The sequence below is a fragment of the Mesoplodon mirus genome (genome assembly GCF_964341445.2).
Source record: "Mesoplodon mirus genome assembly, chromosome: 3".
Classification (NCBI taxonomy): domain Eukaryota; kingdom Metazoa; phylum Chordata; class Mammalia; order Artiodactyla; family Ziphiidae; genus Mesoplodon; species Mesoplodon mirus.
In genome coordinates this window covers 72,218,077-72,329,642 of record NC_138978.1, presented here as the reverse complement: position 1 = coordinate 72,329,642, position 111,566 = coordinate 72,218,077, and the positions used below count along the sequence as shown (strand labels likewise).

General features: G+C 36.7%; 3 protein-coding genes and 1 pseudogene across 4 annotated transcripts; all 4 read right to left on the bottom strand.

Moving 5' to 3' along the window:
- Nucleotides 1–34,224: 34,224 nt before the first annotated feature.
- Nucleotides 34,225–34,570, bottom strand: LOC309800839 (metallothionein-1A-like). The gene has a single exon (XM_082615163.1). It carries the CDS (start codon nt 34,540–34,542, stop codon nt 34,357–34,359), a length of 186 nt encoding a protein of 61 aa, XP_082471289.1. The 5' UTR covers nt 34,543–34,570; the 3' UTR covers nt 34,225–34,356.
- Nucleotides 34,571–50,754: 16,184 nt separating this feature from the next.
- On the bottom strand, nt 50,755–79,609 carry LOC309799151 (interferon-induced protein 44-like; the record flags this gene model as incomplete). Its single annotated transcript, XM_082612146.1, is given in 12 exon segments — nt 50,755–50,969; nt 51,082–51,300; nt 68,121–68,226; nt 68,230–68,295; nt 70,303–70,403; nt 72,486–72,516; nt 73,301–73,450; nt 73,606–73,662; nt 73,666–73,801; nt 74,502–74,538; nt 79,056–79,062; nt 79,066–79,609. Coding segments are annotated over 12 exon segments (1,551 nt in total). The 5' UTR covers nt 79,492–79,609.
- A 9,134-nt stretch (nt 79,610–88,743) lies between these two features.
- IFI44L (interferon induced protein 44 like) lies at nt 88,744–103,028 on the bottom strand (the record flags this gene model as incomplete). Its single annotated transcript, XM_082615522.1, is given in 11 exon segments — nt 88,744–88,914; nt 89,202–89,302; nt 92,588–92,759; nt 94,221–94,240; nt 94,243–94,372; nt 100,834–100,920; nt 100,922–101,030; nt 101,755–101,803; nt 102,548–102,787; nt 102,790–102,937; nt 102,939–103,028. Coding segments are annotated over 11 exon segments (1,317 nt in total).
- LOC309800778 (chromodomain Y-like protein) lies at nt 97,826–99,464 on the bottom strand (annotated as a pseudogene). The gene has a single exon. The product of its transcript is annotated as a chromodomain Y-like protein (transcript).
- Nucleotides 103,029–111,566: the final 8,538 nt, after the last annotated feature.

The window sequence follows — 111,566 nt, the reverse complement described above, 5'->3', positions numbered from 1 at the left end:
ACATCCACACACCCTGCAAACCAATAATTCTACCCTTATGTACAAATTTTAGAAAAATTATTACATAAGTGTACAAGAAGACATGCAAAAGTATTCATAATAGCAACACTAATAATAATAAAATGCTGGAAGTCACACAAATGTCCTTTGACAAAGGAATAGATAAATAAATGATGTTATATCTACTGAATCAAATATTACAAAGCAGTGAAGATGTATGAAACGCAGCTATTTACAAAAATATGGCTCTGACTTAAAATATAATGATGAATAGAAATGTCCTATAAGACTCCATAAAACATAGAACTATTTTTATAAATCTCAACACAAGTACAGTTGGATCATATATGCCTTTGCCTTACATACGTATGTCAGAATAATGACATATATAGTTGGTTTTCTATACTAGTGTAGAAACTACTAGTATAAGCTACTAAAATATTCCACAGTAGTTTTCTCCAGTGGAAAGCATGGGATAGTCAATTGTACACAGGTAGATGCAATTCACATTAACATTTAAGTTCTTAGGTTACATAATGGCTTCACCAATGTTTATTATATTGTTTTGCTAGCATATGTGTTACATATATTTTAAATATATACATATACTTTGAATACATCAAAAATAATTGATGTATATTTTAAAATACTTAAATATTTAATATAAAAGATTAACAGAAAAGGAACGATAAAATGCCCATAGCACTGTTTGGCTTGCTTTGAAAATGAATTTGGCTGTTAATGTTGTTAAATGATTGTATATGCAGCTTATGTTTCAAAATTCTGAGAGATACTTTGGCACCCAGGTTTATGGTCATTGATTAATCTCAAAATCTGCCATTTGGAAGATAGTCTGCTCAAAGTCTTGATCTTTCAAACCTCTGAAATAAGTCTCTCAGTTCATCTTTGAGATCCAGATTTTCTTCTTTGGTGTTTCATGTTGCTATTTGTACCAGCTGAAATAGCCTTCCTCAATTATCCTGACATAGACAAAAGAGGAAAAAGGGAAAAGTGCTCTAATGGGGTGTGTTTCCTAACCAGTTCAGCCATACCACATTCTTACAAATAATTCAACTGTTCTCATTTTCAAACAAAGCCCTTGTGTTATTCCAATAAGGGATAGCCTGTTTTTAAATGTATGCTATATTTTCTGATCTATGCCAATTGCTTAGATGGAGCTAAGAATGTGGCCACAGTGATAAGTGGCCATGAATGTTTTGTGAGAGACATTCTCCTCTGTTAGGCAGACGAATTGTTTAGAATGAAGGTTTTTTAAAAAAGGAAAACTGGGCTTCCCTGGTGGCGCAGTGGTTGAGAATCTGCCTGCTAATGCAGGGGACGCGGGTTCGAGCCCTGGTCTGGGAGGATCCCTCATGCCGCGGCGCGGCTGGGCCCGTGAGCCACAACTGCTGAGCCTGCGCGTCTGGAGCCTGTGCTCTGCAGCAAGAGAGGCCCCGATGGTGAGAGGCCCGCGCACCGCGATGAAGAGTGGCCCCCGCTTGCCACAGCTAGGGAAAGCCCTCGCACAGAAACGAAGACCCAACACAGCAAAAATAAATAAATAAATAAATAAATAAATAAAAAGCCAAAAAACAAAAAAGGAAAACTTATTTCCATTGCATCACGTATTTTGATGTATTCCTAATATATTCCTTTTTAAAATATCCCTTTGCTGTAGAGGCAAAGACAGAATGAGCAACAGTTGCTGTTCTATGCACACCAAGTACCCATTTTTAAAACTCTTAAAAATGCAGCAGAGCAATTTAAAAGAGCAAGTAGCATGCTTACTTTTTTAAAAATATGGATTCTCTGTAGCTACATTTACCAGACTCAAAACATGCAAATTACACAATACATGAATTTAGATATGGCTAGTCTCTCTCAAGACTGGCTAATACAAAGATATTAAACCCATCTATTTATGTATTAAATGCAGATTTCTTATTACAGAGCCAACATTTCCTTTGAAACCATTCAACAGCTTTGCATTTGACATCAAGACATATTTAAGATGTTGAAAATATTCCACTCAACAATATTCCTTGAATCAACAATAGTTTTATTAATTATTAATCAGATACATTTTTTTCTTCACTTTAGGTCCTCTCCTTGACTTTCTGTAAGTACCTTAGAAATTTCCAAGTAAAGTGAATTTACCTTGCCTGTTGAAGTCAAGTTATTTTTGTGTGTTTGCATTACAAGTTGAAGGAGGCTGTGGTTTTGTTAACTCAATTTTTATACTCAGATCCAAAAGTTATCAAAATCATTCTATGCCTGTGATCTGTGATTGCCCATTTTGTGTCCCATTCACCTCTCCTTTTGAAGTCATTGATATTTTGAGATGAAAAAGTATATGTGTCCTATTAGCCAAATCAATATTTCTATTTAAGAAAAAGGTCTAAAATTAAAAATTAAAAACTCTTCTCACATCAAAATAAATCATCTCCAGCAATGTAGTTTCTAAAAGAGTTTGTGTTTTATGCTTATGCAAGACTGACTTTTTGCTAAGCCTTCACTCCAAGGCATTTCATAATGGAGATCCCTGGTGTTTGCCCTTGTCATTTTGTAGGATTAATTTCATCCACTGTCATCCAACTAAACTGCTTCGTGTCTCTTGTTAGTGTGCAGTCTATAACTAAGCCCTAGTAAATTTGTTCTTTACTCTTTATAAAATGGCTCTCCTTTCACTTTCAGTGTACCACTCATCATACATTCAGTGATTGAAGAAAATGTACTGTCTCTTTACAACATTTTTAATGTGCCAAAATATCGTTTGTTAAAGGAGGGATTATGATGGAAGTATTGTCCTTCTAGCTTAAATTTTATAGTTTTTCAACACTTAGCATAAAAGGAGCACATTCACAACCAAAATTTTTCTAAAGTTAAAGGAATAAAATGTTCAGTCTGAAAGCTTAAAAGGTAAATGACTCTAATGTTTAGTCTGAAAGGTTAGAGGGAAGATGGGGGGGCATGAAGACAAAAGAAAAATGGGAAAGCTAAAGCAGTAAGAAAGAAAAGAAAGCCTCAACGATGAATTGTAGTAGAGAGAAGTGTTTATCATTACTCGCAGAATATATAAATTTCTCTTTCTGTACCAAAATATTAAGTCCTTTGAAATGTTCCAAAAAATAAGAATCTAAAATTGATTCTCACTCTTGTATTCAAAGATTAGCATTTCATGAGCTTCTGCCCCCTCTTGGTGAATCTTTCCTTACTAACATTAGTTATCAAGATACTTGGCATTTTTTCACAGCATACATGAGTCACAACACAGACACGTCTATCCTCAAAATAAATGGATGTTGAACTTTGAATAAAACATGCCTCTTTCATCTTAATCTCAAATATGTGCATGTGCACCTCCTCGCTCTTAGGCTGTTTTTAGATTATCTTTAAATAACACTTCTTTCTCTTAAGCAATCCAGGTTGAAAAAGTATGGACCAAGGATTTACCTTGGGGAACATCTGTCCATGAAAGGAAAGAATCGAGGAAAGGGTTCCATTTGCTTTACTGAGATTTTTCCAGGGCTCCAAGACACTTTCATTAGGCTACACTTTTAAGAGATACTAGGTTCTAAGATTTCACAAAATATACTTGCCTCTTCATAATACAATTCTATTTTCTAAAATAAAATTATTTTTATTTCCCTAAAATGTGACAATCAGAAAGCTTATTCTAAAACAGAATATGAAAATATCTTAGTCAAATAAAAATATACTCCATTTTGAGATTATCAGCTATTGTAATATTCCTGTCTTACATGTCTGCTATCTTGTTTCTATACCAGGAACTGTCTACATTGTAAGGTGGATAGAATGGATATTTTCATCTCATTTTACAGATTAAGAAACTGAAACAGGGAGTCATTTATTATGTCACACTGAAAGTCACTGGCAAACTCACAGTAAGAACTTGAGTTCTCCTAATTTTTTACCCAGGATTATTTTATTTATTCATTCATCAAGTATCATTGGTTGAGTTTCTGTTATGTAACAGATATTGCCCAGGGCTCTAGGAATAACACTATGCTGCCTTTTAGCCTATTGCTACCTACATTTAAATATATCAATGTGTAATACAGATATTACAATACTGAAATATTACAATATTGAAATATTATCCATATAAATTAAAATATTTCAAGTGAAACTGAAACTGTCAATACCATCAGCCCACTTTCATTATTATTTATCATTATTATTGACTCAATTTGCCAATATAACTGATTCAATTTTAATTACAATAGACTGTAAGCTCTACAAAAACTGAAACGACCATCCTCTTCTTCATTATTCCAGCATCTCACAAAATTGCTAGCAAATAGTAGGCACCTGGAAAATACATGTTAAGGGAATAAAGTAATAGATTTTCTATATTCACTGATACTTATTCACTGTACTCCAAATCAATATTCCCACTCAGAGCTGACACTCAATACAACTAGAAGATAGGTAAAAGTCTTTACTGGCATCATCCTTCCATCTCCTATCTGACTCAGCCCTTCTATATTCTCTCCTTCCTCAGGTCTCTATACTAAGTTCCATGGTCACTAGAGTCTTTTCCTAGGCTAAATCTTAAATGATACTAGTATTTATAGTACAAGACTATTTTAATTGTATTTTGTTGTATGGCTCTTTAAAACTTCTGAGATCAATGGAGTAAATCCCTAAAGGCAATATTTCAAACAAAAGCTAAGAATATATGTCTGAGAAATGAACACACACACCCACACCCCATTCAATGGAAATCACAATTTACCAGACCCTGTCTCTTGATTCATTTGACTTTAGCCCTCTGCTGAATATTTGCATAAGTAAACCATTTGGAAATCAAAGCTTCACTAATTCTAAAATTAAACATGCTCTAAAAAAAAAAAAAAAAAAAAGAAAGAGAGAAAGGAAGGAAAAAAGAAAAGACTCTTTCCAAATGAAAAAAAAATACCTTTAAAAAATTCCTTCTCACCCAGAAGCTCTCCTTATCAGACTGTTCCATATTTTTAAAAATTCTTAAAGGTAAGGACATAACAAATTTGTTTTAAATGGAAAACCATCACTTCAGCAAATGTCAAGGATGTTTGAGACACATAAATCTAAAGGACAATCAAAGATTCCCTCCATTGTGCAGAGTTGTTACCAGAATGGCTGCCAAACAATGGACTACATTTCCCAGGCCTCTTTGCATGTCACTGGAACCACAGGACTGGTTCTTGCCGATGGTGTCAGCAGAAGTATTGATAAGATGAAATACTTGCCAGATAAATTGATAAAGAAGCCAGTGAGCCCTCTTCACCTTCTCCTTACCTATCTATGAACAAAATTCAAGGAGGAATCCATGGCTCTAGAGGAGGACAGAGCCACCAGATGGAAGGAGCTTGGGTCCTCAAATGTGGAAAGCTGCCTGCCAATCAAGAAAACCCAATTTGGATTTTATGTGAGAGAGAAAGAAACCTCTATTTTATTAACCCATTGAGATCTTGAGTTGATTCACTACAGCAGATAGCATTATCTTCAGTAATGAAATGCTCCACTATAAAACAAAATTGAGACAGATATTCATTTTTTAACTATGTATCTTAATCTGTTTGGGCTACTGTATTAGAATACCACAGACTGGGTGACTTATAAGCAATATAAATCTATTTCTCACAGTTCTGGAGGCTGAGAAGTCCAAGATCAAAATGCTGGTAATGTGATGTCTGGTGAGAGCCCACTTCCTGGTTCACAGAGATAATCTTTTTGCTGTGTCCTCACCTGGAAGAAGCAGGAAGGAAGCTCTTTAGGGTCTCTTTTATAAGGGATCCATTCACAAGGGCTCTGCCCTCATAGTCTAATCAACTATCAAAGGCCTCACCTCCAGGTGCCATCACATTGAGTTTAGGATTTCAACATATGTGTAGGGGTCACAAACGTTCAGTCTATAGCACTGTGGAAGCAGATAAGGTATCAGATGGGGTCTGTGTATGGCATCTTTTTTTTTTCTGTGTTGTCCTTTCTATCATTAATAATGCTTGGTTTGGTCTTTGAACATTTATATAAAAGGAAATGTTACAGAGCAAACACATGAATGGAATTTTCCTAGGAATCAAAGATGTAGCAGTCTGAAAAGGACCTCCAGGATATCAAATCTAACACCATAAGTTTTTAGGGGACCCCTACAGCTAGTTTGTAGTCTATTAGTTTCCATGGTTTCCATAGAGTTAAATCCTGAAATATAGATGGTGCTTTCAGGGTATCCTGAGAAGGTCTCAAATAGATTGACCATCCTCAAGAATGAAGATAAGTCTCAATTTAACTGGACTTCCTCCTTTGTGCCTCCAAAGGCAGCTATGTTTTAAATATGTCATCTCTATAGAATATTGCATGACGTAGAATCAGCTTTAGTTGTTAAGAAGGTTTTGGCCACAAATGCACAAAATAAAAACAAGGTTACACCAGCTAGTGTACACAATGTGGGCCAAAAGATATTTGGAGTTAAAAATCTTCCAAGTGAGTTCAAGGTGAGTAGGAGAATTTTACATTACCTTCTTGTTCGTTTGGTTTAGACACTGTTGGGGAAATAATTAAAATGTGTTTACTGAATCTCCGAAAGTGAATCTGTTTCTTAATTAATGTGAAAATGCTTTCCACCAAACAATGATGTAAATCTCTTGAGAAATTCTGTAATTTTATAAACTATGATAACAAAGCAATGGTTGTTTATCACTCCCCATGCTATGTACATTCTTGTTTGATTACTCCAGTTCATAAACAAATAATTAAAGAACAGAGAGATATGTCAGCCTTCTCAACCCTTGTAAACAACTCTTTGATAAATGAAGGGCAAACTCAGTGGTAAGAAAATAACTCGGTCTGATATAACGACAGGGTTTCTTTTATATTTTTCAAATGAGCTCTTTCCTGTTCTTAAAGCTACCTTATCAAAGGACCCTCAAAAAGGGAGATGTCTCTTTAGACAACTTGCTTGGAGCATTTCTAATGTTAATATACCCAAAGTAAAAAAAAAAAAAAAAAAGCCCTGTTAAGACATTATACTAAAAAAAGAGCAGGTCAACTGCTTTTTGCCTACTGTGAACATCAGAAATAGGATTCAGAATTCAATTTATTACAATGGCTTGAAGGAATTTTTTTACTTTGATATTAAAAAAAAACACATTCATTAAGAATGGCTGAATTCAAAGTAATAATTAAAAAGTGTATACAGTTCTCAAGATTTAACTTTATTCTTATGTATTCAATACATTCATTTATTAAAAAATAAAAATGTAATAACCTCATGTGTAAAAAAGTTACCACAGCTATTTATGTTGCTGCCACTGTTGCTATAACTCCCACCATACATGCTTGCTGGGGTCCATTTTCTGGAGTAAACAACGGAAAGGAGCTATTAACCTAACACAGCAGGAAATATATTGACCACAGTTAGAAATATATTCTCTCAGAATGCAATATGGAGTTTACTTATTAGTTCTAGTATCTCTTTGTAAAACTAAAGAGAGAAAAAAAAAAACCCAGAAAACAAAAAAGACATGTTTTGATTGTTGATGTGTATTCTGCAAAGATAGCAGACTGAAAATGCACAAAAGTATTCAACTGTGACTAGGGAGTATGTGTTATTTTATATAATGTGGCTCCTAAATATCCTTGTCCATTTTAGATGTCTCAGAGTATGTAAAGGGAGTAAAATATTCAATTACTTTTTAAAGTCTCAAAATCACTCTCACCAAAAGGAAATCAGCATAGTTTCCAAGAGCCCTCTTTATAGGATCAGCTATATTAATTCAAGATATGTCTCCCTCCCTCAGTAACTTTAGTTGGAAGATTGTTTACTACACTTAACCTCTGGTAGGGATTGCATCCCATGCTTTCAAGAATGAATAAGAAATTGATTATTTTAATGATAGGCAGCAGAGATATATCAAGTTCTGCAAAAAGCAGTCAATAGAGTGCTAGAAGATTATAAATTCAACCTGCTAAGTGATGTATACCAGTAGTCTAATACATCAACCTGGAAGCAGTAGAAGAGAACAGAGCTGTGCTCAACTTTTCATAAGATTCACTGTGAACTGATTTCACAAGAGATAAATTATGGCTAAAATATTGTTCATGGTCAGGCTTGATGCAAGCAGACACTGGATGGTTTGCCTATAAAAAATTTGCGCTCTTGGTATTTTTCCAAATTTAACTAGTGTGACAGGAGCCTCCTCACTTCCAGGTACCATAAACATTTTCTCAATATGCTTGTCAGAGGAACTCAAGCTCTGGCTCACTAAGGGTCTTCAGCAGTCCTTAAGAACTGCATATGATTCAGATTATCTCAACTATGCTGCCACGAAGATCCAAATTAACTCTTGGCCAGTTTTGCTTCAGCTTTTCACTTTGTATGTTTAATATCACCTTGAGGAGAAATTCACTGTCAGGACCTGGGGAGAAATTGAAATAAGCACATTCCCTATTTTTCAGTTGCACAAAAGACTTTTCCAATGAAGTTGGATAAGCAACCAGGATGACCTTCATGTGATAGAAAAAACTCCTTGGTATACATATTTTAAAAGCGCTCTCTTACAGAACCACCTTAATGCTAAATACAGTGTATTCACGTAAAGGCAAACAATAACAACTTCCTGGTCATTACCAGATTTGTGAACTTATTTGAAGAAAAATAAAATAATAATAGTCTTAACTGCTGTATAGTATTAAGCCAAAAAGTTTCTGGCACTATTTGCAGATTTTGACTTAAAGGTTTAATTCAAGGTAAAAATTGCACTGGGACACACCCTGGGAGAAATAGTTATGGTTTTGTTCATTCTTTCCCCCTAAAAAGGAAACTGCTTTTCCTAGTCTACACTATTTTAACAGAAGCATAAATGCATCTCATCCCTCTGAATTCAGATGTAATACCCTATAATGAAATGGGGGCGTGAGACAGAGAGCAGTCATACACCAGATTAGGGTGAGTAAAATAGACAATAGCAATACCAAACCCATCCCTGAGTAATTAGTGGCTCTAAAAAAAATATCCAGCAGTTAAAAAAAAAAAGTTAGACTGTTAGATTGAGAGGGAAGACAATCACTTTACTACATGCCTTTAGGAGGACATACTAAACCTATTACCACATTGGAGATACCTACAAATATTAGTTGTAAACTGGAAAATTAAATGAGTTTAACTGCTTCAAAAATATTCATATAATATTTGCCTGAAGTAGATATTTGAAACATTGTCTACACTTTGCTGAATTTCCAAGGTGATAAAAATTCCAATTGTATCTAGAGACAGATATATTGATAACTTTGCATCTTTTTTATTACAACCACTTTGACATGATTAACTTCTGCCTTAAACTATACATTTCTGACGTGGAGAATATTTTTAAAGTGAGACTAATCTGATCACTAATAGAGGAATACAGGGCATTAATGATGTTTATCCTTCCCCCCAAAGTAGAAAATTTATTGTCTACATCATTATTAACTCAACAGCAGCTTTTCTTCCTGTTGTTGGCATGGCGAAGTTGAAGGACAATGACTTTAGGGTCAGGTTCAAACCCAGACTCCGTCATTTTCAGACCAAGTATCTTTGAGTAATTCATTTAACTTCTTCAGATCTCACTTTCATCAACTACAAAAGAGATAGCTTAATATATGTATTTAGGGGCATTGGGAGGATTCAGTGAGATGAATGTACATAAGAAGTTGACTAGTATAGTTTGTGGTACATAATAGGCACTCAATAAATGTTAGTTCTCTGGAAGTGCATATGCAGGTTCTATGGACTTAGGTTTATTTTATAGCAAGGAAAACTGAAGCTGATAAAGATAAAGTGGCTAATTCGACATCAGTGACCTATTTAGAGGCAGAGCTGGACCTAGAATCTGATCTCCTGACTTATTAGTTAATACATATAGTGGGTACCAAGAAGGCTAGATATCACAGGGATAAAGACTTTGGAGCAGGCCTAAACTCTGACCCAATGCCTACATCTAACAAGTCTTTAACCTCTCTGAGCCTCAGTTTCCTCATTTAGAAAATGGAGACTATAGCTACCTCACAAAGTTACCATAAGAATTAATTGAAGTGTTAGATGTAAGTAATGTAGCAGTATCTAGCAGGTAATACTTAAAGCTCAATAAATGGCAGTTATTATTATTAAATACTTACTGTATGATGGCATCTTGGAAAGTACCATGAGATACACCCCAGACAGCAAGTTCCTTGTCCTTGAAGAGCTATTTGGGAAAATAACACAGGAAAAAATTATTATTGACACTATGTGGTATTTAAACGACAAGTAATATAGATAAAAGACTAATGAGTTAAAATGATGGAGAAATAGAGCTTTGTTTTTATTGCTGAAATGGCCAGAAAAAATCTCACAGAGGAGTTGGGACTGAAGTCAAGCGCAAGAGCAGATCCATTTAACCAGACTTTAGTTATCTTTTCTCTTTTTCCTGTAGAAATGTTGAAAAATGGTTTCAAATGTCAGAATTATGAAAGAAAACCGAAATTCTCTTTGGAGAGTTGTTAAGAAATACAACTTTCTGGCTGAAGCCTGATGGGCAAATATTCTATCTTGAATATCAAAAAGATAAGCACACCTAAAGTTTCCTGTGTGTGTGCATGTGGGTGTGTGTGGGCACACACGTTTGTTCACAAGTTTTTGTGAGTTTGATCACTTAAGCTTCAAAAACATGCATTGTTTTCTAAACCAATGTAATGTACATCTTAAGAATTCCCTTTCCCAAACACAGCAGAAAAAGAATCTCATCAAGTTATTTCTCAACATCTCCACGGACAGTTGATACACCCATTAAAAACGCTGGCAGTGTGTCTGGTTGGGTTACCGTTTTGATGTGCTTTCTAATGGTGCTGCTTGCCTTTGGCAATAACTGTAATTCAATTTATGCCTCTACAAAATCATCCAATCCTATTGCCTGTGCAGTTTCACAAAATATCTTTTCTCTGTAGAGTTAATCAGCCTTACATCGGATGTTTTCTATTACCTAGATTTCACTGCATCGCCCAATAACTTTCAAGCTGAACAAGTCTGCATTCCAGAAAGTAAACACATTAGAAATAAAGCGACCAACCTTGAGCAGATGGCAGGAGATACCACTCATAAAAATGGTGACTTGGCTCTATTGTAAAAATTGGTGTGTGTGTGTGTATTTTGCTTTGGATTAAGAGACTATTTTAAATCTTTAATTGTATAAACACAGTTCTGTGGTAACATTTAAAAATAATTGTTTGCATAACATTTATTATTTCATTTTTATCCAGACTTTAAAATGTGCTTGAAAAATTTTCTCAAGGTAAATGTTATATATACATAACCACTTTGTCAAGCAGTCTTAATATGGAGAAGAATAAATATGAAATAACTCTTTTCTCTAATCACTGCTTTCAGATATGTTCTGTATAATCTTCCTGTGCTTTGATGTTATCTTGGGCCAATTCTATCACTTTCAGTATTTAAAAGTTTAATTCAAATCTATTAGGGTTTTACATGCTGCCAGCTGTTTGCCAGATCCTTGAGCTGGAACCCTGACTCTGGTTTCAGCAGGTAAAGGTAAGACATGATCTTTCTCTGTGTCATCTCTTTCTAGTGCCCCTTTCAATACCAACTCCATCAGGGTTGAGGTAGGGGGAAGGGAGAAGAAAAGAGACAAAGGTCTCTTTTCTTACCTGGGCTGCTTTGATGTTTCTTCATTGGTTTTTCACTTTTAGTGAATCTAACTTGCTGGTTATCAATAACCAGAATGTGTCTGAGTCCAAAAGTTGAATCTCCTGTGGCACAGAACATTGCTCCACAAAATGTGGTCCTTGGACTGGAGGCATTGGTATCACCTGGAAGACTGTTACACCCTCAGCCCTCATACCTACTGAATCAGAATCTGAATTTTAACAAGATCCCCAGGTAACTTGTATACACATTAAAATTTAAACTATTGTGGTTCAAAGCAGCTCTTTTTTGTTTCCTTCTGTTCCAGACTGATATATGTTTAAAGTATAATGAAAATATATTGTTAAAAAAATAATTTTTTAAATAAAACAAAGACCTGCAAAGCACAAGCCAAAGTTTTGTTATTTGATTCAATAGACAGACTAGGATGGAATAAGAAGTACAAAACCTGCGCTCCCACCAGAAACATATATGAAACAAGTTACTTTCAAACATTAGACAACAGGCAGTACAGGTCTTTGATTTCTAAGAGAAGGAAAACAAATAAGAGGAGCCTTATTACCACCTTTTTACCTAGAGGGATGGCACAGGAAAGTGGAACCCAAGCAGAGCAGAACAAACTCACAGAATTGAGTCAGACACCACAGTTCAGTGAGGTTGCAGTAGCTTGACTTTGCGGGCAGAGTCCTGAAAAGGAGGTAGTGAGGAAGACAAAGGACGCAGGAAATCTCCTTGAGTTCGTGCTGAATTCTAAGCTAGGCATTAACTGTGCATTAAGTTGGAACGTCATGAGGCTGGGCAAAAACTGTCAGGGGCCTCTAAGCTGAGCAGACCAGAAGCTCACACAGCACTGGGAGACATTTCTGTTACAACCAACCATAGGGGAGAAATCTTTTATAGATTTTTCCCCCTCAAACTCAGACATACAATTTTCAGATTAACTTAGTGAAAATTAAGGAAAAAAAGCTTTTATAAAAGTTCTGAAAGCCAGGTTTCTCTCCTTCTAGACCAGCAGTAATTTTATCTTAACAAAATGAAACCATAAGAAATTATTATTCAAGTTTAGTTCAAACAAAAGGAGAAAATAATTACCAATCAGAGAGAATCTAATAGAATTTGTATTAGAGGAGATGAAAGAGAATATATGACCTTTTGGCATCTTCAGACCATCCTCTATTAACTGCATTTTTTATCCAGAAACCTGGGAAAATCCTATTCCTGGATAAGGCATTAGGTATGGAAGAGGCCTCTCACTTCAAGTGTAAGTGTCCTGGCACTATTTGAAGTGATCTTCCCTTGCCTGTGTGACAGCTTTTTAACTGTTCTAGAAGTGACCAGGGACCAGAGAAGTCTAGTCAAACGTAGTCTCTAGCCAGTAGGATGGTGAAAATCCCAGTTAAGATCCAATCTCAGGTATAGTATGCTTTAATCACATGAAAGTACTCTGTAAGTTAAAACTTTAAATATCAGAAAATCAATTTATAAGTCACAAGACAATTCCAGGAGTAAAGTGAATTCAGCTATGGATTTGGCAAACACAAAACAAAACAAAACTTCTAAATGTGGTTTCTAAACAAAACCTAGAAAATTTGGATTTGAGTTGCAAATATGTCAGTTAATAGTTCTTTGATCTAAGAGACGTAATGAGCTGTATTTTCTTGACATTTAGCTACTGTAAAATAATGAAAGGGTTAAATAAAGTAGTTAATATGAGAGTATTATATAAAGTATAAAATGCCATGAGAGTGTTACATGCACATATATATATATATATTTTCAAATAAGCAAGCTCTTATATACCACCTAATATACACTGAGCACTGGCTTATGCATCCCTCTTTTCACAAATATTAACTACTTAAGTCCCATTTTACAGGTAAGAAAACTGAGTCACGGGGAGGTTAAATAACTTGCCCAAGATCACACACAGTTAAGAAGCAATAGAGCTGGGATTAGAATCCAAAAAAGCCTGGTTGCAGAGTCTGTGCTATCCCAAGTTATCTATGATCTTTTAAGAGCAGAAAAGTCAGCTTTGTTGGCGAGCTTCTGGATCATTCTGACTTGCACTCAGGAATGATTTTCTTGAGTCATTGTTTTGCTTTGGTAGGGCCTGTGGCTGCCTTCAGTGTGCTAGTGAGGGATTAAGGACAAAAAAAAAATTACACAGAAACAAAACTTTGGAGTCAAATTATTGTGAACTCATGAACTCAGTTTTAAAAGGTAGCATTTATAAAGGACTGTTTGGCAAACATGCAGACCAGCCATTATAATAGGTTACTAATTTTCAAAGTTTGCCCTGAAGTCCATTGTTTGGCTATGATAACCTCTTACAGGGAGCCACATATTGAGCCAGAAATGTAAGACCTTTCTTTAATTCCTAACAGTGAAAGACATAAAATTCCAAAGACTTTTATTTTCATATTGTTAAAAGAATTTAGTAGTAACTACACAGTTTCTAAATTTGGTGTTTATAAACAAAATTAAGTATATCATTAAAATTTACTGAGCATTATTATTTCAGGATTTTAGTAAGAAATCCCAGTAAACACTTACTGTACCTACACATTTGCACCTATTTAGAATATCACGAACCACTAGGACAAGGCAAGATAACGTGAGTTACAGGGAGTTTTGTCCCACTTAAGTACACCATGATTAAAACATTTGAGATCCAGACATTTCCAAACTGAGGTATGTAAATGTTTTCCAAAAAAATAGTATGTATAGAAAAACTGAAGGGAATCAATTTCCACGTCTTTAATTTCTGTTTATAATGCTCCCTCCTAAAACTGATCTTTCTAAGAGAATGCCTTGGGCCCAAGTTTTTCTTTCTTATCTCCCTTTTACAACTGTTTCTCATTTTATAAAAGAACAGCATATTCTTCACTTGTCTTATAATAATTGGGAAAAAGCCCCACGTATCTCATTAAGAGATGTGTTTTTCTTTTATGCTGAATAATTATTAACACAATTTGAACCCTATCTGTAAGTTTTTGATCTGTTATCTATTAATAGTCACTATTATATGATCTCAATTTGGTAGAAAGTTTCAACATTTGAAGCTTATGGTCAAGGAATTTTAAAAATAAAATTATTTATGTACATTTTTTGTTGCAGAGAAATATGTTTGAGAGGTCATTAGAAACTTTCAGGAAAAAAATTTGCATTAGGATTAAATTCTGTGAGAGAAGTGGAATAGAATTAAAAGTTCAAGGATAATCAGTGTAAAACAATGTAAAATTTCTGTCAAAAGGAGCTTATATTGTTTGTATATTTGAATGATGATATGTTTCATATTACTGACTTGATTAAATTCCAGTGAATACATGTAAAAAATAATGATTTATTTTTAAATGTCAACTTTCACAGTATACCATAAATTACAAACTTTGTAACATTTTAAACTTAAGATGGAAAACTCAAATTCAACCTGACAATGAGCAAGAAGGTATTTTTTTTTCCCAAAATTCTTCTAAGTTCAAAGACCTAGATCTAGGAACCATCCTTTGCTCATCCAGAGCCAAAAGAAGGTTGTGCACTCAAATCACATTATTATGGCCTCTTGTAGATTTGCTTTCACTGAATTTCACTTTAGCCATGTCTCAGCTATTATAGAAAGTAATTACAGGAAACGACCTTTGGAATTCATCACTCCAGAGGACGGCAATTAAAGGTAGTATATAGCACATCACAAAATGCCCTATAAACAAAGTTCCACATGAAAACTTTCTTTTGGAATTCGGTGCTAGGAAAAGTTTGCTTCCCTTGAATAGTTAGTGTGCTTCTTCCTTTCTTATCATAAGACTTATAATAGTGGTTATATCTTCCTTTTTGCTTTGGTTCCCAGGAAGTTGGCCACTAAATCTGAGGTTAGAGAAAAAGAATTACTTGAGTCCTAACAGATTGCACAAATTTTGTTGCAGTCCCATCAATCTATTCTTATGTATAACTTCTTTCTTCTAAGTTTTTTATTCTTAATTCTATTTGCTGTAATTTTATGATGTGCATTTGTTAACCTGCCCCCAAATCGTTTGTGGAGGCAGGACATGAATAAATGTGAATTTGAATAACAAACGTTCTTTTCATCAAGGTATCCACGGGCAAATCTCCCACTTGTTCCTCAGAGTATTCTTATTCTGTGTTGGGTAGGTAAAATTATCCTCAGTGACAAGAAGAGGATGCCATCATTATTACTAGGTAATGCTTTCTTTTAACCAGTTTTTTTGGTAAGTATACTCTATTCATCTATTTCTTGGTATGAACATAGGAATTCGATCTAGCCCTTGACTACTGCATCCACTTAACAGGACTTAGAGTTTTCATGAAATAAAATTTTCATCAGATTCAGCAATGTCAACAGAGTCTTAAAAAGGTGGGGGCCTTTTATTTTGTAATAGTAGGTCACACTAAAACTTCTGACCAAGAGGTAAGAATATCCCTCAATACGTCTCTTCAAAAACAGCGCTTTTATTTCCTTTTAGCACGATCTGATCTAATGCGATACTCCCTTTTCCTTGAGGTTTTGTCTCAAATGAATGACCTCTTCTAACCAATTATTGTGGAACGAGTCATCCCAGCAGCGTACTGATGAGTAAGGAGAAATTCCTCTTACCCACAGATGGCACTGCTGGCTCTGTCTCCATCCCCACTGTCTCCCAAGCTCACCTTCACTCAAGGCACATGTTACTTAGCCTCTCCTCAAGTCACTTCCACTTCTGAGAGTCTGGCCCTTTTTAACCACCTGACTTTCCCATCTTGACCATATTTTCTTCAATCGGTAAATAAATATTGAGTGGCTACGATGTGCTAGACCCCAAGTTGAAGTACTAGAAATACAGAGATAGAGTAAATGTCTTCAAGAAGTTTATAATCGGGGCTTCCCTGGTGGTGCAGTGGTTGAGAATCTGCCAGCCAATGCAGGGGACATGGGTTCAAGCCCTGGTCTGGGAAGATCCCACATGCCACGGAGCAACTGGGCCCGTGAGCCACAGCTACTGAGCCTGCGCTCTAGAGCCCGCGAGCCACAACTACTGAGCCTGCGCGTCTGGAGCCTGTGCTCCACAACAAGAGAGGCTGCGATAGTGAGAGGCCCACGCACCCGATGAAGAGTGGCCCCCGTTCGCCGCAACTAGAGAAAGCCCTCGCACAGAAATGAAAACTCAACACAGCCAAAATAAATAAATAAGTAAATATATATATTTATTTATTTAAAAAAAAAAAGCACACCTTATTAAGAACTAAAATTCAGGGCATCTGTGACTACCATGACAAAAAAATGCCATTAAAAATAAAAGAGGTTTATAATCAAATATTCCAGGGACAAGAAGAAGATCAGTGAACATGGGAGAGGTTTCCATCAAGAATTTAGTTTCCTCCTCATTTCTTTTCCCACTGGGTTCTTCTCTAAGCCCTAATTAATACTGTATCACATCACATCTCAGACCTCACACTTTCTCTTCTACTCTATTATTTAAATAAACCGTATCATCACATACATGTATGCATGCACACACACATATATACATGCATGCACACGCACATCACATACATGTAAATGGACTTTATGTATACAATTGCACAGACATCTTCTCTAAGGGGATATTCAATGTGACACTTGTTTGCCACAAAGAAATATCTGACTTAAACTGGAAAGTTAATTAATTGGGAATAGAAATAAGTGCTCACTTACTCATGTAATAATTCCTAATTAGGGGAAATTGTAAGTCTATATAAATATGGTAAGGGGGACACAAATAGGTCCTTGAGATATATGCAGTAAGTAATAGGTAGACAAAATTTTATCCACCCAATTTTTTTCAGCATTGGATTCTTTAAATAAATATGTGAAAATATCACATTGGGATATGTCTCCAAAGGTTTGATTATGTAATAAGTGACAGTTACTGCCTCCTAGGACTGTGGATAGAGGCAACTGGTGGAATGATATATTTCACTGACTACTGTGTGGAAGTTTGAGTAGCTAAATTTAATCTCAGGAACTGGAAAAAGCTGAATTACTATGCAATTTCCAAAGGAAAGCAGTGAACTAAAAAAATACTGAAGCCAGGAATCAGTGAGAGCCATCAGTGAGGGAAGGGCACTCTAGATTGCCCTTTGCCCCATCATCACCCTATTATTGTTCCCATTAGTTCACCTGGCAAAGCAGTGAGTTTAGAAAGAATGATTATTTAAAATTGTTTGCTTTGCTGTAATAGATTTAAATCTCCCCTACAGATATTGGAGTTAATTCTGAATAGAACATTGATGTTAAATATCCTCAGAAAATATAATCTTCAGAAAAAAAAAACCAAACTCCATCAATTTTTTTATAGCACAATGATTTTGATAAATTAGGCAATGAAGTGACAAGAAATAAGTATGTGTGGTTCTTAAATCCCATTAATATCACTGTATTCTGTATGTATAATGTTCTACATTAATAAGATCCAAAAAGATGCTAACTTTTACAGCCATAATGACTACTTGCATGTACACAAAAGCCAATGGACAAGAAGACAGCTGACCTTTAGCATACTGATGGGGTTCAGAACATACTACCTCAAATTTAGCACCTTGGCAAATTAAATATCTTACGCTGAATGAGTCTGAGAAAATAGCAGAAACAGGAAGATTACTCTGACCTTCCCACCTCCCCCTTCTGCCCTGAAACAGGTCATAAAATTCTCATGTGAAAGGTACCCTCCATGTGCCCAGAGTAAAGAAGACATTCTTGTCACCAGAGAAAGGGAATTTGGGGCCAAGAAATCTATACAATAAAACCTCTTAAACTAACCCTTAATCTTCCTAGTTACTTCTTCACCATTTGCCTTCACTTCTACCCCAAACTCCTCTATCTTGTCAATTTTTCACAAATTTATGTTTCTTTGTCTAATTGTATAAAAATTTCCTGTTCTGGTCATTTCTATGGGTCTTCATTCTCTTGGGAAGACTCCCTTGCATGTATAAAAACTTAATAAAATTTTTATGTTTTTCTCCTATTAATCTGTCTTTGCTAGTTTAATTCTTAGACCCAGCCAGAGGGTCAAGAAAAACTTTTTCCTCCCTTACAATACAAACATCAAAACTCTCAGTTGAATTGGCACTCTACCTTCATTCTAGCCTCATTCTAAAAGAATATATTTGAGAGTACTTTGATTTGACTGGAAATGCATCAGTTCGGTATAGTAACCTTGCTACCTCATACTGTTCAGATGAACCTTTAAATGATATAAGTGCAATGGGTGAACCGCATCCATAGAAGAAAAGTCACAAAGGAGGAGCATCAGATAAAGGCGTCTGGCTTCTCTGAAGTTTCGGGGAACTAACTGGCATCCCGGGGCATGGGTGAGGAACCAGACAGCAGGGACCCTGGCATCAGACTCCACAAGTACTGTAATAGGTACCCAGCTCTCCACCTGGAGCTCTGCTCTTCCTTCCACGTGACAATCTGCAAAGTCTCCATGAGCACATACCCCTCATGGCCTTCTAATCACACCCCCACCCCACGTCTCAGCTAAGGACCAGGACAGTAGCTGCTTAAAGAAGTGCAGAGGCTACAGAAAAGCAAACCGATCAATTATCTTCTTACCTAAGGAAAGAAGTAAATTCTTTACTTCTTTACAGGTGTCCACATACATGCGCCTTTGCCTGTGCTGTTCCCCTGGACATGAATGTCCTGCACTCCTTGCTCAGATGGCCTTCATCTCCAGGCTCCTGGGATCATGCAAATCAGTATCCATTTCCCCCTCCCAGCCAATCTGGTCAATAGCAACATATTCTAGAGGACCCAGCTTAAATATAATCTCCTTGTCAGAAGGTTCTCATCCTTCTAAGGTAGGGTTGTTAAATATCCCTGTTGGTACATTCTTCTGTAATTACAAAATTTTAAGAAATTTTCAAATTCTCTCACTAATCTACCAGTCCTTTAGTTTCTTGAAGGATGAGTCTACAACTTACTCATATCTGTTATCATTAGAACTTGAAAATTTTAGGAAATTATGCATTTATTAAAAGAATATGAATAAAATACAGTAAGTGAACATCAACTAGGTTTAAAACAGAAGTCCCAAAGTATTTATTTGATCCATCATAAACATTAAACTAGTTTAATAATGACTAAAAGCAACCTATCCATGACTATAAATTTACATTTAGTACCACAGCTGCAAAATTCATAATATGAGCACAAGCATATATAATAGTAGAAATACAAATCAACCACACTGTACCAGTCAAAAGCTAGAGACTCACTTTTCCATTGGTGAACGAAAACTCTTTATTCATTATTTTTCAGAGTTCATGATCACAAGCATTAATTTCAGCTCTATATCATTAAGCCTTTAAACTGGACAATTTTCAGACAACTGTATAATGCTTTCATCAAGCATATTGGTTTTATTCAGAATCCTGACTGTAAAATTAAGCCCCCTAGCTCAAAGGCATTTATACAACTTTTCTAGATGTTATAATTAGAACTATTTAATCTGTTGGAAATATTAGTCTATGAACTGAAATTAGTACTTCCTCTCATTCTGGAAAATAAAAATATATTTTGCATCATTTAATCACCATTTAACTTTGAATATCATGCTGATATTTATAGGTGATTTTGAATATAAGGGTTGATGTATCTTTATTATATCTTCTACCAAAAAGGAATTTGAAAATAGTTAATTAAACTATACATGATTATCACTTGTAAGGTAGTGAGTCTCTTAGAATATTATAGATATATTTATTTATAAATAATTTTCTCTTGAAAATAAAAGCTCACTTCTAAAATGTAATAGTTTATTTCCAAGTGTGTTTTCACATATTCATTCTGTAGCATGCCATATTTAATGCTATAAAACTCTTAGGATTTTTCTTTCCTTAGGACACATTAGCTTCATGTTGGTATGCTAGAGTTAGTGCACCAATAAAAGGACAATATCTGTTCCTATCAACCTGAATTATAATACAAGATAACAGCATTTGAAATGTCAATGCGCCTTAAGATTCTCAGATATATTCTGACTGGTATTGCCTATCTGTGTTTGTGCATAAATATCAGAAAAAGGAAAATCTAAAAGTTTTTATTACATTGATTATTAAACATCTGCTAAATCTCAGGAAAAAGAAAAAGTGGGGATCGGCCATGTGTGTGAGGTGGGAAAAGATATTGTAGCCCAGTGGTTCTTAACAAGGAGAGATCACATGAATGATCCAAGACCCTTTTTAAAAATACAGAGGTCTGTATCAGCTCTCTGAAATTCAGAGAGAGTTATTCAGATGTGAACCCACAGTTGAGAATCACTGTTTTAGGCAGAGCTAATGGCAAATGTTAACCATAGATTGATGTGGAATAAATAATAAAAGAAGGAATATGAATGAATATGCAAAATAATCAGAAAATCTTCTTTAGATTTTACTTATACACTCTGAACTACTGAGATATCGAGTGATAGTCTGATACATAATGATTTAAATTTTAATTCTTCCTGATTTTGAATGTCATCCTTATGGATCCTTAATGTTTGCACAAATAAATTTCATCATTAATTCTTTCACAAATATTTCTTGACCTCCTACTGCATGCCAAGAACACATTAAGTGCTGGGGATGTAAAGAAAAATAAGATGGGGTTCTCCTTTCAACAGGAGACATGTTTTTACTTGCAAAACATGAAGAACTATCATTTTTATTTTAACCTCATACTTGCATAATATGTCTGACTTAATTTGTCCAGAGTCTATGTAGTTTTGAAATTATTGTATGTTCCTTAAAAATATTCATAGACTTTAGTAATCATCCATTTCAATTATCTCAGCTTCCTAATCTCTACCATTCCTTTCCTTGCCTCTCAGCACCATGCAATAGCTAATTTTTCATTCTAGTTTTGTCTTTGATGTTGACATTTCACCAGTTTCATCTTTTGCTATGGTTCTGGCCATAATGCCATGATACCTATTTTATCTCACCTTACATAATACCTTAGTTTGTACAGAAACTAACCTCCTCCTTGTAGTGGTAATGGTGATGGTTTCTGTTATCGTTCCTCCGTTTTTGTTTTCTTTATTCTTGGTGTTTTGGTTTCTAGGAGTTTAAACTGTCAAGGACCTAAGAGGTGAGTCGTCAAGGAAAACCTGAAGAAGTGAAAAAGCTGAGCTCTAAGAGAAGTTTTTGTTCATCGGCACAGGATCCAGTAAACCCAAGACCTGGAACAGGACAAAAGTGAAAGTCTCTGACTAAATGAGGCAGCACATGTGTCTCCTCCAGCGCAGTGCCTCTTCAGGATAATAAATGTTCATCAAGTAAGTGTCCAACAGTTACTTATGAATGGGTTACTATATGGAAAGTTCTTAAAACAGTACCTGGCACAAAATAAGTGGCCAATAAATGTTAGTGGAAAGGGAGAGCCAAGGAAGGAAGGGAAGGAGGGGAAGGCTGAACAGCACTGGGGAAAAGTAGAGAATGAGACTCCTTTGGGACAGAGCTTAACAATTTTTCTATTAATGCCTCCAAATTGAACGCTTTGAACACTCATCACAATCTTCACCTCACAAAACCAAAGCCCTGCCACCTTAAAATACAATGTCATTTCCAGCTCTTGTGAGGTTTCATGCCCCACCAAAGGGGCTTATCAAAGTACTGCATTCATCCACATTTCATCCACATTCAATTTCTTCCTGAGAAATACTGACAAATGCAATTTTCTTCATTTTACTCTATTTCACTAAGGTTCTAGCACCATGTTTAAGAGTCTCTTAGGGTTTTGAATTTGTAAGCTTTCTTCCTGGACTGCTCATTAATAAGTTTTTCATTTATTCATCCAGCCATTTATTCTGTTACTCAGTGTGAAAAGCAGGTCTACAGGAGGTTAAGTGATTTGCCTGGGTTGCGGAGTTTGTGGTTTGGTGGGGACTTGAACCTAACTCTTCCATCATTTGAGCACTCTTGCCTTTCTATTAAAGATTTTTGCTTAAAATTCAGATTGGAGAACTCTCTATACTTCATATTTCAAGTGTGTAAATTAAGAGCAATTAAAAATGAATCCTCTGAAATTGTAAAAACTAATAGAAAATAAATAGGCGGCCTTTAAAAAACTCTTCCCTGGTTTTACTGGAATCAGTGTCAGTGGACTAAGTTATTATAACAGTGACTTAATTTGTGTAAGTAGTGCATTTATTTACAATATGATCTAACAGATGCTATTCTAGACTCTAGTTGTGGTAATATATTTGTAGATAATATAATTATTTATATAATTATACAAATATAATATAATTAATAAAGAATTTTTTTTCTGACCAGAGACACTAAGATCTGTGCAATATGATTTGACCTGTGTAAAGCCCAAGGGTATAATAATAATGCAGACTATCACAGAATTATGACATATTTTCAAGGATTGGGTTGGAACTGGGCTAATAATACAGTAGAAAATGATTCTGAAGTTTACCATCAAATTTTCATGTTCTTCAGATAATATTGTACTTCACAGTCTTCAGATAATAAGAAAGTAGATTCTGAATGCTTTTATTTCATTTTCTCCACTTCTAAAAACTGGAATTGACCAATAATCAAAACTTAAAGTATTTCAGAGTTAATAAAATGTAGATAATCTTTCATCTTCCTAGAAATATAAAATGAGAAATTCACATTTGCCAATGTTCTAAATGGTTTTTGAAAATAATATTATTATTCAGTTAAGCTTTTATTTATTCACTTAAGCTATTTTTCATCTCTAGAAAAAAGAGATTTGTAAGTTTCTGATTAAGAATCTTCCTAGCTCTCCAAGTAAAATAATAACACAAGATTGAGTATTGTGACAGATAGTATTTTTCCAAAAACATCTGCACCCTTACATAGTCCATTCCACATATTCTTCTTAAAATATGACATTCACGCTCCTTCATGGAGACGTGAGGTCTATGTGTCTTCCCCTTTAATCTGAGTGGACCTTTGTGAATGTCTTCACTGATAGAGTACAGCAGAAATGATGCTATGTGATTTCCTAGGCCAAGCTACAAAAGACTATTCAGCCTCTATTTCTTTCTTGAGACTCATGCCTTTGAAGTCCTGAATCACTGTATAAGAGACTAGCTATAATGAAGAGTTAATTCAGCAGAGATCACATTGAGCGAAGGAGAAATGCCCAAGGAACCCCAGCTGTTCTAGCCCTGGGCAATTTGAGTCTTCCCAACCCCGCCTTCAGACACATGATTCAGAAGTCTTCAGAGGATTCCAGCTCCCAAACATTGGACTGCCTCAGCCATTCTGAGTGAAAAGGAAATTAGGTGTCCTTACTAAACCCAGCCCAGACTGCTGATTCTTGTTATTTAAGCAAACTAAAAGATGTTGCTTTAAGTCATTAAGCTTTGGGTTTGTTACACAGACAGAGTAAATGAAACAGACCTCTATTCTACACAATCACCCTGAATAGAGCAAATAAGGCAGAGAACAGCTACATCATTCATTCATTCATTCATTCATTCATTTACATAAATATGGATTAAGTACCTAATATGTGCCAGTCACTATGTCAGCCAGTAGCTGATGGTAAGTAAAACAGGCAGTGTTGGCCCCCATGGAATTTAACGCACTGGAAATGTGCTGACAACAGGCAGGCCAATGAACAACCTGATGTCCTCTAACAGTGGGCATTATTATAAGGATCTAGAAAAAAAATCATTGTTACAGAAATGGTGATGGAAATAGCTGACAGATTTCCTTTTCAATGATGACATGTACTCCCCTGTTGACCTCAGTCAGAATTTATACTAAAGAACAGTAGGGAAGAAGAGCAGGTGAATGAGACAATTCAGAATCTTGCAATCAGGTCTAGTGTTTCTTAGACATCTCTTTCTTTGTATTCAATTGTGAATAACAGACACCATATTGGGTTAGTATGACATTTTATGGTGTTTTGAAATCTGTGGGTCAGGTTGGTCAGGAAAGTGTAATTCTAAGATGAACTTAATATTGTTTGACTCAGCAAATCGATGATGCTGAGAGCCCCAACTCAAATCTACAGTGTAATTTGGATTGTTCTAAACAGATTTAAACATTCTTCATATGCAATATACTTCTCATAAATAGCAAAGCCAGGAAAAAGATTAGGAAGCTTTGCACATCCTAGTTGTACATACTTAATCCAACTAGAGGCTCTAATACTCATCTCTATACCATGATTCATGCTGCAGATGATAAAGCCGTGTGTTCGGGTTAATGCTAAAACTGACAAATGTCATGCCAGATTTGAGAAAATATAGGAAATTTTAATTAGGAGTTTATAAAAGTCTGAAAAAATCTCCAAATCTCATATCTTTAGGGATGAACTTAAATTTAGAGCTAATGTATTAGCTAACATGCAGGCAGTGATTAAGGGAAAACAGGTGGCTGGTGCATAATTTGTATAATGGTCTCCTTTTTAAGGCTGGTTGTGGAAGCCAACTCTGGTTGCTTGCAGAGGTTGTTTGCTCTCAACAAAGAGAAATCAGGAGTATGCTTCCCTTTGTCAGAGAACATGACACACTCTCAAATTTTAGGCTACTTTTGTTGGACTGAGACATTTGACTCTACTTCTAGAAACTATTTTTAGATCTGTTTATATCTCCTACTACTTATAATCATCTTACTTTCTTCACAAATTTGTCAGTGAACTTGACTGACTGGAAGATTACAGGAGAAAAAGAAGCATTGTTCAAGGAAAGGAGGGAAATGGGGAGACAAGAAATGTTGATTATTAATTGTGCATTCCCGAGTGACCTTTTTCCCTTGACTATCATCTCACAAGTTACTCTTAAGATGTTAAACCACTATTACCATGAAGGGACATCTTAGCTATAAAAGGGTTATAATAGATACAGTAAAACATTTTTTAAATATACTCTAAAATAAAGATAAATCCAATGCAATTCACATAAAGCCTAATGCATTATGTACAGTCTGTGCTTAATAAATGCATTACTCATAAAATATACATCCACACATCCTCCTTTCTTATCAATAAAGCAATAAAGCTGAGCATAAGATTACCCAGAAATTCTGCTCCATCCTATACAAAAATATAATCACATTCTTCCCTTTTTAAATCATGCTCAGATGAAAAGAAATAAGAAATGATTACTGTTAATATTTCATTGTATAAAGTATTTCATATTTAGCCTGCTGAAAATACTGCACACATTTTTTTTCTTTCATGTTTCCCAGCATAGAAGAGAAAAAAATTGCAGCTTTTTACACCTAACTCAGGAACTAGTCTTAAAGTATAATATAGATCAGTAATTGAGACTGGTTAGAGTTACCCTGAAGCATTCAGGGACTTTTTATGCTACAAGGACCATATTTTGAGTGTCAGTAAATGGACATAATGCTAGTTCCTGATCTCTAAAAGAATTTGATTCTGTGTTTGTTCTTTTAATATTCTTTGCCATTTGTCAGATTGAACAACCCATATCCACTGTATGAGATGATAGGCATCCAAATCGCATTTCTTCAACAGAGTTTGCCCAAAGCATTTCCTCAGCTAAAATCAAGATTCTGTCTTCAAAATGAAGATTAAACTGGGTGCTGGCAATGTGGTTCCCTCTGATCTCCTATTTTTCATTTGGACAAATGACCTCTAATTGCTGGTTATCCTCATACCTCTGTATATTTAAAGCCCCATTCAATTGATAAACAATTAATTATCAGGGTAAGTCAGCCGTGGTTCATTTTAGTATATAGTTAGGCAGATTCTATAGAATGCCTGAAATGTTGGTAGCGTTCCTGCAGTCAAAATTATGGTTTATTATTATGGGAATAAGAGAATCTTTAGAAAGACAAAATAATACACAACAACTTTTACTTCCTCCTACCCACACTTCACTGCAGCCCAACTTCAGATCTTTTATGATTATTTGCTACACATCAGCAGCCCCTACGGCTCTCTCCAGTACCCGCTAAGGCATCTTTGTGTACTTTACTAGAAAACATGTCATTTGGAAAGGCAAGTACCAATTTACATGAGGCAGGACTCCATATATTTCTCATATTCCTTTTTCTCTCTGACAAGCAAAAAATCGTAGGTCTCATTTTCCAATCCTTATTAAAGAGTGTGGTCCTGGTTGTTTGGAAGGCTCATTAGTGCCACTGCTCTAAGATGAACCACATATCTTTATAAGAAAGACAGATTGCATGAATGCATCAGTCCGTCAGCCATAATGAAACCCAAGTGCATCCCACACAAGCCTCAGAATTTAGATCTTCATTTGCTTTTGTGGAAAATGAGAACCCAAATGGGCATTTGAAAACACAACTAGTTCCTTGTTTTCCCAGTAATAGGAGTGCCTCACTATTGCACTCGTGATCTTCAGGGAAAGTAAAAGAGACAGTTAAGTATGTGATGCTTTGCAAGTAGAGTGCTGAGACCAGGCAAAAAGCAGAGGGGCATTAGCAATGGATTAAGAATGTACACAGGAGTAAACTCAGAGAATTGCCATCTCATCAGTGGTGAAACGTTGGTCTCTTGGGTGATGATGTCAAAAGCATTTAATTTTTGTACTTTTCAACTTCCCTTCCAAAAATATTAGTCATAGAGTGTCTTTATCTAGATCTAAAGACTAAGATCTAGATGGGCTAAATGAAAGATTATTTTCTAAAAAATAAACAAAATCATGGAAATAACCTTGACAACAATAAAACAATTATAACAGTTCTGAATCTTGAGGAAAATGAAGCAAAATTCTGCTATGGAGTGAGTAATCCAGAGCTCTTTTTGGTTTTTTAAATAAAATTGTTTCTCCATCTCTAATGAGCTATGTATATGTGTGTTTCTAAAGTATTTCACAGAAGAGGACTTCATGGGATGGAATGCACACTGGTCTTGCAGTCCTAAGGCCTTATTTTGCCTCGGAGCTGGCCACTTACTCACTGGGTGACATCATGAATCATTTAACCCCAGTGGCCCACAGGCCTTACCTGTCTCATGGAGTTGCTACTTTTTAAAAAATATACCAAAATAAAACATAGGTAGACGATTTCTGGAGTCAGCTGGACCTTTAAGGCCATCTAAATCAATCTCTTTATTTTTGTATAAGCAAATTTAAGCACAAAGAAGTAACTTTAGCAAGGTCACCCAGTATTTAAGTACCAAAAATTAAATTAATGCCAAATTATGACCTAATAAAATAATTTGTATATTATTTTTATTATTCATAGTTATATAAATTAAAATGAAAAAATAGCATTTATCCCGATAAAACTAAAGTTCAAATGCTTAAATGACTATATATATAATAAATAGCATATATAATATATATCATATCTCTCCTGAAAGTTATCTTAAAATATCCTGACTAAATAAACAATTTTATTTTCTGGGATTACACTACTTATTTTCTCCAGCATTTTAGAATTATAAAAGAGTGTTGGGACATTATATATCGAAAGAATCCAGTTACATTAATGGGATTTAAAAGTCAGAACTTTCTAATTTCTTGTCACTTTATTACCTAATTTATCAAAATTGTGTTATAAACAAATTGATAGAGTTTGATTTTATTTTTTCTGGATATTTAAATTTTATGAAGATACTTTTTCTCTTAAAAATAGAAGTAATTAAATGCAATGTGGTAACTTTCATTGGATCATGTAATTGAAAAATTACACTTATGGAAAAATGGGTGAGATCCAAATAGAACGTTTAGTTTAGATAATAGTGATATACTCATATTAATTTCTTAGTTTTGACAAATGTTCCTTGATTAGGTAGGATGTTAACTTTAGGGGAAACTAGGTAAAGGGTATGTGGAAAATTCTCTTTAGTATCTTTGCAGCTTTTCTATAAATCTAAAATTATACCACAATAAAAAATTTATTTTTTTAGTATAGAAATAAAATTGAGAAATATCAGTAATATTTGAGGGGGCACATTAAGCCAATCGAAACAATCTTAATTGATCAGAAAAATGATGAAAGATGGTAATTTCAAATAAATAGAGGAACAAGGGAGTAAGAGAAGGAAGGAAAGAGGGAAGGAAGGAAGGAAGGAAGGGAGGAAGGAGGGAAGGGAAGAAAGAAGGAGGAAAATGTGTCCAACTCCTTATAATGATAGAAATACAGGGCCATATTTTCCCTAAAACCACAAATTGTCCAGTTCCTAAATATACTCATTTAATCCTAAAAAACAAATGAAGTAGTTGTTCTTATTATCTCCATTTTAGAGATGAGTGACCTGAGCCACAGAAGGTTTAATTACTTGCCTAAGATCACACAGCAAGTGTGATCAATACATTGTGGGCACAGGGTTTAAACTAGGCTCTATTAAATACCAGTCTTTGCAGCAAGGGAATGACTTGCTTTCCTTTCTATGAAATTCCGATGGGCTTGTGCCCTATAATGATTTGCAATGCTAAGCAACATTTTTCTTTCAGTTTTTCTTTGCAGCCTTTTTAGTCTCAATACTTATGCAGGAGGCTGAACCCAGGATGAACTTCCATGAAAACTATTAGGCTTTACTTACAATTATAGCTTTGAGTGTTGGCTAAGATGAAGTTAGGCTGCTCCAGGCAGAAACTGAGAGAACACCCCCATTCTGCATATTTTACCACCTAGGATCTAAAGCAAAATCTCACAAAGTCCCTCCCAAGAAAAGCTCTCTTCAGTTGTTTCATTACAGCTCTCTTTCTCTAAAACTCAGAACTAGTCAAAGGGGCAGGACCAGGTAACAGACTACTTTATAATTAATCCTTTTCATCTTACTGCTTGTTTCATCCTATTCCATTTTCTTGTCTCTCCTACTTCTATAACAGGATTTTTCATGAAGTTTCTTTCTCAGAGGCCACCTGCTCTAACCCATATCAACAAAAGCAAAATGGAGGATATGGGGGCCAACATGTCAATGGACCAGCCCCTCCAAACCTAGGATTAGGTTCAACTGGGACACCCCCATTTGTAAGCTAATATAGTGGGCAAGCATAAAGTAGAGAAGAAAGCATAGTATTCCTGTGAACTTAAATAGCTGTGCCTTTTATGTTGAATCCTTGAAGTTTTCCAACAAGCTAAATATCTGTGAATAGAAGCATCTTTCTGTAGAGCTGGCAAAGACTCAATAAATATCCACTGCTATTTAGCAATTTCAAATTTACAAATAGAAAGAATGATGTATGAAAAGGTGCAGCATTTTCCCTAGGGTGGCTCCAGCTTCATGGATACCTGTATTTCCTAACCCTGCTAAAGTGATGGTCTCAAGAGGCACAGCTCATTAAATGATGAAATATATTCACACTTCCAGAGCTGCAAATGTGCTCAGCCCCAGAGGGTCATTGTGATAATTAAATGAGATGATGTTATGAAAATACTTGAAAACACTGAGAAGTCTTACCACTGTAAACCATTATTGTTGTTAAAATATAATTTTCTCATCTCCTAAGACCGCTGAGATGTGATGATATGGTGAGATATTAATTGGTGTGTTATTCTCTCTCTTCCTTCCTTTTTTCTTGTGATCATCTTTCCTTAGGGTAGCTCATCACCTCAAGGGCAAGAAGTATGAGAGAAGAAAAATGTCAAATTCTGGTTTTAAAGGTCAAAAAGCCCAGTCCTTTGGTAAATCCATGGGAAAGAGTAGAAATATTTAAAATAACTTGGGGAAACACTTTTCCTTCTGCCTCCATGGCCCACTTAATAAAAATCATCCAAGCATGGAAGAAAAAAGATTTGGAAAAGAAGGAGCCTTAGTAACTGGCCAGGTGGCCTATGCCCTGCCTATAGCCTCAGAGTCCCTGGGGAGGAATGAACAAAGGCCAACACAATAAATTGAGGACCTATGGACAGAGAGATATGTGTCTCATTACTGTACTGGAGTCATGGGGGAAAGCAGGCAGAGCAGCTACATAGAAATACCCAAGAAGAACACTCAAGGCTTCCCTACAGAGCTCCAGCATGCCCCAACAAGATGCTGGGAACCCTCTTGCATGGTTGGTGGGAATGTAAATTGATACAGCCACTATGGAGAACAGTATGGAGGTTCCTTAAAAAACTAAAAATAGAACTACCATACGACCCAGCAATCTCACTACTGGGCATATACCCTGAGAACATCGTAATTCAAAAAGAGTCACATACCAAAATGTTCATTGCAGCTCTATTTACAATAGCCAGGACATGGAAGCAACCTAAGTGTCCATCAACAGATGAATGGATAAAGAAGATGTGGCACATATATACAATGGAATATTACTCAGCCATAAAAAGAAATGAAATTAAGCTATTAGTAGTGAGGTGGATGGACCTAGAGTCTATCATACAGATTGAAATAAGTCAGAAAGAGAAAAACAAATACCCTATATAGAACATATACATATGTTATACATATAACACATATATATGGAATCTAAAAGAAAAACAAAAAAATGGTTCTGAAGAACCTAGGGGCAGGAGAGGAATAAAGACTCAGACATAGAGAATGGACTTAAGGACACAGGGAGGGTGAAGGGTAAGCTGGGACGAAGTAAGAGAGTGGCATGGACATATATACACTACCAAATGTAAAATAGATAACTAGTGGGAAGCAGCCGCATAGCACAGTGACATCAGCTCGGTGTTTTGTGTCCACCTAGAGGGGTGGGATAGGGAGGGTGGGAGGGAGACACAAGAGGGAGGAGATACGAGGATGTATGTATATGTATAGCTGATTCACTTTGTTATACAGCAAAAACTAGCACACCATTGTAAAGTAATTATACTCCAAAAAAATTGTTAAAAAAAACTTGAAATGATCTTCAAAAGAATCCCTAAATTGGACTGAATTTACCTGCAAGTGTAAGGAGGAAAAGAAAAACCTTCCCTGTCTTCAGATGGGATATGGCTTGAAATAGAAATTAAGATCAGCTATAAGAAAAGGAAGTTACATTTTTGTACAAATGATTATATATTCGGTTAAAATTAATATTTGCTATGCTGCTGTTTCTGATAAGACAGCATTATATAAAATGGGATACTAATGCTTCACTCTAAAATTCTACTCCAAATTTCTTGTGTGCATCTATCTTCTCTGGACCCATTAGCACGGCTTCTAATGATTTACCTAGTCCATGAATATTATCAAAACAATTGAAAAAAATTTAAAAAGAAAGAAAGAAACACTAAAATCATTACAGGGAAATTTTCCATGGTTTTTATTTAATTCATATTTTGAAAGCCTTGTTTTTCATTTATTCTCAACACCCCATCTCCACAGTTTTAGAAATTCCCCCCAAAATGTATTCTTTTGAAGCCCTCCTCTCTGATGGTACCAATATATAAAATGGAAACATAAATATCTAGAGAAAATTAATTCTGCTTTTAGTCTCATTGCTAACAAATAGTTGTTTTTCTTCCATGTCCCACTTCAGGAAAAGCCACACCACCTGAGTTGACCAACAGTACGTTAGCAGATGTGACACAAAACAAGGCTGAGCAGGCACTTGGGGAATTATGCTTACTCACTGTGCCTCTGATATCACCATAAGAAGAGCTTCCCCAGAGTAGCTGCTGCCCCTTCAGCCTGGGCCCAGAATAAACGCACATGGAGCAGATCTGGGTTAAGCTCTCTGAGAGCAGCCAATTCCAGTGGCATCCACAGCTTGAAGCAGAGCCGCCCGTTGCACTGACCCTAGATCTGTTCATCCCCAGGCCACCCATGGGCAGGAATAAATTGTTTGACACCTATATTTTTGATTGGTTTGTTAAACAACAAAAGCTGATGACCTAAGACCTTAGAGTCACTTGATTCTTAACCCGTACCTTGTAATAATAGTCAGTAACTTTGCCCAGAATGTTTGGGTAACTTGTCCGCATTCATTGTTGAGACAGTGGCAGGGCTGAACTCTGTGCATACCCGGACTGATACATGCTCATGAAGCCACATTTCCCTGAACTGCATGGACATGCTTTGCTTTAGAATATCATAAGCAAGGGAGAACTATGTTTCAATTCCCCCCACACAGTGCATGGACCTGGAGCCAGCATCACTCCTAAATGTGGGATCCAGAGCCAACAGTAATCCCCAGGATCTTCTTATATGATGGTCAGTAAGCTCTAGAGAGTGGGTGCTGCCTCGCACAGGGAAGATTACTCCTGCCTTGGCTTTAACTAACAAGGTGAGAGTGTATAATACTCTCAATAGTGAGAATCAAGCACTTACCAGGGGAAAAAGGAAAGAGAGAAAGCAAGAAAGGACAGAAGGAAGGGAAGAAGGGAGGGAGGAAGGGAGACAGGGAGGGGAAGGGGAAAGGAAAGGAAAGGAAAAAGAAAAGAAATAAAAAAGTAAAGTAAAAGAGGGAGGGGACATAAAGAATACTGACAAGAATATAATGTTACCATTCTTCAGCTCTACTGCTTTGATAGCAAATGAAATGGACCAAAAACTTGATGGTCATTATAGTATTTTTGGCACCATGCTTGTGGTTGTGCCCTTGTAATAAAAGGCATCTAGGTGCAAGGATCTGTGTTTCTTAAGAAGAGCCAGGAGGTGGGGCTGTGGAAGGATGGCTGTCTGGAATGGTGAGTGGGTAGTTGGGAGGAAAAGGGAATTTGCCTTCTTTCTAACGTGTCTCATGTCCCATGTAAAAATAACCCAGGAAGTTCACAGACTTCAGACATTATCAATACACACACACACAGACATATGCACAAATAAACAAAAACGACAATAAAACAGGGCAAAATGTGTCATGAAATTGGGAAAAGGGATTCTGTAGATTCTGTAAAGATTGTTCTCTTGAACTTAAATCTATCTTCAAACAGACATGACTTGTGTTATAATTCTCTTGGGAACTTGATCTTATACTCACTTTTTTCAAAAATGACAAACATTCTAAGCTGAATTGTAGTAACTTTATGTATACTTTCTAACAGAAAATAAAATATAAAGAATAAGATGAAAATTTGTGTTATGGCATCCAATCATACCATAAAGAATGAAAGTTTTAGAAACATTCCAGGAAATAACAAAGGCCATATTTTCCCTTTGCTATTCATAAGGAATTCCCATTGAAGTCAATGGCATTTTACATAAAAATCAATGGCAAATTATGCTCCTTAATGGAAGAGGAAATTATAATTATAGTGCCGCTGGTAGCATCACTAGGGTTAAGGCTGAGCAGTCTTTTCCATTATCACTTATCAGGATTTAATAGCTCAGCTGTTTTGAGTTCTACTTGGCTGAAATGTGATATACAACTCATCAGGCTGGGTGTAATTAGTTATTGTTATTACACAAACAAATATTTTAATTAGTAAAGCATTTTTTTAATTATGAAGCTTAAAGAGAATATTTTTTCCTAATGACAGGTGCAGGGGTGGAGAAGGAGAGAGAAAGAAGGAGACATGCTTCAAGGAAGGTAAAATGTTGGCAGGTCCCTCAACTGGAATAACTCACTTTCTTTTTTTTTTCCCTATCTCCTTAAAAGTTTATTTCTACTTTTTTAATTGAAGTATAGTTGATTTACAATGTTGTGCCACTCTCTGCTGTACAACAAAGTGACTCAGTTACACACATATATACATTTCTTTTTTTATATTCTTTTTTTTTTTCGGAAGAGTGTCAACAACTTTTATTACAACTCACATATTTCATAGGAAAGGGAATGTAGCAATCAAGTCAGAGTTGTATAAAAACACAGGTCGGCCCGTGGTCCTCCATTGACACCTGGGGCAGGCTCTCCGCAACATCAGGCACAGCAGCTGCACTTGTCCGAGGCCCCTTTGCAGACGCAGCCCTGGGCACACTTGGCGCAGCCCACGGGGCAGCAGGAGCAGCAGCTCTTCTTGCAGGAGGTGCATCTGCAGGCCTTGAAGGTGCAGGAGCCAGCGCAGCTGCAGGAGCCGCCAGTGGGGCAGGAGCATTTGGGGTCCATCTGGAGAAGTGAGGCTCGAGGTCCAAAGTAAGGGGCGAAGCCGCTTCACCAGTCCGGTGGGGGAGGGGTGTCTTTTTTTATATTCTTTTCCATTATAACTCACTTTCTTTTGATTGTGACTTGCTAGGAAACAGAATCTCCTGGGGGAAGCAGCACTGTAGAAGACTCAAGGAAGACCATTGGATGGTTCCTCTAAACCCATTTTTCTACTATGGGGGTAAGGGCATGTGCAATGCAACTAGATAGCAACATACTACAAGCTCCTAGAAATCCTCAAATTCCCACTTAACAATGTCAACCTTGCTTTTCTGGGCGAAAGTGCATCATCCTTGACTTATACATGTTCTCTTGTCGCTCATAGACTGTAGGAAAGTCCATCTGAGATGTGGATAGACCTTAGACCAGAACGTTTTAATAGATCCAAAGTGGAGTTGTCGGGATATGTTGCAAATATCCTCCTGCTCTCCTAGGTTGGTGGCCCTCAGAGACCAAGGTATAGACCTTTATACTTACTGCACCTCAAGCACAGGTGAGGAAACTAGAGCAGCAAAGTCTTTTTTAGTAGTTTCTGTACTCACAACCCCAGAGTTTCCTGGCACTTGCAAAAGCCACCTGTGGATCCTTACATTGGAAATGTTCATTACCTACAGAAGGGTTAGATCAAGTGAATAGAATGTGAGAGGAAAAGGTAAATACTTGTGTCTATTATGTGCACTTAGCCTACATTGTTTTATTTAGTCCCCATAACTACCCTTGTGTGTAGCATTTTATCCCCAATTTACAGAGAAGCAAAATGAAATTCAAAGAAATTAAGTGATTTTTCCCAGATGGTTCAGTTAGTACATGGCGGAGATCAACTTCAGTCTCAGATCTTATGAGGCAAGTTCAGTGCTCACCTTATTTCCTTCTTAACCTCCAAATCCAAACCTTCACTCTCTCCTCAACATGGTCCATTGGGGCTTCCATCCTCTTCTCTTAGAGAAGCAGCTCTTGTCAGGTCCACTGACCACCTCCATTGCCAAATCCAATGGTCACTATCTGTCTTCATTCTTCACTTCTTGTCAGCATCCAAAGCAATTGGCTTTTTTTTCCTTCTTGAAATCCTCTCTGACCTTTTCCAAAATGACTGCCATCTTGTGATAAGTGTTTTTCCTACCTTCCTAGAAGCTTCTTCTTGGTGCCCTTTGATGGCTCTTCCTCCACTGCTCAGCCTATAAATGCCCCCATGCTCAATCCTGGGCCCTCTTTTTCTCTTTTCTCTTGCTCACTCCTGCCCTAAGGGCTTCCACTCAGTCTTATGGCTTTTCTTCCATATCTATGCTGAAGGTAACACACCAACCTCCATTCTCTACTGAGATGTGGACTTGTATATATAACTACGTGCACAATAATTCCATGCATTTCTAATAAGCATCTTATATGCAACATTTCCAAAATAAACTCTTGCCTCCCTCCCCTCGAAAAAGACTCTATTCCTTCTCTATTTTTCCCACCTCTCTTGTTGTTATTGAAACCAAAATACGATGTGTCATCCTGTCTTTCTCTTGCCCTCTATTCATAATCTATCAACAAATCCTGATGATTTAGCATATAAATAATGTCTGAAATCTACCCACGCTTTCCAGCATCGATATTCCAAGTTTACAATTGTCTACTAACTAGACTCCCAGTTTCCACTTCATTTAGTAGCCAAAGTGATTTTTTTAACATAAATCAGATCAAGTTACTTTCAGACTTTAAAGTGCTCCAAAGAAATACAAAGTTAGGGCCTCCCTGGTGGCGCAGTGGTTGGGAGTCCGCCTGCCGATGCAGGGGATACGGGTTCGTGCCCCGGTCTGGGAGGATCCCATATGCCGCGGAGCGGCTGGGCCCGTGAGCCATGGCCGCTGAGCCTGCGCATCCGGAGCCTGTGCTCCGCAACGGGAGAGGCCACAACAGTGAGAGGCCCGCGTACGGAAAAAAAAAAAAAAAAAAAAAAAAAAAAGAAATACAAAGTTAAACACACACACACACACACACACACACACACACACACACACTCCAAAAGTGTCCCACAACCCTTAGGCTAAAATCCAAGTTCCTTTCCAAGTTCTCACCATGATCTCACCCTCCTCATTATCCTTCCTTATCTCATACATCTCACACTCTTACACCAGATTCTAAGCCAGACACACTGGTCCTTTTGTTGTTGTCCTGAGCCCCCCAAACCCCTGCCACAAGCTGGATGCCACCTCTGCCACCTTGAGGACTTTGCACTTACTGGTTACACTGTCAGGAACACCTTGAGTTTTGTATAATTGGATCCTGCTCATGATTGATTTCTCAGCCAACTGTCACCTTCTTAGAAAGGCATTCCGGAGTAAGCCTTGTAATGCTGGTCCTGGCACACAAGCCTAAAATATTTATTATCTGTGCCTTTGCATTAGTCAGCTTGGGCCACCATAACAAAATATCATAGACTGAGTGGCTTAAACAACAGAAATTTATCTTCATAGAGTTCTGGAGGCTGGAAGTCGGAGATCGGGGTACCAGTAAGTCAGATGCTGGGTGGGTGGGGGTCCTCCTCCTGGCTTGCAGAAGGCTGCCGTCCTGCTGGGTCTTCACACGGTGCAGAGCACACTCTGTGTGTCCTCCTCCTCTTATCGAAGTACCAGTTCTAGAGAACTGCGGTTCTGTTTTTGTGCCCTCATTTAACTTTAATCACCTCCTTAAATGCCCTATCTCCAATACAGTCACATGGAGAATTAGGACTTCAACATGAATTTAGTGGAGCACAGTTCAGTTTGTACTATCAAAGAATACGGTATTGCCTGTCTCTCTGGCACAGATAGTTTACCAGTGTTTAATGCTGCATTTTCCATTAAAAATTGTTATATATGTAGAGGGGAGTAAGATTAGAAATACCCATGATGTTGATTATAAAACACGAACCAATTATGTTAATTTTGTAACATTCTCATTTTTGTTCTCTCTTCAAAATACATTGTTAGAACAAGAGAAAATAAATCTAAGAGTAGAATGAATTCAAATATCTCCTTGGTTTTTATACTAGTACTTGGTAAAAAAATGTAAAAATTAGTAATAATGAGAATCGGAAAGCTCTTCTAGAAGTCTTAAAGGAACTGAGCCAATCTGTAGCAGAGACTGAGAATGCTTTTCCCAACAAACACCGTGTTTCCTCAGTTTTATTCACTGTTTATCACATTTTTAGAAGCTGTTTTACAAAATGTATTTTCTCTAAAGTCTGACCATGCCCTGAGAGAAGGAAAGAGAAAAATAGAAGAGGTCTAGTTTTGTCCATCACTAAAGGAATAGCCAATTAAAATATAGCAGGTAAATACTATGGAATAATAGTAGGTAGCCATTAGAAGTAACAGCAACTTGAACATTTTTTAGAAATGTATTGTGTGTAAAAGGAAAAACAAGAAACAAAAATCAACAATATAATAATTTTCATAAAAATTAAAAATATATACATGCACAAAACATTACATATTTTACATATGTATGTACACTGTCAAGCATAAGTATCAACTGCATTCCATAAATACCTATGGGGAGATCAGTTTGGAAGTCCAGGAAAAGAGGGAAATTTTTTTTAAAAAGAGAGAGAGGGATTTTCAACCTGTGATGATGGTGAGCAGAATATAAGTCAGATATTTGCACCTAAGGTACAGAGGAAGAGATGGAGGAAGGCAGGGAGGAAGAAAGGAAAATGAGCATGGGGACAGAAGCAGGAAAATTGTAATGGAAAATATAACTCTCTTCTGAGCACATCATTTCACTGGGTTTTTTGTCCTAAGTCCCTCAGCATGTGCTCATGGACCTTTCCTGAGTGTGGACTAAAATTGAAGCAGTAGCTCAGAGTGTCAAATAGGATCAGCGAGGCAAATAGCACTAGCTTAGACAGAAGGGTTAGACATGAAAGTAAGGAGTTACCAAATTGCCCTTTTTCTTTCCTTAGCCTTGAGTCTATCCTGACTTATTGATGCCATCTACTGGTCCTTGCAATTAATAGCTTTTCTAAAACTCTTGCTTGACTTGGACGACTTTATAATTATTTGGGAGCCAGTTGTGAGTCTTTTCACTCAAATACTCCATTTCTTGCTAAAGGTATCTTCTCTGAAGCAACCTCTTGCCCCCATACTAGTATGTTTCATCTTAAGCTTTTTCTGTTAGAGAAACTCTGCAGAATGAATTCCTTTGCTAGAAGTACTCTTTCAGGGAAGAAACTGAATGCAGTTTCTGATAGAGGCAAGGAAACCGTTTCCCAAATTTGCTATACACATCAGCTTTGATTTTCCTTTTCCAAAGCTGGAAACATGTCTTGGAACTGGGGTGTCCATATAGACACTTAAAATGCATTTGTAACACTTTCCCATTTGAATTAAAAAGACTTGCATAAACTGATTATAATCTTGGGGGTGAATTTCTAGTTTTTTTTTTAACTGTCATGTAAATTTCTGAAATATAACAACCTTACTCACAGTTGGATGTGTATTATCAAATGCCTTTATAATTTTATTGTCATTTCCCCTGTCTTTCTGTTTTAATTTCCTTATATTTCAGACTATTCTCTGGCTCGACTCATAGAGAAAGGATAAACGTCGGGATTCGTCGTAGTGCTGTTTCAGCCAGACAGCCAGTCACTTAGTTCATTACTGAACGTGTGAAAGAATCTAGTCAAGTCTTAAACTTGTTCATAAGTAGAAATCATTCGTTAACAATGGTAAAATTTCAACACCAACCAAAAAATCATGTCTCATTCCACATTCCCTTCTTGGCAGAACAGTACATCATATTAAATCATTTCTCATTCATGTTCAGTGTCTGCCACTTAAAGGAGAAATATCAAGCAAGTTATTTCTGGAGCAAACGCTGAGAATAACCACGAAACCGACAAGCCATCTTCTCTTCCTTGATGACGAGGTGGTTATTAAGCGACTGAAATTGATTCCAGGAACAGATTGTCTGCAGAATATTTCCCCGAAATCCCATATTACCATAATGCTGTTGTTATGGGAAAAGAGTACTGAATCTCCTGAGGATCCTGAATATCAGGAAGGACTTGATGCCCTAAGACAGGGTCAGCAAACAACGGCCATGGGACAATTTTGTACAGCCTGCAAGTGAAGATTTTTTTTTACATTTTAAATGGTGGAGGAAAATATCAGAAGAAGAAGAATATTTCATCTTGCATGAAAGCTATAAGAAATTTAAATATCAGTGTTCATAAATAAAATGTTATTAGAACACAGCCATTCCCAATTATTTACTTTTTGTCTCTGGCTGCTTTAATAATACACCAGCAGAGCTCAGCAGTTGCAACAGAGGCTACATGGTCCATTAAGCTGTAAATATTACTAACTGACCTCTACAAGAAAAGGTTGCTGACTCCTACCTGAAGGTCAAAACTGATGAGAGGCGAGGTGCTTCGAAATCCTTGGTAGAGTCTCCAACCCGAGACATCAATGAATGGGCTTCGAGGGAAAACAGAACCTGTGCAACCAGACCCTCACTCAAAATCTACAGCTCTTTCTTCCTCATACATTTAGTACGTTCATCGTCAGACACTGCTCTCAAGAATCTTGAGGTTCCCTTATTGCTGTTTCCATGGTGTGTTAGTTCACCTTGAGCTACACATGCAAAAAAGGGATGGCTTGTATTAGGTATTCCCCTTACAAATCTCAGGTCTCTGGAGGCTAGGTCCAAACAAAGAGTTGAAAAGCTCCAGGTATATACACAGAAAACAAGCTAAGGTTCTTCAAAGTAGGATCCTTCTTCACTGTGTAATATAGTATGAGGCCAAAAGCCAAGCAGATAGACGGTTTCACTTCTCCATAGTTCCATTTTCTTCAGGGCATTTCCCATGAAGTGATGAGTTCCTTATTATCTCTGAATTCCTTTTTATATTACTAGCCCAGTGAGACTAAAGCAAGCTTTAAGCCTCTGCTTTTATTTAGCTTTTGACTTTTCAAACTGTTAATCATCGAGTGCCTCAAGGTGTAAAAGATGCAGAGAAAGAAGAGCTCACCTTGGTATATTTTTTTCTTATTTCTGTTTGACATGGTTTCTCTCCAGTGCCTTTAAATAGGTGTTTTTATTTATTGTTTCTTTTCTTATTGTGTCCAATTTTTATTGTTTGTTCCAAGACAGGAAGTTTGTTCTGATGCAAGGTACTCTCTTAAAACCAGAGGTAGAACTGGTTTTTTTTCTCTTGTTAAAGGAAATAGTGGTCTCAAGTCTTTTTCTACTAGGATTGCCAAATGATAAATCTGTCTGCTTCATTCCAACAAAAAGTGACTTTAGGCTGGAAATCCTGGGAGGTGTCTTCCTAGTATAAAGTATATTTTCACAGAGTATCCAAGGAATACACTTTACAATAGCAGAGATAATGTAATTGTGTGCCACAGAAGAGCCCAAACTATGACCTACATAAGAACAGAATTTTGTCCCAAGGACACCTTTAGAAAGTAAAATACCATTGAGATACTATAAATCTGTGATAACTACTCATGTCTGAATTGCCATTGGATACCCTCAATTGTCCCTTCTATCATGTTTTCATGCAGATATTGAGCTCCAAGACAAAGTACTCAAAACTGAATTACTTCCATCTTTCCCTCTTCACTATTACCTCCTACTTTTCAGTAACCATAGGATGTTTATTTCCCCAAATTGTGGAAGTAGAAAACTTCAATATGTGGTTAGTTGATTTTTTAAAGACAGGCCTTGCTGTAAGCTAGTCATAGGCAGTGAGTGTTTTGATTCATGGAAATTCTAGAAACTCTTTAATTAACCTTATAAAAAGGCTGTTAACTCGAAACATCTTCCACAACAAGTAATACTTTCATAGATGGAATAGATATGTCACTATTCCAATAGAGGAATAGGCTCATACATGGTGAAGTATAAGGAAAGAAATAGTAAAGATAAAAGCAGAAATAAGTGAAATAGAATAAAAAATATAATGGATAAAATCAACAAAACCAAAAGCTAATTTTTTAAATGACTAATAAAACTGATAAAACCCTAGTGATACATACCAAGAAAAAGTAGCATAAATTAAACTCAAAGTAAGTAAAAGTAAATAAATAACAAAAGATAAGAGTACAAACCAAGTAAATAGAATATAGAAAAGCAAAGGAGAAAATCAGTAGAACCAAAGCTTACTATTTGTAATAAGATATGCATCACTGTAGACCTTAGTTTCATTTTAAAAGAATAATAAGGAAATATTATGAACAGTTTTATGCCAGTAAAGTTGGCCTGTGGACAATATACTTGAAAGATATGACTTATGGAAAGATATCCAAAATGAAATAGAAAACATAAATAGTGCTATAACAATTACAGAATTAGAATTTATAATCAAAATCCTTACCACAAAGAAAGTTCCAGGCCCAAAAGGATTCAATGGTAAATTCTATCAAACATTTAAGGAAAAATAATACTAATCTTATAAAAACTGTTTCAGAAAATCAAAGAGGAGAGAACATTTTCCAATTCGTGTAACAGTACCAAAGTCAGACAAAAGAACTACATACCAAATTCCCATAAACAAAGACATAAATTTATAAATATATAAATGGAAAAATGCATAATGGCCAAGAATGGCTTATACTGATAATAAGGGATCAGTTCAACATTCAAAAATAAATCAATCACCATATAAATAAAATAAAGGGGAAAGAACCCCATATGATCATCACAATAGATGCAGGGGGAAAAAGTAGACAAAATTCAATTCCCATTTATGAGAAAAAACTTTGAAAACTAGGAGTAAAAGGGAACTCCTTCAACATGATAAAAGGCATCTTTGAGAACCCTGAAGCTAATATTTTTTAAAGTGAAAGGTTCAAAACTTTCTAGCTAAGATCACAAATAGATATCTATCTCACTTCTTCTGTTCAACCTTGTGATGGAGGTCTTAGCTAGCCAGTTTCACCACGCAAAGATAGAAAGTAGATAGATAGATGGATGGATAGACAGATAGATGATAGATTGATTGATAGAGATAGATAGATAGAGATAGAGGATTGATTGATAAAGGCAAGGCATAAATATTGGAAAGGAAGACTAAAAACTGTCTTTATTTGCCAGGACATTATCATATACACAGTAAATTTCAATGAATTTATACAAAAGGTACTAGAACTAATAAATAAAGTTAGCAAGGACACAGTCAATAATACAAAAATCAACTTTATTGCTGTATAATCACAATTTAAAATTTTAAAGTAAAATTAGAAACTAACATCATTTACTAGAATATCAAGATATGAAATACTTAGGAATAAATTAAGCAAAAATAAGGGACCAAATTTGTACAATGAAAACTATAATAATTTGCAAAATTAAAGAAGATATAAATAGATATACTGTGATAGTGGCAAATATTGGCCTTTAATTTTATTGTTTTATCTTTGACAGATTTTGAAATTAATTTTGTTATGGCCTCATAAAACAAGTTTGGAAGTATTCCCACTTTATACTTTCTGTGTGTAAAAGTATGTAAGATATTTTGAAGAATTCACCTGGGAATGGAGTTTTCTTTGTGGATGAGTTTACTTTTCAAAATTTAAATATTTAATAGCTTAATTAAGGATTCAGTTAGGCAGAGAGAGCAAATCCCCCCTTCCTCCACCTTTTTATTCTATTGAAGCCCTCAATAGATTGGAATATGCCTACTCATGTTGCGGAGGGCAATGCACCTCATTCAGTCTATTGATTCATATGCTAATCTCTTCTTGAAATAGTTTCACAGACATAACCAGAAATAACGCCTAACCAGACATCTGGACATCTCTTGATCCAGTCAAGTCATAAAAAGAACTATCATATATAGATATGCTACATATACCACAATTTGTTTATTCATTCATCAGTTGATGGGTTTTGCTATTATAAAAAATGCTGCAGTAGGGGCTTCCCTGGTGGCGCAGTGGTTGAGAGTCCGCCTGCCGATGCAGGGGACACGGGTTCATGCCCCGGTCCAGGAAGATCCCACATGCCGCGGAGCGGCTGGGCCCATGAGCCATGGCCGCTGAGCCTGCGCGACCGGAGCATGTGCTCTGCAACGGGAGAGGCCACAACAGTGAGAGGCCCGCGTATCGCCCCCCCCAAAAAAAGTGCTGCAATAAACATGAGTATATAAGTCTTTGTATGGACATATGTTTTCATTCCATTAGATAAATACCTACAGTGGGATTGCTGGATCAGATAATAATATATGTTTAATATCATAAGATGATACCATACTATCTTCCTAAGTAAATGTGCTATTTTGAATTTCCACAGCAAGGTATGGGAGTCTCAGTTGTTTCACATCTTTGTCAGAAGTATTGTCCATCTTCTTCATTTGAATCATTCAGGTGAGTCCGTAGTGGTATCTCACTAAAGTTTTCATTTGCATCTTCTTGATGACTACTGATGTGGATCGTACTTTGTGATTATTGGCCACGTTTGTGAAGTGTCTGTCAAACCTTTTGCCCATTTAAAATTTTTCTTCTCTTTAAGAGTCCTTTATATGCTCTGGATAAGGTCTTTGTTTACTTTTCTGGATATCAGCCTTTTGTTGATATAGTTTCAATTTTTTTCTCTCAGTCTGTGGCCTTCTTAATAAGGTTCAAAGAAATTGAACAAATTTTGATCTAATCAGTTTTCCATTTTTTTTTCTCTTATGTGATTTTTGGATCCTGTTAAGAAATCTGCCTAACCCAACGTCATAAAGATTTTGTCTTAAAGCTTTCTTCTAGAAATTTAATACTTTTAGCTCTAACATTTAACTTTATGACTCATTTTGAGTTCATGTTTGCATATGGGGTGAGGTAAAGTTTCTTTTCCCCATGCATTTGTTTATCCATTTATTCCAGGATTGTTTTTTAAAAGGCTATATTTTCCCATTAAATAATTTTGGAACATTGAGTGGAAATCACTTGAGCATTTAAGTGTGAGTGCCTTTTCTGATGCATTTTCATAACTCCTGCAAGAAAATATCACACTACAAGAGTGGGTCACCCATTTGAGCCTAGGTAGAAGCCCTCTTAAATGAGTCATTTTTAGGAAGGACTCTCAGAGATGGAGGCAGTTTTTGTTGAAGGCTGATACAGCCAAGATCCCTGATTCTCCACTGCTGGCATATGCAGGTACTTTGTGGTAGACACCTGAGAAGAATGAAGTAAATGATGTTTTTCTTCAGATATTTTAAACTTAGTTTTACAGTGCACTGATCACTTTCCTTAACTTTGATTTTGGTAAAGGGATTTGATTACCCTGAAGTGTCATGTAAATTAATAAATGATGATTCAAAAGAGTGGATGGATTACAATTAGACCTTATGAGTCTTTGTCTCAAAATCCTGTATATTTTTCTAAATTTCTGAAATATATGTATAATTGGCATTAAGGGAAAACAACAATAATAAATGTTGTGCAGGGAAAACATAGTTAATGTATTGTGGTTTTATTATTTACACTGACTCTAATGCAACCGATTCATTTTGTGACTAATAGCAAAAAAGAGAAAACATGAAATGAGCAGCTGAACAGAGCCACCTAGCCATCATCCTGATCAACGATCACTGTTGAAGCTCCCAGGGAGCTGTGAGATCATTCTTTCTCAGTGCAATCGGGTTCCCAGTTTCCCAGTCCTCTCTCCCACTGCTCTGCCTTCTTCTCACTCTCTGCATGGACTGTCATTCTCCTCTCCTCCCCCTGCCCAGGTCTCATTGCCAATTATGAACTTGTCTCTTCTTGGTCACAGACTTAACTTGGTTGAAGTAATGATATGATATTCTCGCTTCTCTGGACATACAGTGATGTCATTTGAGCCCAAAAATGACAGACTGGAACCAATTACAGATATTTGGTGCATCACTTGGTAATTTTAAATGATGTATGAAAACAGTATAAACATGGATCGATTTTTATATCCTACTTTGATTCTACTTGGCCACAAATTGTGATAACACTTGTTTCGAATAGAAAACTATGAAAAGGTGAGAGAAAAGTCACAGAAGGATGGTTTGCAACTTAAGGTGTCAATGTCCCTTTTTAAGGATTTCTCCCATCACTCACACAGTGAAGATACTTTCAACATCAAGTTATATCACTTAGAACCTCATGTGTCAGAGGGATATACTTTATAGTTTTAACTGCCTGTCCCATATATGAAAATATTTATATCAGGATTTTTATCATTATAATGTCACAGATTTTCAGACCTGGAAAAGAGCTCACAATTAATCTTGTGAAGTCCAAGCTCCTAACTTTACAAATGAAAGAACTAAATCTTACAGAAGTAAAGAAATTAACCTCAAATCTCAGAGCTACTTAACAATAGAGCAAAATGTTGACTCTATGTTTCCAGAGTACAATTTTAATGTTACACCCCTCAAACTCTGGAATCTGGAACAATACCCTACACAGTGGAGATTCTAATGAATAATAATCATGAAGGTTGGAAGGAATCAATTTTCTTGACTACAGCTAGGAGCCCATTCTTATAACTTACGATTTACATGATTTTCAGGGTAAGCATATTTTCCATGCATATGGAATGCATAGAAAATGTAGCCCAGATGAATGCTAAATGTTTTAAAAACAAAATATGCCTGGGAAAGGAACAAAATTAGAACAGTAAAGGAATAAGTCTCAAAAACAAATAGTCTGAGACTCCTGAAGAATATCTCAAGTTTGTGGAGATTACAGAATAGTTTCAAGTTTCTAGATACTGAGATCTTGGAATGACTGAAGACTGTATGTTGAAATGCATGCCCTTGGCATTGCTGTGATGCAGTTAGACTATGTCATTTTAAACTAAGCTGGGCCCTCAACAGCTCCAGTCCACATCCCTGAAAGCAACTGGCTCACCATCCAGCTATCAGCGTGACCGAACTTTGTCCAGAATGACCTACCCAAGACACTTGCACAGTTCATGGTACATGGATGCTCAATAAAGAATGGTATTAAACAGGTGAATTTATCTCCTCCTACAATGCTGGGAAAATTGAAGTTCGATGCACTGGGAAATATGTGGTTTGAAGCTACAGATACCGTGGTTACTGACCAACCCTAACATTTGTGTTAATAAATCATAACCACTGGTTAAGGAAAAGCATACTGGTCATAACTTTCTCACCCTCTGTAGCCTTGTTCTGAAAAAGAGATGGAAACCTTCTATATTTAGAAGAAGAAAATGATCTTTTAAAAAAAATTCAATGCACTTTTTTTTCCCCTAAATAAATTAGACTCGTGCCAGGATGGTGAATTCTCCAAAGAGGGTGAGGACAAAATCTTGACATCCATTGTAGTTTCAATCTCTCCATGCCTCAGGGAGAAAGTTAGCTCCCATTTCTGAGCTAATGGAAGTCCTTCCTGGTGTCCAGAGGGAGATAGTGTATGCCATGGTCCCTGGGCTATAAGTGGAGGCAAGACCATCTTAGGTAATGTCCTCACAGTTCACAGTCCACACTGATTTTGGCACTAAAGAAAGTGTTGAACCTGTGGGGATTTTTAGTCAAGCAATAGCCAAATATGTTTTTAATATTAAGAGAAAAGGACCTATACTTAAATCACTATAATGTAAGGCAAAAATTACTGCTACAAGAGAAACATAATCAAAGTACTATAAAGTACCGATGGAATACTCTATTTAACTGATAGTAAGAGAAAAGTTTTAAAATGGTGTGGCATTCCGACTGGGCTTTAAACAATTTGTTAAATTCTAACAGGAAAAAAGCATAGAGATTGTGTTCTGTGTTGCAGGAATAGTAGTAAAGGCATGACAGTTACCCTGTGTTTAGGAATGGCCAGAAAAACAGAAGTAGGAATATAAGTTGTGAGGAAGAAAAGAAGTTAGAAGATGGTCAGCTGTATTTTTGCCTTCAGATCTATTCCTCAGGCTTGCATCCAATTCCACTGCATATCATAGAAAAGCCTGCCCCTGCAGACTGCTTTATCAAGGCTCCTACCTCATCTAGTTTACAGCTGAGTTTGGCCAGTGGGAGATACCTCCTAGAGACTGGAGGGCAGTAGTGCAGAGATCTGGGCTCTGTCTGCTCCTTTCTCACTCTTGGGTGTGACCTCTGACAGCAACTATGTCTTCATGTCTCCATCTTCCATGGGACAGTCCACCCTGTGCAGTTTCACTTCTCACCAGGAAGCCCCCACTTAGTTGAGTTTCCTCCAAAGAGCTTTGGCTTCTTGGTTCTGGTAACACCATCTCATCACATTGTCCTCTCTGCCCTAAGGGTGATAGCAGCTTCCTCTTTCACCTGAAGGAAATCAGGATATGTCACCCCAAATACGCCTCTCTGACATAAAAATTATTTTGAGTTAAAGTCAGCTAAGAAGTAGGAAAAGCTCTCTCTACCCTCCCCTTTTCTGTCTGAAGGCAGGATACAAATTCTCCCTTTACTGGAGACAGACTCTTATCAGCTCAGAGACAGCACCAGAGCAATCTGCAAACAAACCTCACTTTATTAGTTTCCTCCTAAATATTTACCTTCCCACAGTTTGCCATCCTTAGAAGCCTAAAACTGCTTTCCTTTGTCCTGCCATTTCTCTACAAATGTATTGCTCTTTGTTGAAGATGCTATATAAGCTGGAGTTCTAAGCCACAGTTCTGAGTTACTTTTCATTGAGGTTTCTCCTCCATGATGTGCACAGCACAGGTAAATAAACTATTTTCCTCTTGTTAATCTTTTTGTTAAGGAACCCCAGATGAAAACTTAAGATCAGCAAAGGTAAAGCTTTGGCTCCCCTAAATGGCTAACCTTCATTTGACTTCTCAGCTTTCCCATCACTTTGCTTAAAAGACCCAGAGTTGCTTCTATTTTCTGCCAGGAGTCTGATAAGTACAGATGGCCATTAAGACTGACTTTGCTCCACCTTTCTTTGCCTTTCCCTACCTTAGTCCTCTACATTTAAAAGTACAGCTGACCCTTGAACAACGCTGGGGTTAGGGGTGCCAAGACCCCACACACAGATGAAAATTTGAGTATAATTTTTGATTCCCCCAAAACTTAACTACAAATAACCTACTGTTAGTGGAAGTCTTACCAATAACATAAACAGTCAGTTAACACATATTCTGTATGTTATATGTTTTATATACTGTATTCATTCAATAAAGTAAGCTAGAGAAAAGAAAATTTTATTAAGAAATAAAGAAATTAAGAAAATTATATGGAAGAAAAATACACTTACAGTACTGTACTGTATTTATCAATACTATAAGTTTACATGGTTTGTTTACAGGATGAATCATCTGTCTGACAGTATGTATATCAATATTGTCTTATATGATACAAAACACAATAGATGTTCTCTGTATTACTATCACTAGCCTTCACAATGAAAAGATAATGTGAAAAATGCATATTTATTTACAAGTATAATGATTCGTGCATTGATAATGAAGAAGCAGCAGTATGATTTCTTCATGGTAGCCTAGCCTATGCACTAGTGAATGAATCATTATAAAATTTTATGACATACCATCCTATAGTCTTATTCATAATACAGTATTAGAAACATTGTTACTTTTTTTTTTAGAAACCACCTACCTGTGATGATAGGCTGATACACAGTTTTTCCAAGAATGAGAGAGAGGGGCATACTGTATGGTAATGTAATTCTTTGAAAGCAAAGTTATAAAACAGTAAGAAAACTAACACACTGTCAATTTTATGTTAAATATTACTAACCTTATGCCTATGTAAGATATGCTGTCCATTTCAATATAAGTCTGGTGCACCATGTTCTACCCGATGAATACTTAGGTGATGTTGATGGTGATGACACAAAAAGCTCTCCTATGGTTCTTGTCATACGGTTACTAGATTTTCACATGAAGACACTCACACACACACAGCAGATAAGTTCATTAACTGTACGGCATGATGATCATTTACTCTTCGTTAAGTGGAAGTGGATCATCATAAAGGTCTTCACCCTTGTTGTCTCCACGTTGAGAAGGCTGCGGGGGAGGAGGGGTTCATCTTGCTATCTCAGCAGCGGCAGAGAGGGAAGAGATGGGGGAGGGGGAGGGCAAGAGAGGCAGGCACACTCTGTGTAACTTTATGGAACTACATGGTAATTTCTGTCTGACTTTTGCTTTTTCATTTCTCTAAAACTGTTTCTAGATGGAATCAATCCCCCTACTGTTTTTCACTTTGGTTTCAGTACCCATTTCATAGAAGGGCCCATCCACGTCATAAAAGAGTGCAAAAGCAGTCTTGAAAAATCAGAACACTTCCAACGGAATGTCCAATGTCAGTTTGTTTGCTGGCACTGCTTCTTCTACATCTTCTTCCTAATTGTCTGGACCTGGTTCAGAAGCATTCAGTCATCTTCTGTTAATTCCTCTGGTGTGGTGTCTATTAGCTCTTGAATTTCTCCAAGATCCATATTTTGAAACACTTTACTTCCCACCTGTTTTTGTCATAGCCACAATCTCTTTCAGGATTTCCATGACTGGTTCTGTCATAAATCCTGTGAAGTCATGCACAACATCTGGACAGAGTTTTCTCCAGCAGGAATTTATTGTTTTGGGCTTGATGGCTTTCACAACATTTTCTATAATAACAATAGCATCTTCAGTGGAAGGTGTAATCCTTCCAGACTTTCATGATGTTCTCTCCATCAGGATTCTCTTCCATAGCACTGACAATCCTTTCCATAGCATACTGTGTGTGATGAGCCTTAAAGGTCTTTCCTACCCCCTGATCTAGAGGTTGACTTTGAGATGTTGTGTTTGGTGGCAAGGAGACCACTTCAGTAACTTTGATGTTGAACTCATGAGGCTCTGGGTGGCCAGGGACCTTGTCCAATATCAAAAGAATTTTAAAAGGCAATCCCTTACAGGCAAGGTATTTCCTTCAGGGACAAATCATCGATGGACCCAATCCAGAAAAAGAATTCTCATGGTCCAGGCCTTCTTGATGTACAACCAAGACAGACAGTTGGTGTTTATCTTTTCCCTTCAAGGCTCAGATATTAGCATCTTTATAGATAAGGGCAGTACTTATCATAAACCCGACCGCATTTGCACAAGCAGTAGAGTTAGCCTATCCCTTCCTGCCTTAAATCCTAGTGCTCGCTTTTCTTCCTTACAGATAAATGCCTTTTGTGACATTTTTTTCCCCAGAATAGGGCACTTTCATCTGCATTAAAAACCCATTCAGAAAAAAAAGAAAAAAAAAAGCATTCAGGAGAATCCTTTCTCCTCAATGATTTTCTTAATGGCATCTGGGAATTCATCTGCTGCCTCTTGGTCAGCAGAAGCTGGTTCTCCTGTTATCTTGATATTTTTTAATCCACACCTCTTCCTAAAATTATCAAACCATCCTTTGCTGACATTAAATTCTACAGCTTTAGATCCTTCACCTTCCTTTGGCTTTTGGTTGTCATATAATGATTTAGCTTTTTTTAAAAAATCACTTTAGAGTCTGTAGATATGCCTGTACCCACATAAAAGCTGCATTTTCAATACAAGATAAAAAGGTATTTTGCAAAAAGTGCAAGGTTTTCCTGCCTGCTGATGTAGCTGCAGCGATGGCTTCACGATTTTCCTTTTCTTTTTTTACAGTGGTCCTTCCGCTGGATTCATTTACCTTAAAATGGCAGGCAACAGCAGCTGCAGACCTCAATCTAGGGTACATACCCAGCCATTCAAATTTTTCTTCTAATATCATGACTTTTCTCTGCTTCTTGGGAGCACTTCCAGCCTCACTAGTGGCACTTTGTATGGATCCTATGGTGTTATTCGAGGTTTACAGTATTGCACTAAACATGATGAAAACCATGCAAGAACTGGGAGAGATCACTTTTTACCATGATACAAAATTTACCAGAGAGGAACTGCACATGCAGAGATGATTAGCATCACTTGGCATTTTACACAATACTCGCAACATCTGAGCTCACCTAAACAGCAACAGGAGGTGGCTATGAAATTAATATGATAGCACAGTATGTACTGCAGTTAATTTTACACAGTTATAGTTTAATACCGCATCTTTACATTTGTTTACATTTCTCTCGGCTGCAAATGGCACCAAGTAGAGTCTGTAAGTGTTTTATGAATAAGTTTTGATAAATGTTAACTTTTTATAATACATTTGTGCATATTTGATGGTTGTAAATGATAAAATAGACTAGTATCTATGTATATTTTATACATTCATGACATACTTAACTTTTTCTTCTTTTTTTTTATATTTCTAGACTACACTGTTTGTCTGTAAGTTTTTTCAAATTGGTGCAAATCTCCCCCAAAATTTCCAGTATATTTATTGAAAAAGATCTGCATTTCAGTGGACCTGTACAGTTCCAACCTGTGTTGTTCAAGGGTCTATTGTAGTTGTTTTGTTGTTCTCAACTGATTTTCATGAATCAGGTTCACATCCCATCAATCTTCATGTTTTCTAATCATTTCATTTAAACTCCCCAAACATTATTGAACATCTATCATGTGAAGAAACTATACTAATTGAACTGCCCACAAAGAGCAGAGTGCCAGGGACATGGCCATATAGCTAAATAATTAACATATAGTGTGATAATGCTTGAACAGTATCTACAAAAAGTCAGCAGAATGCAAATGACAGAGAAATCAATTCTTATTTTTTATTTAATCTTATTTATTTTTTGTAGAGCAGGTTCTTATTAGTCATCCATTTTATACATATTAGTGTATATATGTCAATCCCAATCTCCCAATCCATCACACCACCACCACCACCCCGTCACTTTCCCCCCTTGGTGTCCATATGTTTGTTCTCTACATCTGTGTCTCAATTTCTGCCCCACAAACCGGTTCATCTGTACCATTTTTCTAGGTTCCACATATATGCGTTAATATACGATATTTGTTTTTCTCTTTCTGACTTACTTCATTCTGTATGACACTCTCTAGATCTGTCCACATCACTACAAATGACCCAATTTCATTCCCTTTTATGGCTGAGTAATATTCTATTGTATATATGTACCACATTTTCCTTATCCACTCATCTGTCGATGGGCATTTAGGTTGCTTCCATGTCCTGGCTATTGTAAATAGTGTTGTAATGAACATTGGGGTGCATGTGTCTTTTTAAATGATGGTTCTCTCAGGGTATATGCCCAGTAGTAGGATTGTTGGGTCGTATGGTAGTTCTCTTTTTACTTTTTTGAGGAACCTCCATACTGTTCTCCATAGTGGCTGTATCAATTTACATTCCCACCAATAGTATAAGAGAGTTCCCTTTTCTCCACACCCTCTCCAGCATTTGTTGTTTGTAGATTTTCTGATAATGCCCATTCCAACCGGTGTGAGGTGATACCTCATTGTAGTTTTGATTTGCATTTCTCTAATGATTAATGATGTTGACCAGCTTTTCATGTGCTTCTTGGCTCGCTGTATGTATTCCTTGGAGAAATGTCTATTTAGGTCTTCTGCCCATTTTTGGATTGGGTTGTTTGTTTTTTTTAATATTGAGCTGCATGAGCTGTTTATATATTTTGGAGATTAATCCTTTGTCCTTTGATTTGTTTCCAAATATTTTCTCCCATTCTGAGGGTTGTCTTTTCGATTTGTTTGTAGTTTTCTTTGCTGTGCAAAAACTTTTGTTTCATTAGGTCCCATTTGTTTATTTTTGTTTTTATTTCCATTATTCTAGGAAGTGGATCAAAAAAGATATTGCTGTGATTTATGTCAAAGAGTGTTCTTCCTATGTTTTCCTCTAAGAGTGGTATAGTGTCCAGTCTTACATTTAGGTTTCTAATCCATTTTGAGTTTATTTCTGTGTATAGTGTTAGGGAGTGTTCTAATTTCATTCTTTTACATGTAGCTGTCCAGTTTTTCCAGCACCACTTATTGAAGAGACTGTCTTTTCTCCATTATATATCCTTGCCTCTTTGGTCATAGATTAGTTGACCATCGGTGTGTGGGTTTATCTCTGGGCTTTCTATCCTGTTCCATTGATCTATATTTCTGTTTGTGTGCCAATACCATATTGTCTTGATTACTGTAGCTTGGTAGTATAGTCTGAAGTCAGGGAGACTGATTCCTCTAGCTCCATTTTTTTCCCTCAAGATTGCTTTTGTTATTCAGGGTCTTTTGTGTCTCCACACAAATTTTAAGATTTTTTGTTCTAGTCCTGTAAAATATGCCGTTGGTAATTTGATAGGGATTGCACTGAATCTGTAGATTGCTTTGGGTAATATAGTCATTCTCACAACATTGATCCTTCCAATCCAAGTACATGGTATATCTCTCCATCAGCTTGTATCATCTTTAATTTCTTTCATCAGTGTCTTATAGTTTTCTGCATACAGGTCTTCTGTCTCCCTAGGTGGGTTTATTCCTAGGTATTTTATTCTTTTTGTTGCAATGGTAAATGGGAGTGTTTCCTTAATTTCTCTTTCAGATTTTTCATCATTAGTGTATAGGAATGCAAGAGATTTCTGTGACTAATCTTGTATCCTGCAACTTTACCAAATTCATTGATTAGCTCTAGTAGTTTTCTGGTGGCATCTTTAGGATTGTCTATGTATAGTATCATGTCATCTGCAAACAGTGACAGTTTTACTTCTTCTTTTCCAATTTGTATTCTTTAATTTCTTTTTCTTCTCTGATTACCATGGTTAGGACTTCCAAAACTATGTTGAATAATAGTGGTGCGAGTGGACATCATTGTCTTGTTCCTGATCTTAGAGGAAATGCTTTCAGTTTTTCACCATTGAGAATGATGTTTGCTGTGGGTTTGTTGTATATGGCCCTTATTATGTTGAGGTAGCTTCTTCCCTCTATGCCCACTTTCTGGAGAGTTTTGATCATAAATGGGTGTTGAATTTTGTCAAAAGGTTTTTCTGCATCTATTGAGATGGTCATATGGTTTTCATTCTTCAATTTGTTAATATGGTGTATCACATTGATTGATTTGCATATATTGAAGAATCCTTGCATCTCTGGGATAAATCCCACTTGGTCATGGTGTATCATCCTTTTAATGTGTTGCTGGATTCTGTTTGCTAGTATTTTGTTGAGGATTTTTGCATCTATATTCATCAGTGATATTGGTCTGCAATTTTCTTTTTTTGTAGTATCTTTGTCTGGTTTTGGTATCAGGGAGATGGTGGCCTCATAGAATGAGCTTGGGAGTGTTCCTTCCTCTGTAATTTTTTTGGAAGAGTTTGAGAAGGATTGTTGTTAGCTCTTCTCTAAATGTTTGATAGAATTCACCTGTGAAACCATCTGGTCCTGAGCTTTTGTTTGTTGGAAGATTTTTAATCACAGTCTCAATTTCATTACTTGTGATTTGTCTGTTCGTATTTTCTATTTCTGCCTGGTTCAGTCTTGGAAGGTTATACCTTTCTAAGAATTTGTCCATTTCTTCCAGGTTGTCCATTTTATTGGCATAGAGTTTCTCGTGGTAGTCTCTTAGGGTGCCTTTGTATTTCTGCGGTGTCCGTTGTAACTTCTCCATTTTCATTTCTAATTTTATTGATATGAGTCCTCTCCCTCTTTTTCTTTTGGGTCTGGTTAATGGTTTATCAATCTTGTTTATCTTCTCAAAGGACCAGCTTTTAGTTTTATTGATCTTTGTTATTGTTTTCTTTCTTTCTATTTATTTCTGAGCTGATCTTTATGATTTCTTTCCTTCTACTAACTTTGGGTTTTGTTTGTTCTTCTTTCCCTAGTTCCTTTAGGTGTAAGGTTAAATAGTTTATTTGAGATGTTTGTCGTTTCTTAAGGTAGGCTTGTATTGTTATAAACTTCCCTCTTAGAACTGCTTTTGCTGCATCCCATAGGTTTTGGATCATTGTGTTTTCATTGTCATTTATCTCAAGGTATTTTTTGATTTCCTCTTTGATTTCCTCAGTGATCTCTTGGTTATTTACTAACGTATTGTTTAGCCTCCATGTGTTTGTGTTTTTAATATTTTTCCCCTGTAATTGATTTCTAATCTCATAGCATTGCAGTTAGAAAAGATGCTTGATATGATTTCAGTTTTCTTAAATTTACTGAGGCTTGATTTGTGACCCAAGATGTGACCTATTCTGGAGAATGTTTGTTGTGCACTTGAGAAGAAAGTGTAACCTGCTGTTTTGTGATGGAATGTCCTATAAATATTAATTAAATCTATCTGGTCTATTGTATCATTTAAAGCTTGTGTTTCCTTATTAATTTTCATTTTGAATGATCTGTCCATTGGTGTAAGTGAGGTGTTAAAGTCTCCCAGTATTATTGTGTTACTGTTGATTTCCTCTTTTATAGCTGTTAGCAGTTGCCTTATGTATTGAGGTGCTCCTATGTTGGGTAAATATATATTTATAATTGTTATATCTTCTTCTTGGTTTGATCCCTTGATCATTATGTAGTGTCCTTTTTTGTGTCTTGTAATAGTCTTTCTTTTAAAGTCTATTTTGTCTGATATGAGAATTGCTACTCCAGCTTTCTTTTGATTTCCATCTGCATGGAATATCTTTTTCCATCCCCTCACTTTCAGTCTGTATGTGTCCCTAGGTCTGAAGTGGGTCTCTTATAGACAGTATATCTATGGGTCTTGTTTTTGTATCCATTTAGTGAGCCTGTGTCTTTTGGCTAGAGCATTTATTCCATTCATGTTTAAGGTAATTATCGATATGTATGTTCCTATTACTATCTTCTTAATTGTTTAGGGTCTGTTTTTGTAGGTCCTTTTCTTCTCTTGTGTTTCACATTTAGAGAATTTCTCCTAGCACTTGTTGTAGAGCCGGTTTGGTGGTGCTGAATTCTCTTAGCTTTTGCTTGTCTGTAAAGCTTTTGATTTCTCCATCAAATCTAAATGAGATTCTTGCCAGGTAGAGTAATCTTGGTTGTAGGCTCTTCCCTTTCATCACTTTAAATACGTCATGCTACTCCCTTCTGGTTTGTAGAGTTTCTGCTGAGAAATCAGCTGTTAACTTTATGGGAGTTGCCTTGTATGTTATTTGTTGTTTTTCCCTTGCTGCTTTCAATAATTTTTCTTTGTCTTTAATTTTTTCCAATTTGATTACTATGTGTCTCAGTGTGTTTCTCTTTTGGTTTATCCTGTATGGGACTCTCTGTGCTTCCTGGACTTGGGTGGCTATTTCCTTTCCCATGTTAGGGTAGTTTTTGACTATAATCTTCTCAAATATTTTCTCAGGTCCTTTCTCTCTCTCTTCTCCTTCTTGGACCCCTATAATGCAAATGTTGTTGCATTTAATGTTGTCCCAGAGGTCTCTTAGGCTGTCTTCATTTCTTTTCATTCTTTTTTCTTTATTCTGTTCCACAGCAGTGAATTCCACCATCCTTTCTTCCAGGTCACTTATCTCTTCTTCTTCCTCAGTTGTTCTGCTATTGATTCCTTCTAGTGTATTTTTCATTTCAGTTATTTTATTGTTCTTCTCTGTTTGTTTGTTCTTAAATTCTTCTAGTTCTTTTTTAAACATTTCTTGCCTCTTCTCGATCTTTGCCTCCATTCTTTTTCCGAGGTCCTGGGTCACCTTCACTATCATTATTCTGAATTCTTTTTCTGGGAGTTTGCCTATCTCCACTTCATTTAGTTGTTTTTCTGGGGTTTTATCTTGTTCCTTCATCTGGTATATAGCTCTGCCTTTTCATCTTGTCTATCTTTCTTTGAATGTGGTTTGCTTTCTGATGGGAGAGACTAGTGGTGGGTAGAGCTGGCTGTTGCTCTGGTGGGCAGAACTCAGTAAAACTTTACTCTGCTTGTCTGCTGATGGGTGGGGCTGAGTTCCCTCCTTATTGGTTGTTTGGCCTGAGGCAACCCAGCACTGGAGCTTACCCGGGCTCCTTGGCGGGGTCAATAACAGACTCCGGGAGGGCTCATGCCAAGGAACACTTCCCAGAACCTCTGCTGCCAGTTTCCTTGTCCTCACAGTGAGACACAGCCACCCCCTGCCTCTGCAGGAGACCCTCCAGCACTAGCCAGTAGGTCTGGTTCAGTCTCCTATGGGGTTACTGCTCCTTCCCCTAGGTCCCGATGCACACACTACTTTGTGTGTGCCCTCCAAGAGTTGGGTCTCTGTTTCCCCCAGTCTTGTCGAAGTCCTGCAATCAAATCCCACTAGCCTTCAAAGTCTGATTCTCTAGGAATTCCTTCTCCTTTTGTCAGGACCCCAGGTTGGGAAGCCTGACGTGGGGCTGAGAACCTTCACTCCAGTGGGTGGACTTCTGTGGTATAAGTGTTCCCCAGTTTGTGAGTCACCCACCCAGCAGTTATGGGATTTGATTTTATTGTGATTGCACCCCTCCTACCATCTCGTTGTGGCTTCTCCTTTGTCTTTGGATGTGGGGTATATTTTTTGGTGAGTTCCAGTGTCTTTCTGTGGATTAATGTTCAGCCGTTAGTTGTGATTCCGGTGCTCTCACAACAGGGAGTGAGAGCGTCCTTCCACTACGCCATCTTGAACCAATATCTCCAAGAAATCAATTCTTGATTGTCAGGTGGTAGAGAGGTGTATGGGGTGGAATATTACAGAAGGGAAAGATGAATAATAATAGGCATTTATTTACTGCTTACTGTGTTTCTGACACTTTTCAAAAAGTGCTTTATATATGCTCTCTCACTTAATCCTCAAAACAACTCTCTGAGGTATGTACTATAATTATCCCCATTTGCCAGATGAGAAAACCATGTATTATAAATATAAATTAAGTCACTGTCCCAAAGTATAAACAACAGCATGGGAGATAGGACAATGCATGTAAAATAATCAGGAAGGGGAATTCACTCAGTGGAGCTCTTGCTTTATTGTTTGAGATCAAATATGACCAGTTTAGGAAAACTGTCCTAAGAAGTTTGGACATAATACCATGTAGCTGAAGGGAATTCATTGTAAATCTCTGAATGAAGAATTGCCAGGGAAACAGGGCACACTGTCATGATTTTTGTAGCAAGGTACTATAGTACCTAATTTGCAAACTCTTTATTCATATAGAATAATACTAAATCAAATATAAATTAAAATGGGAGGAACATGGCTCCTGAAGCATAATGTGTCTTCTGTTCTACAGGAGTGTAATTTGACTGCACAAATTAACTCATGTATACACGGGTTCAAACTTCATTAACCAAAAGTAATGTAATTGGAGATAACATTTTTGAAAAGCAAAAGACAAAAGTACCCACTTTATGTGTTCATGATCACCATAAGCCTTGAGTATTATACATTCAAATTTATATTCTACAGGTTGACAAACATACTAAAATAGGACAGATTAATAGTAGCTTAAATTGCAGATATACATCAATAATATGTCTGATATAATGCCAGGAATAACAAAATGTAGCACAGAACACAGCATTTCCAAATACTATCATATATTCAACACCAGGAGAAAATTATCTTCCAATTCAATATTGCATACCTTTAACAAAATTACACGTTTAAAAATTTTTCTGTTGTGATAGTTTTTTTTTTTAAGAATTAGAAGTCTTTGTTTTTATTCAAACTTCCAGATTCAACCTTCAGCAGCCTCTTCATTTAGTAGAGCATTGACCACTAGGGGGCAGACATGACCAAGCCATTTAATATGTTTCTATTTGCTATTTCAGATTTTGAATCGAGATGCAGTATGCTCTTGAAGCCAAAGGTATATTTTCTTTAAAACTGCATATCAAACAAACAGAAAAAGTAAGAAAGAAAAAACTGACAATTCAATTTTAAGTCTCTTTTGTTTTCTTATGAGTTACCAAGTTCAAATCTTATCTTTGTTTTCAACTACAATAAAATTAAATTTACAATAGAGACTGATAGTTAATTATTACTTTTTTGTTATAAGATTGGCAATGTCCTTCAGAACCTAGGTTTGTGTTTCTAATTGCCTACACTAATAATTTAGTTATATATATTACCTAAATTTATTCTTACAACACATCTGTGAATAAAGTGTTACCATCCTCATCTGTAAGATGGGGAAATTAAAGATTTTTAAAAGATCACAAATTATGTGGCATAATAAGGGTTTAGACCCAGTTTTGTCTAATTCCAAAGTTTGTGTGTGATATTACTTCTTTTTCTCTGTGTTAATTATGAAATATACAGTACATGCGGGAAAGTACATAAAATATAAGTATTTAACTTAAAAATAATAATGAAGCAAATATCCATTTCACCACCACCCTGACCCAAACAAAGGACACTTTTAACTCCTGCAGAAGCACTAGATGAGCTACTCACCCTTCACAACACCCCCTCCACCTTAGAAGGTAATTACCATCTTCATTTTTATGATCATCATTCCCTTTCTTTTGTTTAGAACTTTTGTGAGAGTTATATAAATCTATTCATAGTGTATAGATTCATTCATGTCTTTCTCCTTTTGGTCAATATTATATTTGTAATATTTATCTATACTGTTGTACATAGTTACAGTTCTTTAGTTTTCATTGTTACATAAAATGAAATGCTCTATGTAGTATACCATAATTTATTATCTATTCTACTATTCATAGGCATGAGGGTTGTCTTCAGTTTGGGACTATTATAAATAAGGCTACTACACACATTCTTACACACATCTTTTGATTCACATATAAAAATTGTCCCTAAGATATATAACTGAGTCAAATTGCTAGTTTATCAGGTCTGTCTGCATATCTTCAACTTTATTGGAAACAAAAGTCTATTGACAGGTGAATAAACAAAGAGATGTGGTATATCCACACAATGGAATACTACTCAGCAGTAAAAAGAAGGAACTATTGACTCATGCAGCAACATAGATGAACCAGGTGGACTATTTTATTCTTTTATCCACTATTACTTGTAATACAATATTACTATATTTTTATATGTATTGATAGATATTGAATGTATAACCTTCTCAAAATGAAAAATTAGTTTCCATGGGTAATTAGTTTCCATGGGTAATACACCAAATTAGGGTGGGGGGAATCATTTCATCCTGGAGGTTCATTGTCTTTGTAAGTTTTATTTTCATTTACATCTATAAATAAGCCTGCATATCCTTTATTACACTAGATAGTTATGGTAGGGTTTTAAATGATGCTTAATACACTACACATTAATAATACTACTGTGACATTTTACCACCCTTCCCAGTAAAAATGACGTTTTCTGTATGCCATATGTTTTCCGGTAGCTGGAGAAGTCACCAGAGGCCACTGCTCTGTAAATTTTGGTTGCCTCTGGTCTGGATAAAAATACATATAAGTATATGCCAGCCATCAAAAAAAAATACCATAAATAAAAATAAGTTTTTACTGATAGAAGCTTCTAGGTAGCATCTGCTTCCCATTAGGGGGAGGTGGTTGATCCTGATCCTGTCCAATCTCAAACAATTTTATTGTGAGGAACATGACCTTGTTTTAAAAGTGGGTACACTGATTATGAGGAAGCAGCAGTAAAAGACTGCATTCCCAGTGATGGCTTGCCATACTAGGTTGACCCTAGTGTTTCCATAGCCTAAGCCTCTATTCCGCCCAGCTACTCCTTTCCCTCTCCCTCAACCCCTTTTCTTCTCTTTCAATTTCAGATAGATTCATCATCTTTTAGATGGCCTACATAGCAAGACAAGTTTCCTGAGAGAGGACTCCAGTGTCCCTATCTGAGTTAAAATTCCTCTCAGTATGGTGGTGAGCTTCCAGAAAAGCCATCTGCACTCGATTCAACACACCAAGTCTAATTCCCAAGGCTCCCAAATCTCTCTTGGTATGTTGGGACCAGTTTTAGTTAATCCACTACAAGTATAGTTGCCGTTAACTGCTTGTGCTATGAGTGTAATTCAAATATATAATAGGCACCTAAAATATTGTTATTCCTGGAGATCATCAGCTGAAACTGTTGACTCCTAGCTGCAGTTCAATTTAATAGGAATAGGCTTTTCATAATCATCCTTTTCAAAGTTTCAGAGACAAATTCCATCAGTGATACTTACTCATCAAGTGAGGCATAATTCACTCTTTTGGACACCATTCTGATTTCCTGACTACCCTACTTATTTAATGTTCCTTCCACATTCATATCTGATTTAGTCAAAAGAGAAAAGGAGACTCTGACCTACTGGAAATTCAGTGGTGGCATATCTCCCTTCAGACCCACACCGAGCTTAGAGTCACAACATATCCTTCTCAGTTTAAAGGTAGGCTCCTTCTCCAAGACATGATAAAACCAATATGATGAATATAATCAACAAAATGTGACTCAAATTAGAATTGCAACTAACTACTATTGAGGTGGATCATCAAGGGTAGTTGATGTCTTTTCAGTAAATAACTAAATCAGAGTTCTTAGGTTAGTCTTGTAGTTTGGCTTCAGTGTCATTCTCTTTCCCAGAGAGGGGAAAAATCCAGGCTCTTCTCTCTGAATTAGCAATAAGTTGGTATTATATCTGAGAGAAACAGTTAAAAGTGTTTTTCTCTCGCTCTGAGACATTCAGGAAAAAAGTGATGCAACACTATAGATTTTGTGTGCTTTCTTTCCATCTGCCACAATTCCCCCTTTGCTTTCATTTGTTACTTACTTATTACCATATTTCATTCCCTGGGTGTGTCTCTATACTGTTTACCTCAAGGGCAGATAGCTGGAATCACTCGCCAAGGCTTCCCCTTCTGTCCACTCCCATCAAGAAGGAAAGACAAGTAGTGATGGGACCATCCTACGTGTCACCAGCAGGGCAGCACTTACAGTCAATCTTAGTTAAGGATACATGAGGGGCGTCACTATCAAGTCCATTGTGTTTTTTACCAAGATGCCAGTCAAATTCAGAGAAATTGAACTAGTTTTCTGAGTATCAATGTCTCCCTTTGGTGGGATATGGTAGTGTAGTCTTGAACACAATACAGGTGAATCTGGCAAGATAAAATAAATTTTCTGCTGGATGCTCACTTCAAAGCACATATACTAAAACTGGAATGATACAGACATTAGCGTCGCCCCTGTGCAAGTATGACAGGCAAATTCGTGAAGCATTCCATATTAAAGAAAAGAAAAGACAAGAAGAGAAGGGAAGAGAAGAGAAGAGAAGAGAAGGGAAAAGAAAGAAAAGAAAAAATTTTTCTGTTGGAGTTGTGTGATTGCATCATCACTGTTATCTTTACCCCTCCATACACATAGGAACCACCCCCCAATGGTTTTTCTATGTTAGATTGACCCAGTCATGTCAGCCAATTCTTCATGCCCTTGGCATCACCAGTCTTTATCAACATATATTTTAATTACCCATTCCAGGTCTTTTTCAAACTGCTGCTATATGTGTGATACGGAATTTGGTAAGTCCATATGATGTTATGTCTCTTAGCTCATTTTTGTACACAGGCAACAGTGAAAAGTATACTTTGATTGATAAATTGTAACTTAGGAGACTGAGTTTATTCACGTTGTATTGTTCCAAATCTTTAATAGTATCCTCAGCCATGGTTACACCCAAAGGATAAGCAAAGTCAAAGTCTAACACCCAAAGGATAAGCAAAGTCAAAGCCTAATATGTGGTTATTCTAGTCAGGATGCAGTTGAAGCCACCTGGGCTACCAGTAAGGGTCCAGTGTTGTCAACTGCCATTCCGTGCTCTTGAGGAATCTTACCCAAAGTCATTTTTGCAAATTATTTTCCCATTCACAATCCGGATAGCATATTATCACATCAGCAATTTCTGTAAAAGAGGATGTCATTGTTCCATCCAATATTTATAGCTCAAGTAAAAATATCCCCATTTATTTTATGTACCCAAGGAGATAACATCCAAGGAATAGACCAATGCATCAGTCTTTGTATTCTAACCCCTTATGAGCCAGCAGCCAGGTTTTATCTGGTGGTCATTGATATGATCCATTGTAATTCTTCTACAGAATTTCCACATATGTCCATAATTTAATTTTCCTCACAGTGGTATTTTTAATTATCCAATCCTAAAGTGTTACTTCAGTAGGATAAAATTCATAGGTTCACCATTTTTAACAACAGAAACTAAGAATTCTTCTGGTCGTTCTGTCCTCTATTCCAAAGGTGGGGCTGCAACCTGTTCATGGATACCATGTACTTTCCCAGAGTCACATCTAGTTACTATTCTATTTCTATGTTATCCATCATTGGATCTGATCCATCATTATTGGAATAGCTCTCTGACATTACCTACAATATAATGGATATTTCATGTCTTTCAGTGATGGGAGCTATTTCTATCAAAGCCCAATTTCAGGACAACAAAGGTCTCTTGGAGTGACTACATCTAGCTATTGCCATCAGGTTACTTGCAGGTCCAAATATCTCAGTAGTCACCAAGTGAGAGCAGTTATAGACTTCTTCCTGAGAATTTAGTCTACATATGTCTTCATAGTAGATATTTTCAAAATAATTCATGTGACAACATTACATGGACTTGATTTTGCTACTTGAGCTATAGGTCTTCCTTTGTAAATATATAAAAGTCTCTTTTGTTCCAGATCCCATTCAAACTCAGATTTCTCTTTGGTCATTTGATATATAAAGGATAATAACATCTTAGGTACAACATATGTACCCTCCAAGATTCAAATAGCCTTAAAAGACATTGAGCCTCATTCTAAGTAGTAAGCCCTGGCATATATTATGTACTGTCTTTGGAAAGTCTCTTGTGATTACAGCCCATGTTTTTCACTCAAAATTGAACTGAATAAACTATCACAATTCTCATTTTTTCCCTGGCTTTCTTTTCTTATAGAGAAGCTATCAGGGTAGTATCATCGTTATGAAGCAACTGACTTTTGATAATGATCAAGTATAAATCTTATTAGGTTATGACAGTATACTAGAGAATATAAGTATCTTTGAGGGAGGATAGAGAATGTATACTGTTGTTAGTCCCATGAGCAAGTAAACTAATCCTGGCTTTCTTTTGATATGGGAATGGAAAACAAATTGTATAATTTGTTATTATATATATAATATGGTATATTATATGTATATACTAGATAGACATATACATACATTATTATTGGTCTCAATTCTTCACTCTCTTCTGCGGTCACACACTTGCCATGACCTCACTGGGAGAGAGGGGTGAATTTTTCAGCCCCTTGGTTTTGGTGTGCCCATATAACTCGCTTTGGCCAATGGCAAGTGAGCAGAAGTGATGATGTGTTTATTGTATGCTTAGGCTTTAAGGGACATTGCATGGCTCCCCTTGCCTTCTTGCAATTCTGCCACACAACAGGAAGAGTTGTCCCTAGGAAGCTACTGTCTTATCAGTTTCAGAATGCACAGATATGGAGTGGAACAGCCCCAGCCAACCTACCCCAGCAGCCATAGCCTGAAGTATAACCTTTCAGCTGAGCCCAAGCTGGGATAACCAACCTTCAGCCAGACTCAGACACAGATGATAATAAGAGATTCTTATTGAAGGCACTAAAGTTTCACGTGGCTTCTTAGGCACTGAGAGTTAACAAAAAATAAAGTACTGATAGGTCAAATCTCTTATATCTCTCATTTAAAATATTTAATTAAGTACCTAATTTGAACTTGTGGATTTAAGTTGAAATCTTAATACATTTTCATCATATATTGGGAAATTTAGAATAACTTTAGGTTCACTATGATTCTAAGACCAAGATACTAGATCTATAAGAATCTTTTAGTACTCAGGAAGATTTGGTCAAACAATAGAATTGATAAAATAAGAAATTAAATATATTAAATTTGAGATGAAGTTTTAAAAATTTGGAAGTCGACTCATTAAATTTTTAGAAAAAAACAAAACCTTTTTCAAATGTCTTTTAAAAGGGGTTGGTATTATCGATTAAAGCTAAACATGTACACACTCCATGACACAGCAATTCTGTCCTAGATATATACCCAACAGAAATGTTTCCATATGTTCTCCAAAGGCATATGCTGGAATGTTTATAGTGACACTATTTGTAATAGGGACAAACTGGAAACTCCCTAGCTGCTCATCAAAGGTAGAATAGAAGAGAATGAATAATCTTTATCATTGTACAATAATATAAATTAAATACATTATCATATTAAAATTAGACTCAGAAGAATAAATAATGCATAATACTATTTATGTGAGGAATAAATAAGAACAAGATCAATATACCCAATTAAAAGTCAGAATAGTGGGTATACTAGGTATGATCATAGATAATGTTGCAATTAAAGGTCTGAACAGTGAATATCCTAGATAACTAGACCTGGCATAAACGGGACTTATTTTGTGCTGGTGATGTTCTCTTTCTTATGTGAGTTCTAATTTCATGGATTTGTAAAGTTTGTAAAAATATATCCAGCTATATATTGCACTTTTGAACCATGCACTTTTTATGAGTATATGGTACTTTAATAAAATACTTTTTATTAAAGTTTAAAAAGTTTTTCTTAATTTAACCATTTTAGACTTACTAATAAGATTTTTTAGCAAACTTTTTAATCTAAATGAGGAACTAGATACAAAACTTCCTGATCTATGAGATACATATTATGGTGCCTCTCCAGCTCAGTTAATCCAACAGTAGCCATGTCCATGATTAAATTTCTTCTAATAATAATAAATCACTCTTCCTGGGCAGACATGACCTAAGATGGGCTGATCATACTTCCTTGCTCTTCTTGGTAAAGTAATTATTCCTGGGGGAGGGAGGTTAGGTGCATGACTTGAGCTAGATCAATTGCAGTCGTTTTGGGGGAGTATTTCACAATGAAACTAGAAAAGAAAAGTCCTTTCTTTTCAGGTCACAAGACTGAATGAATGTCAGCCTGAAGCTTGGACTCAAAAGATGAAGGATTTATCAAGATTGCTAGCGTGAGAGAATGACAGTAATATACAGAAAGAAGGAATCAAAAGGCTGTGGTGTATATGTGTGTGTGTATGTGTGTGTGTGTGTGTGTGTGTGAGAGAGAGAGAGAGAGAGAGAGAGAGAGAGAGAAAGAATAGCTTTTGAATAGCTTTTGAATCCTTAGATTCAACAATTCCTGACGCCAATTCAATTCAATCCCAGCCTTTTCTGTTGTTGGATTACTTGATCCAGTACTATAGTCCTCTTTTTTATTCATGTAGTTCAGGTTGAGTTTTGTCACTTGAAATTAAAATAGTCGTAATTGACAGAGTAATCAAACTATAGTCCCTCTCAGTTTTGGTCCTCTGGAACTCATTAATATTAATTGCCACATCCTTGAAGAAGTGTTCAGATATTCAAATAAAAATGGCTTTAGGGGGCTTCCCTGGTGGCGCAGTGGTTGAGAGTCCGCCTGACGATTCAGGGTACACAGGTTCGTGCCCCAGTCCGGGAAGATCCCACATGCCATGGAGCGGCTAGGCCCGTGAGCCATGGCCACTGAGCCTGCGCGTCCGGAGCCTGTGCTCCACAACGGGAGAGGCCACAACAGTGAGAGGTCCGCGTACCGCAAAAAAAAAAAAAAAGAAGAAGTAACATAAGAAAGCAAAATTAAGATGACTTGGTTGAAGATCAGAAGATGCTGACAAGTCATATTAAAATAAGCTTTGCCAGAATCACATGCACATACCACACACACTCAAGTGAGATTCGGGTTTTACAAAAAGAAACTTTAATTTTTCACAGATACAGCACAAAATTTTAAAAGAAATTATACTTTTTTTTACAATTAATGACTTTAAATTGTCCTGTTCCTCTTTGTAGGTATTATGATCTTGTATGTGTAACTTCATTCCAGACTTAAATAAAATACCCCCCTCAGGTTCAACTACTTCTCTTTTTCCTATGTTTTCTCATCTCATACTGTTTACTCTTCTATGATGAGATTAAAAACTTTTTAATATGCAAAGCATTCACTTATTTTCTTTACTTACACCTGATCATTTCTTTCCTCTGATCTCTTAGTAAAGAGAAACAAAGTATTCTTCATGGATTATTTAGGGAAAATCAACCAGTAGGAAGAAGAAACATTGGGCTACAGGAGGTCTAAGCCAACCCTGACTTTGGGAATGCATGCACCATGAGGAAGAGAAGGAATAGAAAAACCAAGATGGCAGAGTCAGGACAGCAATAGTAGTAGTGTGAGAGTTTTGCAGGAGTTTGTGAGTGAGAGAGAACTAGAGATGATATGATACTCTGATTTGCCACAAGCTAAAATAAGATTTGAGTTTAGATTGATACTTCTGTCTGATCTTTGATTGGAACAGTGTAGTGTGTACTATGCACAGGCTGATAACAGAAAATACACATAACACTAAAATCTGAGGTCGTAAACAGTAAAGGCACACACCTCTACCCAGAACTGACCACTCTGCATTAAGAGGGACTTTGACAAGGGAGAGGCATTGAAAAGTTAAGTCAATAACAGTGGAAGTATAAGGTCTGAAGGAAGAACCAATAATCAAAGATCACATCTGATCAGAAACAATGCTGAGCCAATCCCATTCTGGGTCCCAAGCAGCAAAGCCCGTTTTAACAGAAGAGGGCAAGGATACTGTTTGGGGTGTTCAGACAGTGGGAATGACTGAGGTCAATCATTTCAAATATTTCATTTTAAAATAAGACAAGGGGGATGAGAAGTAGTATAGATCCTCTAGGATGTACCCAAACCAGAAGTAGCCATGTAGCTGACACCTTCAAGCTTCTACACCTCAAGAACATCTACTTGTTTCCTCAAGAGGCAAGTCCTCTAAGAAGTCATCTGCAGCCCACAGCATCTGTCTCAATGCAGAGAAGTTCAGAACGTCCATGACAGGCTCCAGCTCCCACTCTCAGGTATAATTACTAACCACAAAGATGTCAGAAAGAGCAAATCCAAGTTCTCTGTGAACTACCTCTAGCTGCAATACAGAATTTAAAACCCAGAAATCTTAAAACAGTGGAAAATACAATTTTATGTTGATATAAATTATGAAAGCAATATCAAAAAGTAGGAACTTGTCAATACTTGTCCTGTTGGAGAATGTGGAGACAGAGATCTGGCCCCATAAAGGGATTTCTTCAAGAACTTCGCAAGTCAAGTTCTAATATCACTGCTAATTTTCATTTAGAACACACATAATAGATTCAATATGAATTGCAAACTAAAGATAATAGATCTATACAAACTACTCTGATAGAAGGATTTTTGTTTGTTTGTTTGTTTGCTTGGTCTTTTTTGCAGTATGCGGGCCTCTCACTGTTGTGGCCCCTCCTGTTGCAGAGCACAGGCTCCAGATGCGCAGGCTCAGCGGCCATGGCTCACGGGCCTAGCCGCTCTGTGGCATGTGGGATCTTCCCGGACCGGGGCACGAACCCGTGTCCCCTGCATGGGCAGGCAGACTCTCAACCACTGCGCCACCAGGGAAACCCCTGAAATAGAAGAATTTTTAACACCCTTATATTAGAATCTATCATTTCCTTCAGTTTCCTTTTAAAGGTTATTCTCAGGATAAGTCTATTTTACTAGACTAGTTTAATGTTGATGTTTAATTCATGCTTAGACTAGTTTATTTGTGGAACCACACTGCCTGGGTTCAAAGTAGGGCTCTGTCACTTCCTAGCATTGTCAGTAAACTGGCAAATACTTTACTCTGTGTGCTTTTGTTTACTTATCTATCAAATGTGGTAATGACAGTACCCATCTCATAAGGTTGTTATAAGTATTGAATAAGAAAATCTATCACAGAGAATGGCATGGACATATATACACTACCAGACGTAAAATAGATAGCTAGTGGGAAGCAGCCGCATAGCACAGGGAGATCAGCTCAGTGCTTTGTGACCACCTAGAGGGGTGGGATAGGGAGGGTGGGAGGGAGGGAGATGCAAGAGGGAAGAGATATGGGAACATATGTATATGTATATCTGATTCACTTTGTTATAAAGCAGAAACTAATACACCATTGTAAAGCAACTTTACTCCAATAAAGATGTTAAAAAATGAAAATCTATCACATATTTAGTGCTCAACAAATATTAGCTATCATTATATCTTCTCAACTGTTGTTTCCACCTCCAGGTTCCTTTTGACTCCAGTCTATTCTGCACATGGGCAGCAGATTAATTTTTGTGAAGCTTAACTTTGGTCACATCATTACTCTTTCAAAAAAAAATTGCTGTGATTCCACATAATGCACCTAATTAATAAAACCACTTCATGCACATGTACCTTTCTCTCCCCCCTCCAAAGATCCAGCCCTCTGCTAAACTAAATGACTCCATGCTTCCCATACACACTCCTTTTTCCTTTATTGATGTATTGACTTATGCTGCCCCCAGGGCCTCAATATTTTCACCTTTTTGTCCCTTCACTTCCTGAAGTAGTCATCGTCCTTGAAAGTCATTTCCCAGTACCACCCAAGTAATGAAATCTTCCCCCATCCACTTTAATACAATTTTTTCCTTCTCTAAACTTTCAAGCATATTATTTTTAATCATTTATATTTATCATACTCAATCATATCATATTCTTTTGTCAATTTTTTCTTATACTACCCCCCATCCCTTCACCTCTACCTATAAAATCATATGCTTTTTAGCACAGGGAAATTGTTTTAATTATCTGTGTATTTGATTAGAGACTATCACACTGGCTTGGTCATTCAAGGTAATCAATAAATATTAGTTGAATTGAACCAAACTGAATTAAATTATAATAAATGGAATTATCTGTGTCAGTGTAAAGATAAATATGTATTTAACTTTTAAAACTTGGGAAATGAATCTGAATTATCCCAAGCAATTGTTTTAATTCTTCTTAAACTCAGTAGGTATTTATTTTTATTTTTATTTTTATACGCAGTAATATATCATTATAGTGACATAGTACCCCGGAAAATGTGTTTACAAATGGCATCATGCATTACTTTGAGTTTCACAGGCACACATCTGTATATGTCTATAAGGTCACCTTTTGTAATCAGATCCAAGTTATCCACATGAGTGAGCAACACCACATGGACCACACCTATGCCGAAAAGATCCATATTGTTTTCATTATTATAGAAAACATCAGTAGTTTTCATTTAATCAGCTATCTGTTATGGGATAGGCTATCTATGGAGCAATTTCAGAGACTTGGGAAGGTTCCCTATCCCCCACAAAAACAATCCCCCTTAACTACTCATTCATAACTGGAATTCCTTTGACACAGGAAGTTTCCTTCATTGCCTCTTATGGGAAAAGACAAGGCTTCAAATGAAACCACCTCTTGGAAGAGGTAACTAAAATGTATGCTATAATATTACTGATTGATTTCATATCCTGTCCAAACAGTTGTGTTTTTATGGAAACTAGAGAAAAGACCAAGAGGACTCTAAAAAAACAAGATGGCAGAGAAGAGGCCTCAAGAAGGAGATGGAATTTGTCAAAACATCACAAATAAATTGCTCCAATGTCCCAAACAGAATGGATAACAGAGCCAAGAAATGCTAGTGAGGCACCCTAATTCCCTAATCCTATTTACCTTCTCCAAAGCCTTTATGATACCTCTCCCTACTCAACATCTTACTTTACTGCCTCTTTTTCTTACTGAAATGTTCTTTTCCACTCTCCAATCCTTTCAGACACAAAGGGGAAATTTAGGACTCTTGGTAAATAAATGTATGCTGGGATACCATGGTAGCAGATAGTGAGAACTGCACTAAGCTCTTCATCTATATTATTTTGTTTAATCTTTACAATAAATCTCTGAGGTAGGAGCTATTATTGTACTAATTTTATAGATCAGAAAATTGAGGCACAGAGTTTGAGCCACCTGCAGAAAGTCACACAGCTAGTGAGTGATTGATTTGATTGAATCACACTGATTAACCAGGGAATATTCACATATGCAACTTCTTAAATTCTTCCTCCTGTCCCCTGTGTATAACTGATTCACTTTGTTATAAAGCAGAAACTAACACACCATTGTAAAGCGATTATACTCCAATTAAAACGTTTTAAAAAATGTAATTATGAATTCTGTTCTTGTCACTCTTCTAATAAACCTATCATGTTCCTTCAAAAAAATAAAAGAAATAAAAAAAATAAGAAAGGCTGGATAGATTTATTTGAATAATTTTTTGAACAAACTGTTATAAAAGGTGCATGATACTTAAAAGAGATATAGAAATGGGTAATATTTGATAAATTAAGAGCAGCTATTACTTTCAAATGTGATAAGCATATCATGGCTATGTTTAATAAAAGACACATATGACCTTATGTGTATATATGTATTTATATGTATTTAAATGCATATTCATTTATGGATGAAATATTATGATTTCTCAGATCTTCTTCCACATAATACAGGAGAGGAGAAAGTGGGTAGGCACAGATGAAACAAGATTGACTATAGATAAAAAATTGTTAAAACTATGTAAATTCAAATTCATTAAATTGTTTTGTCCACTTTTGCATAGGTTTAACATTCTCTAAATAAATATTTCTTTTAAAGAATATTTTAAAATAAAATTAACTACCTCTACAAGATAACTTTAAATTAAAGAATGAAAGAAGTTTGCATGAATATAAAAATAAAGCATTCTCTGTTTCTGGATAAAAACACTGGATATGTAAAGTTGTGTATCAACATTCAATATACAATTTTAATGTAATTTCAATCAAAGCACCAACAAATCAAACACAAATACAAACAATCAAATAAAACACTAACAAATTCATTTAGAAAAGGAAAAGTATATGTATAAAATAGTCCAAAACATGTGAGAAATGAATAATGAATATGACATCCAGGTGGTTATCAAGACATAATTGATTGCTATGGCAATTAAAACAATTAGACAATACGGTAATAAAAGTAATATTATAAAGGAACTGAAAAATACATTAAAGGACAAACTATAGATTGCAAAAATAAATACCCATATTTAGAAGGGAAAGATACAACATTCAATAAAAGATGTTAGCACATTCACCTATTCATTTGGAACAAGGTGAATTAATAATTAACTTAAGATCTAAATGTTTATAAAAAGGAACCGGAAAGTTTTTTTAAAAGGCAGACTAAAGTAGCTTTTCTCTTTAATCTCTTCCTTCCTCTTGCCTGGAACACCGACAGTGCTTAGCATGAACATCTAGAGAACATAAAGATGAAAACCAGATGTCTTAGTCAGCTTGGGCTGCTATAACGAGTTACTGTATTGGGTTAGTTAAGCAACAAACTTTTATTTCTCATAGTTCTGGAAGCTAGGAAATCCAAGATCAAGGTGCCGGTAAATTTTGTGTGTGGTTAGACCCTGGTGTGTAGACAGCCACCTTCTTGATGTGTCCTCATATGGCTGCAAGAGAGGTCATCTCTCTTGTGTCCTTTCTCATAAGGGCACTAATTGCATTCATGAGGGCTTCACCGTCATGACCTAATCACTTCCCAAACTTGCTCTGTCTCCAAACATCATCACACTATGGATTAAGGCTTCAACATGTGAATGGAGGGTGGGGGGCAAACATTACATCCATAGCCTTATGCTGAGAATCTCAGAACAGAAAGTCAGAAGGACACATGAAGTTAATAACCTTCCACACTTGCCCAAAGTGGCCTACCTTCAAACTTTCTGTTACATAAGAAAAATCACCCTTGTGAGTAAATTGATGTAGTTAGACTTCTGTTTCACATAGCCAAAAGCAACTGAATGTATAACAACATTCAAAGTTGTTATAACAACTATGAGAGAAGAAACCTATGGATGTTTTAATTCTTTATAAAATAAAATATCAAAAAGCAGAAAAATATCTTGAACAAGTGTAGTTTAATAAAATAAATGCCAGTGCACTAAACTAGAGTCTAATATTGTTGATAGTGGGCAAAAATAAACATTTCAAGTATCAATTATACTTTCTCAATAATTAGTCAAATCTTACCTGGTATCTGTCAGGAATGCAGCCTTCTAAGATATAGGGTATGTCATCCATGCACAGCCCTTCTTCTTTCTCACTCAGCCCCATTGAGTCACACAGAATAAATGGCAGCGTGTTGCCATTCTTCCCATCCTTAATGAAATATGTTCTGTACTGCAGAGGGAAAAAAAGCAACTTTAAAAGTTCATTTTCTAAAAAACTGTAAATTGAAATGAAGTGTACATGTAATGAAATTGATCAGCAAAAGACTTCAAATATAATTAACTTGAACAAAGAAGCAAAGGCTGAGTGACCTAGAATAGACTCATCTTTTCAGATACCCCAGTTGTCTTAGACCCCACCAAAGCCTGGTTTGTTACATGGCCTCAGAAAACAGACTTCACTGAGTCGAAAAAGCTAGACTTCCCGGCTCCAATTGGACCCAAAAGCAGAATTCGTATTTGGTGAACCAGGTCTCCATATGGTTCATAAGTTCTTATAGCAGACAATAAGCTCTCCTTGAGCCTGTTTAGACAAGACAATTTTAACAGTTGACTAAGGTCAGGTCACAAGACTCGACCATAAATTTTCCTAGAATTCAGTCTCTTTTCTCATATGTTATTATTTATTTTTGATTAACATCTTGTATAAAAAGACATGAAAATATCCTATCTCAAATCCTATTGTAAAAGAAGTAAAAGTAACAGTTTTAACTAAAGCCAATCAGACATAAAACTTTCAGATTTAAGCATATATAAACCTTGGAATAAACAGCAATTATGTTAAACATGAAGATAAATTATCAATAATAAACTTCAAAAACCACAACATAATACGTGACTTTTGAGGTTTATAGAAGTAGAAAATTTCTAACATGTTCTTGAAGTTCATGATAGGTATTCCTCACCTGCCAACCACCCCTGCTGTGAAGTAGTTGAAACCAACCATAGCTGTAAGAATTCTAAGCAAAAGTGTAGACATTCAGACAAATAATTATTTCCTTTCAAGTATATAAAAACATTAGAAATGTCTTTCATACACTCAGTATTCTTTTTGTTTTAACATTACTATTATGAAATATTTTATGATTATAAATATAACTTGTTCTTGGTGATCCACAAGTTATCTGCTATAATTTGTGCTATGAATTTTATTGACAAAACCTATAATAGAATAAGTCTAAGATAATGAATAGAATAATAGAACATTAAGAACATTTACTTACTCAGTGATCCCATCCATCCTCCTTTTGTCCAATAAATCTAGAGAAATAATCAAAGAATAATGAAGATTACAAGTTGTTGAACGACTGGCAATGAATGAATGCCATTAAATCACTAGGAAAAAATATAAAAATAGCCTTTCTGTAGGAACAGTGCAGTATGATGAAAAGCAAGTGGAGAAAATTATGGGAAATGTTAATATATTTCATTTGAAGAATCCAGAACTAGACTCAATGTAGGCACTGCAAGACTATAGTGTCAGCAGATCTTTTCTCACCAAATTACTCAGCAGTAGTGGGTGGCCCACTCCAACATGAGAGATGAGGGCTGGAGTCCTCTCTGAATCAGAGAAGCAAGGTCTAGAGGCATCGACAGGCTAGGGAAAGACTGGAAACACTCTAAAATATTTTCTCCTCCATAAATCCAATAGGTCTGAAAGGGATAATGAGCAAGGACACACAAATCAAAAAACCACAGGCACCAGATTTTCTCCAAAGCCTACTATCAACAATTGGGCTTCCTGGAACTTCCAATCCAACTGATTTTCTTCTTGGTACAGAAGAGAATGTAGTACTTGTGCATAGCCAATCAGAGCACAGTGAGTGGTTCAGGGGTGGGCTTAGGTCTTCATTTGAACCAATGAGACTAAGGCCCAGAATTCTTTTGTTTCTTGGAAAGATATAATCTTTTTTTTTAAAATAAATTTATTTGTTTGTTTGTTTGTTTTTAATTTTTGGCTGTGTTTGGTCACCCTTGCTGTGTGCAGGCTTTCTCTAGTTGCGGTGAGTGGGGCTACTCTTCCTTGCAGTGCACAGGCTTCTCATTGTGGTGGCTTCTCTTGTTGCAGAGCACGAGCTCTAGGCACACAGGCTTCAGTAGCTGTGGCATGTGAGCTCTTGAGCGCAGGCTCAGTAGTTGTGGCGCACGAGCTTAACTTCTCCACGGCGTGTGGGATCTTCCCAGGCCAGGGCTCGAACACGTGTCCCTTGTATTGGCAGGCAGATTCTTAACCACTGCACCACCAGGGAAGCCCTGGAAAGAGATACTCTTTTATGGTGGATTTAAAACTGAAAGGATTAGGTGTAGAGATGCTGGTAATTCTCTAAACAACAAAAAAAATAATACTGTGTGGAACATTTATAAATATAGCTGTATGTATGGTTACAAAGAAAGCCTCTTTAAATTACCAAAAGTAGAAATAGTGAAGAACTGCATTTAATGACGGCAATATAATAAAACTGGAAAAGAACAAGCATAAACAAAAAGAAGGGCAATGTCTTAGGGTTTTACAAATCACTTTTTAGATACTTTAACATCCAAAAGGAAATTAAAAATCACAATAGTAAATATATAGGAAATAACAAAAATATAAATGCTTCTTATCAATCTTGGGATAAAAGTACCTTTCATGAATACCAGGAAAGAAGGAAAGGAATAGAAAAGAATAGAGGGGAACAAACCTTAGAAATATAAGAATATATTAATAACAAAAAGACAAATTCATAAATTGAAAAAAGGGATAAATTAATATAGTAATTAATTAATTTAAAATATGAAATAAATAAATTACTAACTAGTCTAATCAAAGAAAGCCAAATTCACAAAATGTCACACCACAGGTCACATACCAGAATGGCTACATATTGTAAAACCAGTGATAAAAGTTTTGGGGAAAGATTTAGAGTGACAGAAAGTCTCATACACTGCTTGTAGTGGAATGGTATGACAGTGTTGGAAAACTTTATCAGTATCTACCGAAACTGAAAATATACATACCCAATGACCCAGAAATTTCATACTTATACTCTTTAAAAAATTATGTATATACATGAACCAAAAGACACGCAGAAGAATATTTATAGCAGTATTATTTGTGATAGCTCCAAACTGGAAAACCCAAATGGTCACCAAAAGTGATTTGATTTTTTTTAAAGTGTGATGGAATCATTACAATGGAATATTATATAAAAATTAAAAGGAAAAAATTACTACTACATATAATACTATGGATGAATCACTAGGGAGTTATAAGTTAAAATAGCTGTCCTGGGATACATTCACTTACTTTACCAGGGAAAGAAAAAAAAAAAAAAGTGACTGGGACTAATTTTCTTATAAATATGCTAATAATCTTGTCTCCTGGGAAATAAACTAATGATATTTGCTACAAGGAGAGTACTTAGCTCTTGAATGTCTTTGACAGGATGTTCCTGGCTAAGAATTACTTACAGTAAATAAATCCAGATTTTATGGATTTATGAGGCATGTCTTCCCAGAAATGTCACATAAGCTGATTGTCTCAGTCTGCTCAGGCTGCTGTACATATTACCATGGACTGGGTGGCTTAAACAACAGAAAATTATTTCTCGCATTCTGGAGGCTAAGTCCAAGATCCAGGTGTGGGCAAAGCAGGTTTCATTCTGAGACCTTTCCTCTTGGCTTGTAGGAAAGTGGCTACCATCTTGCTATGTGCTTGCAAGTCCTTTTCTTGTGGATTCGTGGGGAGAGGGAAAAAGCTCCCTGGTGTCCCTTCTTATATGGAAACTGACTTTATCCCTATCAGATTAAGGTCCCATTCTTATGACCTCACTTAACCTTAATTACTTTCTAGAGACCCTGTCTCCATGTATACTCACACAGGAGGTTAGGGCTTCAACATGCCTTAATCGTAATTCGGGAGCCCATATCACTGGCATATAAATGTTCCATAATCTAACCACTCTTCAATATGTAAGGTGGCCCACAAACTTCATTTAAAAACCCTGCCTTTTGTTCTTAGCCAGAAAACGTATGTCTAATATGGGAAGGAAAAAATTAGGAGCCACACAGAATATCTTGGTACTCTTCCTGACTTCTCTGAGATTTTTGATAGCCTTTATTCTTGAAATTATTAGTAAAACTTGATACTCGGTAAGACATCTGATTTGCAGAGGTCTGATTTTATAATCCAATCCATTGTATTAGCCCAACCTCTCACGCATAATATTGAATGAAAGAGGCCAGACACAGAAGAACAAACACTTTGGTATAGTTCCAGTTATACAAAATTGAAAAATTATAAGTATTAATTAATGTTACTATGAGCCAGAATAATTGTTACCTTTGGTTAGTAATAACTGAGAGGAGTCATAAAGGAGTCTTCTGAAACAATGGTAATAATCTATTTCTTCATCCGAGTACTGGTTACATGACTGTCCAATTTATAAAAGTTTGTCAGTTGGTACACTGATCAATTGTGCATTTCTGTTTATATATTATACTTCAATAAAAAGTTTACTTAACTGATCAGTTAGGGTCAACATCATGATGTATCCATGTAAATTTATCAGACTTCAACAACAACAACAAAAAGTTTTAAGCTGTTTGGGGCAGCCAGAAGAAAGATCAAATCACTCAAAGAGAAACAATAAAAAAAAATACTGCAAGTAAATAAATCTGGCCTAAGGTTTTCCACAGTAACACCAAAGCTGTGGAAGCATTACAGTATCCCCCAGAATAAAATGTGATCCATGAATTATGTACTCTGCTAGTCATTTAAGTATAAAAACCACAATTAGTTTGCAAACACAAATGCTCAGGGAATACTACTCCCAGGAGCCCTTCTTTTAAGTGGATAGATATAAACAAGTATTTCGTAGAAGAAATATAAATAAGCAATACACATAGACTCATTAACAATCAGGGATAAGCAAAAAATAAAACAAGAAACGATCTTTTGACCATCAAATTGGTGAAGATTCTAAATATTGCTAGTAGCAAAGACTGGCAAGGATACAGGGAAAGAGTCATTTCTATAACACTCCTGGGGATAGCGCAGACAACTGAAGCTTTTGAAAGGGATCTATTGAAATGCAAATGTACATAAGTCTTAAACAGCAATTCCACTACCAGGAAGTTACCATAGAGAAGTATTTTTGTGCACAGTTATATGCATACAGATATTACAGGAGCATTGTTTATAACAGCAAATATAAGAAACAATTTAAATGTCCTTTAGTAGAAAAATAGGTAAATTAACTTTGGTCTTTTGATATATGGATATGACAGGAAACTGCAGCAGAAAGGATTGAGTACCAGTCAAAAGAAGTTCAAGCTCTGGTTTCTTTTTGACAGGCTCACAGTCTTCAAGGTTGCTTTCTGTGCTCTCTCTCTCTTCCTTTCACACTACCGCTTCCTCCCCACCCGTTCCCCACACTCCTCTCACTGTCGTGGCCTCTCCCATTGCGGAGCACAGGCTCGGGACACGCAGGCTCAGCGGCCATGGCTCACGGGCCTAGCCTCTCCGCGGTATGTGGGATCTTCCCAGACTGGGACACAAACCAGTGTCCCCTGCATCGTCAGACGGACTCTCAACCACTGCGCCACCAGGGAAGCCCCCTGTATATTCTCTTTTTGACCATGGTTGTGTTGTAGAAAACAATTTGTGGCCAGGTTTCAGTCTGGGCCACCTGGAGATAAGGACAAGTATAAAAGTTATTGTTTCTTACAGGAATGAGTCAGCTAGAACCCTCCAAACATAAAGAGAACTCTATATAGCGTTATCTGGTTAAACCTACTTTCACATCAAAAAACTTCACATTCCTGGAAGGAAATACAACATTGAGGTAGTCCAAGTTTGTCCATTGTATTTATGCTAATAGCCACCTCTTTTTTCTCTAGGTTTATATTGAATTCAGAATTTCTATCACTTTCACAAAGCAACATAGATAGTTGAAATGGCCCTATCTTGCATTCTGAAACTGTAGTCTCTTGAAAGGCAAAAAGGATAATGAAATAGTCTTCCGGGTAGCTCTTTTGCGCATATGCCCCAACAATGTGATCTTCACTATAAATCACTGTTATAGTAGGTCCTTGTTTAGAGCATCTCTGAAGCAAACTTTCACTAGAGAATTCATGGATACTGGCCTTATAGAGAAGGCTAAACTGCTTTTCTCCAAAATAATTTTGCAGCTTTTTTTCTTGCATCCATGTCAAACAAGTTGTCATTGCCATACTTCTCAATCTGGTGGAAAATCAAATCCATTTTCCATTAAATATTGAAAAACAGATAATATGTACTGCCACAAAGTTTGCATTTATGCCTTTTATTTACTTTACATTACAAATGAAATGAGTAAATGTAGGGTGAAAAGATAGCAAGAAAAGTCATTAGCTAGTTTTTCATTCTAAATAATTACTTTTTTTTTCCCCCTTTTTTTTTTTTTTTTTTTTTTTTTTTTTTTTGCGGTACGCGGACCTCTCACTGTTGTGGCCTCTCCCGTTGCGGAGCACAGGCTCTGGACGTGCAAGCTTAGTGGCCATGGCCCACGGGCCCAGCCGCTCCGCGGCATGTGGGATCTTCCCAGACTGGGGCACGAACCTGTGTCCCCTGCAACGGCAGGCAGACTCTCAACCACTGCGCCACCAGGGAAGCCCTAAATAATTACTTTTTAAGTTAAAAACAGAAAAGACTTCTTTGCAGGAGGCTGGGAAAAGTGGAAAGCAGTAAGTCATTTACCTGTTTGGAGGATCTATACAAGGGCTGAAGCTGAGAGTAGTTGCTCTCTCTGGACAGGTAGGCAGGTGCAAACTGGGAGCAGAAAATTTCTCAGCAACCTTGAGGCTTCAGAGACTCAGACAAAAGAAAACAAACTCAGTGTGGCCCAGCCCTGTTGGCAGTGTGCCCATTTCCCTCCAGTGAGCAAGCATAAAGGAATCCAGCTAATTTTAGATAGTAAAGTCATATAAAAATAATATTGGAAGAATCAAGGAATTGAAGTCAGAAGGAAAAAAACCTAATAGCTCGCTACTATTTCGTAAAATGACTTAAAAATATTTTAAGGAAAATTCAATCAGTTTCTGTATATGGACATACAAGAAAGCACTGTCTATTCTACCTCCAGAAGGTATCTCAAATACATTCACTCCTCTTCATCTCTGCTATCAATATATTCTAAATCAATACATGTATATTGTTGAAACAGCCTCCTAATTGGTCCCTCCATTTTTCTGCTTGCCTCCTCTCCAGTTCCTTCTCCTCAACAAAGCCAGTCAACTTCATTTGTAAAATACATACTAAAATATGTAAATTTCACACTAAAACCCCTTCTCTGACTTCACATTGCTGGGGATCACAAACTTGTGTCGTATAGGCTGAACACAACCTTCAGATTTGTTTTGTAAGGCCAACAAATTTCCTTTTCTTTCTTTTTTTTCCTTCTTTCTTTCTTCCTTTCTTTCTTTTTCTGGGGGCCAGGGAGTGGATTTTAAGTTTGAATGCTTTTATATCATTCCAGTTCCAAGTGTCCTCACAAATCTATTCCTGGTTCTGAAATTTTTTAATTACTTGCCTGGCCCAAAAAGGAATTAAGTTTTTGACTCTATTTTAAAAAGCAATATCTAATAAAGATATTTTAAGCAGATTTAAGTATATTTAATTAGCTAAAAAAGTGCCAGAAGTTATCATACGTTTATTATTTGCAAGGCACTTTCCATGTTAGCTCATTTATTTATTTCAATAATCTTATGAGGGCTTCCCTGGTGACACAGTGGTTGAGAGTCCGCCTGCCGATGCAGGGGACACGGGTTCGTGCCCCGGTCCGGGAAGATCCCACATGCCGCAGAGCGGCTAGGCCCGTGAGCCATGGCCACTGGGCCTGCGCGTCCGGAGCCTGTGCTTCACAATGGGAGAGGCCACATCAGTGAGAGGCCCACGTACTGCAAAAAATAATAATAATAATAATAATAATAATCTTATGAGAAAGATACCAATCTTCCCTCCAGTTTTCAGAGAAATAAACAGAATATTGGAGTTAAATAATTTGCCAAATTTCACTCCACTGCTAAATTGTAGAGCCAAGATTTGAACCATAATCTAAGTGAAAACAGAGTGATAGTGGTTTCACAGGTACATACATTTGTCAAAATGGATCAAATTACATACTTTCGACAGGTGCAATTAAAAGTATCTTAGTTGTACCTTACTATAGCTGTTAAGAAAAAAAAGTTCACAATTTCCAAACAATATATTATCCTCTTTTTCCCTGTATTGTAAGGAAATTTGTAATACTATTAAACTGCCTGGCAACAGTTTAAGGGCAATGGCATACATAAATATACTTAAATAATTCATTAATATGAAAATAAAAGTAAGAAAAATAACATCTATGAGATCTCTGATCTTCCACTTGGAATAGAGGCTCTTTTTCAAAAGCTATTAATTATCTGTTAAGTCCAATGTCTCTAGCTATGCAAGGTAAGCTTCCTATTTGTGTTATGAACTGAGATTCTTTCATTCATTCTTTCTTTCAATATTTATCCGATACCCATTATGTGCCTACCTACTACTGTTCTGGAGGCTAGGGATATAGTAGACAAGACAGACAAAGTTCCTGTCCTCATAAACCTATATTCTTCTTTGGAAGGCAGGCAACCAACACAAATGTCATCTAGAGAAAAGTGTTATGAGGAAAATAAATGGGAATGAGAGGGAAAGGAATGATGAGAGAAGATATCTGTCACTTTTGATCACGTGATCAGAGAAGGTCTGAGGAGATGACATTGGATAATCGACCTAAATGGAGTGGGGACAGGGCCATTGAAACATCCAGGGAAGAGCATTGTAGGCAGAGAAAGCAAGCAGAAACAACCTTGGATAGCAGTAAGGAGGTCAATGAGGCTGCAGTAAAGTAGGTATGGAGCAGAATGATGTCAGTGATCACTCTTGAAAGAGGAAGAATAGAGGGCAACCAGAAGGCTATTGCAATATCAGGTGAGAGGTGAAGGTCGTGTAGACTAGAATGATAGTGGGGGAATTTATGAAAAGTGGTCAGAATCAGGATGTCTTTAAGGATTAAAAAAAAAAAAAAGAAGAGAACTTATTGCTGGACTGGATGTGGGGAGAAGGGTGGGGAGGAAGGAAAAAGGAGAATTTAGTATGACTGCCAAAGATTTTGACTTGAGCACTGGGTGAATGGTGGAGCTATTTATTGAGATGAGTACACTGGGAGAAGATTTCTTGAGGGGAATCTAAATGTACTGAAATCTGTAAGTGCATACATAATACAGGTAGTTAGGTATATGAGATCAGAGACCAGGAAAGGGGTCAGGGATGGGCAATGAATTTGAGAATGATCAGTATATATATATATATATATATATATATATATATATATATATATGTTAAGAATGAGTTTAAATTAATAAGAGTGGTCCTATGGACAAAGACCTGCCCTTATCCCCAGTACCCAGAGGTCAGAATTATTAAAAGGGTCTATCCAAGAAGACTAATAAAAAAGTAAAAAGTAGAGAAAAGCCAGAAAAGTAGAGAAAAGCTAGAAGAGTCAGCTATCCCAGGACTCACGTGAGGAAGGGGGAAGTGATCAGCTGCATCAAATGATGGAGAGATTCCCTTCTGCACCTCCTCCATTTATACATCTGGAAAGACTCACTCTCTTCCTCAGGAGCTGGGAATTTGATGGATGGTCTTGTCGTACTATGGGGAGAGGGCATTTAGGTAGTGGTGACTATCTCCTGCTAGGGAAATGCTGGAAAGTGCTAAAGAATGTAGCTCCACTGCAAATAAAGATGTGAACCTGCAGAGAAGCTGACTCTGCAGCGCTGAGTGAGGCTGTGGTCCATGCTTCAACAGGGAGGGAGGTCTCCCACGCTGGTCTCAGTGAGTCTTCAAGGGTGAGCAGTTCCATTTCCCTATTTTCATGGTCAGTGGAGAAGGTGTCTTGCCAAATTGGCCAATCCTGAGGGTCTTAGTGCATCAGGGTCCACTGCTTTATATGCTGCTGGTGTTAAGGAAGACTTTAAAGCTGACTCCAGCAAAGAAACATGGGAAGGTTTCTGAAAAGCTATGATGGGAGGAGCAGCCTCAAGCAGAGAACACTGGGTAAAACAAAAGGCTTGCAGAGATCAGCGAGGGTTAAACACAGTGTCATCACTGTGAATTCCTTCTACGGTCAGGTTCCACTGCTCCCTGAAAGGCTCAAAAGAGCAGAAGATCTTATCTTCTTCCATTTTGAAGACTGCCTTAAGAACTCAGACTGGAGCCAGTTCGTCTAACATCACCTGGAAAACAGCTGTCAGCTCAGTTAGAAAGCTAGGAATCTTAGGGTAATATTTGACACATTCCTTGTATCATCAATGGAACTGAAATAAGTAAGGCTTAGCTCCTTAATGGTAAAGAAACAAGACATGGAGATGGGAGGAGAGATCATTTGGTAGTCAGCACTTACCCCAAATCCTTTTAAGAGATACTGTAGAATTGGCATTTATCAAGATGTAGTTTCAAACCTGCCCCCTACCTTCCCACTCCCAACACATACAAATAACCGAATAACTTAGGTAGCCCTTGCTCATAAATTATGTTATTTGAATGAACCAGTCCCTTCAAGAAATTGATATTCCCAGCTTTCTTTTCCTTGAGTCTTTGGAAGACATAGATACTTAATATGACCTCAGAGGTATGATAGGTCCCATCCAAAAACCTGTGTTGGTGTCCCCCTTTGCATACTCCCACTGGTCCTTTTAGCATCAAGGGTCAACCTTATATGTTGGGAGTATTCTGAGTGTCTCAGGTCTTTATAAAGCAGATATGCTCCAACTATTCAGAGAGTCTCAGCCAGCTAAATTTCAGAACAGAGGTGTGTCCTTCTGTTGGATAGTCTACAGATGACAGTCAGTCCATTATTAATGAAAGGCCCACAGGCCACATTGACAAGACCATCAGGTAACATTTCTTATTTACCTTGTGAAGTGTGGGGCTTCTTCAAATGGGAATGAAGACTTTGGACACATTGCCCTGGCTTCCAGTCAGTGTCGTAACTGCTCACATGGTACTGAGAATTCCCCCTTTGTGTACCACTCTTCCTCTTGGTCCCTTCAATTCTGTTTCTCTTTCTTTCATTCTTCCACCAGAGTTATGGACAATTTCTCTTCCCTCTTTCTTCCCAGGATGGGTGACTACCTTATAGTTTCTACAGAACTGCGTCCCTCTATTACTTTTTTAATACATAGCAATTCTATAAATTCTGTGTTCAGATCCTTTCATGGTCTGGACTCCCAAGGGTCTACTACAAAACTTAAAAAAAGTCTGAACGCTGTTTCAGGTTTTTTTCACCCCCTGGTTTAAATAATCTTAATTCTTAAGAAGACAATGTAAGTGACTCTGGGAAATGAGGGACAAACTATACACAGGGAAGTACAAAAAATATATATAAAATTTGCTATTTTAAGAAGTTATCTAGCTTCATGTACTGCCCATTTGAAATATCTGAAGTCCTACCATGCAGATGAGCTACTTCTTTTTCTCCCTGGACTCTTCAGTCATGAGAATTTGACAATCCCACCCCCCCATAAACCTGCACTGAGAACAGAACCACTGACTGCCTATCAGGCAGAACAGAGTCTGATACACTCAGAATACCATAACTGTATATATCTTAGTATGCTTATTTAAACTGTAGTGGTCCACTCACATGTGAATTACTTTCACAATATAAAACCAAAATAGAAGACAAATGAACTCAAAGGCTTAAATGTATGAGGTTGTTTTGCATTTTTTATTGATGTCAGACTGGAGTTATCATGAAATATTTCAAAGAAATCAATTGTTTAAAAACCTTTTAAAACTATAATGATCTATCCACCACTGAGCACAGCTTGTTAGTCTCTTCCCGACCCCATCCCAATTCCTGCAACCCATACTTGCAGTTTTGTTTACACTGACATTTCTTCCCTGGGGCCTGGAATAGCTTGAATCTATCCATGTGAGGGGCGTGCAGCTGGATATTGGCTATTATCCAAACTATTGTCTGGCTGACCCCAGTGCCCTGCATTTTCTTCAACACCAGAAAAAAAATTTGCAGTGGTTTGCAACTGGCAGGCAAGATTCCATCTTGCTTAGATTGATGGCAAAAATCAGATGTACTTAATCTACTCTCCTCCATAAATCAGCCCAGACACTCATCACATTAGGATTGGGATTTGGGGACATCCAAATTCCCACAGCTTTTAGGAACACCTAAAGACTTTGATCAGCCTTGCTATCAAGTGGCTACTTTAGCATCAGATGGAATTTTGTCCCTACAAGATGACTACTCATCAGCTGGTCTCTGAAGCACCTGAGACTTACTTGAGTCTCCCAATCAATTTTGTGAAATTAGTTATGAACCTGCCTTTTTTATGAAGAAGCAATATGATAACCTTTAAGATTAGTTTTCTAAAGAAGACACAGCCTTACACATCACCCACCACAATTACCCCTCTTACTAAGGTAGATACTGGGTGAATTTGTACAATGTTACCAATTTCTGTCAGAAAGAAACACTTTGGTTTTTTACTTTTTTTCAAGCTTTATTAAGATATAATTGATATATAACATTATGTAAGTTTAAGGTGTTCAACATGATGCTTTAATAAACATATATATTGTGAAATGATTACAATAAGGTTAGTTAATACATCCATCACCTCAAATCATTACACTTTTTGTATGTGTGGTGAGAACATTTAAGAACTACTTTCTAAGCAACTTTCAAGTATATGATACTGTATTGTTAACTATAGTCACCTTGCTGTACATTAGATTATCAGAACTTATTCGCCTTACAGCTGGAAATTTGTACCCTTTAACCAACATCTCCCCATTTCCCCCACCCCTCAGCCCCTGGCAACCACCATTCCACTGTTTCTATGAGTCCAGCTTTGTTAGGTTCCACATATAAGTGATGTCATAGAGTATTTGTCTTCCCTATCTGACTTATTTCTTTTAGCATATGCCATTTTGTTTAAAATGGCAGGACTTCCTTCTTTTTATGGCTTAATAATATTCCATTTTCTTTATCCATTCATCTGTTGATGGACACGTAGGTTAAGAAACAGTCACTTTTTAATGTCACAGCCAACCCACTCACTCATCCACCCACTGGGCAAAATTTCTAGCAAAACTGTCTCTACAACATCCCTCTCACTTTAAGATGATATTCTACTTGACACCACACTTATGTTTCATCTACTGTGTCCCTTAGCACGATTTTACTAACAAATATTTTAGTGATTTGGGCTGGATTGTACATCAAGATGAATTGCAAATTATTCAAAACTCCTGAATGGCCTCTAAAACGTAGCAAAGTGGTGAATCCCACTGACTCTCAGGATGGTAGAGAAAGATTGGCAGAATCCACAATGTCAGGGAAGGTTCTCTCTCAGATAAAAGAGAAGCTTATCCCTTTTTGAAGCTCCCCTCACCAATCTTTTCCAACCTAAACTCCAAATATACATTTAGCTCCATTGGAGGTTTAAGTGTTCCCAAAGTAGTGTACAGCCGGAGGATTCAGAATTGTGACATCATTTATCTAACACCTTTATAGAAAAAAAAAAAAGAAAAACTTAGCCTCAACATTTGTACTCTCAAACAATGTTGGTTCACTTGGACAGTCCCTCATTGTTTATCTCTCTTAATCATTCCATTACTTCTCTTCTTTTCAGTGTCTCCATCTCCCTCATAAGGGTGTTACATGCTACCCCTTCAAATAGAGTAAAGAAGTTCTACCTTGAATCTAACTTTACATCTAGTAAAACTTTCCTCTGCCCAGATTTTTGCTGACTCCACCTTGGAGAAAGATGAGTTATGGCCCTATAGTTTGTGAAAACAATGGTGGGTCTTCAATCACCTTCAGTCTTTCCCAACCAACAACGGCCATGTCTTGTTTTTCTCCCTGGATTACATAGAGAAAACATACCTTACTTTTTGGACCCGTTGCATCCTACATACATATCATAGCCATCCTGGCTGCCACTCTAATTTTGTTCCCAATATCTACTTTGGGCTCTCTTCCTCAATACTTATGACCTTTCTATTCCTAGATCTTTTTTAAAGACCCCATCTATCTCTTCCATTGAATCATGGCTCCTGGACATTCATTTGAGCGCAGCTTCACCTGCAGCTTTGCTTTAGGAAGTATTCCTTTTTCCTTAACTATCCCTAAGGAATTCTTGCCCTTGTAATACCCAGGACTTCCTTAAAAAAGATAATAATTCTGATTATAAGTAAATTAGACTGCTTTAATATTAATAACTATTGAGCCAAAGCATATTCATTTGAAAAAGACTTAGAAATTTGAAGAAGAGAGATAAGAGAAAAAAGAGAGGAAAAAAAAAACACTGAAACCTATTTTCTGGAATTATTTTTTTATCTTTATTAATAGTTCTAACTTCTTCAGCCACCCAGAGAACTTTAGAATCATTTGGGAGCACCTGTATAAGACAACTGTGTTATTGACTTGCACTAGTAAACATATTTGATCACTCTACTTTGGAAACATGGCTAGGATGGTTTGGAATTCAATTAATGAAAATCAGGCATGGGTTCATTAGAAGAAAAAGCTTTTTTTTTTTTACAGAAACAAAATGCAAGTCCTTTAGAAATACTTGTTCTTTTTAATTAACTTAAATCATATTGTCATCCAGAGATAAGTGAAACATTCTCCCTCCTTTATTTATCTCCAGCATTTCATTCTCTCCTAGTCTTCTCCTCTATAAGGAGAAAATTTTAAATACATGGTATCACCCTGGGGAGGTTGAGAGAGATGCTTAATAGCAGGTATGCTTGCTCCCTGCCAGGCACTATGCTAATTTCTGTGAATACAAAGATAAGTAAAATCGAAACTCTGTTTCTTAAAAGACTCACAATTTATTTAGAAAAGCAGATAACTATGTAACCAGTTTATATTCAATGTGATTAGTACTTGCATAGAGTTTTAAATTAAGTGTTATGGATAAATAATAAGGGAATGGTTAATTTTGCTGAGGAGATTTAGAAAGGTGTCATATAAATTAAATTGTAAATAGTGCAGAAATACAAAGGGTGGTTTGCAATAAAGCGTATGTTGGCCCACCACTGCTCAAGGTTGGCCTTTGCACTTGAGGTGTGACTGATCCTAGAAGGAACCATCAGTTAGATGTTGTCAGAGACAGAAGGTAAAACATGAATAGAAGCAGAGTCTCAAAGAGGCTGTCAGAAACCCTGGTTTGGGCCAAGTGTCTGAATCAAGGCAACTGATGTCACATGCAGAGCTGGAACATTCCCACAATTGCCCCTGAAAACAAAACATAAAAAGAGTGAAAACAAAGCACATATTGTAACATGGCTGTCAGGACTAGAACAGGCAGATGGTACCAGCCATCCAACTGAGGCATAGCTTAGAATTTTTCCAAAAGCTTGTGAGAGGAGCAGAACGGGGCCAGATCACCTGTTTACTCAAGAGGCAAATCCTCTAAGAAGTCATCTGCAGCCCGGAACATCTGCTTCAGTGCAGACAGGATCAAAATGTCCTTTAAAGGATCCATCTCCTGCTCTGAAGCATACTTTTCAACCACCAAGATATTAGAAAGAGGAATGCCTAGCATCTTGTTGGCATTCTGCATCTGTGGAAAAATCAATTTAATAAGCATGTCTTATATCTGAAATTTGACTGATTTAAATATAATTAAAGAAACAGAAAAAGCAATGGCTTAATAAAGTATTTTCTGAATATAATTATAATTCAGATCATTATTTTAAAGTGGGGTATAAACTTGAGTCAACCAGGCAATTGATCCATTTCTTCATTTACCTGTGAATATGTAGTGTGAGCACACACACACACACACACACACATACACACAGTACAACACTATTACAATACTATCTAGTTGCAAGAAGTATTCCTCACCTGGCTTTGAGAAATCATAGATTTATTCATCTTTAAGAAGTTGTCTTGAAGAACCACATAGCAATTATTCACTTTAGTAAGCAATGCTACATGTGCTACACCTATATCAAATAGATAAATCAGTTATTTTATATCATAAACAGAAGCGTGTCAACAAGGTAATTAAATATGTGTGAAAACAGTACTCTGTAACGTAAATTTGAGATCAGGAGAATGCAATATCCCCAAGAAATCTCAATATGAGACTTGAAGTTCTTCTAACAGGAGAAATGATTCCTTCCAAAGTGAGAGATCATTTCTAAATGCAATTAAATTCACACTAAGTTGCAATCAGCTACTATCCCATTCAAATAGTGTGTTTTAAAGTGTCCAGGGGGTAAAAGTGGTTGCTGAATCTTGAAGACTACAAAAGAACCCCAAGAAAGAGAAAGTGAGGAGGGTTGTGTGTGAGCATTTATAAAAGCAAAGTACACTGATTTCACAGTTCTACTAAGGACCTCTTGCCTTTTCCCTCAAACCGCAGAGATCAGATGAGTAAATCACACTCGCCTCCTAACGGAATCAAAGTTCTGCTTTACTAATAACTGATTCCCCAGGAAGGACAGAGGGGATATCCCTACAAACCCCAAAGACATAAAAAGAATAAGAAAATACTACAAACAACCTTACATGCATAAATTTGACAACTTAGAAGAAAAAGACTAAAACTACACACTACAAACTACCACAACTCATCTAATATGAAATATATAATTTTAATAACTCTAAAACTATTTTTAAATTGAAGTTGTGGTTTTAAAAACTCCTGAAAAAGAAATCTTCAGGCCCAGATGGCTTTACTGGAGAATTCTACTAGACATTTAAAAAGAAATTAATACCAGTTCTACACAATCTCTTCCAGAAAATGAAAGAAGAAGGAACACTTCCCAACTCATTATAAAAATAAAAAAAACACAACTACAGACCAATATTCCTCATAAATATAGATGCAAAAATTCTTAATAAAATATTATCATACAGGATTCAGCAATAGATAAAAAGAATTATGCACCATGAACACATGGTTTTTTTCCTAAAGAGACAAAGTTGGCTTAAGATTCAAATTCAGTCTATATAATCCATGATACAAACAAGCTAAAGAGGAAAAACTCCCAGGATCATATCAATCTATGGAGAAAAACCATTTGGCAAAATTCAACACCAATTCATGATTTAAAAAAAAAAAACTCCTAGAGAAGTAGGAATAAAGAAGAACTTCCTCAACTTAATAAAGAACTATTATTAAAAACCTATAGTTGACATCATAGTGGTGAAACACTAGATAATTTCCTCCTAAGATCAGAAACAAGGCAAGGGTATCTGCTCTCACCACTATTATTCAACATAGTATTGGAAGTCCTAGCCAGGACAGTAAGACAAGCAAAGGAAATAAAACACATACAAATTGAAAAGGAAGACATAAAATTGTCCCTATCTGATGTCATGAAATCCTAAGAACTCAACAAAAAATCTTCCTAGAGCTAACAAACTATCAATATCCCACCAAGATTTTTTGTAGAAATAGACAAGGTAATTCTAAAATTCCCATGGAAATGTAAAGGTACTAGAATAGCTAAAACAATTTTGACAAATAAAAATAACATGGGAGGAATTATTTTACCCACTTTAAGACCTATATTTTTATTATTATATAGCTACAGTTATAAAGACTGTGTGGTGTTGGTAGAAGAATGAACACATAGATCAAGGGAACAGAATACAGAACCCAGAAATAGATGCACAAAAGCAAGGACAATGAATTTTTGACAACAGTGCAAAAGCAATACAATGGAGCAATGATAATCTTTTCAACAAGTGGTGCTGGAGCAATTGAATATCCATAGGCAAAATAAAATAAAATAAACCTTGACCTATACCTCACATCTTACACAAAAAGTGATTCAGAATTAATCATATATTCAAGTGTAAAAACTAAGACTATAAAACTTTTAGAAGAAAACAAAGAAAAAATTTAGGGACTTATAGCTTGGTAACGGATTTTAGACACAAAATGAAAAGCATGATCCTTAAAAGAAAGAATTGATAAATTAGAGTTCACCAAAATTTTTTAAATTTAGTTTTTTGAAAGTCTCCGTTAAGACAATGAAAGGACAACTGAGCACTGGGAGAAACTATTTGCAAACTATATATCTGATAATTGACTCATATCTAGAATTTATGGATCTCTTAAAACTCAACAGTAAAAAACCAAAGTGTCCGAAAAGAAAATAGGTCAAAGACACAAAGAGATATTTCCCTGAGGAATACACATACAAACAAATAAGTACATTAAAAGATGTTCAATGTAATTCATCATTAGGGCAATGCAAATAAAGACCATGATGAGCTATCACTATACACCTATTAGAAGAGTTAATTTTTAAAAAAAAATAGCAATAATGGCAAATACTAGCAAGAATACAGAGAAACTAGGTCTCTCATATATTGTTAAAATATAAAATGTGCAGTAATTCTGAAGAGTGGTTTGGTGGTTTCTTAAAAAATTAAACACACACTTAGCATAGGACCCAACAATCAAAATTTCAGGGAATTATCCCAGAAAAATGAAAACTTGTGTCCACACAAAAACCTGTACACTAATATTCAAAGGAGCTTTATTTGCAATAGCCAAAAACCAGAAGTAATCAAAACGTCCTTTGATAAAGAATGGTTAAAGCAACTGTGGAATATCTATACCATGGATTACTACTCAACAATAAAAAGGAATGAACAATTGATATACACAACAACTTCGATGGAATTCAAAGGATATTAGGCTGAGCAAAAAAAGCCAGTCTCAAATCAGACATACTGTTGGATTCCATTTGTATAACATTCTCAAAATGACAAAAGTATGGAGATGGAGGAGAGATTAGTTGCTGCCAAAAACTATGGATGGTGAGGATTGGGGGATACCATGACAAAGACCTTGTGGTGATAGAGTAGTTCTGTATCTTGATTGTAGTGGCGGTTACATGAATCTACACATGTGACAAAATGACAAAGCTATACCACACATTATAAGAGTGTTATATCTCCCGGTTTTAATCTTTCTGGTCTAGACACATAATGTGGGGAGGTGACTCCCCTATCTAGCCACAGGAAAATCACACATGACAAAAAAACTATGGCCTTTCTAATCTTTAAGGAATGAAGACTAGGATTTAGGGTCCTGCTTTCAGTAAAGCCTTTGGATGATCTCCATCTGCTGTTGCCACCAACTAACCCAGGGCTCGGGAAATTGGATGAAGGGGGCATGGGACCTTGCTGTACTCTTTTTGCAATTTCCTGTTAATATAGCATTATTTCCAAGTAAAAATATTTTTAATAAGTACAATGAGACTCACTGCAGTTTAATATTTCTTTCTGAACTTGTTTGAACTTTGCCACCATTTTAGAGGAGAGATTGTCAATAGAGTTGATATCAAAGACATAAGCCACACAGTGAATCCTGTCTTTCAGTGATGGAGAGGTGATGAAAGTAGGATGCTTGGGTGTCATTGGTTTATGGGGACTAATCTGTTATAGAAACATAAGGTAACATTTAGAGAGTCTCTGCTGAATTCTTTCAGATAAAATTCATGTTTCAAACATGCCCACCACTAACCTCCAACCCAAAATCTTCCCTTCCCCCCAATACTCCTTCCCCAGATTAGTTAGTAGCACCCCTTTCATGCTTCCTCTCCACTGTTAGCATGGCGCCATTATGTCTTTTTTATAAGACAACACACTCCATTGCTTTGGCAAAAATGGTGATTATAACTTAATTATCCATAGTGGAAATATTTCAGAAAAGTACAAATAATGTTTTTTTAAAAACCTAATTTCAAAACTCTTGCATACTTAAATGGACTAACTGAGAGAAAAGGCAAGAGAAAAATATATTGAAAATGTCATTTAAACTAAAACACTATAATTTCTTTTAATTTTACAGAAGAAAAAGAAACTAAAGTGAAAAAAATACCAAATTTTAAATTACCATCTCCTTACCACAAGACAATAATCTTTCCAGGGTTAAGAAAATAATTACAAAACATAATACAAGGCTGGGTTCATTATTTTTTTAACTATATGTTTCAGTGTTGGACTGAATTGATTGACTCTGTGCTGTGAAAAATGAAAGTGCTCATATGTCCATGATTTCTCCCATTTCTCTACCCTGCTCCTCCGCCCTGTATCTTTATGTCTTTTTAGATTGTGAGCTTCTTGAGGATAGGATTATGTTCATATTCAAAACTAGTGTAGTATCTGACACAAATTAGGTTTTTAATCAACAGTTTTTAAATAAATAAGTGCATAGTTAAGGTTTCCAATCAAGCACAATTGAGAGGCAAAAGAAGTCACTGCTTAGAAACTGAGGCTGATTTTATTGTGCCTAAAAGAAAGGTGATAATAATGGTTAACTTTTTGAGAACTTAGAGTACATCTTCTCATTTAATCTTCTTAGCCACCTGTGAGATGAGCATTAGCATTATCTACATTTCACACACACATGAAAAAACTAAGACTTACAGAGACAAGTATGTAACTTGCTTATGGGTACACACATAATTGGTGGCAGAGCCAACCTTTGAATCTAAGTATTTAAGTAGTGAAGCCTGATTACTTTCAGTATAACATCACACTTCAACAAAAAGTGATTGTTTCAATATTTTACCTAAGTGATTATTAAAGTTCAAGAGATTATACTACTACTTTTCTACTATTTTACATCATTATAAAGAATGATATAAACACAGTTCCTCCTGAACTTTTCCTGGAACCTATATGAGTAGAATCTTGCCTTTTGGCTATATTTCTTAATGCTATAGAAAATAAGAGCTGTTATCTACTTTCCTTACTCGAATACTTATTAAAGTACAGTAGTATTGGTTGGTGTTAAAACCACTTTATGACAGTTGAAACTGCCTGGGGTAAAAAGTCAATGAAAAGCATTGATGAAAATGATTTGAAATGTTTTAGACATTGAAGGATTCTTACCTGATATCTGTCTGGCACCAGCCTTTTAAGATGTGGGGTATGTCTGCCACATATAAGCCTACTCCCTCTTTCTCATCCAGGCCCATGGAGTCACACAACATAAATGGCAGAGATTTACCATCTTTTACATTTTTAATAGAATATATCCTATACTGTAAAACAAAACACATCAAGTATAAAAGTTCATTCTTCAACTAGCCTTCAAGACATGAAAATAGGAAAAATAGAAACTGGTTAATATTTTTAAACTGTGGTCCTCAAACATTTTGGTCTCAGGATCAACTTAGACTCTTAAAAATTATTGAGGGTCCCAAAGTTATTTTATTTGTGTGAGTTATATCTATTGACATGTAACATACTAGAAATTAAAACAAAAATTTTAAATATTTCTTAAATCATTTAAAAATACAATTATGAACCTGTTACATGTTAACCTAATTATCAATTTTACAAAAAAATTATTTTCCAAAAAAATTATAGAAAAGAGTGGAATTGATTTACTTTTTGCAATTCTCTTTAATGTCTAAATTAATAGAAAACAGCTGGATTCTCATATTTGCCTCTGCATTCAATCTGTTGTGATATACTGTTTTGGTTGAAGTATATGAAAAAAATCTGGCCTCACACATACATGTAGTAGGCAAGGAGGGAGTATTTAATTTAACAGATTTCAGAGAATTATGGACATTCCTCATTAATAATACATCAAAGCTGAACAAGTGATAATTTCTCAAAGATTAGCTGCAATGTGAAATCCGTGACGTGTTCATACTATTACATTAAGTTCGTTGATCTATCTTACACTTTGAATATATCTTTTATCCATCCATGATTTTGTAACCTGATGCATTGGTCATTTGAAAATATTGGTTCACTGGCTTATCTGGATGGTCCAAATATTGGCACATTTCATTGTACAATATTAAAACATCATATTTGTTAATACCATCATCAATCTCATTAGATAAGTCTTTAAGTTCTTTAGTTTCCAATCTCAAAGTGGTGGATACAAGTTTCCCAACATTCTAATTTTTTCTTAAAAGCTCAAATGCTATCTTTGGTAACAAACACTGTGAGTTGTTGTCCTTGAAGTGACAGGCTCATTTCGTGCATTTTCCCCAAAAATGCCTACCAAATACCCAAGTATGAATCAGCAAGTCTTTCAGTTGTCTTTTCAATCAAAAGTGTTACATGAGAAAAGTTCAGCTTACAACTCAATTGCACTAATGCCCTTGCTAGACAACCACCATATTTTGACATGCATTAGGAGCACTTTATATGCACTTCCCATTTCATCACACAAAATTTTTAAATGATGTGCATTTAAAAGTTGAGTTTAAATAAAATCAATAATCGTTACTGATTCATCAAGGAAATTCTTAAGTGAAACTGGCATTTTGTTTGTTTTTACTGCAAACTCAGTGGTAGGGAAGATTACAGTGACTGTAGTAGTGTTTGGTGTCATTGCTTGATTGATGCTAAGGTGCCAACAGATAAAATTATATTTGTTTGATCAGTTCAAATGTTAATACACTAGAAAGATCAAAAAGCATCTTAGTGTTTTAAAAAGAGTTTTAAGCTCACAGATCCCCTAAAAGAGTTTCAGGGACTCTCAGGTGTCCACAAACCTCACTTTAAGAAGCACTACTTTAACAAAGCTTCTTTTCTAGACACACTCAATCTGATCCCAAGACTATTTTTCAGGAAAACTCTGAAAAAAATTTATTTATTGGTCAAATACACTTCCAACATAGACACAACTGTGGAAGATTTGGGAAGAATCACAAAGAAAAGGACTTCTCAGAGACACCAGACAATAATCTCCATTCTCCCACTCTAAACGAGGAAGTGGAGAATCCCCCTGTAGCCTATTGTAATTTGTGTTTTTGTTTGTTTTCAAATGTGTTAAGAAATATTAGTTTCATTTAACCAGGTTTCACAGCTGAATATTTATTCTATAAAAACTTTACTGATTGTACATTTTATATATAGTTCAAACTACTGAACGAAAAAAGTAGGTCCCAAAGATGCAAAATTACAGCACCAACCAATCCAAGGTAAAGGCAGATTTACACACTGTACAGCTCTCCGAGGCCAGGAGGTGGTCAATTTTAAGTATAAATGTCAAAACTGTACAAAATAAGGTTTTGATTTTATTTCATTCTTCATACATTCCATACGATTACAAGCTCAGAAACCTACTGAATGGTAGACATCTGGAATCAGGAATCAGTCCCCACTCCAGGCAGGAATGAGGGTGTTTATTTACACACGGCACTCTTTGAACAGCGATCTGTACTTGGTATATTGTGTTGATGTGAAAGCAGAGACCAAGAACATTAAACGTCGATATAAGGTAGTTCTTTCTCTTAAAAAGGAGTTTCTGCATTTAATAGTGTGCCAAAAGAATTTTAACTTATTAAATAAAATATATTCTAAGTGAACTAAAAATTACACTTTATAAACATAAAAATACTTTTATTTTTGGTGTAATACATCAATCATATCTGTAAATAGAAAACCAAAACTGTATATAAAGTAGTAGTCTTCACCCAGCAACAAGAAGCACTTATGTAGGTTTTTTTTTTGGCTGTACGCGGGCCTCTCACTGTTGTGGCCTCTCCCATTGCAGAGCACAGGCTCCGGACGTGCAGGCTCAGCGGCCATGGCTCACTGGCCCAGCCGCTCCTCGGCATGTGGGATCCTCCCGGACCGGGGCACGAACCCGTGTCCGCTGCATCGGCAGGCGGACTCTCAACCACTGCGCCACCAGGGAAGCCCCTTATATGGTTATTTTTCAAAAGGGTCAGAAAAAACTAATTATAAACCCACTAAGATTAACTTATAACTTATATATCATACTTACCGCTATTCAGTGATTCACTAATACAGCAAAACAAGCTTTCCCCTAGAGAGAGTGGTTTCTTCCTGTCAACTGGGTAAAAATCGGACATATTTTTAAAAGAAGGGAGAATCAATTGACTTCTCAGCGTGAATCCTACGTGCGTTTTAGTCTTGGGGGTATGTTCATCAGTGCGTGTTTAATCAGAAATACTTATCTTGAAAGATAAGTCTTCCTACTGATTTAGAATTTTCCATCTCTGAGGTTTTGTACCTTCTTGGAGACAAGGGCATACCTCAGATTTTTCTATATTTCTATTTGGGGCAAGGGAGGCAAGGCTGGCTAACACCTCTTTAGATTCTGTTTTCTAGAGGGGAAAAAACAAAGAAAACAAACATTATTCCAGACTTTTCTGACACCCAAACCAGGAAAACACCCTTCTTTTTTATATAGTCCTAGCCAAAGATAACAAAAATTAGAGTCTCAAAGAGCAGCCCAGAGCTCTCCATTATACTTTTATATTTGTGTGTGTATTAAGTATAAAATAATGACATTTGGACAAAGGAGCTTTGTAGTTATTTATTTTAAAGTTACAGTACTTAGAAACTCCTTGGTAATTAATTGCTTGTCTATTTCAAGTGCTGCTTCCAAGCGTGAGCACGGAGTGAACATGTTTCAGGCTGTGAGGGTGGGTCCGGGCCCCGGGGAGCCCCAGCCGCCCTGCGCCATGCGATTCCAGGGTCGTCTGGGGGCAGCCCGGCCATCAGAGCTCGTCGATCTTCCTCTGCAGGTACTTGAGCATGGAGTCCATGCCCTGGGCCGAGCCCCAGATCTGCTTCAGCACCTCGCACTCCCGCTCGTTGGCCTGCTCCAGCTCCAGCTCCAGCTTCCTGCTGCAGCGCACGAGGGCCTTGGATTCCACGAGCACAGCCGGATTGCAGGAGGCAAGCTCCTTAAGGCGGACCATGACTTCCCGGGTAAAGGACGTCCCCGGCCAGAACACCTGAGGACCCAGGCCTTTGCCGAACGCCGCTTGCGCCGTCAGCTTCTGCCTGCTGAGCAGCGTTTCATTCGCAGATGCTCCTCCCATTACCTTGGGAAACATAACGGTGGTACAGCGGTCTGGCCTCTGTCCGAGGATAGTATCGGGTGTTTGGAACAGAGCCTTTTCATTGGCCCAAACCACGTCACAGAGAGGCAGTATGGACACTCCTCGTCCAATGGCTGGGCTGTTGACGGCTGCAATGATAGGCTTCTTAAACTGAATGAAAGTGTTCAGGAAGTTTCTGAAGGCCTCGGCCATATTCGTGCTCTCCCTCTTCCGGTCGTCGGTCAGGCGCCGCCGGATGAAGTAGATGAAGTTGAGGCCACAGCAGAAGACGCTGCCCGGGCCGCCGAGCAGCACCGGCTTGCTGTCTCGGCAGTGGCTGTGCTCTGGGCACTCTGCACTTCCGTCCTCACCTCTGGGTTGAGTGAGTTGTTCTCAGACGACTTTGTAGACAGCAGGATGTGGGTGAAGCCTTCCTGCTTCCGGACGACAATGTCCCTGTACCTGTAGGTGCTTTCCGTCTGCCTCACTGCTGCTGGTCGAAGGGCTGGTCTCGTCCGTCCTCGATGAATTTCCTCCTCCCGGCCGTCACTCCCGTGACCGACGTCTGCAAGTTGGTGGTCTTGTTGGCCGTCAGCGCGTCCGTGAACGGGGAGAAACCTTTCCCCTTCACGGCTAGCCCCGTGGCCATGGCCGCGGTCAGGGGGCCGGACACCTGAGGCACCAGTGGGTGTATCCCGGGCCGGCCCCCCCATACGAGGCCGCTCGGCACCGGGGCCCGGCAGAGCCCCGACCGGCTTTGTGGCTGCCACCTCCAGCGCCACCGTGTCCTCCTGCCCTTGCTCGGCGGGGTCCAGTTTCTCGGGGCGCTCGTTCTGAAAGCTGTCCCCCGCGGTCCTGCTTTTGATAGGGCTCTTGGGCACGAGGATCTTTATACCTGCCATGGCCAGGTCCATGTTCTTCTGGTTCGAGAGGGACAGGGCTGGGTTCTTCCTGCACTTCTGGCCGGCCGCAAACAGCGGGCTGCTCTTGGGCTTGTTTCTTTGCTGACCACTAGTGATTTAGGAGAGGCCTTGGAAAAGATGCTGTTGGTGGGTCTGGAAATCTGTTTCCTGGCATTGTTCGAGGGGGTCCAATTGGTTCTGGTGAAGGTGCCCTCCTTCTGCTTCTCGGTGTGGAGCCTGTTAAAATCGTGGATATACTCCTCTCGGTTCACCAGGTGCTGCTCCGGCTGCGAGGTGTCATCCTCACTGTCGTAGCCCTTCCACCGAACCAAATATTCTGTCTTCCCTTTTCTGTTTTTCCTTTTGTCAACGATCCTTTCAACCTGATGTGAGTTAGTGGAGACCAACATAACACGAGTTTACTCCTTTTCCAAATTTATCTGAACGATTGGTATTCAATAGTCTGTACCACTCAAGATAAGGCTCTTCAGATCGGGAGTTAAAGCCATGCCACATCTCGGCAGAACAATGACTAATATCTTAAATTAGAGGTTATTTTCTTTCCCTGCTCAACAGCCCAACCAATCACTTATTCAGTTCTCCCAAGAATCTCAACCTATTGTAATTTGTGATGGAGTCAAAGCTCCCATTGCTCCATGAAATGCCTAGGAGCAATCCCACTGGAGATTTTGATCTAAGTGAATGGGGTTTACTGGTACCTCAGCATGAAAGGAATTACATGAAGCATTAGAGTTAGATACTTAAAGTACATTATAAAATTTCAAGATCAATAGGTACATTCATAGTGCCTTTAGCCATTAACCTGTTTCCTTTACTTCAATTCTTCAGAAAGAAGAACAGTAAAATATTCCATTTCCTTCACAAAATACTCTGTCCTGTTTTCCTTCAGTGTATATAGTATTTGCATTCTATTTGGAATTCAGGACTTACATCTTCTCTTAAAGCAATGCCTTTGGAGTTTTCAACATAAAAAGAAGGCAGAGAAATTCTGTCCTGATGAGTACCACTATTATAGCGTCTATCACATTGAATACTACTTATTTGTTTATTACCTGCATTGGTCCCTGAGATCCCTCAGCAAAGGGACCAAGTATTATTTGCACTTAGGTCTCTATTGCAACACAGTATTTAGCAAACATAAACATTTCAATCAATGCTTAATGTACTGATTTGCTGTCGTGGTATCTTGCCTTGGCTCCTAAGGCTAGGCGGATGTATCATAATAAAGCCACTCAAATGGATAGAATATAGCCAACATCAAGAAATAAGATGTGATTCTTGAAAGTCCTAGAAAATGCTTTCAGTTATTGAATGTGACACAAAACTAAAATGAGCTATTGCTGTCTTATGCTAAATTATGCATTGACAATGTACAGCATATTCCCAATCAGAAAATAACAATATTAGACTGTAGCAAACATAGAAAAACACAGCTTGATTATGAAATTTTCTATTCATTCCATTTATTCTTTTTGTTTGTATGATAACATTGACAAGCACAGAATGGAAGTTTCTAGATAAATATTGCACTGTAATTGGTAGGTCTTTCAGGTAACATTTTAAAAAATGGTGTTAGTATTATACTTATTTCCTTAAATCTATTTATTTACAAATAAGATAGTCTTTATAGGAGCATTGATAGATTGATTTACCCCTGTGAAGGTTTAAATCACTGTTTTGCTTCTCATGGTCATTTCTTATAAAATAATAATTGTAATCCATAAAACAAAATCCTCAGGAAATCCTGAAATAACTTACCTGTTCAGTAATGCTGGTGACATCAGACCCCACTATGGCTTGGTGAGTCAAATGGCCTTGGAAAATGGACTTCACTGAATTGAAAAAAACTAGACTTTCCGGACCCCACTGGACCCAACAAGAGAATACAGATTTCTGAAACCAAGTCTTCATAGGGCCTGTAGGCTCTGAGGTCTGCTAGGAGACTATTTCTGTGCCTGTAAAAATGCAGTAGTTAAATACAACAGGCAAATTTCCATAAAGAAGAATACAATTCTCCTGGCACTTTTCTTCCCTCTGAAAAGTATGGTTTAATGCTTACTTATTATTTTGATATTAACATCTATCATATGACTTGAAAGTGTCTAAGTTTATACATTTTGTGCTTGAAGAAAATGCACTTGTCTATATCTAAGTTAAACATTAACCAGCAACCAAATCATTGCTAAACTGTTAGCCTTAGACCATATAAATCTAATAAGAAATAACAGGAACACTGAAGATAAATTTTCAGTAAAAAGGTTATATTAAGGAGAAATAAAAATAAAATATATGCAATGCAGGTGTTTATCTATAAACTGGGAGAAGGGACTTTGTTTTTAAAATTTTTCGAGATTCCCCAAAAACTTTATTCTCAAGGAAAGGATTCAGAGGAATTATCTAAAATGGTCATCTCAACTCTGTCTGGGAAACTTTGAATGTAACAGGGCCAAAGTGAAACATGAAGTCAAATTGTCATCAGGTGGATCTTAAAAGTTTCAGTTGGTAGTGGTTTTGTTTTTGTCGCTGTTGTAAATTGTCTTGAACACATTATGTCAGGAACACTATAACCGATTTTTATCACTCCAAGTGATACAATTTTTAATTTTACTATTTGTCGGGCCATTTATACAGTTGGTGAGTAATGAAATGAGTAATAGATAGTCCAAGAAACTAACTTACTGTGTGGCTCTTGTTATCCTGTTTATGTAGCCTACATCATCCTTAATTCCTAAAGGAAATAAACGTATCATAATAATGTTTAAACTTGTCTGGTTTAGTGTGGCCAAGTCTACCTTCTAAATAGGGTATTGAGTCTTCTTGCATAATCCAGCTGAGCTATTGGGTTAGGAGTTAGGGTCGGCAGCATAACAAGATGAAGATGAGCTAAAATTTTCTTCTTTGTACGTTAAATCACTCTGCAAACTCATATAATTATGCCTAGAGGTCCTCGAGCTGACCCCAAAGGTGTCAGTTGTCAAAATACTGAGGCGGGCTTCCCTGGTGGCACAGTGGTTGAGAGTCCGCCTGCCGATGCAGGGGACACAGGTTCATGCCCCGGTCTGGGAAGATCCCACATGCCGCGGAGTGGCTGGGCCCGTGAGCCGTGGCCGCTGAGCCTGCGCGTCCGGAGCCTGTGCTCCACAACGGGAGAGGCCACAACAGTGAGAGGCCCACATACCGCAAAAAAAAAAAAAAAATACTGAGGCATTCCCCCCACCCTTTCTCTCTCTCCATCTCCATCTCCATCTCTTCACTCACACTTCTCAACTTACTTTGATCAAAGCTGCCTATTCTTTCTGGGTAATAACCCCATAACTTTTAGGCCTTCCAGGTTTCATTTTTGAACTTATAAAATATTTTGTGGCATGAAATTCAATTGTCTATCTCCTTTTTCCTTGTTCACATAGATTAATTATGACCTACCAAACACAAAGACTAGAACCAGAATGTAGGATTATCTAATTTAACATACCTTCCACTCGAAAAACTTCACACTCCAAAAATCGGGAGCCTAAGTCAGATTTTACTCCTAATTTTTCCACTAAAAGTTTAGGTATAAAAATGATTCTATTGTATAAATCTAAAGATAAATACTGATAGGGAGAAATAGAGAACTGAAATACCAGTTGGTCATCGCTAATTTCCGATGTTGAATTTAAAAATGCAGCCATCGTTTCCATTGTTTTATTCTTTTGAAATGAAAAACGGAAGTATTTGGCTCTCTAAAGCTTTCAGACATTTCAGGATAATGCCCAAGCATAAAGATACCAAAAATATTCTTGGGACGATAAATCATTGTTATAGTGGATCTCTGACGAATGCACCTATTATGCATATTTCTAATTCTGTTTCCGTGGACACTTAGACTTATAAAGAAGTCTCAAAGAAACATTTCCAAGCAGCTTTTGCAGACTCTTTTCTTCATTCCATGTCAGTGTGGTTGTCACTGCCATTGTTCTGTATCTAGTGAGAAAAAAAAAATTAATAGTTTGAGAGAGTAGTATAGCATTGTGGTTTCTGCTATACTAGTTCCAGTGAGTTATTTTTTCCTCTTGTCCACTTAAAGCATGTTATTTGGATTTGGATTATAAAGATTATATATATATATATATATATATATATATATATATATATATATAATACACACACACATACACATATATACATATATATGCATATATATAACTATAGGCAGATATGAAAAAATAGATAATTTAGATATTTAAAATATCATTAATTTTTTAAGGTCAGTAGAAAAAATAGACAGGATTAAAAAAATAGAGAAAAATTCATGAATTAGAACAGGGATCAGCACACTTTTTCTTAATAACAGATAGTAAAAATTTTAGTCTAAGTGGGTCATAAGGTCTCTACCACAATGACTCAACTTTGCCAATGTAAGGCAAAAGCAGCCACAATAATATTTAAACAAATGCATGACAGTGTTCCAGTAGAAGTTTTTCTACAAAGATAGATGGCTAGCACATAGGCCATAGTTTGCGAACCCATGAATTTGAAGATAAAAATGAGAAATTAATGCAGAAAACAATGTACAAAGAAAGAAATTGAAACATGAGAGGATTAAATAGGATTAAATCCTATTTGATTGAATAGGATTAAAATGGTCTATTTTGCCATTTAGGCAAAATAGACCATTAGCCATCAGGCCAATTCTTTCAATAAGAAAAATTAGAACACAGGATAAACTGTAAAACAGATATATTTGAAAGTATTGGAGAGAAAAAAAACAGTGAAGAATTATGTTATTAGCTAAGATTTGGAAAAGAAATGAAGACAGAGAGGTAAGCTTGGCATTTGATGCATCTGTCAACTTTAGAAGATGCTAAGAAGTTCAGCAAAGCTTCTGCTAGATTCATAGAGCTAGGGTAATACAGCACAACAAAGAGGGTGCCTTCACAACCCTCCCCGAGGCCATGCGTGACAATTATGAAGAGCTACAGAGAAGAAGCACCAGTGGACTGGGAGATAGACTTAATTTCATCTAGTCTTCTCAATCTATAATCAGATTAAGACAAATGAGGATCGCCAGTGTCTCTAGCTACAGGACAGATGCAAAATAAACTTTGGATGAAGAGAACATTTTCTTAACTTTAAATTACCTCTACATTTCCTTGATATTCAATGTCTCACACTCATCATAAACACAGGGGAGCAGACAAAACAACATGATAGAAAACCAAGAGAAAAAACAGAAAAGAAAATAGAAACAAATCCATACTGACAATGGAATTACCCATAGAAATTTTTAAATAACTAAGCTTGGTATGTTCAAATAAGTTAAAGATAAGGTTGAATGGTTGACAGTAAAATGGAAAAAAGAAATTTTAAGGAAATTCTGGACTTAAAAAATATATATCTGAAATTTAAAAATTGGAAGATACATTTAACTGAAGGTTAATAAACACACTTAAAAGGAATAATTAGTTGGAAGAAACTATATCAAACTGAAACAATGAGACAAAAAGAAGAGAAAGAAAAACAAAGGACAAAAGAGACTAGAGGTACAGTAAAATTAGCTAACATCTGTGCAACTAGAGTCTAAGAATGAGAGAAGGAAGGAATAGAACATATATTAAAATAGTCCCACAAAACATGAAAAGCAAGTCTCAAAACATTTCAAAGCACTATAATTTTGAATAAGAACATAGGCTAGAAATCAGAAAAAAAAAATAGATCCCCTGATACATTAGAAAATAAAGAAATCTACTACTTAGAAATCCCTGGATCAAATAAGAAAACTTAATGAGATCTGGAAAACTGAATAAATGATAATAAAATATTATTGTCGAAACTTGTGAAATGAAGCTAAAACGTACTGTAAAAAATGTATATAATTAAATACATGTATTAGAAAAGAAGAAGGGCTGAAAATGAATTATATAAACTTCAACTTTACAACGTCAAGAAGAAAAGCCAATTAAACACAAAGAAAAAAGAAGAAAATAAATAATAAAAGTAAAAGCAAAAATTAATAAAGCAAAAATAAGTATACAAAGAGAAGATCAACAGAACCAAAGTTAGTTTTTAAAAAGACTAATAAGATGTGTAAAACGTTGCTGATACTGATAAAGAAAAAAAGGTGGTGGGGTGACAATGTACCAAGGTCAAGAACATAGACAAGAACATCAGTACATATGCTACAAACAATAAAAATATTGTTTAAGCTGAACAATTTTTTTTTTTGCAGTATGCGGGCCTCTCACTGTTGTGGCCACTCCCATTGTGGAGCACAGGCTCCGGATGTGCAGGCTCACTGGCCATGGCTCACAGGCCTAGCCGCTCCATGGCACGTGGGATCCTCCCAGACCGGGGCACGAACCCGTGTCCCCTGCATCAGCAGGCAGACTCTCAACCACTGCGCCACCAGGGAAGCCCCAAAGCTGAAAAGTTTTTTAAAAATAAATTTGAAAATAGGCAAATTTGAAATGGGCCAATTCTGAGAAAAACAAAACTTACCAAAACTGATATGAAAATAAATAGAAAAAAAATGAATAATCTCATAGCCATTTTAAAAAACAGAATTCGTCATTAAAGACTTCCCACAAATAAAACTCAAGGATAAGTGAGTCCAATAGCTAAACCAAACTTTGAGGGATCAACTTTACAATCTTAAACACTTCAAGAGAATAATTTAGAGACCAACACATTACAATGGCATTATAAGCAAGGAAAATTGCAAGCTAGTCTCACTCCTAAATACTGATGCAAAAATTCTCAGCAAAATATTAGCAAACCTAAAGAAAAAAGAAGTGAAGCAGATTTTTTTAAAAACCTCATTCACAGAACCAGCAAATAAAATAATGTTCCTAGGAGTAAATTTTTTAAATGATGCGAGCAACTTCTGAAGAGATAATTATATGAAGAATGTTATAAAGGACATGAAAAATGACCCAAATAAAAAGCCCCTACCCGGGCTTCCCTGGTGGCGCAGTGGTTGGGAGTCCGCCTGCCGATGCAGGGGACGCGGGTTCGTGCCCCGGTCCGGGAGGATCCCACGTGCCATGGAGCCACTGGGCCCGTGCACCATGGCCGCTTGGCCTGCGTGTCCGGAGCCTGTGTTCTGCGGCGGGAGGGACCGCGGCGGTGAGAGGCCCACGTACAGCAAAAAAAAAAAACTTACCCAACTTTCTTGGATGAGAAAAGCCTTCTTAAAAATGATATCAATTCTTCCAAAATTTCTCTTTCAATTCAGTGCAAGCTCGGTCAGAAGCCCAAGAACATTCTTTCCATTGAATGTAAGAAGATGATCTGAAAGTTCACATTATATTTCAAGGAGCAAAGAAGAGCCAAGAGAGTTTTGAAGAAAAACAAGCTGAGACTTATATAAAATTATGATAATTAGGAGAATGTGAGAGTGGCACTAAGATAGTCAAGAGCCCTGAGAATGACCAACTTTCATAGCCAGGGTCCCCTGGAAAACAAAGCTTAAGGCCGAGTTTACATGCAGAGGCTTTATTGTGGGGTGCAAATAAACATGAGGTAAAGCAGAATGTGAAATCGAGAAGGACTTGACCAAATACAAAGTTGACACAACTGATTACTCAGCTTGGAGAGCAAGTAATAGCTCTATAGGGAAAAAATTTTAATTAAATCATATCATCCTCATAATCTCATAACATCCTTAAAAGTAAATTCCAGTTGATGTGAGGCACTAAATGTGCAAAGTTTTAGAAGGAAATGCCGGAGAGTATCATTATGACCTCTCTATTGAGAAGGATTTCTAAAATAAGATACTAAAAGTACGAACTATAAAGGAAAGAAATTTGACTACATTAAATTTGACTACATTAAAACTTAAATTTTTCTTACAATAAAAGATACAACAAATGCAACTTTAAAACACATTTATCCTACAAATATTATCCAACGTATAAACAATAAGAAAACCACAAACGACCTAATAGAAAAGTAGTCAAAGTATGTGAACAGGAAATTCACAGATGAAGTAACTCAAATGGGCTATAAACATATGAAAAAATGTTCAGTAGTTCTAGTGACAAGGAACTGTAAATTAAACAATAATGAGATATCATTTCACATTAAACAAAAGTCCAGTGATACTAACAGTTGACCAGGACATAGAAATTCAAGAATACTTACATTGTCCTGATGGGCATGCAACATTTTGGAAAGCAAGTATATGCATAGCAGCATCATTTATGGTGATGTTAAAAGATTGGATGTACAAATTTTGGCATATCCATACAAAGAAATACTAAAGGGCATTGAAGTGACTGAACTAGACCTATTTGTATCAACATGGATAAAGCTCAAAGAATTAATTGGAAAAAAGAAAGTTGAGAACGAGACTCTTAGTATGATACCATAAATAAACTGTTAATACAAAATGCAATACTAGAGATCATTTTAGATACATACATATATACAGTAAAAGCATAAAAACAAGCATGACAATAATTTATACCAAAGTCTGGGTAGTGTTTCCCTCTGGGAAGGAAGAGAAGGGAAGAGATGTAGGAGAGACTCAGATAATTTCAACAGGATCTGTAATGCTTTGGTTTTCAAGGAGAAAAAACCCAAACCATTCTAATTAAATAAAGCAAATAATTCTAAAAATCAGATAGAACTGTATAAGATTACAGTAGAGTTCATTTATTCTCTATAGGTCCCTGTTTTTGAAATATTCTTTAAAAAACAAAACCAGTGAAATAGAAAAGCACGATCATTAGCAGTGATTTCACTCTGAAACTTTTTTCAAAGAAAGAAAAATGGGCAACTTTCTTCGCACACAGCTAGGAAACATTGGATGGCAGCAAGTCACTTACTGGTTTTTCAGAGTTGGACGAGGCTTAAACTGCTCTCTCTGATTTATGGAACAGCCACAGTTGGGACACTGAAGGTTCTGCTGAGATCAGTGTTTTCCTGTTCATAAGAAAGGAAAGTGAAACTCACAGCAGCAAACAATCAGGAGACAGCAAGCCTCCTGCTGTTAAGTTTCTTTTTCCCTAGTAAAAAAGAGACAGAAAACAAGAAAAAAAAAAAAGATTCCTGTTGAGCACAAGAAAAAGATCTTTGGTCCCCTCTGCAGCCCACATCTATGCATGCATGAAATGGCAATCATTAATTAAAAATTGCGATAAAACTAATAGTTAATAATTTCTTGTGCATATGACTATGTATTTGGCACTGTGCACCTACCTGCATTTTCCTAGTTTCTGCTCAAAACAATCTCATACAGTAAACACTGTTAGCATCCCTATTTCTCAGAGTATGAAAATAAAACTTAAGGACATTAAGAGACTTTGCCCAAAGTAATGGAGCTGATAGAGTGGTGCAGCCAGCTGGTATTCAAAATCCAGACTCTCTGCACTGGAACAAACAGTTTATGATTTGGCTTTTCCTGAATGCCTACGTAAGGCAATGTGCAGCCTCTTTTCCTGTTTATACATTCATTCATTCAATATAGACTTAGATCCTGGGAAGGAAAATACTGAGTAAGATAAAACCACTGCCCTCAGGGACCATGCTGTGTACTCAGGGAGACAATTGGGTACACAGACAATTATGTTAGTATGCCAAGGGCTACAAGTGGAATAAGAACGAGATTGTCTGGGGACCAGGATGACGGTGGCCTCACCCAGTCTTACTGCACTAGGAAAAAGCTTGCTAAAAGATCAAAGTTTAGACTGAGACATGAATTACAAGGAAGAAGTGAAGCAAGAGAGAGCACAGTGTTATAAGACCTCCAATTATTTTAGTCTGACTGGAATGGAGTGACAACATCAGATTGGCAGGCAGTGAGGCTAGGGAGGTGATCATGGTTTTAAAAGACGCAGACGTAGAGAATGGACTTGAGGACATGGGGAGGGGGCAGGGTAAGCTGGGATGAAGTGAGAGAGTAGCATTGACATATATACACTACCAAATATAAAATAGATAGCTAGTGAGAAGCAGCCGCATAGCACAGGGAGATCAGCTCGGTGCTTTGTGACCACCTAGAGGGGTGGGATAGGGAGGGTGGGAGGGAGACGCAGGAGGGAGAAGATATGGGGATATATGTATATGTATAGCTGATTCACTTTGTTATAAAGCAGAAACTAACAAACCATTGTAAAGCAATTATACTCCAATAAAGATGTTAAAAAATAAATAAATAAAATGTACAAAGTAAAATATATATATACACACCTGGGGAGAAAAAAGTCTTATTTAAATTGAATTTTTATCAGGAAGACAACATTCACACTCTAAAAGCAGGGGGTGGCATGGTCAAAATTGAATGTCTTAGAAAGAAAAGTGTATTTGTTGTTTAGAAAGAAAAGTGTATTTTTTGTTTCTTGCTTTGTAACCTTTGTAATACCATAAACCTAGAGGCTTTGAAACAACTCACATTTATTATGGCACAGTTTTTCCATGGATCAGGAGACCAGCATGGCTCAACTGGATTCTCTCCTCAGGGTCTCTCACTCAAGGTGTTGGCTAGGAGTGGTCTCATCTTTCTCTGGGAAAGCTCTTTCCCGTTACGGCAGAATTCAGTTCCGAGAAGTGTAAGACTGAGGTCCCCTGTTGTTTGCTGGCTGCCAGCCTGAGGCCACTCTCAGCTCCAAGAGGATGCTCCCAGTTCCTTGCCAATGGTCTCACTCATCTGAGGCTTACAAGACATGGTGGCAACAGAATCCTCCAAGGACAGCAGCAGAATCTCCCTCGTGTCTAGTCTCCTTTCAGAAAGAGCCCCTTTCTTTTAAGGGTTTACCTGATTGCATCAAGCCCACCCACTGAAGATAATCTCTCTTTTAAAGCCAATAAATTAATCATGGAAGTGGTATCCCATCATTTTCAGATCTCTCTCGCACTCAAGGGTAGAGAGTTACACAAGGATGTAGGTCATGGGGGGGGCATCATAGATTTCTGACTATCACAAAGGGCAAGACTGAGATCAAAGAGACCACTTTTTAGACTTTTGCATTTATTTATTTATTCAATCATTCATCCATTCATCTATCTGTTATTTTTTTTTCTGTTTTTTGAAGTATAACTGATTTACAATACTGTGTTAGTTTCAGGTATACAGCATAATGATTCAGTATTTTTGCAGATTATGTTCCATTATAGATTATTATAAGATAATGGGTATAATCCCCTGTGCTATACAGTAAATCCTTGTGGTGTATCTATTTTATGTATAGTAGTTTGTATCTGTTATTTCCATAACCCTACTTTGTCCATCCTCTCTTCCCTCTCCCCTTTGGTAACACCAAGTTTATTTTCTATGTCTGTGAGTCTTTTTTAGTTTTGCATAGTTTTATTTTTTATATTCCACATATAAGTGATATCATGTAATATTTGTCTTTCTCTGTCTGACTTACTTCATTAAGTATATTACTCTCTAGGTCCATCCATATTGCTTCCCATTTGCTCTTCTTATTCCTGTGCTGTATACCTGAAACTATCATAACATTGTAAGCCAATTATACTTCAATTAAAAAAAATTTTAGTCAAACAGGAAAAAATAAAAAGATTCCCAGGTCTGCCTAGAATAAGACTCTAAATCCTAGATTCAGGCCTTAAAGACTGAAATGGCCAAAGTGTTTTGTCACTTGAGTTATTCCTGTAGCTGAATAGGGGGGCCACCTCCAAAAGCAGTGAGCATCCCCCACACTGTGTGTAGTCAGGAAGACCAGAGAGCCACGGTTGCCTCACCCAACGGACAGAAAGGTATGGCCCTGACTTCCTTCTCCTTCTTCACGCTTCCTGTTGTTCTGCAGCTTCTTCCGGATACAGACTCAGAGTCTCTAGCTTCCCAGTACTGTCTTGCTTTGAACATTTTGTTTTCTTTCCACTTATTTTGCTTCCTCATCCCATAATGCCTTCCTTTTCTATTTTCTTCCTCCTCAACATTTTTCCTTCCTTGGCTTTCTTCCTTCTCCTCTGTGGTTAGTCTCCACTTCTGCTTGTTATTCCTCAGCTGCTTAATATACATTTGAAGAATGAATTAAATTAAACAGATTAATGACAATTTAGAAACCCCCAAGGTTAAAGAAGAGCCTGGTCATGACCATTTTGACCCATTTTCTAAAGAGAAAGTAGAGCATATTTAAAGAAAAATGTCTCTTTGAGAAAATAAAAATAATGAAAATAAATATTTTCCTATAATTAATTTATTTTCCTTATAATTAAACATACAATTATTGATTTCTTATTATTCTGCATTGTAGATGAACAGTGAACTGATTTTAACATGATACTCAGACTTAGGCTCAGGAAGAACAGCCTACAATGCTTATGTAATTTCACATTTGGGGCTACAACAAACTGGTATGAAAAATGTCAAATTTACCAACTTTACTACATTTAACATTTTTATTATTAAATGAAAAAGAATGTTGCATAATAAAATTTTCACAGTAATCATGAGCATAAAATAGAAATATATTTAAAAGAAATACAAATTTCACTCTTCTAACTCAAGTATGTTAAATCATCATTTTCTTTAAATCAATTTATTCATT

Excerpts from the sequence above, each read along its gene's own strand:
- LOC309800839 (XM_082615163.1), bottom strand. The coding sequence starts at position 34,542 with ATGGACCCCAAATGCTCCTGCCCCACTGGCGGCTCCTGCAGCTGCGCT.